The 144179-nt window shown below is 35.2% G+C and overlaps 1 protein-coding gene and 1 long non-coding RNA gene across 4 annotated transcripts; both read left to right on the top strand.

Annotated features, from left to right (window-relative positions):
• Positions 1-21120: 21120 nt before the first annotated feature.
• Positions 21121-24972, top strand: LOC116423217. Its single transcript, XR_004233727.1, has 2 exons — positions 21121-21552; positions 22787-24972. It is a non-coding gene; the product is annotated as an uncharacterized LOC116423217 (long non-coding RNA).
• Positions 24973-99631: 74659 nt separating this feature from the next.
• IL6ST (interleukin 6 signal transducer) lies at positions 99632-143958 on the top strand. 3 transcript variants are annotated; one of them, XM_031965216.1, is made up of 16 exons: positions 99632-99743; positions 108796-108875; positions 112477-112782; positions 114206-114326; positions 115091-115254; positions 115766-115917; positions 116823-116982; positions 127087-127169; positions 128527-128737; positions 130042-130221; positions 132342-132443; positions 132593-132739; positions 133022-133162; positions 135078-135174; positions 135770-135851; positions 136807-143958. In XM_031965216.1, the coding sequence occupies exons 2-16, from the start codon at positions 108809-108811 to the stop codon at positions 137551-137553; spliced, it is 2760 nt and encodes a 919-aa protein (XP_031821076.1). In that variant the 5' UTR covers positions 99632-99743; positions 108796-108808; the 3' UTR covers positions 137554-143958. The 3 variants fall into 3 exon arrangements, with proteins under 3 accessions (XP_031821076.1, XP_031821059.1, XP_031821069.1); XM_031965199.1 differs by having other exon boundaries at positions 130039-130221; XM_031965209.1 differs by having other exon boundaries at positions 99722-99777; positions 130039-130221.
• Positions 143959-144179: the final 221 nt, after the last annotated feature.

Here is a 144179-nt window from a genome sequence, read left to right as displayed (position 1 = left end):
GACGAAGAGTAGCAGCAGCCAGTCTCACAGCAGGGGATCTACAGCAAGGCTCCAAGCCTGAGATAATCTACCAACAAGACCCACCCCAGCAATCCCCTGGGCAACTGAATAATCTGTGTAATGCAGCAAGGCCCCATCCCAGAAATGCCCTCCTCCCCAGTATAAGAAACCCAGCTAGGCCTTAACCATTGCTAACTAGTAGTGAAAAAGAACTTCATTATTATAAGAGCAATTAGAAGGATTATATCTAGATAGAGGATATGGACTTTGAGGTTGAAACCCCCCAAAAATAAATTAAAAAATAAAATGACAAGAAAGAAAATTGTACTGGAAGAAGGAGGGGAGAGATTGAATGGTGTAAATTATCCCACATAAAATTGGTATAAAAGAGATATCACAATAGAGGGAAAGATAGAGGGGTGACAGGCAAAGTTTAAACCTTACTTTTATCAAAACTGATACAAAGAGGGAAAAACATACACACTCAGTTGGATTCAGAAGTCTATCTTATAAGAAAGTAAAAGTAATAGGAATAACAGAAAGGGGAAAAAAGGGTTGATAAAAGAGAGGGTATATCTGGAAAGATGGTGATCAGAAATAAAACATTTGTGAGTACAAAAAGGATAGAGTTTGAAGAAGGAGTTATAAACAAAGGAGGAAAATACACAATTAGTTATCATATCTGTAAATATGAATGGCATGAACTCATCCATAAAATGGAAACAGATTGCAGAATGAATTAAAAAACAGAATCCTACAATAAGTTGTTTGTTGTGGCCAGCACAACACAAATAGGCTAGTGGCAGTTGAAAATAAGGAGAAAGGATTGCTGATTATTCAACAGAGCTGTTTATTAAAAGATATCATGCTGCTTATATATCTTAAAGCTATATGTTATTATGAAAAGCATTGTTCTATGACCAACCCTGGTTTCTGTTTTCTGTGATCTAACTTTTTGAAGCATGTTGTTAGTTTCTAGGGACTCAATCTTGTATAAAATTCACAATACCCCAATAATTATGTTTTTTCATGATTTCAAATTTAAATGCACCCTTGATTAATCTTAGGACAAGGGGAACATTCCAATTATTGAAGTTTCTACCTTCCTGGGAGTTCTCTACAGTTGTTTACAAGAAATACATTTGAAGCAGAAAGACATACCCAAAGTAAAAGTAAGGGGCTGGGCGGGAAAAGAATTTATTATGTTTCAGAAGGTAAAGCAAAGAAAAGAGAGATAGCAATTCTGATCTCAGACAAAGCAAAGGCAAAAAAATAGTTCTAATTAAAAGAGATTTAAAAAAACCAGTATCTTGCTCAAAGGTGCCATAGAAAATGAAGTCATATCAGCACTAAACATATATGCATCACATCTAAACTTTTGAAAGAAAAGTTGAATTAGTTATAACAGGAAGTAGATAATAAAAGGGATCTCAAATTTCCCCTCACTGAATCATATAAATCTTACCACAAAATAGACAAGAAAGAAGTTAAAGAGGTGAGAAAACTTAGATATGATAGACCTTTGGTGAAAACTGAATGGGTATAGAAAGAAATATATCTTTTTCTCAGTAGTATGTGGCACTTAAACAAAAACTGACCATGGAGTAGGGTATAAAAACCTCACAACTAACTGCAGAAAAGCAAAAATAGTAAGTGCATCCTTTTCAGATCATAATGCAGTAAAAATTATGTTCAATGATAAGCAATTGGAAAAGAGATTAAAATTTAATTGGAAATTAAATAATATAACTCTAAAAAATGTGGGTCAAAAAATAAATCATAAAAACAATTGATGATTTCATTAAAGAACATGACAACAATGAAATAATATGCCAAAATTTATGGGATATAGCCAAAATACCATGCAGGGGGAAATTTATATCTCTAATTACTTGCATCAATAAAATAGAGACAAAGTAACAACAATGAATTGGGCACACAACTAAAAAAAGTACTAGATAAAGAACAAATTTTAAATCCCTAATTAAACACCAAGTTAGAAATTTTAAAAATCAAAAGTGAAATTAATAAAAGTGAAACTATAAAAACCATTGAACTAATAAATAAAACTAAAAGCTGGCTTTATGGTAAAAGACAGAAAGACAGTAAAATAAACCATTGGCTAACTTGATTTTTTTTTTTTTTAATAATTATAACTTTTTATTGACAGAACCCATGCCAGGGTAATTTTTTTACAACATTATCCCTTGCACTCACTTCTGTTCCGATTTTTCCCCTCCTTCCCTCTACCTGCTCCCCCAGATGGCAAGCAGTCCTATACATGTTAAATATGTCACAGTATATCCTAGATACAATATATGTGTGCAGAACTGAACAGTTCTCTTGTTGCACAGGAAAAATTGGATTCAGAAGATAAAAATAATCCAGGAAGAAAAACAAAAATGCAAACAGTTCACATTCATTTCTGAGTGTTCTTTCTTTGGGTGTAGCTGTTTCTGTCCATCATTGATCAATTGAAACTGAGTTAGATCTTCTCTTTGTCAAAGAAATCCACTTCTATACATACAATACATCCTCATACAATATCATTGTTGAAGTATATAATGATTTCCTGGTTCTGCTCATTTCACTTAGCATCAGTTCATGTAAGTCTCTCCAAGCCTCTCTGTATTCTTCCTGCTGGTCATTTCTTACAGAACAATAATATTCCATAACATTCATATACCACAATTTACCCAACCATTCTCCAATTGATGGGCATCCATTCATTTTCCAGTTTCTAGCCACTACAAACAGGGCTGCCACAAACATTTTGGCACATACAGGTCCCTTTCCCATCTTTAGTATCTCTTTGGAGTATAAGTCCAGTAGTAGCACTGCTGGATCAAAGGGTATGCACAGTTTGATAACTTTTGGGGCATAATTCCAGATTGTTCTCCAGAATGATTGGATTCGTTCACAACTCCACCAACAATGCATCAGTGTCCCAGTTTTCCCACATCCCCTCCAACATTCATCATTATTTTTTCCTGTCATCTTAACCAATCTGACAGATGTGTAGTGATATCTCAGAGTTGTCTTAATTTGCATTTCTCTGATCAATAGTGATTTGGAAACATGATTTTGGAACATATGAAAATATGAGTGGAAATAGTTTCAATTTCATCATCTGAAAATTGTCTATTCATATCCTTTGACCATTTATCAATTGGACAATGGCTTGATTTCTTATAAATTAGAGCCAATTCTCTCTATATTTTAGAAATGAGGCCTTTATCAGAACCTTTAACTGTGAAGATGTTTTCCCAGTTTGTTGCTTCCCTTCTAATCTTGTTTGCATTAGTTTTGTTTGTACAAAGGCTTTTTAATTTGATGTAATCAAAATTTTATATTTTGTGATCAATAATGGTCTCTAGTTTATCTTTGGTCACAAATTTCTCCCTCCTCCACAAGTTTGAGAGAAAACTATCTTATGTTCCTCTAATTTATTTATAATCTGGTTCTTTATGCCCAAATCATGGACCCATTTTGCTCTTATCTTGGTATACAGTGTTAAGTGTGGGTCCATGCCTAATTTCTGCCATACTAATTTCCAGTTATCCCAGCAGTTTTTGTCAAATAATGAATTCTTATCCCAAAAGTTAGGATCTTTGGGTTTGTCAAACACTAGATTGCTATAGTTGACTATTTTGTCTTGTGAACCTAACCTATTCCACTGATCAACTAATCTATTTCTTAGCCAATATCAAATAGTTTTGGTGACTGCTGCTTTATAATACAGTTTTAGATCAGGTACAGCAAGGCCACCTTCATTTGATTTTTTTTTTTATTAATTCCTTTGAGATTCTCAACCTTTTGTTCTTCCATATGAATTTTATTGTTATTTTTTCTAGATCATTAAAATATTTTCTTGGAAGTCTGATTGGTATAGCACTAAATAATTAGTTTAGGGGGTATTGTCATTTTTATTATATTCACTCGGCCTATCCAAGAGCACTTAATATTTTTCCAATTATTTAAATCTGACTTTATTTGTGTGGAAAGTTTTTTGTAATTTTGCTCATATAATTCCTGACTTTCCTTTGGTAGATCAATTTCCAAATATTTTTTGCTGTTAACAGTTATTTTGAATGGAATTTCTCTTTGTATCTCTTGCTGTTAGATTTTGTTGGTGATGTATAAAAATGCTGAGGATTTATGTGGATTTATTTTGTATCCTGCAACTTTGCTAAAGTTATGAATTATTTCTAATAGCTTTTTAGTAGAGTCACTGGGGTTCTCTAAGTTTACCATCATATCATCTGCAAAGAGTGATAATGTGGTTTCCTCATTGCCTACTCTAATTCCTTTAATCTCTTTCTTGACTCTTATTGTTGAGGCTAGCATTTCTAATACAATATTGAATAATAATGGTGAGAGTGGACAACCTTGCTTTACTCCAGATCTTACTGGGAAAGGTTCCAGTTTTTCCCCATTGCATATGATGCTTACTGATGGTTTTAAATATATGCTCCTGACTATTTTAAGGAAAAGTCCATTTATTCCTATCCTCCATTAGGAATGGATGTTGGATTTTATCAAATGCTTTTTCTGCATCTATTGAGATGATCATTTGGTTTTTGTTAGTTTGGTTACTTATATAGTCAATTATCCTAATAGTTTTCCTAATGTTGAACCAGCCCTGCATTCCTGGTATAAATCCTACTTGGTCATAGTGTATTATCCTGGGGATGATTTTCTGTAATCTTTTTGCTAATATTTTATTTAAGATTTTAGCATCAATATTCATTAGGGAGATTAGTCTATAATTTGCTTTCTCTGGATTAAATTGATTTTTAAAAAAAGAAAAAAGAAAAGCAAATGACTATATCAAAAAATAAAAGGGGTGAATTTACCACTAATGAAGTAGAAATTAAGACAATTGTTAGGAGCTATTTTGCCAAATTATATGTCAAAAATTTAACAATCTAAATGAAATGTATAAACATCTACAAAAACATAAATCACCTAGATTAACAGAAGAAAAAATAAAATACTTAACTTTATCTTAGACAATAAATTGAACAAACCATCAATAAACTCCAGAAAAAATCTCCAAGACCACATGGATTTATAAGAGAATTCTATCTGATATTTAAAGAACAATTAATCCCAATACTTTATAAACTATTTGAAAAAAAAATAGGTGAAGAAGGAGTTCTATCAAATTCCTTTTACAACACAAATATGGTGCTGATACCTAAACTAGGAAGAGCCAAAACAGATAAAGAAAACTACAAACCAATTTCCCTAATGAATATTGGGTGCAAATATTTTTAAATAAGCTAGTAGCAAAGAGATTATCGCAGTGTATCACATGGTTCATATGCTATGACCTGATAGGACTTATACCAGGAATGCAGAGTTAGTTCAATATTTTAAAAATGATCAGCATAGTTGACCATATCAATAAAAAACATAACAGAAATCATATGATTATCTCAATAGATGCAGGAAAAGCCTTTGGCAAAATATAGTTTGCTATTAAAAAATTCTAGAGAACATAAAAATAAATAGATCTTTCTTTAAAATGATAAATAACATTTATGTAACATCAGCATCAGCATTAGCTGTAATGGGGATAAGCTAAAACCTTCCCAATAAGATCAAGGATGAAGCAACAATACCTATTATCCCTACAATTATTCAATATAGTATTAGGAGGATTTGTTTTAGCAATAAAAGAAGAAAAATAAATTGAAGGAATTAGAATAGGCAATGAGGAAACTAAATTATCACTTATGGCAAATGATATGAAAATATATTTATAAAATCCTAGAAAATCAATTAAAATCTACTTGAAATTATTACCTATCTTAGCAAAAATGCAGGATACAAAATAAATCCAAAGAAATCATGAGCCTTTCTATATATTACCAACAAAGCCCAATAATAAGAAATAGGGAGAGAGAAATTCCATTTAAAATAACTGTAGACAATATAAAGTACTTGGGAGTCTACTTGCTAAGAGAAACCCAGGAATTAAACACAATTATGGAACACTTTTCACACAAATAAAGTCAGATCTAAACAATTGGAAAAATATTAATTGCTCATGGGTAAGCCAAGTCAACATCATTTTTATTATGTTCTACATAAATTAATCTATTCAATGTCATACCAACCAAGGAAAAGTATTTTATAGAGCTAAAAAAGTGATAACAAAACTCTTCTGGAAGAACAAAAGTTCAATAATATCAATGGAATCAATGGGGAAAAAATGCAAAAGATAATGGTCTAGCCATACCAGATCTCAAACTGTATTACAAAGCAGTAATTATCAAAAAACAAACAAACTGGTACTGGCTAAGAAATAGAGTGGTAGATCAGTAAAATAAATTAGTTATGTCATATTATAATTAATCATCACAGTAATCTTGCATATGATAAACCCAAAGACCCAACCTTTTGGAACAAAAACTCATGATTTGACAAAAACTGTTGGGAAAATTAGAAAACAGTATGGCAGAAACTAAATATACACCAACAGCTCACACCATATACTAATATAAAGTCAAATTTGGTATGTGATTTATACCTAAAGGGTGACACCATAAGAAAGCAGAGAATAATTTATCTTAAAAATTCATGGATAAGGAAAGAATTTAGGACCAAAGAAGATATAAAAAGTATTACAGAATGTAAAATAGATAATTTAGATTATATGAATGAGCCACAATATTTATTTATTTTTTTTTAACAAATAGGTCCTTTTTTCCGTTTTTTGGATGTCCTTGAGATATAGACCTAGCATTGGCAGTTTTGGATCAAAGGATATGCACATTTTATAGCTCTTTCGGCATAGCTCTTTATAGCTCCAAATTGTTCTCCACAATGTTGGATCAGTTCACAACTCCACCAACAATGCATTAGTGTTCCAGTTTTCCCACATCTCTGGCAATGTCCAACATTTTCTTTTTTTTTGTTTTACTTTTTAAAAACACCCTAATATTTACTTTGATTTACAACAACTTTTGAAAATTGAAGGAGCTGAGTGGAGATCAAAAGAGATTTTTGACTCTTGTTTGATTGCCTTTTCTTCATTATTAATAGTAACAAAAGTACACTAATATTATATTGCAGAAAGACTGTTATAAATCTTAAAGCAATGCAAATATTACAGTGGTTTTTAAAATGATCATGTTATTCAATGAGCTTAATTCAGGCTTTAAGCTATAATTTTTTTCATCTGGAATCTGTGTATTTTATCTTATAATTTCTGACTCCTTTTCTAGTGATGATTCTTTTGGGCAATACACTTCCCTTAGCAGTCTATTTTATGTGTACTCACCAGATTAAATATATTTTTTATATTAGCTATCATTTTGACCCATAGAAGGAGGCCTTTTCTTACTTTATCTTATAGTTGATACCATTTTTCTTTTAATGATATGGGCCCCCAAACAAAATAACCTCCCTTCATCTCTGACCATCCATATATTGCATTGTTGGTATTTAGCTTTATTAGGTACATAATGTATTTTATTCAGTTCTCCTATTTTGAGTCTACAATCTCCAAACTCATTCTAAATAACCCTGATTCCCTTTTTTTCCCCTGAGTTAATTGGGATTAAGTGATTTTCCCAGGATTACACAGTTAGGAAGTGTTAAGTGTCTGAGGCCACATTTGAACTCATGTCCTCCTGACTTCAGGGCTGGTGCTCTATCTACTGAGCTACCTAGCTGCGCCCCCACCCCCCAATTCCCTCTTAACAATTTTAATCTCCCTTGCAATTGTGTACTAGCATCTGAACTAATTAAAATCATACTATGATTTCTTACTGCTTAGCATTTCCTTTCCCACATGGAAATAAAACTGCCTAAACCATGAATTCTACAATGCACAATTTATATTTGTTCATTGATTATCTTTTTACTACCTTTCCCTCACTCCTTTGTTTAGAGTCCAATATAGAATTATTGCTGAGATGAGGGAGAATTGAAGCTCTGGGGAGTCTTCTTCTCATTTGGAGGAGAAATGTAACCCCCAACAAGGAATTCAGGACAAGCAGGAAAAGTATTTACAAAGAAGAAAACAGCAAAAGGCTTTGTCATGCCCCATAGTGTCTTGCTAGCTGCTGAGCTAGACTAATTACATAATTAGTAATGAGGTGAAAGAAGACCCCATGGAAAGATAAGAAAAAAATTGATAGTTGAGTATCGTCAAATCCCCTGTGAAATCTATAAATTCAACCATATTTAGCTCCTAGAAATCCACCAATAGATAACCCAATCATTTAGGATTTTCAGATGCCATTTAAATTATGCTTAGGGAGAAAGTATGTTTTGAAATGTCAGTCATAATGCTTCCCTTCTCTCTCTATGTCTCTGTCTCTGTCTCTGTCTCTCTCTCTCTCTCTCTCTCTCTCACTCCCTCTCTCTCTTTTTGTTTCTCTCTCTCCCTCTCCTTCTCTCTGTGCCCCTCTCTTAGTTCCTCTCTCCTTCTCCACTTCTCTCTGTCTTACTTTTTCTACCTCTCCTTCCCTTCATCTCTCTCTCTGCATCTTTGTCTCTCTGTCTCTCTCTTCCTTTTTTGCTCTTCCTCCCTCTATTTCTCTTTTCTGTCCTTTCCTCTCTCTCCCTCTTTTGCATTCCTTCCTTTTCTCTTCCTTTTTCTCTCTCACTGGCTCCCTTTTTCTCTGTCATAACATCCCACTTATATTTACAAACAGTGTGTGGTGATATAAGTTTCAATAAAATACAAATGAGCCAAAAAGGCTTGAAATTATTTCCCTTTTTATAGTTTCACAGCGTCCTCCCCAGAAAACTGAAAACATTTCAAAGCATTATAGAGCTTGATGTTCCCTGTGGTATCTTCATCTAAGGATAGAGACTGGTCCCAAACTCAACAGAATAATACAGTTGTACCCTACATTTCTGTGATGCTCCAGCCACGGAGACCAGGCTATGTCGAAAAAGAAAATACAGAGACTGCCCACATAGAATTCTCCAAAGCATAATCTTTGGTTCCCTGTATCCACCCCTAACCACACAGAAAATTCATACAGCTATCCAATTTCCAGATGGACAACTTCTAGGACCCAGAGCTATCCTGGAGAATTTGAAAATCATATGTAAAGACAGCAGTACAATCTAGGGGAAGGAGCTTTGGATTTTGAGTCAGGGAACCTGGTATCATATCCTGATTCTACCACTTACTAGTATAAGCAAGTCACTTGGCTTCTCTGAACCCCAGCTCCTTTACTTAGAAAATGAGGACTTCAAGCTACATTACCTTCAAGGTCCCTTACAGCTTTAAACTGATTGTTTAAATTGATGATTCCATGGAAAGTATTAGTGACCCACTGAGAAAACAGAATCCACTGGAAGACCTCGGAGCCTTGAATGACAAAGTTGTTCAGTCCCTAAAGCAGCCCAGACATAAAAGAGAGTCTAGCCTGTTTTTTTCAAAGGCCTCTGGAGCAAGGCAATGGTGGTGGTGTGTGTTGGACTGGGTGTCAGGTAGACTTGACTTCAAATCCCACCTGGGATATTTACTAGCTGTGTAATCCTGACAAATCATTGGCCCTCTTTGACCCTCAGTTTCCTCATTTTTAAAATGAGGACTTGGATCTGATGGTCTCTGAGGTCTGTTGCAGGTCTAGTTCTGTAAGATGAGATTATGATAAGAGATTTCACAAACTTCCTGTCACTAAGATGAACAAGTCTGTGATTTGCTGTCAGAATGAAAGTGGGAAGAAAAAATAACACATCAGCAAGAACTGAAAGCAGGATGCAGAACAAAGGAGGGGAAGCACCCCAGTAAGAAGACTTACTGCACCCAGGGTTAGAACATGTTAAGTGCATGTGCACTTATACACCCACCTGCGGTAAACAGGCCGATCCAACACTAAGGCTTCCAGCCTCCTCAATTTCCCCCTTCAGCCCACAATCCTCCTGGGCCAGTAGTCCTTACTCCTCAGCCTCAGGGTTGCCTGACTTATATAAGCCAGACCCATGTGGGTAATGTGGAAAAGACCTGGTAAAACAAAAGTGTACTCACACAAGCCAGACACCCTACAAGTGTGCAGCTTGGCAAAGGCTTTGGGGACAGCTCAGCCCACATCAACCACCAACGTGGGGACCCAGCCTATGGCCCTCTTAAGCAGGTCCCAGAAGAGCCCAGTCTCCTATAACCTTCCACTAAAGCAATGGAGCCACAAAGATGGGTCCAGGAAGGGGAATGGGAGGTGGGGAATAGGGAAGTGACAACCACAAAAGACAATGAGTAGACAGAGAGCCAAAAGAGGAGGTCAGGGAATATGTTGGTCCCAAGTGTAGAGGCTCTCCAACCCTTCCCACTGGTGACATCAGAGCTCCGGTTACTCTGCCAGGAAAAAGACCAGTGTGGTACTATCCCCTGTGGCATCTGGGATGACTTATGCCTCAGGGTTTTTCCTCTGAACTGGTTAGCTAGAAGTAGAGTTATAATAGTGTTCCACTAAAGCCAGACCAATCCTTAAACTGGGCCAGTAACCCAAGCCTACCCACCCCAAACAGCCCCTTTGCAACCTCTTGACCTTAGATGACAAGACTGCGGAATATAGCAGTGTTAATCTACCCCATGATTAGAGAGACTATACATCCCATGCCCTGCTGCTGATGAGTCTGTGGAGTCATTTTTAATACATATTGGAAAATAGTGTCCAGTCCTCAGTTCCTCAGGACAGAAGAAAGGTTCAGGTAGCTATAGGTGGAGTTGGCATACTCAAATAAAGGCCTAGCAGTGTGAATAAGACTTAAAGGAGAACTTTTCCCCTTCCCCACTATCCCAAAAAGGAGACTAGGTAAAGGAATAAAGGTTTTATCTGTGTGATTTCTGTTCACACTATCTCATCTCCAATAAACTATCTCTTGCCTTGAAAAAAAATTAATACAGGAAAAAACATCAATTAATTAATATAGGATTAATTAAACTTCTACATACTAGGCACTATCCTAAGCACTAGGAGTACAAAAAATATATATATAATCCTTGACCTCAAGGAGTTACAATCTAATGGGAAAGTCAATATGCAATCAAATATATACAAAGCTATAAACAGGATAAATAGAAAATAAAAGAGGGAAAGCAATGTAAGAAGGATTAGGGAAGGCTTCCTGTAAAATATAGGACCTTAGTTGGGATTTTAAGGAAGCGAGGGAGGTTAGTAGTCAGAGTTGAGAAGGGAGTGTCTGACTTTCTGGCATAGGGAACAAGCCAGAGAAAATTCCCAGAGCTGAGAGATGGAGTATTTTGTTTGTGGAAAAGCCAGGAGGCCAATAACAAAACAAAATACTAGGCTCAATTGCCTAGACTTATTTTTCAATATAACTTTTTATTCAGGAAGGCTAAAGTGTGACCTTCTCCACCCCTACCTTTCTACCTCTGAGACAGAGTTTCACTGGTAAAGAAGAGCACAAGTCACCAAGAGTCCTCACCCAAATTAGAACATGAGGAAAGAACCATTTGGAGGTTTCCACACCTCGCCCTCCACTGATGTCACCCTCTCTCTGTCACTGTCTGTAGAGAAATCTCAGCAACCCTTAGAAAAATCCTATATTTTACCTTCATTTGTCTTGAAAAATAGTTTCTTCCTTGGTAAACCAGTGATTCTAGACAACATCTAAACTAAACATTCTGATCTTCCAGTTAACATCTCCCCTCTTTCATCCCCATCCCAACCACCCTCTGGAATGGACGGGGAATCACTCTTTTCTTGCCAACTCATTGGTGCTTCTCCATGAAGACAGTCCCATATTGACACTATGGTATGGGCCAGCTGCCCAACTTCTTAGCCTTTCACAGACAAATTGTGGAAACTTCTTTGACTGGCAAAATCACCCTACTTGTGCTTTTGCTTTCTCTATTGATTTGTCTGACTGATGAGAGACATCTATCCCCAGAGACAAACTAATGAAACTGACATCACTTAGAAAGCAGGAAAAAAAAGATCTTTCTGTTGGTAGGCTTCATATGGCTCATTCTGTTGCTACATGTTAGGAAGAGAGAATTTTCACTTCATCAGGAAAGATGTCAGAAGTTAGTTGCTTCTGTCCCAGAATATACAAACACATCCAGCTCTCAGACAACCATAAAACTCATCTCCTCAATCTACTCATTTGTTTATCCCACCGAGATGTATGTTGACTTTCTGACTGTCAGCACAGACAAGGCCCCTGGCTCATTTTAAAATCAACAAGGTCCTTGTTTTGACTGATCACAAGGTCAGAATGGGAAATTTGAAGCAAAATTTAATCAGAGGGTATTCAAGTGACCATTTTGGTGCTGAGTCCTAATGCCCACAAAGGGACAAAAAGAATAATCGAACAGACAAGGAAAAAGAAGAAGGAAGATGCTAGGGAAAGAAGGGGTTTTGTTTTTTGTTCTAAAGTTTGTTCCCAGAATTCAAAGGCAGCAAATCATCATGGCCTAAGGTTCTCAAAGAGTTAGAACCTGACTAAACAGGTGATTATCAGGTGAGAGCTGAATGAACTCTCTGGAGGTAGAAGATGGAGAAACAGATGGGGAGAGGGAAGAAACCGATATGGTATGAGCAGGTTTCAAAGTACAAAACCTATACCAGGTATCAAATAAAAGACTGATATAACACAGTCCAAAAAGTCAAAGCCAAACTCATGGACCAAGCAGGAAAATATGATTTCAGTTCAGAGGCAAGGAATTCCAAGCAAGCCAGTCCACACAAAGCAGAGTCAAATGAGCATAACTTGAGAATAAGCAAAGTGTTCCCCATAATAATTATTTGCTTTCTGTAAAGAATCACCTCTTGCATTTTATGGATGGGGGAGGGATGCCAGCGAAGCATGATATAATTAGAAAATCACTGACCTTGTTATTGGAAGACCTGGACTCAGGCAGAAGTGTGTTGGAACCACCTCAAACCTGTTCTCCATTGTTTAATATTCAGCATGAACATTTATACAGCAAAGGCTACAGATCAGGGCTTAAATTATTGTTTTATTGATTGTCTAGACTTAAAGGTGGATGGATAAAATGCTAATAATTCAGATTAAACTCTAAAGTGTGTTTTGCTGTTTTCAAGGGGTCAGTTGTTAAACAAGTATCAACATACCACTACCACTGCCTTGACTCAAGTACAAATTGTGCTACTTACTATATGAATTTGGCTACGTTGCTTAACCTCTCAATCTATTTTTAAATGAGTAATATAAAGAAGGTTGGATCACATGACTTCTAAGGTATCATCCAGAGATTGATGGAATGATCTGTTTCTGGCCAGCCCACAGAGGTGCTCAGTCACAGCAGTAAAAGCCAACATGGCTCTTTTAGGCTTGATGCACAAAGCAAAGAGGAAACTCAACAGATCTGGCATTCTGAAATAACACTTGTTCTTTTGGCTCTGGGCAAAGGACTGCAGGACAAAGGAGCTGTCAAAGAATTTAGACAGTGGAACCTGACCCCATAGGAAATAACTTCACATACTACTTAGTGGCAAAAGCTCTATGAATGCTTTTATTAGCAACCATGTTTTTGAAGCTTACAAAGTCTCATTGTGTCTGAGAAGAGGACAGATAAAATAATGCTAAGGCAACATTTGTTTAAAAAAAAATCATTGGCCTATTCTGAGGGAAAAAAAATTCATGCAATTGAGCAATATTTATTAAGTGTCTACTATATGCAGGCATTGTCCTACGTGCTAGAGTTATAAAGACAAAAAAATGAAACAACTGCAGCTTTTAAGAACTTTACACATTCTACTAGAGCAGTTAAAAAAAAGTCCCCAAACTTTTTAGTCTCCAAACCACTTTGCACTCTTAAGAAATTGTTGAGAATCCTAGTAGTTTGGAACTATGCTCAAAAAGTTATCAAACTGTGCATACCCTTTGATCCAGCAGTGTTACTACTGGGATTATATCCCAAAGAGATTATAAAGAAGGGAAAGGGGACCTGTATGTGCACGAATGTTTGTGGCAGCCCTTTTTGTAGTGGCTAGAAACTGGAAACTGAATGGATGTCCATCAGTTGGAGAATGGCTGAATAAATTGTGGTATATGAAAATTATGGAATATTACTGTTCTGTAAGAAATGACCAACAGGATGATTTCAGAAAGGCCTGGAGAGACTTACACGAACTGATGCTGAGTGAAATGAGCAGGACCAGGAGATCATTATATACTTCAACAACAATACTAGATGATGACCAGTTCTGATGGATCAGGCCATCCTCAGCAACGAGATCAACCAAATCATTTCTAATGGAGCAGTAATGAACTGAACTAGCTATACCCAGAAAAAGAACTCTGGGAGATGACTAAAAACCATTACATTGAATTCCCAATCCCTATATTTATGCACACCTGCATTTTTGATTTCCTTCACAAGCTAATTGTACAATATTTCAGAGTCTGATTCTTTTTGTACAGCAAAATAACGTTTTGGTCATGTATACTTATTGTGTATCTAATTTATATTTTAATATATTTAACATCTACTGGTCATCCTGCCATCTAGGGGAGGGGGTGGGGGGGTAAGGTGAAAAATTGGAACAAGAGGTTTGGCAATTGTTAATGCTGTAAAGTTACCCATGTATATATATCCTGTAAATTAAAGGCTATTAAATTAAAAAAAAAAAAAAAAAAGAAATTGTTGAGAATCCTAATGAGCTTTTATTTATGTGAATTATAAATGTTGATAATTACCATATTATCTGGGTGTTTCAGTGAATAAAATTCTGGGACTTAAGTCAGGGAAAACCAAAGTTTAAATCTAGCCTCACACACTTACTAGTTATTTTTCCTCAGTTTCCTCCAATATAAAATGAGCTGGAGAATGAAATGGCAAATCACTCCCTTATCTTTATCAAAAAAACCCCATATGAGATCACAAAAAGCTGAACAACAAATGATTAAAACTGAAAAAAATTTAAAATGTGTATTAGTTCAGCATAAGATAATCATAAAGTCATTGACATGTTAATATGAATAATATATTTTGTGGAAAATAACTATTTATTAAAACAAAAAAATTAGTGAGGAAAATAGCATTACTTTCCATTTTTGTAAATTTGACTACAAATTGCTTTTATACCACTGTGCAAATGTCAGCACAATTGTTTCAGGATAAGCCATGAGATTCAAAAGAGTTATTAAGCCCTTTAAACATTTCAGTGCAATTTGTTTTTTTGCCAACTGGTCACATAAAGCAAAATACTCTGTGGTGATTCAGAGAAGAGGAATAAAAAAGACTTCCTGTTCAATATTGATGGTAAAAGAATATTCTTAACACTCAGATCACTCAGTTTTTCACTGATGATAATGGGATGTATACAAGCAAAATGCGAAAACCAGACCCATCTATAGATTTATCCTTTTGTAAGGCAAAAATGCAATTCTGCCAATCAGATAATTACTCAGTCTTCATGTTTGCAGCTAATTCTTTAATTCACAATTCACAGAAGACTCTGAAAAATCCCATCATATGAGAATATCAGAGTATCAGAGAGTGTCTTACAAGAATCTCAAGGCCTCAACAGTCAGGCATCTGGGCCACATTTTGAGTGTGTTAAAAAAAAAAACATGCATAAGTAACATAAGTAAATGTTTAAAATATGCACATTAAATACAAAGTATTTGGGAAGGAAAAGACTAACAATTGGAGAAACTAATAAAGGCCTATTCTAGGAGGGGATACTTCAACTGAGCTTTGAAAAGAATAAGGCTTCCAAAAAATGGAAAAAAGTTAAGAAAATACTCTAGTCATGGAAAACAGAGGTAGCAGTGGTAGGAAATGAAATATTTTGTAAAGGAAATAGCAAATGGGCCAGGTTTGTGGAAGCAAAGTGTGTAAGAGGTAATAATTTGAACTCAATCTGGGGTCAACAATAAATAGATGAATTTTTTCCACTAAAAAGAATACTGGCTCTGTTGTTGTAAGATATGAGTTCAAATCACTGATGGTAAATGTTTAATAACCAGGTCTCCGGGGGGAGGAGGAGGGAAGGGTACTCTCACTTCTGACTCTTAACTTCTATATGCTATTGGGTTTATGTAGAGGGCTGAAACTGTTGGGTTGATGCACTGAGGTTGGGACTGCTGAGCCCTTGAGGCTAACTTCTGATTGAACGATACTCTATGGGCATATGCTTGGACAATGGTCCTTTCCATTATCCGTACTGGCTCAATGATTGGTGTAGAGAGGATTGTAGGAGGGGCTAGGGGGTGGAGTAAAGCTAGCCAGGGATACACATTCTCAGCGGTAGACAAGGGAAAAGGTGGTCATGGAGAATCTGCTTCCATCCTGTTCAATCCTGCATCTAAGACCAAGAATAAAGACTGAGGACTTTTGCTTATCCTGACTCCAGCTGATTCTGGGGTGTCCTGGGGCTAGTGCAGTTGTTACATTTGGCGCCAAGTGTGGGAACCAAGGACCCTAACTTCACTGAAGAAGTCTCCAGTGACCAGGAAATAGGGTGAGTATTAAAATAGACAAACAGGGAACTTACTTTGTTAAGGGCTAAAATAGTATTTTTTTCTAGCTACAATGGGGCAGATATTGGTAAAAGATTCTCCCACAGCCACAGCCACAGCCCCACCCCCACCCCCACCCCAAGCGGGTGCTATAGAAAGCATGCTTAAGATGATCAAGGGACAAGGATTAATTGTAACTTGGTTGCAGATGGCTAGACTGTTGGGTACATTAAAACGCACGTCCCCTTAGTTCTTAAAGGAAGAAGAGATAGGGCTAGATAATTGGAAGCTGGTAGGAGAGCAACTATGCGAATACTACAATGATAAAGGTCCTCATTCAATTTCCAAGGAGACAGTCTATACATACAACATAATACAATTGGCCTTAAAAAATCCTGCTAGTTATAGAAAAAAGGAAAATTCTAAAAATGGCCAGATGAGGAAGTGTAAGGAAAATGAGAAGGACAAAGGAGGGATTAACAACAGATTAACAAAAGGAAGGGCAGTGTGAGCAGCTCCAATATCTTTAGATAATCACCAGGTGATGTGGAGAGACCCAGAAAGTGGTGAATGGAAAGGACCAGATAGGTTAACGGCTTGGGGGAGAGAGTTTGCTTGTATCTCCACAGGTGGAGAAGGTATCAGATGGGTACCAACAAGCCGTATTCGCCTTGTCCATTGGAGAGAGACTGAGCAGACCCTTGAAACAAAGGAGAAGACCCAAGAAACATCTGATGGTTCCATTGCTGACTGTGCCCACCACTGAAAGAGCATGGCAGTTATGGTGTTTAACTCATGGACATCAAAAATTGTAGGACTTCAAAACCCTCAGGAATCATTAGATTCTCTGAGACATGATAAGATTGTTGTAAGACTTCAAAACCCTCAGGAATCATTGGATTCTCTGAGATATGATAAGACTGTTGTAGGACTTGAAAACCCTCAGAAATCATTGGATTTTCTGAGAAATGATAAGACTGTTGCAGGACTTCAAAATCTGCTGCAATCATTGCATTCTCTAACACATAAAAAGACTGTTGCAGGACTTCAAAAACTTGCAGGGATCATTGAATTCCCTAACACATGAAAAGACTGCTGCAGGACTTCAAAAACTTGCAGGGATCATTGGATTCCCCAACATGTGAAGCCATGGGCAATAGATTGGTTTTAGACTATCTCTTGGCTGCTGAAGAAGGTGTATGTGTGACTGTTGTTTACGTACCCTCCTTCTAGGACTTCTGGAAATCTCTTATAATACCATATTGATTTATATTGTTTCTTATATCACTATTTGAATATACAATTCATGTTTGTTGCATCACATTGAGCCTGCACTGGTTGTGGGGAGAGTCACCACTAATAGCCTCTGCGTTATTGCTATGTGCTCGTGTAATACCTCCCATGCTGATGGGTTTGTGTATACCTGTTTCTAATAAGACCCTTCAGTCCAGAAACCCGCTAGCAATCCCCACTTCCCTTTGGTGCTTTTCATCTCCCTTCCTGAGATGTCAGGGAGGGTATGATCATCTCCTTTTTAGTGCTTTCACCTCCCTTCCTGAGAAGTCAGGGGGAGGGGGGGGAGGAGGGTGATAACCTCCTTTTTGGTGTTTTCAACTCTTTTCCTGAGAAGCCAGGGAGGGCGTGATCACCTCCTTTTGGAGGCTTTCACCATCCTGAGAAGTCAGGGATGGTGTGACCACCTGTGTTCTAAAACAAAAGAAAGTGGGAGATGTAGAGGGCTGAAGCTGTTGGGTTGATGCACTGAGGTTGGGACTGTTCAGTACTTGAGGCTAACTCCTGATTGGACAATACCCTATGGGCATAATATGCTTGGACACTGGTCCTTTCCACTATCTGTGCTGGCTCAATGATTGGTGTATAGAGGATTGTAGGAGGGGCTAGGGGGTGGAGTAAAGCTAGCCAGGGACACACTCTCGGCAGTAGACGAGGAAGAAGGTGGTCATGGAGAATCTGCTTCCATCCTGCTCAATCCTGCATCTAAGATCAAGAATAAAAACTGAGGACTTTTGCTTATCCTGACTCCAGCTGATTCTGGGCTGTCCTGGGTGCTAGCATGGTTGTTACAGGTTTAAACTCCTTGTATCTTATCTATAAGACAAGGAGACTGAATTAAATGACCTTTGAGGTCCCTATGTATGTTGTTATTTTTGTTCATTGATTTCAGTCCTGTCCAACTCTGTGACAACATTTGGGGTTTTTGAGACAAAATCATAGGAGTGATTTGCCATTTCCTTCTCAAGCCCATTTTACAAATGAGAAACTGAGGCAAACAGGGTTAATGACTTGCCCAGGGTTATACAGCTAGTAAGTGTCTGAAGCTGGATTTGAATTCAGAAAGAGGCATCTTCCTGCTTCCAGGTCATCCCTTGTGCCATCTAGCTGGCCCCCATGTATAAAGATCCATATATAGAAAACATTTTACAATCTTAATGAACTACCTAATTGTTGGATATTATTATTTTTATTATTCTCTTATGATCCTAGGAAATATGTTGCTAATGAGAGAAGTGTTTTTTAATGCTCATCAAGGGATACAATATATATTGCAGATCCATAGAATGTCTAGCTTCCCAGACTCTCTTCTGTCCTCTACTCTTACATCGTCAAATTTAGCATATCCAAAACACATATTTCCCACATCCACACCCAAACTTTTGTTGTTGTTGTCACGTAAGTCATCCCTGACTATTTGTGACTCCATTTGGGGTATTCTTGGCAAAAACACAAAGGCAGTTTATCATTTTCTTCATCTCATTTTACAGTTGAGGAATTGAGATAAGGTTAAGTGACTTGTCCAGTCACATAGAAAGTGTCTAATGCCAGATTTGAAATCACAAAGATATTTCACAAGATATCTTGGGTTTAGGAGCTGGATTTTTCCCCCTATTTATTTATTACATCTTAAAAAAAAAAAAACAACTTGGACAATTAACTATTTTTTCTCATGTAGTTTTTACATAAGATTTAAGAGCTATATAGCTCTGGTAAATCAGGTTTTGACAAACCTCACTGGGATTCAAATGGAGGTATTTGGCTATGCCTTTAAACCCAAATCACTTTTGCTCTTACTGATAGATCCCAACCTGTGATGACCACGTATTTTAAAATCAGCTGGAGTCAGGAATTCAGGTTAGGGGGAAATCGTCAATCTTTATTCTCAGTGAAGAAAGATTGGAGGTGGAAGAGAATCGGCGATAGCAATGTGTGCAGCTGAGTCAAGAAGCTAGCTAGACCAGCAGCCACATGACCAGCAGCTACAAGCATAGAACCCAGGCTCAATCTCTCCCAGCTTCTCTTCCTGTCTCTCTCCTCCACCCTCCAAAATTGTCATTTCCTATACAACACATCAAGACTTGCACAGAGAGTGGGCAGGGGCCATTCTTTATCCAATCATGTATATTAATAGAGTATAGCCCAATTACTATTTAGCTTCATGTGCTTGGAACCTCAGTGCATCAACTCAAGCCTCAGCCCATTACACCAACCCAATCCTCACTAAGTCTTGATGGTTCAGAGTGAATGTAAATAGCAGTTTTTGTTGGTCTGGAAAGAAATTCAGAGGGTTCTTTTGGGAAATCAAACTAGACCATCTTTTGCCTCATTTCTTACCTAGCCTTTAATTGTTGGGTAGGTCGCCTCACTCAAACTGAGACCTGGGAAAGGTCAATGTCTCACACTGCATCTAGGGCCATCATCGGTCATCTTGACCTATCTTGCCACTTGATTCCGAAGGGTCTGGAAGACAAATTGAGGCTGATGACTTTGCATAGCTCTGCCCCATTCATATTCAATTCATTTTCAAATCAAAACATCATCATCCTGACGTCATTGGTCTTCTTTGAGAATGAAGGAAGAATCACAACAGCTTCCTCTCTGATATTATCTTCCAACAACAATCTGTTTATATGTTATTAATAACTTAGTTATTTCCATATTGTCTCTCACAAGGTATTTTTCTCCTTCTCCATCTTTTATATGTTTCTTCTCCTCATTAAAATGTAACTTTCTTCACTGGGAAATGAATGTAAACTGCATTTTTGTCTTTCTTCCCAGGTTATTTTTACCTTCTGAATCCAATTCTTTCTGTGCAACAAGAGAACTGTTCGGTTCTGCACACATATATTGTATCTACGATATACTGTGACATATTTAACATGTATAAGACTGCTTGCCATCTGGGGGAGGGGAAAAATGGGAACAGAAGTGAGTGCAAGGGATAATGTTGTAAAAAATTACCCTGGCATGGGTTCTGTCAATAAAAAGTTATTATAATAAAAAAAAGAAAAAAAACGTAAGTTTCTTAAGGGCAGGGAACTATTTTTGCTTTTTTCATATCCTCAACACTTAGCTCGATATCTGACCCGCTAATTATTTACGAAATGCTTATTGACTGAAGAACTTCAGTGAGATTTGTGTGGTACCACTGCCAGACCCCTCCTTTCTCAAATTAACTAACCAGAGACATCTTCAGTTACAAAGAGAAAATCCTTGCAGGGAGAGGTCCAGGTACATACTCGGAACCTGATCAGCTTCTGGTTTATCCAAGATTTAAAAAGCAAAAGACCCACGCCTTTTTATTGGTTAGACTAAAAGGACGTAACCATCCTTAACCAATGTTGTCTGCTTCCTGTAGGTGACGTCACTTCCTGTTGGTCACATCACTTCCTGTGGGTGTGACATTTAGAGACCAGGTAACTCTTTGCAACCCAGAGTTCAAAACCGGATCTTCCGGTTCTGGGAATCGGAATCACGTGACTCTGTCTCGGGCTGAGGATGCTTAATCCAGTCAGACCCATTCCGTTTGAACTCATCACGTCATGAGAGAATTCGTTCTATTTGTGGACAACTCTCATTGTCTTGTTTCAGTTTGATTTTTTCCCCCGACATGGAGCCAAAATCCGTTCTGTGCAATTTTAATACGCTGATCATCGCTCCGGCCTCCAGAGTCAAAGAAAAGAAACCCTCCTGTGAGGAATGGACGGATATTTGGTTTCCACAGCTATGAAAATAAATGGGAGAAACGGCCCTTAAATTAGAAAACTGAAACCCGCAAGGACGTCAAGGGATAATCAAAGATGGAGATTGTCTTCCCCCGGGAAGAACGTAAGTTCCTTGGGGGCAGGGACTGACTTTTGTCATTGGGTGGGGGAGGGGAGGGGGGGGGTGCTTTGAAAAGTTTTGAAAAAAAGAATTTTTTTCTCTCCCCTTAGCCCTCCTCTGTTACCTTCCCCCTTCTAGAATGTAACGTAAACTCCTTCTGGGCAGGGCCTGCTTACGTCATGAGGGGCGGGGATTTCAAAATGTAAGAACAGTTGATACAACTGTTACTTTATTGAGAATTGAAACTAAAACTGGAACATCTTTAGTATGGTTTAGAAAAGAGGATTTCCGTGTGTTCACGTTTTTCTTAGAGGGATATGAAATTTGTTTATGAAATATTTTTTTATTTATGAAATATTGTGATATCAATGGGAAAGTCCGTTTTATTTAAGTTTGTAATTAATGTCAGAATAACATTTGTTTGTATAGTAGGTACTGCGGTACAAACAGGTTTTCTTTTGAGTAATCTATATGAAAAGCTGCTGAGCAATCTCGACAGAAACTGGCAAAAAAACGGGGATATCTTCTTCCCCTGTTTTCTGAGTGGTTTAAAAAAATACTGGCAGAGAGGCTTCCCGCAGAAGTCTAGGTTAGTTTTTCTCTCTCAATAACCCGCGTTGGGTTATATATATATATGTATTATATATTTATATATAAATATATAATACATATATATATAAATATGTAATATATAAATATATATATAAATATGTAATATAAATATATATATATAATAAATATATAAACATATATAAATATGTAATATATAAATATATAAATATATATGTAATATAAATATATATATATAATAAATATATAAACATATATAAATATGTAATATATAAATATGTAATATATAAATATATATATCAATATATCAATATGTAATATATAAATATATAATAAATATATAAACATATATAAATATGTAATATATAAATATATAAATATGTAATATATAAATATATAAATAAATATATATAATAAATATATAAAATAAATGAGAAAAAATCACCAATAACTCAATAAATGAGATCTGTTAGGAAAGAATTTAACACCTCTGTTATTCTCATAGAGTTCCCTCTTTCTGAAAATTGCCTTTGGTTTATAATATATCCTCTACTACAAGAGATGATGCCTAACTAGCTATTTACAGAATATTCAGGAAAGGTATAAGCATAACTCCCAAGAAGGAGGATTCTGCCCTTAGTGCTCTCTCTCTCTCTGGTTCTCTTAGATTTGTTTTCCTCCGGGCTTTGATCAGTTCATTTTCAAATGACCAGCAATAGACAGTTATATTGACCAACTTCAAGAGTCCGACTCAATCCACTGGATCTTCGATGGACTCAAGTCTCTGCAAATGGGACCCTGTAAGATGACCCAGCTCAATGCTCGTTCTCAGCAAGAAGTAGTTTCAGGAAATGACATAATTACCCCATACTTCAAAAGACTTTGGGTCCCCATTTGTTTGGGAAGGAACTAGAAATGAACCCCAAAATATATGGTGTCTGAGTGGTTTCCCTGTAAGGAATTCATCAGTTCTGTGAAGGGGGGAAATTACATAGGATTAATGTTACTCCTCTGAAACAATATTATTTAGGACTCAGGATGGGAGACATCATATTAAGATATGGGCAATATTTCTGAGAAAGCCACCCCATAAAAATTCAGTTTGATGTTTGATAAATTATAAAATTGTAGAGGCTTGACTAGCCTAGACAAGTAAGCACAAAAAGTATTTGTGTCCTAATAGGGAAAGAGAATTTTATGAAACTGACTGTCCAATTTGGAATAATGCTTGATTTGCTATAAGGGCTGGACATTTAGCAAATACAGATCAAAGAGTTAAGTTAAGAGTATATGCAGTAGGTATAGATCTCCTCGGAAGATTTCAATGTCTGGGTAGAATTGGTAAAGTACTCTACAAAGAGTCTGAATGACAAACAATTTCTATGTCTGTGCTATTGATGCGGTGCTAGTGATAGAGAATTGGAGTGGGGAATCTCCTCTGGTCAGAGACGCAGATCCAGTGTGAAAGAATTCACAAACCTAAAATCTGAATGGCAGAAAAGGGAGTTTATTGGCACTGAGAAGCTAGCTTTGCTAGGAAGACAGACTTCTTAGTGGCAAGAGGTCCTGTCAGAGAAATAACAAAAGGTTATCACTAAGAAGAGGATATCTTCACTGTGGGCAGGGGTCCTGGAAGGCAGCTTTGCTTTGTTGGCAAAGTATAATCCTATTTCTGACTTCTGCAGAGATTTGGAGCACAGAATTGTCTTTTATTAGGTCTGAGGTTAGGGCTTCCATTCAAAATTGAATAAGAATCCCTCAATGCTGTTAATGCCCCAGGCTTAGATTTCCAGTTGAAAAGAGAGTACTTGTCTTGGAGTTTCAAGCCACTTAATAGGACTATCAGGTCAAAATCTCCAACTGAATGAGACCACTTAAGTTCAAGTTCTAGGCTAATCTTCAACTCAGTAGAGGGTGCAACTATATCTCTGATATGATATGAAGGAGATATGAACGAGAACACTTAACTGCCCTGAAGGGTGGGTCTCTGTCAGGAGAGTTTCAGAGTTCACCCCCCATTATTTGCCTTATGACCAGATAGTACCATTCCATTTGGATATGGAAAAAACATGAGAGTGAATTCAAGTGCAGGATCCTTTAGTTTCCCAAAATAACATTTCTGGGGAGAATTGCAATGCTTTGTTCTACCTTTCTCTTCTATGAGGGAATAAACCAGGCTATATTAGCCCCTTAACTCTAGAAATCAATCAGTTTGCCTCTCATGGCAGAGTAAAAGATTCCCAAATCTGGAGATTGTGGTGACATGTACCTGACTCTGGAAGCGCTAACACTTTCTCAGGAATGAAACTAGTTCAGCCTTATGTGATATTGTGGAGGCAGAACGCTCAAATCTGCTTTGCCTGGGAACTTAGTGGGCACATGTACACCAACCCAATTGGCTATTCCTTTTATCCTGGCATTCGAAGAAGTAAGACTGAATCAGGAAGAATTAAGTCAAAAATAGTAACTGATGAATTCAAGACTAGAAATCTAATTAGTTCCGGATTTGAGTCATTTCTCCTCTAGTGGGTAAATATTATTGGATAAGTTATACCAGAGAGGCAGTGAAAAGAATAGAAAAATAATTAGATGCCACTAACTGAATGGCATGGGAAAACAGAATGGTTCTAGAAAGGTTATTGGCAAAAATAAGAAAACAATTGGAAGTAGTTTCACTTCTAATATACTCTTGTCAGAGGAATTAACAGAGAATTCAGGGATTAATTATCCATTCCTTATCAGATCTGTGCAGGGGTAAAAGACTCCTGTGAAGTGGAATGTAAAAAAATTTTATTAGGCAAATTTGATAGGTTAAAAAGAAGATGTAGAAATCAAATTATTAAAAAAAAAAAAGGAAAGAAATTGTGAAAAATGGATAGGCATTTGGTTTTCCACAGTTATGAAAATAAATTGGAGAAATGAAACTTAAATTAGAAAACTGAAACCCACAAGGATGTCAAGGAATAATCAAGGGGGAGATTATCTTCCCCCCTAAGAATGTAAGCTCCTTGGGGGCAGGGGACTGACTTTTGTAATCAGGGGTGATGGCATGAGTTTTGAAAAGAATGTTTTGTTCTTTCCCCTTAGCCCTCCTATGTTACCTTCCCCCTTCTAGAATGTAAGTTCCTTGGGGGGCAGGGACTAGCTATGTAATGAAGGGTAGAGATTCATGTTGTGTAACTTCTGTAACATCCAATTAATGGGGACTCATCACAAATCAGGGACTTGTGCTTCAGGATAGGAAATAAAGTACTGTTTTTAGAGTTTCAAAGGTGTGTCTACTCACCAGGCATCCATTCTTGCACAAATGTAAAATAAATCTTTCCTGGATTCATCAGTGAGTCAGTGGATTTCTTGATAAGATATTTTGTTTCTTACACTTCTTCCAAAGTCATCTTTAATACTTGAAAATTATTTTTTGTGGCTCTACTCTATAGGCTGTGATCAAACAATGAAGAATTGAGGTCAAGTCAAGTAAGTATTTATTGTTTACTACATACCAATTACTATGCAATAGAATTACTATTCAGAAAAAAATGCAGTCCTGCAGACTTGAAGAAGCAAGAGGATTCCTTTCTAATGGGAGTAAGACAACACATACAAAATGGAGAAGGGGAAAGCTATCTTTTGGGGAGCATATTTTTTAAAATAATTCTGGAGATTTAAGAATAGAGACTGAAAAAGAATATAGTCATGGTTAGCCTGGGCATTTTCTATAGAATGGAGGATCTAGGAGGAACTAGATAATCAGAAGAAATGGCTACAAGGTCAAACATTAATTAATAAAACAGTTTATTAGTAAACATCACTACTGTGAGCCAGGCTCATAGAGAAATGGCTACTTTCAGAGTGAGAAATTCAGAGGTGGATTGATTTTAAAAGTTAAGGATGCTTCTAGGCATGATAGAGAAAATACAGAGTCAAAAATTGTAATGCCAGAGAAACTGAGGCAAGATAGAGATTAGAGAGTTTTTAATATTTTATTTGGGTTTCTGAGAGGGAGAGATAGTCTGGAGGCAGAGCAGAATCCATTCTGCCTCCAGAGCTGAATTGGACTTTCGTCACAATGAATCCAGCATTGAATGTGAGATTCCAATGATTTTTATATATTACTCTAAGATCAGGGGAGACAAAGGCAATGGTGAAGTTCAAGTATTGGTGAATGTAGGAATTTCCAGAAATTGATCTGATTCGGAGAGGGTCGGGGCTGAAGACCTTAAATTCTGATAAACTGGGAGTGAAGAGGGTAGTCACTAGAGATAGAAAGTCTGGAACTTAGAGATAGAGGATGCCAATCAGGTGTCTGAGACAGGACATCTGGAGTTTTATCTTTTGGAATGCCAGAGTGGCCAGATCACTACAGCCCTAATTATCTCAGCCCTAATGAGCAGGAAGGATGGGGGTTGCAACTAGTGGGATTGAGGCAGAACAATTAAGGAACTGAGGCAGAACAATTTAGGGAAACTGAGGCAGGACAATTTAGGGTAACTGAGGCAGGACAATAAAAGGAAACTGACACAACAAAATGATGCTAGGAGAAGAATGAATACCACTTGGTATTAAATGGGTTGTGTATTCACTGGAGAAGCAATATAAAATACCTAATGAGCAGCCCTGTTGTAAGCATCCCAAAGAAGTGTGCATAATAACCTCTCAACAATTCTATGTAATAATTCTATGATATTTTATTGCTGAGTATTCATTATCTAAGTGGGCATAAAACAGCCTATATATATGTGTGTGTAAATATAGAACTGTAGAAGTTGATGAGTTAAATTTATATCTTTATAATAATAGTAATAATATGTTTATATATTTATGAGTTAATTTATGCTTATTTATAATATATATTTAACTCGTCAATCTCTTTAATTCTATATATGCATACATAAACATATATACTACATATATATTTGACTCATCAATTTCTAGTTTTATACATGCATACATACAAACACATACATATATATATATATATACATGCATACATATATATAGTATATGTATATTTGTGTGTGTGTGTGTGTGTGTGTAAAAAACTATATAATTTGTGGCAGTATATAAATTTAAGAGTATGGAAAATCTCTAACCTGAACTCTCCCTAGGTTCTGCTGATTAAATATGCCAGCCCAGCTCTTGGCAGATCCCAGGGGGAGGGCCAGCAGCACCACCAATGATCTTAAGCTGGGATTCGATAGAACAAGACAGAGTCACAGCATACTCAGCAATAACTTATACTTGGGGTTAAAGTTTGATAGTGAAACTTTGCGAGAGTTGCTAATGATCTTGGCTTAAGGGACAAGGAAAGAGATTATAAATTATGCAGAAAGCATTTTTACCATAAAGTCGATATCCTTGCAATGGTTTGTGGCTTGAAACTGCCACAGCATCAAAAATTGCTGGTGCCTGCTCAGTCTCAGAGTGGAGCCATGCCTTGCTAACTATTGCTTATTTGTGACTCAGGGAAGGAAGGCAGCCAGAGAACTCTCACTTTTTAATATTTCTCTCATTTTTAGGTGAAAAAAATAAACTTCACTCAAGAATGCCCCACCCATTTTTCAGGAAAAAATATGAAAGGAAGCATCTGAAATTATTAGTCAAGCAAAAGTTGAAGGGATCCCATTTTTAGTTATTATTCCATCCTCTTGTCCTTTGAAGGGGATCCATAAGCATTTATGCAACTCCCTTCTGGGTTAAATTCCTTTCCAAAATTAGTCAAAGAGTATTTCTAAATAAAGGACATTTCACAACAGGGAAACAGTATGGAATAGAGAAACTGGAGTGGAAATGAGAAGCTTTGGGTTGAAATGCTGCCTCTAATAAAAGGTGTGTGAGTCTGGGGAAGTAACAACCTCCCTCTATCTAGAAATGGTAAAAAGAACTTCATCACATATTTATTGTGAATGGCAAATATTAATAATACAGTTAATTAGTAAACATTAAGTGCCTACTATGTGCCAGATATTATACTTAAACCTAAGAATTGTGTATGTTGAGTTCATTATTATTACTATTATTGTAAACAACCTCTACAAACCCAGACAACCCTTGCTCTGAACCCTTTGAAGAATTAATAAAACTATAATAGCTCATATTTCTATAAGATTTTACTATTTCTAAAGCCCTTTTATCAAAACAAATTTGTGAGGCACACAATTGAAGATATTGCCATCCCTATTTTACAGATGAAGAGCTTGATATTTATAGAAACTAGGTGGCTTGACCAAGGTGAGATATCTTGTAAGAACAGAATCAAATTTCAAATCTGTTCTCAAGAAGCCTATGCTTTTCTTAGGAAGACAAGTCTGACCATCAGAGAAAATATATAAAATCAAGGTTTCCAAATCTATACAAGTAAGGATTATTGAACTTGAGGACGCAGAAGATTTCTTCCAGTTCTAGATTCTATGATCCTGCTGCAAACCTTGTATCAGAGGCTCCCTTCTGGCTCAGAGAGTCTAGGAACACTCTGAAGACCTCTTACTTATCTTCCTCATTGCTCTTACTACTTCTGATGTAAACTGTGTCCCCTTTAATCTTTGGCGGGGAGAAGGGTTAGAAAGTAATCTTTGGGGGAAGGGTGTTCCTGAGTCTCAAACCCTGGGAGGGGAACATCTTTCCCAGACAACATCCTTCCTGAAATAAGTCATCTCATTCAATTGGAAATCTCGATCTGGGACATTGTCAACATTCTCTATTGAGTGGTTCAAACTTCTCCCCAGCTCCAGGCTAACACTGGCTCCATATAACTGGGGGTTTGTCAACTCATCTTTGCAGAAGTCCTAACAGGATTTTGCCCACTGATGAAAATATTTTCTTCTCAGTGTAAATGCACCTTTGCTAATTCCTAATCTGGAGCTATTTGCCCTTCTGGATTTAGCCACTGATGAAGATATTTTCTTCTCAATGCAAACCCATCTTTGCAAAATTATCCTTCCAGGATTCTTTGACCCCTAAGAAAGCTGTCTTCTTAGTGCAAATAAATCCCCTTTTGCCACAAACTTTGGGTTTGCGAATTCTTTCTCAAGGAATCTGCAACATTGATTAGAGGGAATCTTTTACTCTCAATTCTCGCACCTCATCATTTCTAATTCTGGAACTTCCCCAAGATTAACTATCAGTTCCCCTTAGAAGCACTCAGGCTTCACCAGACTTCAAAATATATAACTGTTGCACTTATAAAGTAAAGAATACAAAAAAACTTACATTTGAACCCAGAGAATCAAGAGAATCCTCTTAAGACCTTTGACTCATAGCATTATTTTGAGCATGACCCCAACAAGGAGGAGTGATTCTGTATTTGATTCTCCTTGTGGGTATCATGCCATTCATTGTTCTGTTCTTTTGCCAGTTCCCTCTGGGTTTCTATTTTATGTTAAGATTAGTTATTTTCATGGTCTAGTTCTCAAGCATAAAACCTCAGCCCGTATCTCAGTTCTTTCACACATGTGTAGTATTGATTGCTTCCATTCTATATAAAACTCTTGTTATCTCATATCTAGGAATGCATAGTCCCATCCTTAGTTCAGAAGTCTCTTCAGGTAGCTTCAGAAATTTCTCTTTTCTTTTATCACCCATACAAGACTCTTTTTTCCACTCTGGCTTACCTTATTACCACTTAATGTTATATAAATCATTTTTCCAGTTGTTTAGAGAGATTTGGGGAGAGCTCAGGTGAGTCTCTATCTTTTCTCTTCCATTTTGACTTCACCTCTCTCTACTTAATATTGTATAAATGTCTATAATTATTTGTCTCTTTCTTTCCCTATTATTCATCCCCTGTGCCTCTCATTTGTGTCAATGTCTCTCAAATTAGTTGGGTTGGTGCTATTGATCTCTTTACTTGCCTTCCCATCTACTTTCCTCCTCTAGGCCAATTAAACCAAATTATGCAAACCACCTCAGACTGTCTCAAAAAGTCTACAAAGGAAAGGAGTAGAAGAAGTTCTAGGAATATGTACTCTTCATTTGCTTTGATTTTCCTGTTCTAAGAAAATGACTCCTAGGTTGATCTTATCTGAGTGTCAGTAAGCCTCTTTGAGAAGGACGAATAGAAATCTCGACTTGAATCAATCTGCACAATGTCTCCACAAATGAGAGCATATAGAAGATCTCACCATGTATAAATAACACTTGTTCCATTTGGAATTTGCACAGGACATCTACTTAGCCATTATACTCACTTTTAGCAAATTACTCCCTGCTGTCAAGATGCATCCTTTTGGCATCCATATACTCTCAATAATGACTTTGAACCACAGCATGCCATAATCATAGAAAAATCACAAGTCTAAATGATCTAAAGGGCAACAGGAAGATATATGATGGGTGAACCGGGCTGCTACTATTACCATGGTAATTAATATTAACATGTGTCACATGCCTACTCATATTGCATCCCCAAGATAAGCACTCAATAAATCTTTGCTGAATTAAGTGTTTATTAACTAAAATATAATTGAATGCTAATTATAATTATTTTGTTATATATTCAGTTATATATTATGATATATTGAGTGCTAATTATCATTTTTGTTAAGATCAAAAATGTAAAATAAGTTCAAACAGAACAGAGATCAAGATGAACCAGAATAGGCAGAGAAGAGAAAGAGGTAAGATCAAGCTAAAGAATGCACATTCATGAGTCACCTGACCAAAAAAAAAAAAATCTTGAAATACAGAGTACCTGGAAAGAATGTATTTTCATTTCTTACCAGAAAGGGAAAAAAATCTTAGTTTGTAATTATTTCCCATCATCTCAGAAATTACTCTGTCACATTTAGGGAGGGGATTATTCATCCATAGGAGACTACAGAGTTTAAAGGAAGTTGTTTTGTCTATAAACTTCATATTATTGATTTAATGCAACCTGGAATCATAACACATTTAAAACTGGGAGGGGCCATGTTCTATCTCTGCAGAAAACAATAGAAAGCTCAGCAAATTCAAACCACTTGTGGAGAGGGATAGGGGGAAGGAATTGCTTTTTCTTATTTCCTCTATAGTTCTAAAATTGATTGCTCTTCATTTTGTTTTTCAATTAAAAGACATTAAATTTCTCTCCATCTCACCTCCACCTCCATTTAAAAGAAAAAACAAGCCCTTTTAACAAAAATTCATAATCGAGCTAAACCAGTTCCCACATTGTCCATGTCCAAAAATGTATACTTTATTCTGTTTCCTGAATTCATCACCTTGCTGTCAGGAGGCAAGTAAGTGAAATTTATAGCACTCCTCTGGATTTATAGCATCCAACAGTTTATAAGTCTTTCTTTACAGTGTTATTATTGTTTAAATGGTTTTTTTCACTTCACTAAGAATCAATTTATCATTCATATTTCTCTGAAATAGTCTCTTTCAACATTTCTTATGTCAAAATGTATTATATTCACACACCATAATTTGTTCAAATGCTGCAAAAAGTCACTTAAAAAGTGCATACCTTTTAACTCAGTGATACCTCTACTAAAGTTATATCCCGAAGAAAAAAAAGATCCATAAATACAAAAATATTTATAGCAGCTCTCTTTATAATGCCAAAAAATTTCCCTGGCCTTTTTAGGCCAAAGAATCTCAATGAAACTAAGATGACTCTTCAACATTAAGAGATTTCAGAAATGCTTCATCTATTTCTCCAAAGCAGCTGTTGTTACAACAGACTTAAGCAAGAATGATCCTAGGTAACTTTGGAAAAGAGGTGAAGTAGGTAGTACTTCTCCTCACTATATCTGTTTGCCAACATTCTATCCTGTTCTGAGTTCCTTAAAATGCTCTAAACTTTTAAATTACCCTTTGCTTTCCCCTCCCCAGACAATTATTCCCTAAGAACCCTGACCTCTACTCTAATATATCACTTAAAAGTCAGATAGAACTCCAATGAAATCCAAAGAAAAGGGAATTATATATACAAAGTTATTTATGGCAACTCCTTTTGTAGTGTCAAAACACTGGGTGCTAAAAGGGTGCCTATTACTTGGGGAATGACTGACCAAAGCATGGAATGGAATGCTATTGTGCTATAAGAAATGATCAAATAGAAGGGTTCATTGAAACATTTGGATGATCTGAAGAATGAAGAGGGGGTAAAGTAAAACAAGCAAAACCAAACTATACAATAACAATTTTAAAAAGACAAGCAACTTTGAAAGTCTTGAAAACTTTGATCAATGCAATAACCAAGAGGACTAATGATAAACTATCTTACATACCTCCTGACAGAAAAAAAGGACTGAAGATGCAAAGTAACATACATTTATGGACATGGACAATGTCCATGGGAGTTTGTTTCTCTAGACTATGTAAATTTGTTATATAAAGCTTTATTTTTTTTTCTTTTAAAAGGAGGCAGAATATCCGTTGACCTAACAATACCATTACTTGGCATGAATACCAAAAGAGATTCAAAAGAAAGAAAATTACCTATATGTTAAAAAAATATTCATAGCAACTCAATTGGGGAATGACTTAATAAACTGTGGTATATTTTTATGATGGAATATTATTGTTCTTTGGGAAATAATGAATAGGATGCTCTCAGGGGAAAAAAAACCTGAAAAGTCCTCCATGAACTCAAGCAAAGTGAGATGTACTGTATACAAAATAACAGTAATGTTCTGGGATGACCAGCTGTGAATGACTTTGCTATTCTCAATAGTACAATCATCTACTACTATTCTGAAGGATTTATTTTGAAAAATCCTATCCATACACAGAGAAGGAACTGAGTGTGTCTGAATACAGATTAAATCATTCTCTCTCTCTCTCTCTCTCTCTCTCTCTCTCTCTCTCTCTCTCTCTCTCTCTCTCTCTCTCTCTTCTCTCTCTCTCTCTCTCTCTCTCTCTCTCTCTCTCTCTCTGTCTCTCTCTCTCCTCTTGTTCTCTCTTCCTCTCTGACTTTCTCTCTTTAACTTAATTTTTCTTGAGGGTTTTTGTTTTCATTAGGGAGGGAGATTTGGGGGTTTTTTTCCACAGCTTGATTTTTATGGAAATGTTTTGCATAACTTCACAAATAGTTTCTTAATTGTGGATGAGAATAATGGAGAGAGCCTAGAACTCAATAATTTTAAAAATAAATGTAAAAAATTTGTTTTGAATGTAATTGAGGGAAAATATTAAATAAAGAAAGAAAATAAAACATTAAAAATAAAGGGGAAAAGGGAGGCAGATGGAGGAAAAGGAAAACAAGTATTTGTTGAAAAAAGTAAAAGAAAAAAGTTAGGGGTAACAGAATTCATGTTTGAACTTTATTTAGTAAGTAGGTAACATCAAAGTCTAGAAACATTAGAGAAGTAATATTATTAGAGTTTACTAATCAGAATTTCAAGGGCCCAGTTTGGGTACTCCTTCCACTGAGTCAATCAAATATTTATTAAGCACCTACTATATATTAGGTATATATAGTCCTAAGGATACAAAGAAATATAAAAGATAATCCCTGATCTCAAGGAGTTCATAACTCAATGGGGAAGGTAATATGCAAATAATTTTATACAAACAAGTTATATAAAAGATAAATTGGAAATGAATCAAGGGAAGGAAGATACTAGAATTAAGGATTGGGAAAGGTTTCCTATAGAAGGAAGGATTTTCATTTAGACTTGAAGGAAGACAAGGAAGCCAGAAGGAGAAGATGCAATGTCTCTTTCTAACAACAGTAAAAAGACCAGTGTCATTGGATTGTAAAGTTCATAGAGTCCAGGATAACCTATGAGACCAGAAAGGTAGGAGGCAAGAGGCTAGTTATGAAGAGCTTTAAATGCTAGAAATATTGAAATAATATATAGAAAATATTTTGATCTTAGAAGTAATGGGAAGGCATAGAGCTTGTTAAGTAGAGGGGATGGCGTGGTCAAGTTGCACTTTAAGAAGATCATTCTGACAGATGAGTAGAGAATGTACTGTAGTGGGAGAGACATGTAGCAGACAGGCTATTGGAATAATTCATGTGTAAGGTCATAAGGACCTACATCAAAGTGGTGGAAGGCAGATGTTATAGTTCAAATTGAAAGAGTCTGGTAACTAAATTGAATGCATAGTTTGTAACTATATGTAGGAGTTTCTAAAGTTGGCTGAATAAAACATTATACAAGGATATTTTTCTGATTAGAACATCTACAAAATTCTTAGACTGAAGGATTATGGATGTTCATTCTGTATGTTCAGAGACCATCAGAGCTTTGGAGTTATGAGTCTATATTTCCTCTTTTTTTCTTTCTTTCTGCTTTCTTCTTCTTTTTATTAAACACTTTAGTTTCAATTCCAAATTCTCTCCTTTCCCCACTCAAACATATGTAACTTTTTGATCTGCCTATTAGCTATGACATTATCTAAAGGCTATCTTTGCAGAAGTTGTCTGAATTATTTCATTAGAACCAATATTGGATATCCAAAAATACCTGGGAACCAACCCTATTACATCATGTGCTGGCCATATATTCCTCCCCAACAATTTAGTAATGTGTGTGTGTGTGTGTGTGTGTGTGTGTGTATCTGTGTCAGGGTAAATAGAACTTTATTATTAATAAGAGTGGAGATGATATATTTTTTTCCTGTTCTCTCCTCTCTCCCAGGAATAGGTGATGCCAGATTGTGTTTCTTTTCTCCTATATATTCCCATTCAAATGTCAGGAAGTATATTTAGCCAATTTAAATAATCCTATCCACTCCCCCCAGAGGAATATTCAGGTTCCTGAGAGATAACTGGGAAGAAATTAGGTATATTGTCAATCCTTCAGATTCCATTAGATGCTTCAGCAAAAAATATACTACTAGGTACTTAGGTATCTATGAGGAAAAAATGGCACTGGAAAAAGTCACTATATCGAAATTACTATCAGTACAGAGTTATACTTGAAGATGATTAGGATGGAGTACATTCCTGAAGTTGCCCCACTTTTTCGAAACTCAGACCTAATAATGCACATATTTAGAAATGTTTGTTAAGTAACATTGCTAATTTAACATGGAAAATGGGGAACTATTTGAAATTTTTGAACAGAGAAGTGACATAATCAAATATATACATTAAGAAATTTTATCTGGAGAGTACAAAATGTCCTTGTTTCGAAATTATCCATTTTCCATTAGTACTTTATTCATGATTTCATGGGATCATTCTAAATTTGAGCTGGAATAGAGCTTAGAAATACTCTAGCCCATATTCCTTTTTCTACCCACCCCCACTCCAAGTCATGGAAGCTAAGGAATGAAGCAAGGTGACTCACTCAAATCACAGAATTATTAAGTGGTAAAGTCAGTTATACAAAATTAGAAGATTCCTTCCTCTTCCTTACATGAAATGTTCCCAGGATCCAGGAGAATGATCAGGTGTGGAACTCCTGAGAATGGAATTGTCCTCTAAGCATGCAAAATTTCATGCAAATTAAAACTATGTGGTCTTACTACTACCAAAATACCATAAGTATTCTCCTAGGAAAGGTTGCTAGTCAAGGACACTTAGAACAATAGCATCAATCTATCTCTAGGTATTTACTGAATATCAACTACATGCCAAGAAGGGGATAACAAGTGAGTAATACAGAATAAATATAAGAAATATGGCCAAGCATGGTGATACATATTTATAATCATAGCTCTGTAGGAGACTCAGAGTGAATGATTTCCTGAGCTCTAGGATTTTGAGTTTTACAGATACCCAAATAGATTAGGTATCTGTACTAAGTCCAGTATGAAAATGATGGTCCCTTTGCCTAAAAAGGGGAACACCAACCCAGATTAAAATAGAGGAAGTCAAAACTCCCATGCTGATTAATAGTGGGACTGGGTCATTGACGTACCACCTGGATGAGATAGGGAGACCTAATCTTTGGGGGGGGGAGGGGAAAGAAATATGTTCCTATTTTTAGGAAGTTAACAAGCTAGTTAAAACTCATACACCAATGGCAAATAATATAAAGCTAATTGTAGGTAGTCCTAAGAGAGAAAGTTTCAAAGGGTCAGATGAATAATAAGGATGGGGAAAAGAGAAAATTCAACAGGCAAGAAAATGGAAGTAAAGATAATTGTCCTACAGCTTTTGTTATTGTGTCTCAACCTATTTCAGACAGAAGACTAAAACCTCAGGATTTAGAATCATTTGAATAACAGTTGAGTGTATAAATATTTACCAATGTTCTTGGGTGAAAAGGGAATTTGTAGAACAAATCAATGATAAAAATCCCATTGCAGAAAATTCAATTTATAACTCTTATACCCTTAAAAATCATTTCAGCAGTTTCTATTTGCTTAACCATAACTAATGGGAAAGGGCAAGTAGGTGGCACAATGAATATTATGCTTGACTTGGAATCAGGAAAACTTAAATTCAAATTTGTCCTCAAACATTTGTTAAGCTATGTGAGCCTGGGCAAGTCAATTAACCCGGCTTTCCTCAGTTTCCTTATCTAGAAAATAAGCTAGAGAAAGAAATGGCAGAAATTGTAGAATCTTTGCCAAAAAAAAAAAAAAAAAACTCAACTACAGTCATGGAGAATAGACACAACTAAAATCCCACTGAACAACAAGAAGAAAATGGAAGCATTACAAATAGTCCTCCTCAAGTCATTAAAGCAGTTTCAGTTGATGAAGCTTTGTCAGTCATTTCTCTGCTACATAATATACTCACAATTAATTCAGCCTAGACTATTCTAACATAATTCAGAATCCTTAATTAAGGAGTTGCATCCTCCTTGGCAAAGAGCTATGAATTGGTGATCAAGGATTCAATAGATTTTTTAGTTCCCATTTTCTTTTCCTTTCATTTTTGATTTTTAGATTACTCTCCCAACATTGAGCTTCCTGCAAAAACACATTAGGCACAACTAGTCTAATGCATCCCCAATGACAGACATAAGACCTCTTAGGAAAACATGGCAGCTCAGGAATGTTTTCCCAAATTCTCCAGGGGCAAATGGATAGGAGACAGAAACAGCAATCATGAGAATTCAGGTCTTTACTTTCCAATCCCAGCTCAGAGTCCAAATACCAAGGAGCTTTCTCCCATGCTTCTTAGGCATTACTAAAAGTACAATCACCTTTTAGATTGCTTGAAAGAAATAATTGTTATTAAATTATTATGGAAAAATTGCCAAGGGCTAAAGGCCTCACAACACTTAGGGACATACTTCTCAAAAAGGTTTGCTATTTGTGCAATTCAAGTCAGTGATTATTAATGGTCAAGTGTGCACAGAGCACCATGCTGGGTTTATGAACTGTTCTATATCCTGATGAAGCTTCTAGTCAGGAATAGGGGGATCATAGGGTCATATATTTAAACTAAAAGGAAACTTAGAACCCATTTAATCTTAGATGAGGAACAAAAGAGTCAGAGCAATTAAGAGGTTTGTCCAAACTCATGCCAACAGGGAGATGTCAGAGAGGATAAAATACTGGACCCGTATTCAGGAGGACCTAAGTTCAAATGACCCCAGACACTTAGTAACTGTATGAATCAGAGCAAGTCACTTAACTCTGTTTTTTCATCTATAAAATGAGGATGATAATGATACCTACCACACATAACAAAGGTTGATGTAAAGATCAAATGAGATAGTATTTGCAAAACAGTTAGCACAGTGCTTGACATATAGTATGCACTATAGAAATACTTATTCCCTTCTGTAGCAAATATCACCACTAGGATTCAAACCCAAGTAACCTGACATCATATGCAAAATATTTCCATGTACCCATAGGTACAAACATTTATAATATTTAGTAATATCATAATGCAAAATTACATAGAGAAGTACCTAACAAAAAGACTATTTGAGACTGATGGTGTCAGGGAATAGTCATAACACTGATTTACATTTTGGACATATTGAATTTGAAAAGCTGATGGGACATGTTGCAATATTGGTGGGACTGGCAGGACAATTATATTAATAATAGTTATCATTTTTATAGTACTTGAAGATCTGCAGACCTAAATAATGAGGTCTGGTGTTCAGAAGAGTTATCTGGTCTGGGGATATGATCAAAATATGATCAAAACTATGACATATAATTAAAAATAGTGTGGTAGGTAAAAAATTATCCTGGGAGTCAGAGAACCTTGGTTCAAAAACACCTCTCTTACTTTCAACCTGTGGGCCATTAGGCAAGTCACTTAATTTCTCTGTGCCTCAGAGGGCACTCTGAAGGGGTTAACCTAGAAGACTTATAAACTCCCTTCCATCTCTCATCTGGTTCATTCTCTTGTTCTGAGTGAAGAGCAATCAGGATAACTTCTTTCCCACAGCTCATCATAACCTAAAACCCTTTCCTGTTACCAGCTTAAACCCATTGTGTGGCAAACATCAAAACTTTGAGTAAGTTGGGAGAACAAAATCACAAGAAAAAAAGAGGAAATACTCTAAGCCCACAAGCTTGGGGTTTTTTCTTTTTTAATTAACTAGTTCCTTCACTTATTTCAAAACACATTTCTTTTTCCCTTTCTTACCATGCAAGAATTCCACATAGTCCCAAATTTATTATTAATTTGAACTTTTTCAAATTCAGGATTTGTTTTCATCACGAAAGCATGGGAATGTCCATAATTCAGGGCTTTGGGCCATACGTCTATCTATCCATATTTGGGAGCTTATCTATAACTGGGGAGCTATCTGTACTTGGGAGCTCTGACCGAGACCAAGGAGAGATGGGGCAGCTCCTCAATGGCCAGACATACGACTGTACCTCTTTGTCCCAGGAATAAACGTCAATATTGACTAGGACACAAGATGACCCTTAAAGTACACTCAACTTTCTGGTGGTGTTCCCAGATTGCCACTATTTACCTTGGTGTGTATCTTTAACACAACTAATGCTCTTCCTGTTTGGAACAGAATCATTTCTCTGGAAAAAACACTTGCAAGCACCAGCCAAGAACACCTATATTTAGAGTTTGACATGCTGAGTGAGAACAAATCATCACTTTTTAAAGGGGATACTGGCAAATACTACTGCTTTAACATGGAAGTGAAGTCGTTTCCAAGGGAACAAGGGCAGTCACTTATTGAAGTCAAGTCAATCGCATAACAAGGCTCTGTGACTTTTTTTTAATTTTTAACCTGGAATCAAGAGCTTACCCTGGGCAGTGGACCTCAGGAAGAAAAAACCTTTGCATTTCTTACTTTCAGTTTTCCCTAAAACTTCAGTTTGAGGGGATGATTTGAGAAAAAGGAACTTTGACTATAAGCAGATTTTTTCCCCTCTTTTAAATAAAGTTACCTTGAAAGCTCTCAAGATTTTCTCCTTTTTTGTTATAGCTTTTTATTTACAAAAAATATGCATGGGTAATTTTTCAGCATTGACGCTTGCAAAACCTTCTGTTCCAATTTTTCCCCTCCTTCCCCTCACTCCCTCCTTTAGATGACAGGTAAACCAATACATGTTAAATATGTTAAAGTATATGCTAACTGCAATATATGTATATATATTTATACAGTTATCTTGCTGCACAAGAAAAATCAGATTTAGAAATAAGGTAAAAATAACCTGAGAAGGAAAACAAAAATACAAGCGGACAATAACAGAAGGAGTGGAAATGCTATGTTGTGCAAAATTCATATGGAAAAACAAAAGGTCAAGAATTTCAAGGGAATTAATGGAAAAAAAAATCAAACGAAGGTGGCTTAGCAGTACCAGATCTAAAATTATATTATAGAGCAGCAGTTACCAAAACCATTTGGTATTGGGCTAAGGAATAGATTAGTTGATCAGTGGAATAGGTTAGGTTCAAGGGACAAAACAGTCAACAACTATAGCAACCTAGTGTTTGACAAACCCAAAGACCCCAGCTTTTGGGATAAGAACTTACTGTTTGACAAAAATTGCTGGGAAAATTGGAAACTAATATGGCAGAAACTAGGCATTGATCCACACTTAACACCGTACACCAAGATAAGGTCAAAATGGGTTCATGACCTAGGCATAAAGAATGAGATTATAAATAAATTAGAGGATAGTTTACCTCTCAGACCTGTGGAAGAGGAAGGAATTTATGACCAAAGAAGAATTAGAGATCATTACTGATCACAAAATAGAAAATTTCGACTATATCAAACTGAAAAGTTTTTGTACAAACAAAACTAATGCAGACAAGATTAGAAGGGAAGCAATAAACTGGGAAAACATTTTTACAGTCAAAGGTTCTGATAAAGGCCTCATTTCCAAAATATATAGAGAATTGACTCTAATTTATAAAAAATCAAGCCATTCTCCAATTGATAAATGGTCAAAGGATATGAACAGACAATTCTCAGATGAAGAAATTGAAACTATTTCTAACCATATGAAAAGATGCTCCAAGTCATTATTAATCAGAGAAATGCAAATTAAGACAACTCTGAGATACCACTACACACCTGTCAGACTGGCTAGAATGACAGGGAAAGATAATGCGGAATGTTGGAGGGGATGTGGGAAAACAGGGACACTAATACATTGTTGGTGGAACTGTGAATACATCCAACCATTCTGGAGAGCAATTTGGAACTATGCTCAAAAAGTTATCAAACTGTGCATACCCTTTGATCCAGCAGTGTTACTACTGGGCTTATATCCCAAAGAGATCATAAAGAAGGGAAAGGGACCTGTATGTGCACGAATGTTTGTGGCAGCCCTCTTTGTAGTGGCTAGAAACTGGAAACTGAGTGGATGCCCATCAGTTGGAGAATGGCTGAATAAATTGTGGTATATGAATATTATGGAATATTATTGTTCTGTAAGAAATGACCAACAGGATGATTTCAGAAAGGCCTGGAGAGACTTACACGAACTGATGCTGAGTGAAATGAGCAGGACCAGGAGATCATTATATACTTCAACAACAATACTATATGATGACCAGTTCTGATGGACCTGGCCATCCTCAGCAACGAGATCAACCAAATCATTTCTAATGGAGCAGTAATGAACTGAACCAGCTACGCCCAGAGAAAGAACTCTGGGTGATGACTAAAAACCATTACATTGAATTCCCAATCCCTATATTTTTGCCCACCTGCATTTTTGATTTCTTTCACAAGCTAATTGTACAATATTTCAGAGTCTGATTCTATTTGTACAGCAAAATAACGGTTTGGTCATGAATACTTATTGTGTATCTAATTTATATTCTAATATATTTAATATCTACTGGTCATCCTGCCATCTGGGGGAGGGGGTGGGGGGTAAGAGGGGAAAAATTAGAACAAGAGGTTTGGCAATTGTCAATGCTGTAAAGTTACTCATACATATAACCTGTAAATAAAAGGCTATTAAGTTAAAAAAAAAAAAAAAAAAAGGAAATGCTATGTTGTGGTCCACACTCATTTCCCATAGTTTTTTCACTGGGTGTAGCTGGTTCTCTTCATTATTGAACAATGGAAATTGATTTGGTTCATCTCATTGTTGAAGAGAGCCACGTCCATAAGAATTGATCATCATATAGTATTGTTGTTGAAGTTATAATCATCTCCTGGTCCTGTTCATTACACTCAGCATAAGTTCATGTAAGTCTTTCCAGGCCTTTCTGAAATCATCCTGCTAGTCATTTCTTACAGAACAATAATATTCCAGATTTTCCCCTTCTTCAAAAAAGTATTAATGGCCTTTAAGCTCTAGTTCAGGAATTTGGAAGAGCAGAAGGTAAAAAGAACAAGGTATTTGGGACATTGCACATTTTAAAAACATATGATTTCATTGATGTAGGAAATTCTCTTTACCAGAACATATCAGTCACTGCTCTGCAATTTGGGGCTTTAGAGCATTTCTTAGTGACACTGAGAGGAGGCATTCCCATTTTATAGATGACAAAGTTGAAGCTCAAAAATGTTAAATGATTGATGTTGGGTCACACAGCTCGTACCATATCTCCAAATCTAAGACTCTTTCCATTTGTTCAATATCATAGAATCAATATTTGTCAGAAGCCAAACTTGCACTCAGGCCTTTTTGACTCTCAAAACTCATGCTCCATAATATGGCTGCCTCTCCAATTAATACTCTTTTTATATGTTGTTGTTCAGTTATTTCAGTCATGTCTGGCTCTTTATGACCTCATGTGGGGTTTTCTTGACAAAGATATTAGAGTGGCTTGACATTTCCTTTCCCGGATAATTTTAAAGATGAGGAAACTGAAGCAAAATAAGGTTAAGTGACTTGCCTAGGGTCACACAGCTAGCAAGTGTCTGAGACCAGATTTGAACTCACAAAGATGAGTCTTCATGATATACTATGGTACTACCTAGAAGCCCCAGTCTTTTTGTGTGCCCTATAATTGTATCTAAGGGCTCATCAGTAAAGAAATACTGCAAGAAGAGGGAAGAGGAGAAAAGAGAATGGGACTCCTGGAAGGCAAGTCTTTGAGGAAAGGGTATTTGATGAGTGAATCAAGAATTTTTCTGAATCCCTTTTCCATTTACCACTCCTACTTACTAATTGCATTTTGTTGTTCCCAAAGTATTCTTACCGGATGAAACTGCTTCTGTGCCACTGTCATCACTACCAGGGATAGCTCAGAATTCTGTCCTGATATTCAGAGAATACCTACCCTCATCCACGTTTTCTCCATGTTGCAAAGTAAGGAGTAGAAGGCATATGTGCAATGCAGAAATTAAACTAGGAACCTGGTACTGAAAAATTTGACTGGGAAACAACAGGCTGTTGATAGTTCAGACAGGAAAGAAATTTGATAATCCCAGGACACCCCTCCTAGCGACCATGTGTCATCCCATCCTTGTGACTTCCTCTAGGACCAGTGTTCTCTTCCTGTTAACATGAATCTTTCCAGGATGGGATAATAAATTGGTGAGAAAATTGCTGCTACCAGGAAGAAAGAAATAGCAAATCAAAAAAGAAGCCAAGAGGTACAGAGCTAGACTAATCAACAACTACTATGCTGGACATGACAACAATCATTTCTTGCATTTTTCTGGCACTCTCCTATTTCAACCACCTTTTGACATGCAAGCATTAGTATCCCCATTTCACAGATGGAAAGACTGATACTGAGAACAATTCAATAATTAGTGTTAGGTCACATAGCTTATATTCTATCTCCCAGTCAAAGGCTCTTTTCACTAGATTCTGCTATTCCTCCAAAGTTCTGCTGAGCTGGTCTAAACTTGCCATGTTCCCTTTCAGCACTCTTCACCAAATACTTTCAGGTCTAATCATTAGCAGAAATAAAAGTCACAGAAACATTTATCATAATTTTTTTGGATCAACTCACTCTTTTCTTTGGCTGCCCTTTTACTACCCCTAAAACAACATCCCCAATCATCCTTCATAATACCTATACTTTTTGGACCTCTATTAAGAATTCCACTGTCCTTCCTTCCTTGAGTCATTCACAATGAAGAATGGTTTACCCCTCTTTTTTCACCTATTGGGGAGGTGTAGAGGTAATACTAAATCTGAGACTTTTGGAAAGACAGGCCAGTTTGAATCCTTCTTCTTTTGCATCCCCACAAATAAAGTCTAATATCATAATCCTGTCATTTAACTCTAAGATACCACTACACACCTGTCAGATTGGCTTAGATGACAGGAAAAAATAATGATGATTGTTGGAGGGGATGCGGGAAAACTGGGACATTGATGCATTGTTCAAAAAGTTATCAAACTGTGCATACCCTTTGATCCAGCAGTGTTACTACTGGGATTATATCCCAAAGAGATTATAAAGAAGGGAAAGGGACCTGTATGTGCACGAATGTTTGTGGCAGCCCTTTTTGTAGTAGCTAGAAACTGGAAATTGAATGGATGTCCATCAGTTGGAGAATGGCTGAATAAATTGTGGTATATGAATATTATGGAATATTACTGTTCTATAAGAAATGACCAACAGGATGATTTCAGAAAGGCCTGGAGAGACTTACACGAACTGATGCTGAGTGAAATGAGCAGGACCAGGAGATCATTATATACTTCAACAACAATACTATATGATGACCAGTTCTGATGGACCTGGCCATCCTCAGCAACGAGATCAACCAAATCATTTCCAATGGAGCAGTAATGAACTGAACCAGCTATGCCCAGAGAAAGAACTCTGGGAGATGACTAAAAACCATTACATTGAATTCCCAATCCCTATATTTATGCCCACCTGCATTTTTGATTTCCTTCACAAGCTAATTGTACAATATTTCAGAGTCTGATTCTTTTTGTACAGCAAAATAACGTTTTGGTCATGTATACTTATTGTGTATCTAATTTATATTTTAATATATTTAACATCTACTGGTCATCCTGCCATCTGGGGGAGGGGGTGGGGGGTAAGAGGTGAAAAATTGGAACAAGAGGTTTGGCAATTGTTAATGCTGTAAAGTTACCCATGCATATAACCTGTAAATAAAAGGCTATTAAATTTTTTAAAAAAATAAAAAATAAATAAATAATCCTGTCATTTGTCTTTAAACTTAAGACCCTATTTTTTAAAAAGACTATTGAAGTGCAGTGATACAGGTAATATGTATTCAGTGATTGTATAAATATCAGTTTCTATTTCATATTCTTTTTCCTAGTTTCATTTCAGAACCACTATACAGTCATACTTCACTAACTCACAAACACCAATTCTTTTTTTTTAAGTATCTTTCTTTCCATTTCAACTAAGACAAACCATTTTCACTTCTTTCTAATATTTATAAAAGTTTACATGAAAACTAATCAACTAATTTCACCACACTTGTGAAATGAACACTGAAAACACATATATGATGTCATTTCCATGAATGAAGGGGCCTTGGAAAAAAAAGGGATGGTGTACACATTGACTAATCTGAAAAATACATTGATTTGCATTTTGTGAAACAAGAATCATTTCACACTATTTATTCCTGGCCATCCAGGATTTTATAAGTAATTTTTAAGAGGTGATACTTAAAAGACAAACAGTAGCAATAGGAAAGAAGAATCAGGTTATGTTAGGAAAATAAATCCCAAATGACTATCTTTTGGGGGAAAACATTTTTAAGATGAAGGACTTTACAAGGCAAGGTAATAAAGAATTCAGATTTAGAAGACACTACCAACTTTTAAAAAAAAATTTTATTAATGCTTTTTATTTTCAATATACATATATATGTATGTGTGTGTGTGGATAATTTTCAACATTCACCCTTAAAAAACCTTGTGTTCTAATTTTTTTTCTTCCCTTCTCCCTCTCTTAGATGGCAAGTGATCCAATATATATTTTAAAATGTGCAATTCTTCTATACATATTTCCACAAATATACACAAGAAAGATCAAAAAGTAAGCAAATAACAAAAAGAGTGGAATGTGGTCCACATTCGGTTCCCACTGTCCTCTCTCTGGGTGCAGATGACTTTCTTTATCACAAGACAATTGGAATTGACTTGAGCCATCTCATTGTTGACGTGAGACATATCTATCAGAATTGATCATCGTATAATCTTGCTGCTGCTGTGTATAATGATCTCCTGGTTCTACTCATTTCACCTAACATCAGTTCATGTAAGTCTCCTCAGGTCTCTCTAAAATCATCCTGCTGATCATTTTTTACAGAACAATAATATTCCACAAAATTCATATACCATAATTTATTCATCCATTCTCCAACTGATGGGCATCCACTCAGTTTCCAGTTTAATGCCACCACAAAAAAGGGCTGCCACAAATATTTTTGCACATGTGGGTCCCTTTCCCTTCTTTAAGATTTCTTTGGGATATAAGCCCAGGAGAAACACTGCTGGATCAAAGGGTATGGGCACTTTGAGTGCCCTTTGGGCATAGTTCCAAACTGCTCTCCAAAATGGTTGGATGCATTCACAATTCCACCAACAATGTATCAGTGTCCCAGTTTTCCCACCAACATTCATCATTATCTTTTCCTGTCATCTTAGTCAATCTGAGAAGTGTGTGACACTACCAACTTTAAAAACTCATAGTACACTAGAAATATGCCTTAATCCTCCTTTAAGACATAAATCAATTGAGGAAGCTGATTTCAGAAAAGCCAGGAAAAATTTCCATGAACAAAGAACTTACATGATGGATAAGTGAAATGGGCAGAACCAAGACAACACAGTAACAAAAAGATTATGTGATAGTCAACTGTTATGAACTTGGCTCTTTTCACCAATGAGGTGATTCAAGGCAATTGTAATAGATTTGAGAGAATGTACTATCCACATCCAGAGAGAGAACTTTGGAAACTGAATGTGAATCAAAGCATAGTATTTTCACCTTTTTGTTGCTGTTCTTTGTTTGCTTGTTTTTTTTTTCTTTTCTCATGTTTTTTTTCCCCTTTGATCTGATTTTTCTTGTGCAGAATGGCAAATGTGGAACTATGTTTAGAAGAATTACGTTTAACTTATGTTGGATTGTTTGCTGTCTTGGAGAAGAGGGAATAGGAAGAAAGGGAAAAGGAATTTGGAGCACAGGATTTTCCAGTAGTGAATGTTGAAAACTATCTTTGCATGTATTTGGAAAAATAAAATACTATAAAAATTTTAAGAGAAAAAGAAAACTCAAATGTCTTGAACATAAATAGATAAATGTAGATGAATACCTGTAAGATAGAATGTCAAAGAAAATCTTATTCACGTACACTTTTTGAATAGATGATTTCTGAATCTTAAAAACAAAGATTTTGTGGAATTATTTTTTTAAAAAACAAAGACAGTATAAATACCAAATATTGAAATAAAAAAAAAGATATAATCATTGTTATCTTGAAAGTACTCTCTGTGGGCAGAAAAGCAAACAAACAAACAAAAAAAAAATCACTGGAGTCTGACCCATGAATTTCATTTTGAGGAGCCTGGGGGATTTTGATCATCATTGTCTTCTCTTCCATATATTCTCTAAAACCATCTTCCCACAACTTACTTTCATTTTCAGATTCCTTGAAGCCTCTAAATAGCATGTAGCATGTTTCTATATTATGGGCATTAATCTACTTGACAAATATGAATTAGTGGAATTCTGCCATAGCTGTATCTCAAAATGGAAAGTATTTATTCTTTTAAAAGAACTTTGCAAAGAAATCTACAATTAACTCATATACTTGAAAGAACTCTTCTCAGTGTGGGAAAGTCCCAAAACAATTGAACTCCCACTCTGTGACCTAGCAGATGGTTCGGTCTTTTTCAGTCATTTCTGACTTTTCTTCATGACCCCAGTTGAGGTTTTTTTTGGCAAAGATACTGAAGTGATTTGCCATTTCCTTTTCCAGCTCACTTTACGGATGAGGAAACTGAGGCAAGTAGAGTTAAGTGACTTGCCCAAGCTAGTAAGTGACTGAGATAGACTGAAACTCAGATCCTCTTGACGCCAAGTCCAGTGATCTATTAACTGCAAAACCATAATAAGGGATAAGTGTGGTGTTGGTGGCAGGGAGTTTCCAGATCAAATTTGCTAAAGCAACGATCACATGTCCAGTTCTTCTCTCTCTCTCTCTCTCTCTCTCTCTCTCTCTCTCTCTCTCTCTCTCTCTCTCCCTGTCTCTCTCTTTCTCTCTCTCTCTCTCTCTCTCTCTCTCTCTCTCTCTCTCTCGCTGAGAGGGAAGCTTAAAACTAAGTTGAACTTCTCAGGAATAGAAAGTTCCTGCTACTTTTTGTTTCTGTCATACCTGACAGAAGGTCGATTGTGTGTGCAGATTATATGTAATTCTGCAATTTATGTATTATAGCTTTATGTAAGTGGATTATTGAGCAATTTTTACATAATGCAAATCTGTTCCTACCCACTCACTTTATTTAATCTATATAACAAAGATATGCACAAAATATCTTTACACAAATCATAAAATGTACTAAAATACAAACATACTAAACACTGTGGCATGTTAATAAACAAAATTATGAAATGAAATGTAAAATCAATAGTACTATAGTACTATATAGTAAAGTTAATATATCACTTAGTGGTTGTCAGTGAAAATTTTTAATGAATCTATTGAGACATATTTGGATGGTGGCTTTCTCTTCTTATTCATACATCTGATCATAGCAAGAAATATTATCCTTGGGGCAGCAAGGTGGCACAGTGGATAGAGCACCAGCCCTGAAATCAGAACCTGAGTTCAAATCTGGTCTCAGATACTCAACACTTCCTAGCTATGTGACCCTGGGCAAGTCATTTAACTCCAATTGCCTCAGCAGAAGAAGGAAAGAAGGAAAGAAGGAAAGAAAGAAAGAAAGAAAGAAAGAAAGAAAGAAAGAAAGAAAGAAAGAAAGAAAGAAAGAAAGAAAGAAAGAAAGAAAGAAAGAAAGAAAGAAAGAAAGAAAAAGAAAGAATTATCCTCATCTAATCTTGAATTTTTAAAAAATCTTGAGGTATTTGAAGCCATCTTTTCACTACAAGAAAAAATTCAATCAGATGATAAAACATTTCTGCTAACTGTTGCCTTGTGAATCTTTTTGGTTCAACCTCAGGTTTTGAAGCTTCCTTTTTCTTCTGAAATCTTTGCAGACAACAATTAAATCAGATTCTCATTGGACAGTCCTCCTCTGTAAGACTCAAATCCTCCACATCATTCTCATCCACTTTTAGCTCTTATTCTTGTGCTAATTTTATAATCTTGTTATTACTTCCAGTGTTTCATCTTTGTCTAATCCATGAAAATAAAGCACACTGTGGGTAAACTTTTCCCCAAATTCTTCATATATGTTTTTGTTACATTTTCTAATGCCTTTCAGAATTCTTTATATAAAGTTAAATTTGCATAACATGAATTTATACAGTAAAAATTCTCTGTATCTGGTCAGACACACCTTTGAATGCCCAATGAGGTGACTGAAATTCAACTACCATGAGTTCAAGAAGGCCAGGGATGCTGGGCCAGAAGGAAAAGATAGGTAATGATAAAGGGGAAATAATAAGGGTTTCCATAAATTGTACAGTTAAGTAAAGTTTTTATCTCACCCAGAGAAGGCCAGACAAATGGACATTTTCTTGGTGTTAGATCTACCTGAAGCTGTTTCAATCTTTATTTTGCTTTTTTTTTTCCCCTTACAAATCATCAGTGTGGCTTTTTTCTCTACGTAGCTATGTTTTCATTACACTTTTTTTAGCAGCTGTTTCTACTCTAGAATGGGAAATGAAGTGGTTGCAAATATTTCCTTTCTATTCCAAAAGTATTATGCATTTTGCATTCTAATATTCTACTCTGAGTCCCTTAATTCTGAATCAAATAAAATTAGAATGCCAGTCTCCTATCAATTGATTTTCCTAGCACTAGCTAATCATAGGAGGTATTTGACTGAAAAGTAGCTCAGTGAATAGAACACTGGGCCTGAAGTCAGGGAAATTTCCCTTTTAAATCCAGCCTCAAAGACTTCCTAGCTGTGTGTGCCTGAGCAAGTCACTTAACTCTATTTGCTTCAATTTCTTCAACTATAAAATAATTTGGAAAAGGAAGTGGCAAACCACTCCAGTATCATTACCAAGAAAACCCCATGTGGGATCATAAAGAGTCAGACATGACTGAATAATAACAAAACAACATCAGTTTAACTTACTGGCAATTCCTGCAATCAGTCACATTTCTATCAATCATCCACAAGCATTTATTAAGTGTCTTCTATATGCCAAGCACTGTGCTGTTCAATGGGAACACAAATATGAAGAATAAAGCAGACCCTCAAGGAACTTTGATTATATGGCATTTTCAGCTTTGCAAAGCACTTTTGTCTCAATGACTATGATGTGGGTAGTACAGGTATTATTCTTCCTTTTACAGTTGAGGAACCTTGAAAAACTAAATTCTTTGATCCAACTAACAAATGTCAGCAGCAGATTTTGAATGTAAACCTCCTAGCTTCAAGTCTAGCACTCATAAGCAACATTATGCTGCCTTGAAGATTCAACAATCAATTATACAATAATTCAATAATAATAACAATAATTCAAGTTTACCTAGGGCAGGGCAACTTAATTGTGTGTGTATCTTTTTTTTAATAGACCACTCTGGCAATGTGGTGAAAATAATGGGCCCCTTCCTATAGAATAAAGTTTTCAAATGAAAAAACTAAAATACATATTACAAAGAAAATCAATTATACTGAAATACAGTCTAAATATTTTATACTACCTGAAATTAAACTCGGTGAAAACTATCCATAGGCCTCAGGTTAAGAACTCCTAACTAGAAACCTTCATTTCAGATGCCTAAATATTACAAGAGCTCATTTGGCTTAACATACATTCTTCTTTCATAGAATTTCATTTAAAACACAGTTTTTCATTCTTTCTCTTACTTAAGTGCCCTTATTCTTTTAAGTAATGCTTTTCTTGTTCTGATCTTAATGAATATTTATGGAGTACCTACTGTTGTTGCTGTTGCTGTTCATCATTTTCAAATAGGATCAATGACATCACACAGTGGTATCTTGACTTTCTCTTCAATTGGATTTAAGTGAGACAGAACTGCACAAAGTCATCTGCCTCACTCTCTCTTCCAAACATTAAATTCCAGCAAAGGACAAAAGTCAAGATAACTGGTGATGGCCTGAGATGCTGGGGATGACTTGTATCTTGGTAGCAACCAATCAACAATTTAGGATATTAATCAACAAGTATTGAGTATTTATACACGCACACACACACACACACACACACACACACACACCAAGCTCTGGGAATACAAATACAAAGAATGAAGCAATCTCTACTTGAAAGAAGTGACATTCTATCTGGGGAATTCATATAATGAATAATTATCAACTTAGAGCAGGAAGAAACTTTAAAGAACATCTAGTCCAACCCATTCATTTTCCACATGAGATAACTCAAGGCCATGAAGATGGTAAGTGACAAAGCTGGGTTTTGAACCAAGGTTCTGTCTCGAGATTCTTCTTGCTTTCCACTGGCCCACAAATGATATTTGCGAATTACTGTGGCTAAAAAAAAAAAAAAAAAAAAAAAAAAAAAAAAAATCAAGTATCTCCCATACTAAACTGGCCATCAAGCTCTGTGAACTCTATCACCTACTATCTGAAAAGACTATAAACTACCTACCAACAAGTTTTTCCACCTTAAGAGTCGCTGCCAGCACTATACAAGCTTTGCCTCCAAACTGTTTTACTAAGACTCAAACTCTTTTACAAAATTATATTATCATTAAAACAAGTGGGTACTAATTAAAGACTGAAAGGTTGAGCAGTGGAAAAAATTGGGTTCATAGCACATTAAAGAAAACAAGCAGAGTAGTATATTACTGGGAGAAAAAAAATCCAAATATTCTCAATTACTAGAGAAAGGATTCACCATTTGAGAAAAATTGCTGAAAAACTGAAAAGCAATATAGCAAAAATTAGATTTAAACCATGTTCTCATACTATATACCAAAGCTTCTTAACCGGTGGATGACCTCAAATAGGATTGTGTAACAGAATGTGAGGGTACCAAAATTATAATTTATATAAGTAAATGCTTGATTTGTATGTCTATTTTACATGTCTTTATACCTGGGAGAGCATTAAAAACTTCTCAGGAGAAAAAGGGGCATGAGTGGAAAAAGTTTAAGAAGGCTTGATTATGCCAAGGTGAGGAGATGCATTACTTAAATATAAAGTCACATCATTAACAAATTGGAAAAACAGAGAAGAAATTACCTTTCAAATCTTTGGCTAGGGGAATATTACATCACTAAACAAGTAACAGGAACCCAAAAGATAAAGTGAATAATTTTTATTACATAAAATTTAAAAAATTGTGCACCAACAAATTTTATGTGGTAAACATTAGAAGGGAAATAAGTAACTAAGGGAAAAAAATCTTTGCAAGTATTTTGGATAATAGTCTCATTTTCAAGAATGATAACTAACATAAAGAACTCATTCAAATTTGTAAGACTAAGAGTTTTTTCCTAATAGGTAAATGGTCAAAGTATAAGAACAGGAAATTTTTATAAAAATGTTCTAAATCATTAATAATTGCAGAAATTCGAAGTAGAGCAACTAACAAGTTCTACTTCTCACCTATCACTCTAAAAAGATGAAAAAGAAGGAAAATGACAATTGTAGAGAGGCTGTGGAAAAACAGATATTCTGATGCATTGTGGTGGAGCTGTGAACTAGTCCAATCATTCTGAAAAAAAATTTGGAACTATGCCCAGAAAGTTACCAAATTATGCATACCCTTTCACCCATACTAAATCTCAAAGAAAAGGAGGGGAAAGCTTCTACAGATAAAAAGATATTTATAGTAGGTGTTTTTCATTTCTGTAGTAGCCAAAAAATTGGAAACTAATTGAACGTTCTCTTTTTGATGAATAGTTTAACATCATTTAATATAATGAAATCTTATGTGACAGAAAATTATGGAATGAACAACTACAGAGAAAACTTTGAAAACTTTATCAATTGATGCAGATACAGATAATTTGATCAGAACTAGGAGAATAATTTAAAGAATGATAAAATTATAGAAAACATTTAACGTTTTTAGGACTTTGATCAATACAATGGAAAAAACACACATTCTTAAAAATAAATTTGAAACATGCCATTAATCTTCTAACAGAGAGATCATGAACTTAAGATGAATGTGCCCTTTTCTGAGTTTACAAATCGACAATTTATAACCTTAGAGCAAATAGTCCTGAGTTATATCCGTCTTCATGAACTGGGGGAGAGGCAAGAGAGGGAGTAGAGATGCATTGCAAGTAAGGAGATTGAGGCAGAACAATTAAGGAAAACAAGACAGGACCAATTAGGGAAACTGAAGCAGAACCAATTTAGGGAAACTGAGTCAGGACAATAAAAGAGACTTGTGGTGCAACAGTTTATATAAGATTCCACTCCATCCATCCTTCTACATACATACATACATACATTCACAAACAAAGTTGAGTGTATATAAATAGATGATAGATAGATAGATAGACAGACACAGACTAAGATGTCTGTAGACAGAGAGAGAGAGAGAGAGATAGAGGTGTGTGTGTGTATATGTGTAGATGAGAGAGAGAAAAAAAGAGAGAAAGGTGAAGGATGGATGGATACATATAGATATATAGTTATGGGTAGAGTCAGCTCATGCGTAACTTGGATAGATATCTGCTCTGGGAGCTGGCTGACTCCTTTCCAAGGTTCTCTGCCTTTGTGGGTAGCAGGAATAGGGCTTCCCATGGCTGGATGTATGATCTTTTCTTCTCTTATTTCCAAGAACTACTATACATTGGGACATGGGGAAGTCACACTACCATTTTCCCTGATCACTCTCAAGATGGAGAATAATGCTTGAATTATGGTTGTTCCTTTAGTTCCCTTCCACCATGACTAATTGTAAAGAGTAAACAGAAATTAAGGCAGTTCTACAGATTGAAAGAGACCAAAGAATGCACTAAAATATAGGTGCTCTTTTGTTGGGAACAAGATAAAATCTCACCCCAAAACAGAAGAAAGAACATTCTCACCAAGGAGAAGTCTGCTATCTGAGGCCACATGACTAATAAGTAGCAAAGCTAGAGTTTGAAGTTGGTCCTTTGATTCTAAATGCCAAATTCTTTCTGGTGCTGTCATGGTTAATGATTTGGAATCAATGTGGTGAGTGATGGCAAAGATTCCCTCCCTCAGGGGCAGTGGCAAAGGAGAGGATGACTTCCTTAAAAGAAAAGAGGGGGTTTGGGTTGTTTTTTTTTTTTCCCAGATCAACTGTTAAATTGGCTATACCCAGCATAATTTTTTAAAAATAACATTCCTTCTTAGCCTTCACTACGATATTCTTGACAACCAGTTTGCAACACTGAATATCGCTATTGATAAAATTCAAGCTACTTAAGAGTATGACCTTCCAGATCAGTAGAAGCCAAATGGATTTTAGAAGAAAGTTAGTCCTCCTCTCTCTTTTCAAAGATGAGAAAAATGAGAACCAAAGAAGTCTACGGGTATGCTGGTAAACATTTAACAATAAGTTCTCTAGAAAATAAAATGTAAAGGGTAGCTAAAAATGGTGCAGTGGATAGAACATCAGTCCTGAAGATAGGGAGGACCTAAGTTCAAATCTGGTCTCAGACTCATCTTAGCTGTGTCACCCTAAGCAAGTTACTTGACCCCAATTGCCTCAGCAAAAAAAAAAAAAAAAAAAAAAAGTAATGTGTACAACACATTATTAAGTTTAATCTACATCATTAATATTTTTCCATCACTTTCTTAAGTTTGGACAATCAATAAAACAATAAATCAAGCCCTTATTTATATCTTTCATGGATATCTAAGCAAATGCTTACAATGAGAATTTTAAAATTGGCTTTCTCTGACTGTCTTTAGGCTATCTCCAATACATAATTTTAATTAATTGTCCAAAGTCACACTGGTAGTTAATAGTAGAGCCAAGATATCAAGATATTAAGAAACATCTTGTTTTCTAGAGCTGAGACCCAGCAAGCAAACTGTGCCCTGAGCTTGGCGTAACACCAATCCTTGACCTTACCATTTGACAAAAATCAAATAATTACGGTATGATTTTAAATACTATCAGGTGTTCTCTGATTGTCAGAGCATGGGCTTTGGCCTTGGAAGTCATTTCTCTCACTTTTAAATTAAATTTCTGTTCGTTTCCAGACCCCACTTATCTCTCTCCTGTTTGATTCTGGCTATTCAGATGAGAGTTGGGTCCATCTAGCTGAATCCAGGTCGCCTGAGTTCAGAACCTAATGCTCTGTCAAATGAAATTGATAGTGTTTCCTCAAATATTTTCCTTTTCTTTTCTTTTTTTGTTTTTTTTAACTAATGAATCTGAAGGCCACAAAAACACTTTGCTAAAGTAGTACAACCTTTAGTCAGTTAACAAAGCTAAAAATAGATCTCAGACTTCTGACTCCTAGTTCCACAATGAAACCACCACTCCTCCAACAAAATCTTATTAAAACTGACTTAATAGTTAGCTAGCCACAACTATTACAAGCCAAAATAAGCAGTGAAGAGAGTAGAAAAGTAGTAGCTAAGCAATCACTGTCCTACTTTGTCACATATAAACACAGTCTCTAGTATGGTCCCTGTCCCTTAAAAAATATATGTTGATTGGTTAATCTAATTCTGAATTTTAATAACCTCCCTCTGACCTATGAATCTTGTATTATTTTTCTTAAGAATTTATACTAATCCTTGTGGATGTTAAATCTAGTTTCTTTAACCACAAATGCATCCCCATTTAGATTGCAAATCCCAGATTATAAATTCCCCATGGCAAGGACTTTGTCTCTCTCATCTTTATATACTCCAAAATACCTTACACAGAGTACATTTTTTATGCATATTGTTGAATGATTTAATGGCAAGAATCATATCTTTTAAATTTCCATGTTCTGGCAAAGCCTTTCTTTTGTCCACTTAAATTTATATCTGAAATACCTTCATTATTTCCCTCCTTTGTGTATGAACTCTAAAAACTCCTCTTAAAATATCTTGTCATGTGGTAAGGAAAATACTTTAAGCTATGACAGATAATTAACATCTAAAGTATAATTAACTACACTATTCCTAATCATCTGTATCTTTAAATCTAAATTTCCACAAGTCCTATTATCCACAATTGTGGGTGATATAACCATAGATCTCTGGTAGCCCAGATGGGTAGTGCATACTTTCTCTCTAAGAGACCTCAAATCGTGATTCACGCGGACCATGTCCAATTCTGGAGAAGAATGACTTCTAAAAATGAGGAGTCAGGCTTTTGCTCATCTTTTAACTCTCACCCCAAAATAAGTGTCTGGCAATAAATTTGTAAATAGAGTTTAGATTTGGCTCATATATCCAAATGAGTCCAGAAAGTTTCTTGGTGCACAATACAAATTAGATATAGGACAGCTATTTATTTATCTCACACTAAGAAAACCTTAAAACAGGAAACAGTTACCATAACTTCTCTTATATTCTCACAGAAGATTGATACTTAAAACAAAACCATAAAATATTTTGTGAAACTGATGAATTGCCTCTTTGTCTTCACCCCAGCTCTAAAATGTCTGAGAAATTCTTCCAAGGTCCAAATCTAATAAGCCAGTGTATGTATTGGACTCGTTCTTGCTAGCACCTGCTGTTCCATGGTATTAATTTTTCTTTGGGTGTAAATAAAAGGGCACTAGATAGGGAGCCAAAAGACCTAGATCCCAGTCTTGATTCTGTCACTAATTTTCAGTGTCAGTTTAGGGAATTCCCTGAGCTCCTTGGATCCTTAATTTCTATATTTGTTACATAAGGTTAATAATTCTAATTTCTGTCCTGTTCGATTCACATCTTTGTTAGAAGCATCTGGCAAAAATCATGCTCCCTGGTGACATCCAAGGAAGTTTGCTTTGGGGGTGTTAGTATAGCAGACTTAGTAGTCTCCATGTTATCCATAAAACAAAATAAAAGAAGGGGACAGATTAAAGGACTGCTCTAGAATCCTCCCTCTGCAGTTCTGGCCTATTCTTTCTTGAGTGTCTATAGTTAAATTATGTGTTGTTTTTTCCTTTGAGAACTTCTCTTGAATTCATTAAATAAAAGTCCACATTGCCTTCAACATTGCCTGGTTCAGCTAATTTTTCTACAAAGGCCTCTAATTGTAAGCATTTAATGAATCCTTTGGAATTTAATTGAAAAATGTGCTCTTATCTTTGTTGATCATTTAGTCCTTTTGTTGAGAAGAAGCAACAGAATTTCGTACATCAATAGGAACAATTAGCATTTTAGACAATGCCCAGATCAAATAGGTAAGCATATAGGCCTATAAGGCTAAGTGTCTTGCCTAAAGACTTTAAAGGAGTACAACTTGTTTGCTTAGACTTTATAAACAGAAACCATAACCACCATAATCATTGAAGGCTTGTGTTGGTACATATGCATTTCAATGTCTACATGTATATGTTTATATATATATATATATATATATATATATATATATGTGTGTGTGTGTGTGTGTATACTCATTATATATGTATGTATATGTATGTGTGCACACACATGCACACATTAGGCAACTTAATGGTGAATTTCATAGGGCATCAAGCCTGTAATCAGGAAGATATGAGTTCAAAACCAGCCTCAGACACATAATAACTGTGTGATTCTGAGCAAGCTTCTTAACTCTGTTTGCCTCAGTTTCTTCGCCAAGAAAACCTCAAGTGGGTCAGACATGACTGAAATGACTCAAATACATACATACGCCATATGCGTATACATACGTACACACATATATACCAACAACTAGTAACTTCTAAAGGTTAAACCTTATTCTGCCCCATTTTATTATCATTAGTTTTTAACACATCTCTGCCAATTTATACATAAGGCAAAGATATGCTGACCTGGCCACAATGATAGTGAATCAACATCATTTGTACCAATGGAATCCTCCAGAAGCCCTGGCTTCCAAGTTCTCTTCTGAAAAGCTACAACTATGATTATATTAAGTGTGTGTGTGTGTGTGTGTGTGTGTATGTGCGCACGTGTGTGTATGTAATGAGGAGAGGCAGGTAACCAGTCCCCACTTATTGTTACCTTGTTCTCACTAAGAAAAAAAAAAAAATCAAATACTCCCATGACTCACTAAGATAAGGTGCCTAAAATTCAAGCTGAAACTTCCATGTCCCCACTCCTGTAAGTCTCCCACTCTGTATATAAGAAGAGGAAAAAACAATAAGCAGATAGTTTTGCCCCATTACCTAAGACATTTAATCCCTCTGGGTCTCAATTTTCCAATCTATAAAATGGGTGAATTGGACTAGTTGGTTTCCAAGATTCCCTCCAGCTTTAGCTCCCAGGAACACAGCAAGGTAATGTGATTAGTTTCATATTCCACTTCACAGCATGAGTCTCTTCTGGGTACTTTAGTCTGAGACTATTCCTGTGCTCTCTTGCTTGTTTTTCGCCTTTATCTTTTTTTTTTTTTTTTTTTTTTTTGTAAATGACATTTGTAACTCAAACTCTAAGAAGCTTTGTTCTTCTTGTTTCTTTTTTTAGCAGTTAGTTGTGCCCAAAAGAGGAAATGGAGCTATGACAAGTATTTCCTTTCCATTCAAAGCTAGCACTTGTGTACAGTGCAGGGAGGAGCAAATGGCTTTACAATGTGGATAATTGGGTCCCAAGACTGAATTAGCTCTGAGTTTTTGCAAAAAACACATTTATGGACCCCCTTTTTTTTTTTTTTATAAATTCCATCATAATCAGGGTCAGGAAAACCTCCTCAAAACAGGCTGGGAAAATTCCTATATTAATTGGGAAGGGGAGAGGGTCCAGAGCATCTATCTGTGACTTCATTAATATAGGGAACTCCCTTACAAGGAAACTCATTCTACTAATGTAAATCAATACATATCCTGCAAGATACACTCTTAGACATTTGCTAAGAGTCATACAGACAATATGTGTTAAAGACAGATTTTAAATCCAAGTTTTTCTGACTCTTAAGAGCTAGCCTTAACCAGCTCTTATATGTATTATGTATGTATAGAGAGAGATAAGGAGACAGAAAGACATAGAGAGATACATATAGATAACCACACACACACATACACACACATATAACCCTAACCCTAACATATATGTGTGTATCCATATATATGTGTGTGTGTATATATATGTATCTATGCATGTTTATGTGCATATGTATGTATATAAACACACACATGCAAGTATATATTTGTATACTGTGATGTTTAAAAAGTTCAAGAGATACAGGCTTTTTATTAATAATGCTAATAATTACTAAATTATTAAAAGAGGTCAATGCATTCTCCAGTGCCAAAGACCCTCATGGTGGCTAGCATGTCATGGCTTATAGGCTCTTGGAAAAGTGGGTGTTCCAGAGGGTGGCAATCAACGCTGATTGACTAGCAATTAATGAGAGAATTAATATTACAATTAATATTCCTAGAGGGAAGTAGGTTCACTCTAATGAGAGGCGAAGAGAGTGACATCATGTCATTTTTAGACAAAGAGACTAACTCTACATCCAGACCATTCCCAGCTTTGGACAACCTAATTAAAGAATTTATCCCCATTCAAAACTAAGTAGAACACAATGGGCTTCCCCACCTTAAATTCAATTCCTGATAAGGCTGGGTGAGGTTAATTCAATCTCATAGTAAAAAATGTCCTAGAGACTGAACTCTGAAATGAAGATTATAGAAAAAGGGGGAACTCTGTATCCCCCCAAATCATTAGTTATTAATAGTCATTTCTTTCAATATGTATATGATACATCTATAATATTTAGATATTGTCACCAGGGATACAAACATAAATGAAATAGTCATTGTCTTCAAAGAGCTTACATTCTAAAGGGGGAGACAACATATGCTACCATAAAATACACATATGTATCAAACAAAGGACTTGAAGCTAGGTTTCCTCACTCCAAAGCTAATTTTCCGTTCATCACACTTCTTGAGATGAAAATTACAATAAAGAAATCCTTGTATAACGGCATACTAAATTCTATTTAAGACAACTCAGGCTTAAGATAAGAGACTGTAGACCTCTGTCCTAAAAAATTTACCAGTTATATCTACAGGATCCTTTTCCAAGGAGATTGACTGCTAAAAGTATTTCTTACACTATGTTGGAAATACAATATTTTGTCAGAAGGTACAAACATAAAGATACATTATGATAGGAAATTAAGAGACAATCTCTGTAAATAATTAACAAATAATCATTCCCTTTTTTATTCTCTACAATAAAATTAAATCCATCTGGATTATGATATAGATTATAAAAAACACCTGCTCTGTTTCCGTTTTTTTCCCCAGGAAGGAAATGGGCCATTTGTACTTTTCTGCTTTAAAGAATATGGAAAAGAGACCTTTCAGTCTAAAACCTCCTACCTTCTTTCATTCCAAAGGATTTCCCAGCTGTACTACTGTTGGCCTGCCAGATGGAACTGTGCTTATCAGAGTTCCAGGAAAGACCACAATTAAAAAATAATAATAATAAAATAAGATTACAAAAGCATAGCAGACCACAATTTGCTCTTTCCATTACACAAGACTGGCTATTTCTGTATTGGAAGGTCTGCCCTGAGCAGTAAGTATAACATAAGAATTATCTCTAGAAAACTTTGAACAGTCCCTACCCCCACTCCAGTTAACAGAAACCATCCTTCATTCTTAATTCATTCTTATCATTGTTTTATATAGCAAAAAGAGCACTGGTTATAATATCAGAGGATATGTTTTCAAATTGCTTACTCCCAGGCTTACTACCTATTTGGTAAATCTCTTTAATCTATAAAATAGATCAAAGAGGGTTGAACAAAGTGACCTTTCAACCCTAAATCATAAGTTTCTATGAGTTATATACATTTCTATTGAATGTATGTTTATCTGTCTTATCTACTTCATCAGATCATAAGGTCTTGGTTTAGTAAAAATTCACTGACTGACTCTGCTTTTCCTGAGAATTCGGTAGTTCTAATATTAGTGAGTAGAGAATTATCATTAATCATCTTCCTTTAGGTTTTTCTTCGTTATCATAATATATTGGCATCCCTTAATTTGACCAAGGATTATAAATTAGGAAAAAATGTGAACATGCTATTTATTAACTAGAAAGATGGATGGAGCATTTATTAAGCACTGATTATTTGTCCCAAAGGCATAGTGGAAAGAGCACTGGCCTTGGAGACAGGAAGACCTGAATTCAAATATGAGATCAAATCCTTATTAGCTGGGCAAATCACTTAACCCTGTTTGCATCAGTTATTCATCTGTAAAACGAGCTGGACAGGGCAATAGCAAACCACGCCAGTATCTTTGCCAAAAACACTCTCAGTGGGGTTACAAAAAGTAGTGCATGATGAAAATGATTCGACAACAATAAAATGTGCCAGAAACTGTGCTAAGAGTTAGTAAAACAGAACAAAGAAACAAAATGTTATTTATTCTCAGGGAACTTACATTCTAAGAGGAGAGATAGATTTGAGAGAAGAGGAAGGGGAAAAGAGAGTACAGAGTGGGGTAATGCAAAGGTGTTAAGAGGAAACAGATCAAAGAGTTAACTAGAAGTGAAGCTAGTGAGCACCGGATGCTACTCAAGATAAAACAATCCAGGTCAGGGACTCACCAATCAGCCAATCAGTCTCAAGGTAGATCCATTCTTAAGTGGACAAAACAGTTGGTAGGAAGTTAAGCCAGAAGTGAACCTGTATGACACAAGCTATCTTCCTTTGTAAAATGAGGTGATTAGACTAAATAACCACTGAATTAAATTTGTTTTGTGTGACTGTACTTTATGGTTATAAGGAAGCACTTGGAGATGGGGGAGTGGAGGAGAAGGGACAGAGAAATAGAAAGCAATAATAACAATGTAGAAAAACAAGAAAGAAAAAAAGCATCAATAGAATATTTTTAAAACACAGACGAGTACCCGAAATTAATTTCAAAAGGAACATAAAAAGGCAGGTCAATTTAATCACTCTCATTTTAATTTTAATACCTACTTTTCTTTATTAAAATTTTTTATTTTTAAAACATATGCATAATTTTCAACATTCACCCTTGAAAAACCTTATGTTCCAAAATTTTTCCCTCCCTTCCTCCCACTCACTCTCCTAACAGCAAGTAATCCAATATATGTTAAACATGTGCAATTCTTCTATACATATTTCCACATTTCTTATGCTGCACAAGAAAAATCAGATCAAAAAGGAAAAAATGACAAAGCAAAATGGAAGCAAATAACAATAAAAAAGGTGAAAATATTATGGTATAATCCACACTTAGTCCCCACAATCCTCTCTCTAGATCCAAATAGCTCTTTCCATCACAAGACCATTGGAACTGTCCTGAATCATCTCCTTATTGAAAAAAGCGACATCTATCAGAGTTGATCTTCACATAATCTTGTTACTGTGTACAATGTTCTCTTGATTCTATTTCCTTTACTTAGCACCAGTTCAATAGTAGTAGTAGTAGTAATTGTAGTAATAGCAGCAGCAGCAGCAGTACTGGCAATAACAATGGTAGTAGTAGTAGTAGTAGTAGTAATTATACTAGTAATAGTAGCAGCAGCAGTACTGGCAATAACAATGGTAATAATAGTAGTAGTAGCAGCAACAGCAGCATTACTGATAATGGTAGTAGTAATAATAACAGTTGTAGTAATTATAATGGCAGCAACAGCAGTAGCAACTGTAATGGTAAATAGTAGTAGTTGCTGACATTTGGGTAACCAGGTGGCACAGTGGAGAGAATGCCAATCCAGGAATCAGGAAGATCTGAGTTCAACTCTAGACTCAGACATTTACTAGCTATATGATCCTGGGCAAGTCATTTAACCCTGTTTTCCTCAGTTTTCTTATCTGCAAAATGAGCTGGAGAAGGAAATGGCAAACCACTCTAGTATCTTTGCCAAGAAAACCCCAAATGGGGTAACAGAGTAGGATATGATGGAACAACAATAGCTAACATTTATATAGAGCTTTAAAGTTTGCAAAGTTCTTTACAAATATAATCTTGTTTTGTCTTCAGAAGAGGTAGGTGATATTTATTATACCCAGTTTAAAGATGAAGAAGTGGAGGCAGACAGAGATTGTGATTTCATATGGTCAGAAAACTAGTAAATATCAGAGGCAGTATGTGAATTCAGTTCTTTCTGACATTAAGGGAAGTACTTTATATAACTTCCGATCTTTCCATCTCTTTCTTGTGCTATATTTATTTGGGGTGCTTATTGTAGAATATATATTTTTTAGGGATAGACTTTCCGTCTTTCAGGCTGGAAACTACTAATAGGCTTGATCCCACTGCTAAATAATTGGGGAACTGTTGATGTGCCTTATTTTTTGACCTAGGATCCTTCTTTGACAGTCTGAGGGCCCCCAATTTTCTGGAGTTCACCTTATTAGTTCTCTTCAGACTGTGGACACTTGATCACAAGAATGTTTGGGAACCAGATAAAACCAGTTCTTGAGTCAATTGTTAAATTTTTTAGTTTGAGCATTTAAACCTCAGGAATTAGAGATCATTACAAATCAGAACTTTATTGAGTATTTTGTTGACCTGTACCTTTAAAATGATGGAGAAAATGTTAATATTGTAAATTAAACTTAAAAGTTTATAATGTGTACATTTTTTCCCTGGAAATCATATAGTTAAACATTTATCAGCATACCACTATCCCATCAACCATCAGTTTCAGTTCACTACTGCTCAGAACTCCCAAGTGCAAAGGATGCACTACCATTACCCTTCTCGGTAAGAGCAATTACAGATGTGCACCAACAGGGACTGTTGTATTTTGTTTTGTCCATAAAGAACTCCAAGCAATCAACAATGACAAAAATATTAAAATTATTAAGATGACAAACAAATTAAAATATCTCTGAGATCCCATCTCATACTCAGATATTTCACAGAAATAAAAAATGACAACTTTTAGAAAGAAAGTAAGGTAAGAGTAATATTAATACTCTGTTGATATAATTATGCATTAGTCTAGCCATTCTGGAAAGCAATTTGGAACTACACTCAAAAAACACTTTGATCCACTAACATCACTATTAGGCAAATACTTTCAAAGAAATCAAAGAAGGAAAAAGAATCCACAGATACAATAATATCTATATTTACAAAAATATTTATAGTAATACTTTTGTGGTAGCAAAGAACTAGAAATAAAGGGGATGCTTATTAAGTGAGGAATGGTTAAATCATTTTTGCATATGAATGTAATGGAAATTATTGTGCTATAGGAATTAACCAAAAGGATTTATTCTGGAGAAACATGTGAACTAATGCAAAATAGCATAAAGAAAACCAGAAAAACAATTTGTCTAACTACTACAACACTAAAAAGAAAAGCAACTTGATAATTCCACTCAGAGCAAGCATAATAAAGAATGCTACCCATTCCCTAAAAGAGAGGTATAGTGCATAATAAGGCATAATTTTCAGACACAGTCTGTGTCTTCCTTGACTATTATTATTTGTTATAAAAGAGAATTTTTTCACTTGAGGGTGAGGGATGAAGGGGGTAGGAAAATTAGGAAGGAAGAATAGAGGAAGGGAAGGAAGGAAGGAAGGAAGGAAGGAAGGAAGGAAGGAAGGAAGGAAGGAAGGAAGGAAGGAAGGAAGGAAGGAAGGAAGGAAGGAAGGAAGGAAGGAAGGAAGGAAGGAAGGAAGGAAAAGGAAGGAAGGAAGGAAGGAAGGAAGGAGAAGGAAGGAAGGAAGGAAGGAAGGAAGGAAGGAAGGAAGGAAGGAAGGAAGGAAGGAAGGAAGGGTGGGAGGGAGGAAGAAACAGGGAGAGAGGAAGAAACAGGAAGGGAGGGAGGGAGGGAGGAAGGAGGGACAAAGGAAGGGAAGGAAGGAGGGAGGGAGAAAGGGAGGAAGGAAGGGAAGAAGGGAGGGAGGGAGGGAGAGAGGGAAGGAGGGAGGGAAGAAGAGTACCACAATAGAGAAAGCCCTTGTTCTAGAATGAGAGTATCTGGGTTCACATCCCACTTTGATACTTAGAACCTATATAACCTTAGCAAGTCACTTAGCAATCCTCAAGCAAATCCTATCAAATAAGAAAACTCAACTAGATGGCCTCTGAGCTCCCTCCCAGCTCTAGCTCTATAGTGCTTTAGAAAATGCCATTAAAACATTTGTTAAATGATTAGAAAAGAAAAGAAGAACTTTTACAGGGATTCAGACAAGCAGGCAGCTTTTGTACTCATATTTTCAATTTATTATATATGCTTTTAAAAATCCAAGATACACATAATAAAAATTTATAGTTTCATAAACTTTTCTCTCTGTTCCTTGCCCAAGGAAGTATTCATCTTTATTGGTATTCAGATTTTCAGAGGGAGACTTAAATAAGCAGGACAGCTTTGCATCTAATGTATTTGATTTACTATATATTTCTTTTTGTCTATTGTTTTCTTTTTAAAATTAATTTATTAGTTTTCAACATTTACTTTTATAATAATTTGATTTCTGGTTTTTTTTTTGTCCCTCCCTCATCCCCAAGATGGCAATCAATCTGAAACAGGTTACACATATACAATCATATTAAAACTATTTTCACATTAGTCATGTTGTGAAAGAAAAATCAGAACAAAAGAATAAAACCACAAAAAAGAAAGGAAAAAAAAAAAAAAAAAAAACAGTGTGCTTCAATCTGCATTCAGATTCTATAATCCTTTCTCTAAATGGCATTTTCCATCATTTGAAATTGTCTTAGATCATTGAATTTGCAATATATTTTAAAAATTACAAGTTGTATGTCACTGGGATTCACAGTTTCATATTTATTCTTTTTCTATTCTTGGTTTAGGGAAGGGTTTATCTTTTTGAGGTTTGGGGATGATAATATCATCTACTCATCAAGGTTATTGTGAGGATCAAATGAGTTAATATCTGTAAGGCATTTAGCATAGCCTCTAGCACATAATATCTGCTTAATGTGTGTTTCCCTTGCCAACATAAGAAAAACAAAAAAATTAAAATTAAAAAGAATAATAATGAATTATAAAGAACAACTGTGCAATATTACAACTAAAAGGAATCAGTGATCATCTTACAAAGGAGAAAATAATCCCAGGAAGTTTAAGGGACTTTTCCAAGGTCTAGTTAGTGGCAATTAGTGGCAGATGCAAGACTCTAATCTGACCTAGTGATCCTTCTGGAATGCCACATTTCCTTTCATCCTCTTTTGAATTTGGAAATGTTGGTATGATTGTTTTAGTAGTAGACACAACTTAATTTTTTTTCATCTTTTGAAATTTATATGTCACACATATATGAAAAATGCCTAGAGATTTATAGGAAATGTGTCCTACTCACTCACATCCTCCACTTTCCCTCCAAAAATAAATCCTGAAAAGATTTCTTCACTGAGTAGACCAACAGGATAGCACCAACTTCCCTATTTGTTAACAAGTTGGCCACAGGACATAAGAAGGAAGGAAGTTTTATTAAGAGATAAATCAATGTGATACCATTTCCAACAGACAATTCACAGTAACCTAAAATCTTACAACATACCACAGCCTGTCATTGCTGCACAAACATTTCCCAATGTCATTTATTATAAATAAGTTTTTGCACACCAGGATTCCTGTGAGTAAATAAATCTGAGAATAAAAATGTGGCATAGTAGAAAATACACCCAGTTTGAAATCAAACTGCCTGGGCTCGAATCTCAGTTCTACTACTTTTTATTTCAATGAGGCTTAGCTTTTTCTGAAAAATCAAGAAGCTGATTTTATATTTGGATTTCTTTTTTAAATAGCATTTTACTTTTTCAAATACATGCAAAGATATTTTTCAACATTTGCCTTTGCAAAATTTTGTGTTTCAAATTTTTTCCCTCCTCCTACCTCCTTTTCCCCAAGATAGCAAGCATTCTGATATAGGTTAAAGATATGCATGAATTAATTTCTTTAAGTATTCACTGACTTGATCTCCTTATTGTCCAAGTGCCTCTTAAAAGTCTTCTACAGCATACTTTTGCAATTCTCACAGCCATAATAGGTACTTTAGTATCATTGGCTAAACTACTTTTTGCTTCCCTCTTCTCATTTATGTCATCTTCCATTCATACGAGGCACTAAAGCTCTCTAGGTATTGTGGTTTAGAAGTCCAAATGTCAAATGGTATGTTTGAGATTCAAAAGATGAGAATGGAATTAGCACCAAAGTTGGGGTTTGAACATATGAAGAATTCCCAATGGCCATTCTCTTTGGCAACAGGTAGTTTTATTTAGGAGAAGAAATTACAGACAAAATGAAGAGATACAATAAACAACAGGAATGGTAAATATGAAATGGGAAAGCACACAACAAAGAAGGGGTTTTAATAATTAATAATGAAAAATACAAGTTTCCTAGTGAAATTCATAATTAACCAGGAAAAAGAGAACACCGCATGAAGTTGGGATATGCCCCTAACTGGCAGGCTAAACCTTTATAAAGAAGTAAAAATAAAAGAATTAATTAGCTATGAGAAAGAGAAAGATACCTTAAGGCATATAGAAATGAAATACCATATGGCATGAGGGAGAGGGAAGGGGAAAGACAACACGAGGCAAAATGCTATGGCAAGCCATAACCCTAAGAGGGATTCAGCAAAGATGATGCAAATCATGGACAGATTTTTAAGGGAAACTTAACTTCAGGGATTTGACAAAACTTGTATGTCTTGGCAGGACAGCAAGGTGGGGCCACCCATGACCTCCAGAGAAGATGGAACCATGAAGCTAAACTCTGGAAAAGGATTAAGTAAACTTAAATAAAGGAAGTCTCCATGGGGCAATTTGAACTGGGGAGAAATTTGACATGGGAGGATGATATTTGTAACTCATGAGAAGTTTCTCATAATTTGGGCATTTAGAAGTTTATATAGACAGAGAGCACAAGTGTGAGTGGATTGAAAGGATGATATCTTTTAAAAAATTAAATTAAAGGGTGAGAGATGAATGTACTGGGAGAATTGGAAAGGAAGGGAATGGAATGGTATAAATTATCTGCCATAAAAGGGAGAAGAAAAACTCTGACAGGAGAGAAGGAAAGGGAAAGGAATGGAGAATGAGTCAATCTTATTCTCATCAGAATTGGCTCAAAGAACAAATAACTTACACACTCAATATGGGTATAGAAATCTATCTTACCCTGCAGGAAAGGAGTAAAAAAGAAGGGGATATGAGAAGGGGGGAAGGTGATAGAAAAGAGGGCATATTGGGGGAGGAGTGATCAGTAGCAAAACACTTTTGAGGAGGGTCAGGGTAAAAAGAAAAAGAGAATAAAATAAACGGGGGAATACAGTTAGCAATAATAATTTCGAAAAGAATTTTGAAGTGAATTTCTTTGATGAAGGCTTCATTTCTCAAATGTATAGGGAACTAAATCAAATAAATATTTAAAAAAATAACAGCCATTCCCCAGTTGATAAATGATCAAAAGATATGAATTATGCCCAAAGAGCTAAAAAAAACATGCATATCCTTTCATCTAACAATACCACTACTAGCCATAAATCCCCAAAGAAATTTTTTTTAAAAAATAAAAAAGGAAAAGGAACTATATGTACACAAATATTTACAGTAACTCCTTTCTCAGGGCAAAGAATTGGAAATTAAGGTAATACCCATCAATTGGGGAATGACTGAATAAATTATAATATGTCATTTTGATGGAATATTATTATTTGTTGGGAAATGATGAGCAGGATACTCTCTGGAAAACCTAGGAAGTGATTCAAGCAAAGTGAAATGTACTGTGTACAAAGTAATAGCAATGTTGTGGGATCAACTGTAAATTACTGTGCCAATTTCAGCAATACAATAATCCAAGACTACTCTGAAGGATTTATGAAAAATGGTATCCATAACCAGAGAAAGAATTAATTGTGTCTGATTACATATTGAAGCATACTCTTTTTTTTACTTAATTTTTCTTGAAGACTTTTTTTTGGTGGGGGTGGTGATTTACGTTTTCTTTCTCAACGTGACTATTATGGAAATGCTTTGTATAACTTCACATGTGCCTTCTTAATAGGGGCTAGGAAGGAAGGGAGAGAATCTGGAACAGAGTTTTAAAAACAAATGTAAATTGTTTTACATGTAACTGGGTGAAAATATTAAATGAAAAAAGTAAAGAAGGTCATCTTGGTAATGAGGAAGAAAGGGGAAGAGGGAACTTTCAGCAAAAAAGCTTCAACCTTTTCAGTGAAATTTGATGCAAGATTCTCAGATAAAAGGATGAAGAAGCACTATGGAAAGTTTGATGGCAAGGTTTGTAAATGCTTCTTTGATGGATATAATGATGAGTCAGTTAGGGAGGTATAAAAAGATTACCTTGTTGCACTGAGTACCCAATTAAAATTATGTAACATAAATTTGTAATGGATCAAGTGAGCATAGGTTTTGGAATTTTCTTCATCTTCACTTAGCAGCAAGTGAATCCAAATAAAGGCAACAGATGGTAGGGGTAATATAAGTCTGAAGCTTAGACCAACAATAGAATAAAGGGAGAAAGGACTTGAGAAAAAGAGGGAAATATAGAGTTTAATTAGTTAATGAAAGGATTAGAATGGGGAAGAAAGGAGGAGAAAGAAGATGAAAGGAGAGCAATTAAGACAAATTAAGACAACTCTGAGATACCACTACACACCTGTCAGAATGGCTAGAATGACAGGGAAAAATAATGCGGAATGTTGGAGAAGATGTGGGAAAACAGGGACACTAATACATTGTTGGTGGAATTGTGAATACATCCAGGCATTCTGGAGAACAATTTGGAACTATGCTCAAAAACTTATCAAACTGTGCATACCCTTCGACTCATCAGTGTAACTACTAGGCTTATACCCCAAAGAGACCTTAAAGTATTTTTATGGTCTTTTGTAAACATGCTTCTAACATTTGTTCCTCAGGTGCACATCCCAATATATCATCCATGTAATGTAATAGCATAACGTTTGGAAATGCTTTTCTTACTGGAGCAAGAGCAGCAGCAACATACATTTGACACATAGTGGGGCTGTTTTTCATTCCCTGTGGCAAAACTGTCCATTCATATGTTTTATAATGCTCAGCTAAGTTAATGCTGGGCACTGAAAAGGCAAATCTTTTCATATCCTCCTTATCCAGAGGGATAGAATAGAAACAATTCTTAATGTCTATGACCCAAAGAGGCCATTCTCTAGGCAACTGAGTAGGAGATGGAAGTCCAGGCTGAAGATTAACCATAGTTTCTCCATTTTCCAGATTTCTTTCTTACAACAAATACTGGGGAATTCCAAGGACTTAGAGAAGGTTGTAAGTGTCCTTGGTAAAGTTGCTCCTGTACTATATCTAATAAGGCCTGAATTTTATTACTACCTAAGGGCCACTGTTCTATCCACACTGGTGTATCAGTTTTCCGTTGGATAGGAACAGGTGAAAATGCTGGCAGGCCTTCAACAGCAGCCCTGCCTAAAAAACCAAAGTACTCATTTTTAATCCTAATTGTTGTAAAATGTCTCTTCCCCACAGATTGATGGGGATTTTTTCAACTATAAAAGGAGTAAAAACTTCTGTTTCACCTCCAAAAGTCTATCTCAAAAGGGGAGCACTAACTTCAGCTGCTATTGATTCCCCTCCGCCAGACATGTAGGTGTCTGCCTTAATCTTTGGCTAGTGACTGGGCCAGTTGGCACCTCTAATTACTGTACGATCTGCACCTGTGTCTACCAATCCTTCCAATGGAATGCCATTTATATAGATAGTGAGCATAGGTCGGTCAGGTGTCACAGCTGCTATCCAGTATATTCCTGGATTTTGTTGCTTGGAGTCAGAATCTGGGTAACTATCTCCAGGTTGCTTATTAGGAGTCTGTATCAGTAAACCTGATGCTACTACTTCTCCTGGATGATGTCACACATTGTCTACCTGTATTAGTGACTGGGACATTATCTACACATTTCCCAGTTTCCCACATCAGTGTATGGATGGACACTGTTTTGTAAGCATTCTTAGGGGATGAAATGGTCAAGCCTACTGTGCCTGGAGGTAAGGGATCCATAGGCTGGAGAGGAACAGATTTCACCTCTCCAGGGGGTATCTCAGTTGTCCCAGCTGCATACAACTCTATTCTCCCCAATGGTAATCCCTTTCTCCCATCTGGTTGCTCCCTGGCTGATTGATTGTGTAATTCCTTTCTCTCATCAGAAGGCTTCCTGGATGATTAGTCATATCTGGGTATTGACCTTCTAAAGGCTCTCTGGGTGCACCAACAGCTGCTATCATTCCCCAAGTGTTTTATGCCTGGGGCCCTGGAACTGGGCCCCTCATCGCATTTCCCTGAATCAGTCTACATTCTGACGCTCAATGGAAGCCTCTGTTGCATTTTAGACATGGGGTATTGGGTCTTGTTCTCCCACCCTCTTTTCTCATTCTGTCCCTATAACAACATTGAGCTTTCAGGTGCCCTACTTTACCACATTGAAAGCATTGACGAGTCTCTCTGGAAGTCCCTTGACAGAAGGACCCTGTCTTCCCATGCTGGGATCTTGGGAAGTCTGCATCATAGCCTAAGTATAAAAGGCATTTGTGCCCACTGTGGCACAGAGTCTTATGATCTCCTCTAAAGGAGCATCCTTGTGTAGTCCTAGTATAGTTCTTCTACAAACCTCATTAGCATTTTCTTTAGCAAGTTGCCTTATAAAAATCTGTTACTGTATTTTCACCATTAGTTTGTATGATAGCTGCCTGCAAATGTCCCACAAAATCAGCAAAGGGTTCATTTGGTCCTTGTGCAATTTTTGTGAAGGCCTCACGCTTGTCATTTGTATTGGGGAGAAAAGTCCATGCTTTGATAGCAGCAGCAGCAATTTGCTCATAGGCTGCTATGGAGTAATTAATCTGTACTGAAATTTCTGCATAAGAACCTACACCTTTTACTTGGTCTTAGGTGATTGGAGTATGAACTCCACTTTGACTATTTTGTTGGGTTTGTAGCCTACAGTGCTCACTATATCAAAAAAACCACAACAAGTCCCAATCTTCATGACCCCATTTGGGATTATCTTGGCAAAAATACTAGAGCAGTTTGCCATTTCCAAGTGACTTGCCCAGAGTCCCACAACTAGGAAGTTTCTGAGGCCAAACTGAGCTTAGATTTTCCTGACTTCACTCCTGCTCTCTATTCATTGTGCCACCTAGCTGTCCATTGTATTAATAGTCATAAAATTTAGAACTGAAAGTCCATCCCATCCACTCACCATCATCACCACCATCATTTTCCTGAGAAAGTAATGGACTTTCAGACAAGCAATTTGGCCACGACTGCACTAGTAGTAGGATGAAATGAGATCATGTGTAAAAGCACTTTTCAAAGCTTGAAATGCCATATGTCAGAAAGGAATATTAAGCAAGAGGCAGAGCTCAAATTTGAACCTTCCCCCTGCCCTGATCTCTCTTCTGGCTCTTTATGCCATGTTTTTTTCTACTATACCACTTTTCATAAGTGTTACCCTCAAAAAGGCAAGCATGTAACTCCAGAGAGTACTTCCTCCTTATTTCTCAGAATGGTCCCCTTACCAAGATTCCCTAGCCTTCTCTGCAATGTATTATAGATAAAAGTCAACCTGATACTGGCTTAAATATTAGGCCAGATTTATACTGAACTGGAAGAGATGAGTCCCTACAATGTGAGATTTTTACATTAATGTAACCTGGTTAGGTCAGATAGATATCTTGCTTCCAAAGAGACAAGGAAAGACATGTAAGCAAACAAATATAGAATGACCGGTGAGTTCAATAATGGCAGTTCCTGCCTCCAAAGGAACTCTAAAGAGCCTTGCATTTCTCTCTATTTTGTCTATTTGTGATGAACATATATGAAGATACCTAGTTCTATTTATACTAAATTAGGGCATTTGAAATGGTTTCAATGCTTTCTGGCCAATTTGTGACCAGAGTATAGACCATTCTAAACAACCAAAATGTCAAGCATCTTTCTGAAGGGCCAGACAGTTATTGCGAAAAGATTCTGTGAGGAGTTTCAACCATATCAATGTTGATCCTAGTCTCAACATTCTGGGAAATAGAAAAGAACTTATGATAGTTTGGACAACCTAGGACAACCTATAATAATCACAGAAATTACTCCAGTTTTGGATCTCACCTTCATCAGCACCCTCAGTTGCTTCTACCCCTCTCCTTGAAGGTTTGAAGACTAGAGCACTCAATAATACTGTAAAGTTGATAATTTAGTAGTAATCTTCATTGTTTCTTAGATAAGGATATTTTTGGTGCCAGGAAGTCAAATGTCCTATTCTAAGTCATATGAAATGCTAAAATTAGAACTGAAACTTTTAGTCTGAAGTCAAATATCTAAAAAGGTTGGTTGGATCTTGGACAAAATTGTGTAGGTGATACAATATCTTAATTTCCCTTCTCAGCTACCATATCTGCATTATTTTTATTATGCTCAATGTACTACCCTTTCATTAATTTTATAACTCACTGCCCTCTTTGCATTACCCCATCCGATTTCATACACACACACACACACACACACATATTTTTATACACACACACACACACAAAGAGAGAGAGAGAGAGAGAGAGAGAGAGAGAGAGAGAGAGAGAGAGAGAATGTGACCAGAAAAATAGATGCAAGGACACTCTCAAGGTATTTCTTAAGAACTTTAGAATTGATTGTATGACGCAGGAGACACTGGCACAGGACACCCTAGCATGATGCCCTCATCAGAAAAGATGCTAAGTTCTGTGAGCAAAGTAGAATTGAATTAAAGCAGAAACACAAGATGAGCAAAATTATAGAAGCTACCCCAAATGTTCATAGGGACTATTTGTGCCTGACCTGTGGCAGAGCATTCCAAGTATATATTGGTCTGATCAGCCACAGCCAGACACATTGCAACTCGACTCTAACATAATGATGTCATTTGGGTCCTCTTCAAGAATGAAGAACAACAACCAAACCCATCTAAACTTATCTTCCCCAAAAGTGTCTCATGTGCCAGAATTATCTTCTCCATCTCTCTTCCTCCAATTAGTTCTGTATATATCCTATTCGCAGAAGTTGTTTATAGTTGCATACAGTTGTTTACATGTTAATTTTCCCATTAGAAAGTGAACACTTTGAGAATGGGACTGGGTTTTTTTGCATAAGTGAATGTTCAACATGCTTCTTGACTGAAAGACTAACCCTAGAAAAACTTCAGGCAACTTCCTAAGACATATTTACTCAGTTCTGGATGGCTGAGCATCTTCATAGACAGAGAAGCCTCTCCTCACACTGACAAAATCATAGATCCTTCCCATATTCACTTTTAAAGTTTAAAAACCTGTAAGATAAATAATGCAAGCTTTATTGGCCAACAGCAAACTGAAATGAAAGGAAGCACTAGTTTTGGAGACAGAAGAACTAAGTTTAATTCCTGACTTTAATTGAGTATCAGTTGATTTGACATCAATTGATTGACATCAATTAGTGTCAAATTTTAATAGAAATGGAAGGCAAGTAATCCATACATAAGCATCTTACCAATCAATTACTGATTTTGTCCTTGTTTTTTCACCAATAGGTCCTAGGCCAAGCCCCATTTGGTCACTGTTTGGTCCTGATTGACTCAGATTGAATGTAAATATCAATCATTTTTGCTTTAGCCAGAGACTCTGAGGGTTTCCCATTCCAGATTCATTCATTTATTTATTTAGATTGTTTTGAACTAGGTGAAAAAGGAGATTCTTTGCTTCAATTGTTACCTAGCCTTAATTACTGAATGATTTGCCTCAATCAAACTAAGACTTCTTGAGGCCAAAGTGTCTCCCATTTCATCCAGGGCCATCTCCAGTCGTCTTGATCTGGAATAGTCACAGAAAGGATGAGTAGTTGATAAAAAAAAAAAAAAAAGACACTTTCCAGAGAAAAGGTGGCATAAGGTGGGGACTGTTAGACAGCAAAAGACAAGTAACAAAGTAGTTTAACTGGGTAGCCAGATGACTTATAAATATTTTACAACCAAGGTCTAGTCTATGACCAGCTAGATATGGTGAACAAGATGCATTTCTACTTATTCTCTCATTAATCAAGAAAACAGCTAAGTTTGAAGTGAGAATTTTAAAGTATTTTAATTAATTTTAAAATATTTTCGTTCCCTTAAGAACTAGAGGATTTATTTTCATGAATGGAAAATCTTTGGAAAAAATCAGATGTATCATGAACAAAATAAATGAAATCACATTATTGTTACTCAAAATGATCACTATTTCCAGAGCTAAATTAGTTATATCATGCTAAGTCTAGTTCTCTTTTAAAAAAAATTTTTTTTGATATCTTTTGTTCTTATGTCACCGACATTTTCCAATATTTCCTTCTCTGAATTCCCCTTCTCAGAAAACACAGAATATAAGAGGAAAAGGGAACTATTTAGAAAAACCAACACATCAAAAAACATTATCGACAGTATTCCACACTTCTGCTTAGAAATGGAGAAAATATCTTTTCTCTGGGGAAAAGCTTGCCCATTATAAAATCATAGTGTTTACTTTCAATTATTGTGTTGCTGTAATTTTCATTTATATTGTTAATCATCATATATAGTATTTTTCTGGTCATGCTTACTTCATATTTCATCAAGTCATATAAGTTTTCCCATGCTTCTTTGTATTTTTCATTTTCACTGTTTCTTATAGCACAGTAAGTACTTATTTAGCCTCTCCCCAGTTAATGGGCCTTTACTTTGTTCCCAATTCTTTGCTACTACAAAAAGTGCAACAGTTCTTTTTGAACATAATTCACTATTTGAGGTATCACAAATTTGTGTTTCATTTTATATTTTTAATCTAAAAGAACCAGAATTTAAGAATATTTCAAAGGACCAAACTGTGTCATTTGATGAAATACATTTTTATCTTTTTCACAAGGCAAAGATAGAGATAAGATGAAAATGTTTGTTTAAAAAATTATAATTTTTTACATTAATTCATGTAGTTCTTCTATGTTAATCACATTCCAGGTATGAGAAGAACTGACTACTATTTTCAGATCCATCTGTAACAGAATCATAGCTTAATAAAATCACACTTTTAGAAAATTCTGGGTGGTACATTCTGAATTTGATCTTTTTTATAAATAATTGCTCTTTTAATCAAAACAAATAAACTTTATGTGAAGTTTCTAAATAATTCTAGGTTTATGTGGCAGGCTATACCTACAGTCTCCTTAAATATCCCCAATTCCTCCAATTTGGCAATTTCAATTTGTCTCCAATTACAGTCCTAAAGAAAAATGCTGATACTGTGCTGAATTTGTGACCAACTTTTCCTTATCCAAAAGCGAAGGGGGGTAATATGTGATTATTTTGGCTTTCACAAGGGAATTCCAGTAAAAGAAATTTTGAAAAACAAAGTTCAAATAATTTTGGTTTAACTGGAGTTTCCTCAAAATTCCTGTTTTTACAAAAAGCCCTCTCCTCCATCTGGATTATTGCTTAATTTTTTTTTTGTAAGTAAATTCTTGAACTGACTCCAAAATACTTCCTAGATTATCCTTCCTTAAGAGATGGTAAGATACTGAATCTGGAGGAAGATAAGTATGTGGAGAACAGGGGTAGGAGAGAGTAACACTGGAAGTAATTAGTGGGTAAAATCATTTTCAAAGAATCTGTCTCTATATAGCTTTTTAAGTGGAAAATGCCAAGAAAAATAATCTGGATTAAGGAAGAAACACAGAAGTTTTTTTTTTTTCTTTTTTTCCTTCTTTGCCAGAAACTAGTCTCTTATTTTGTCTGCCAAATGTGGTTAATTTTAAATAAAAACTTTTAGTTCTGACTAAGCCAAAAATACTAGGCAATCAAAAATTGTTAGGTTAAAATGTTTTCATTACTTCATTCAGAGTTTTAAATGCATTTCATTTTTATTAAAAAATGTAATGGTATAATCAAATTTAAAAGCATAAGCAAAAAGTATTGTTATAGATTGTCTAAATAAGATACTATAACTATATGAGTATCATGCAATAGACTTAATATATGTCAGTAAAAATTCATCATAGTATGAGAAATGTTAAGACATGTTTATGATGGATGACGAATGGCTGGTGACTAAAATTTGTCAATCAGGAGCTCAAATGATCCAAGCCACCAGACTCTCAAGCTTGCCCTTCCTTGCCTGCAAGGGGATTCTGGTCTTTACACAGAGGCACCAGTTCATATCCCACTTCTAACACACAATACACTTCTTACTTGAGAGATACAAAGTGGGACATTAGGTAATTTATTTAATCTTCCTCTGAGTTTTCTTATTTGTAAAAATAAGAGTATTGGACTAAATGGTCCTTTCTACCTCTGGAAAATCAGAAGTTCTTACCTTTTTTTGTTTGTTTCACAGACCCCTTTATCAATCTGGAGAAGCCTATGGACCCTTTCTCAGGATAATGTTTTAAAAGGAATAAAATGAAGTACTTAGAATTGCAAAGAAAACTAAATATTAATGAAAACAATATATTTTTCCCATTTAAGTTAAAAGACTCTCTGAAATCTATCTACAGACCTCCTTCTAAGGATCCCTAGCCCAGATAATGAGCTCCTGTTTGAGATATATGTTCTTGTTATCCCATAACACTCTAGAACTGCAAGAAAGAGGGTAAGTGGGCGTACTCTCAGAGGAACAAAATGTCCATTAATGGCTGACTCACCATCAAACTCTCTCTCATCTCCATCATGTTACCACTAACCAGGTAGCTAAAATGAAGGGAGATATATCTGGTAGGAATAAAATTACAAAGAAAAGGATGGGAGAATGAGAGAAAAAGTAACTACTGAAGCTATATACAAAAGTGTCTGCTTGTTCCCTATGCCACAGGATCCATAATGTCAAGCTTCAAGGGTATACTAGAGCCAATTCTAAGTGGTTTGAAAACTGATTGTTAAGTTAAATTTTCTTTTCTTTTTCAATTTTTCAATTTGTTTATTTCATTTTAGTTCTGAATTCTCTCCCTCCTCTTTCCCCTTTACCCCCTCAAAGAGAAGACAAGAAAATTAAAACCCATTACAAACATGCATAGTCATGCAAAACAAATTCCGATATTTTGTTATTGTTTAGTCATTTCAGTTATGTTTAACTCTTCAAGATCCTATCTGGGACTTTCTTGGCAAAGATACTGGAATGGTATCTTTTTTTCTCCAACTCATTTAATAGATGAGGAAACTGAGACAAATAGGATTAAGTGACTTGTACCAGGGTCATGTAGCTAATAAATGTTTGAGGCCAGATTTGAAGTCAGGTCTTCCTGATTCTATGTCCATCATGCCAACTAGCTCCAATATTAGCCATATCCAATAAAAGATAAATAAAAAACTTTAAAATTTGTCAATTTTCAGTGGGAGCATTTATACCTCAGAAATTGGCAAATGCTACAAATTAGGGCTTGACTATTGTTTTGTTGATTATTTAGACTTAAGAAAGCAATAATAATACAGATTAGTTTTAAGGTGATAATAATATAGATTAAAAGTATGTGAATACATTTACTTTCTTTTTTTTCCTGAACAGCCTGATTGTAAAACATTGATTAGCATACTTCCATATTACTCTATAAACATTGCTTGAGCTCAGAAGGAGTGTAATAAAAATGTTTGGGAATGAAGTCATCACTAGGCTACAACCTTGAAACCAGATGCTAATAATAATAACAACTGGCATTTACAGAATGCTTTATGGATCACAAAGTGCTTTATATCCATTATCTCATTTGAATCAGTGATATGACTTCAAATTGTGGCTCTGACATTTGCTACCTGTGTTTGATAAATAAATCATGGTGACTCTCTAGATTTCTATTCTTCATCTATAAAATGAGAAGGATAAAATAGATAAATTTTAAGGTATTTTCCTGTTCTATGATCCTATGATTCTATAACCTCACCATTTAAGTCACCGCACCTCTACTTTCTCAGCAAGAAACTTATGTAGCCGAAATTTTTCTGGAAAAAAATAATAAAAATGGAAGCTCTCTATACACAGAGGCATAACTAGAGTAAGAACACTGAAGCTTGGCCCTAGAGAATTAAAATTTAGAGGGCACTCACAACATAACTTCCCTAGCAGCTATAAACAACAGTACTTAGCATCTGCTTAAGAACAATATGTGTGTGTATATATATGTGTTTATTATGTATGTAACCATAAATGTATGGCCATATTTCCCAAGAGAGAGGAAAGATGATATGACCTTAAACCGGTTTCTATGAAATCAGACTCTTTTCCTATCACTTCAGAGCTCTGCTCCCATTTCTACTCAAACTTCAGTGATCTCATAATCAAGCAATCAACATTTTTTAAGCACCTCTCCTATGTGCCGGACACTGTGCCAAGTGTTGGGATGCAAGTATAAAGAATGAAATGCTCCCTAATGGCAAAGAACTTACATTCTCATGGGGGAGACAAGAAAAATATATATATAAATATACAGCAGAAATATAAAGTTAATAAAAACAAATGCATGGAAAATAGTTAAATACAAGTTAGTTTTGGAGGAGGAGTTCTGGCAGTTGGGAGAACATGCAAATCTTCATGCAGAAGATAGTGCTTGAGTTCATATTAAAGGAAGAAATGGACTCTAAGAGGATTATGATTCCAGGTAGGAGAGGATAGAAAAGATAGAAACAGAAAAAGGACAAAGAAAAGGCCAGTTAGGCTAGTGGGAGAGAGAAAGGAAAAATGCTATCCAATGTCTATGGAAAGACTGGCTGAGGCCAGGTTAGGAAGGGCTTTAAAATATAAATAGAGAAATTTATATTTGATCTAAAAAGCAATAGGGAGTCAGTGAGTTAGCTGAGTAGAGGAGTTACATGGTCAAGCTTTACTTAAGGAAAATTTCTTTGGCAACAGTGTGTAGGATGGCTGAAGTGGAAAAATCATTTAGGAGATTGTGGCCACTTTCTAGGTCAGAAGTGTTGAGTGCCTGAATCAAGGCAATTTGGAAGGGAGGATGGATTTGGCAGAAAAATAAATCACCTTACATCTTGAGGAGGTAGGAAGGGGCAATCATTTGTGCTAGTAGAAAGAGTGATCACATCAGTGAAATCATAGATCTTTCAAAATTCTAAATGTACATGAAACATATTACTTTGGGTACTTCTTGCTTAACTAGTTACTATTACTATGTATTCCCCTCTCTAACAAGACCAGAGAACAGATATATTCTAGTTAAATTCCATCCCCACTGAATAATTGCAGAGTGTAATTAAGGTAGAGTAAATGGGAAAGAGGGAAAGGGTAATGACTAAGGCTTGACCCCAGGGAATTAAAATTTAGAATATACAAAACCTGTCCTTTTCCAGTATCAAATCAACACTTCACAAAAGTAATTATTAAAAATAAGAAGCTATCAGCTATGTATTGCTAATATGAGCTACTATGACAATTCCTCCTCTCAATCATTTTAATTTCTCGTAATTACTTCTCATTTTATTTTCATGTCATGCACCACAAAATTTAATTTAGGGCCTTGGTTTGTGCTGCTTGGACATGCTTCTTGTAAGTTACCTCCCTATAACTTTCACTCTTTCTATGTCATTGAAAACTTTAATCAGAGACATTATGCAAAATGGAAAATCATCTTCAAGCACAAAGTACAAATTAACTGCCTCTCTTTGTGGGCATCTTCTATTCAAGAATGTCAGAAAGCTTATAAATACAATCACATAAAATTCTTTAATGTAATTTCAAGAAGCTGTCTCTAATGATAAAGCATTACCTTATGTAAGAAATGCATAAGTAGAAGTTTGGCACTCAGTTTTTACTTCAAGAGTAAATATTTAGTTTGGTAAAAGGTCTACCTGTTAATTTATAACCCATGTCCCAACTCTTCTATTTTTGATAAACCAAAAATGAGAGAGGGCACATCAATTCAGAGTATGGCAAGTATTATGCCAAACCTAAAAAGAATTGGATTTCTTGCAAGTGAGAATTTCAACAAAAACTAAGACATAATCCACAGAAGCAGTTTGTATTTCTTCAGGGCTCTGATGTCAGGTTCTGCAGAAGAGTTTTATGAGACTATGATATAATATCTTCTTCCATCTTTGATCTCCTACAGTGCTAAACTGATTTTTCCCCAAGTTCTTTTTCTATATGTACCTCATGATAAGGAAGGAGGGAAAGGGGAGAAAGCTATCCTGTGTGGGGCAAGAATGGTACAGAAGCTATAATGCTTCCAAAAAGCCAACTACTACTATTACCACGACTACTACTATTACCATTACTCCTATTACTATTACTACTACTACTACTACTACTACTACTACTACTACTACTACTACTACTATTACCTGGGCAGGTAGATAGTGAAATGGATAGAGTATTGGGCCCAGAGTCAGAAGGAACCTGAACTGAATCTGACTTCAGACACTTACTAGTTATGAGACTCTGTTTGACCTGGTTTTCTCAAATGTAAAATGAGCTAGAGAAAGAAAGGGCAGTATTTTTTCCAAGAAAACTCCAAATGAGGTCACAGAGTCAGACATGATTGAATAACAACAAAATTACCCTAACCTTCACTATTACTACTATATCCCTCTACTATTGCCACACTTGCCTCTGATATCATGCTTAGTTCTTAGAAGTAGAATTGATAGAAATGGTAAATAGTGAAGGCAGCAGCCCTAACTAAACCTCCCATTTTTTGATATATACACCTCTAATAGAATTAGAATTAGATTGTGAATTAATAAATCTGAATGCAGATCCTCTTCTCATTAATTATTTTGAGCTAGATTTGATTCAGGTTAATTCTGTAGTTTAGCTGTATATAGTCATATACATATATGAATAACAATAGCATGGAAAGAATATTCAACAAGGACTAGTACTAGGTCAGGTAGACACAGCACCCCATATCCATACAGAAATATATCTAGTAAAGAAAGTGTTGGATTAAAAGTGTGTGTTGACTAATTACATGTGATGACCGCTTTAGCACCCTGGATACCTTAGAATCAGCCAGAGTCAGGATAAGCAAAAGTCCTTAGTCTTTATTCTTTGTCTTTAGAGGTAGGATTGAATTGGATGGAAACAGAATCTCCAGGACCTTTCTTCTCCCTCGTCTACTGCCAAAGTGACTCTGGCTAGTCTTACTCCATCCCCTAGTCCCTTCTACAATCCTCTGTATACACCAATTATTAAGCCAGCACAGGATAGTGGGGAGGGCCATTTTCTAAGCATATGCCCATAGAGTATTGTCCAATAGATAGTTAGCCTTAAGTGCTTGGCTGTCCTGACTTCAGTGCATCTACTCAGAGTTTCAAGCCCATTACGTCTCCCACTTTCTTTTGTTTTAGAACACAGGTGGTCACACCATCCCTGACTTCTCAGGGAGGTAAAAGCCCCCAAAAGCAGGTGATCATGCCTTTCCTGACTTCTCAGGAAAGGAAGTGAAAACAGCGAAAAGGAGGTAATCACACCCCCACCCCCACCCCCACCCCCGGCTTCTCAGGAAGGGAGGTAAAAGCACAAAAAAGGAGATGATCACGCCCTCCCTCACATCTCAGGAAGGGAGATGAAAAGCATCAAAGGGAAGTGAGGATTGCTAGTGGGTTTCTGGGCTGAAGGGTCTTATTAGAAACAGGTATGCACAAACCCATCATCATGGGAAGTATTACACAATCACATAGCAATAAACACAGAGGCTATTAGTGGTGACTCTCCCCACAGTCAGTGCAGGCTCAGTGTGGTATAACAAACATGAATTGTAACTGCAAGTAGTGATATAACAAACAATATGAATCAACATGGTGTTGTAAAAGATTTCCAGAAGTCCTAGAAGGAGGGTATGTAAACAACAGTCGCACATACGCCTTCTTCAGCAGCCAAGAGATAGTCCAAAACCAATCTAGTGTCCATTGCTTCACATGTCAGGGAATCCAATGATTCCAGTAGATTTTAAAGTCCTGCAACAGTCTTCTCATTTCTCAGAAAATCCTATGATTCCTAAGGGTTTTCAAGTCCTACAATAGTCTTATTGTGTCTCAGAGAATCCAATGATTCCTGAGGGTTTTGATATCCTACAACAATCTTATCGTGTCTCAGAGAAACCAATGATTCCTGAGAATTTTCCAGTCCAACAATTTTTGATGTCCATGAGTCAAATGCCATAACTGCCATGCTCATTCAGTGGTGGGCACAGTCAGCAATGGAACTACTAGATGTTTCTTGAGTCTTCTCCTTTATTTCAAGGGTCTGCTGCATCTCTCTCCAATAGACAAGGTGAATATGGCTTGTTGGCACCCATCTGATTCCTTCTCCACCTATGGAGATATAAGCAAACCCTCTCCCCCAAGCAGTTGACCTATTTGGTCCCTTCCATTCACCACTTTCTGGGTCTCTCCCCATCACTTTGCAATTATCTAAGAATAGTGGAGCTGCTCACACTGGACACTTCCCTTCTGGTGGGTTATAAAACCTGTCTGCTGGAGCCAGTGCATCTTTGTCAAAAATCAAGAAGTTAATAGTATAAAGAACTAGATTTAGAAGTTCTCTAGGGTTACCTGTGACTCCCCCTTTCTTTTGTTTTTGGAGGATCATCTTAATGTCTCTGTTTCTCCTCTCTACTATTGCCTGTCCTTGAGGATTAAAGGTATTCCAGTAGTGTGTAAAATCTTACACTGTGCACAAAAGTGTGCAAAATGTTTAAAAGTATATGCAGGTACATTGTCTGTTTTTATTGCTTGGGGTACACCCATAATTGCAAATACTTGTATAAGGAATTCAATGACCACTCAAGCTGTCTCTTTTGCTGCTGGTATTGCAAAAGTGAATCCCGAAAAGGTGTCAATGTGGATAAAAGACAGGTGACCAAAAGATTTATAATGGGTCACATCCATTTGCCAAATTTCATTGGTTCTCAAACTATGAGGGTTCTTCCCGAGAGGCAGTATAGGACCATGGAAAGGAAGGCAAGTTGTACAAGTTTTTACTATGCTCCTAGTTTCCTCTCTTGTTATTCCAAATTTTAAACATAAAGCTCAAGCAGCCTGATGATATTTAAAATGAGATTCTTGGGCTTCCTGAAATAAAGGAGTATTGGCCAACATGGTTAGAAGGCTATCTGACTTTGAATTACCATCAAAAATAGGACCTGGAAGTCCACTATGAGAGTGGACATGCAAGATATAAATCTTACCTGGATGCTTTCTCACTTGCTCTTGAAATTCCTTAAAGAGCTGATATATATTAGAGGCTACAAATTTTATTTGGGCTGTGGCAATTCTTTGTACCACACCTACTGAATAGACCAAATCAGATATTATATTTATATATCTCCTGGATAATAAGTAAGAGTTAAAATGATTACTTACAATTCATTCTGCTGAGTGGACTGAAAAGGAGTTCTGGCTACTCTCTTGATAGTTAAGTCACGAGATTACACATTTCAAATATTATGTTTGGATGCATCTGTAAAGATAGTTGGTCCTTTAAGAGGAATTTTAGAAGCCTTTTCTTCAAGACTCCATTGCCAATTATGTAATAGCCTGGTTATCTTTAATGGAGACCCGTGTGTAAAATCTGGAGCCATGGCTAATAAAATTTGCCACTCTGGGATGGTTTCATGGCATACATTAATTTATGCATTCGTATAAAAGGTGTATATCTTGTCAGGTCTCATCCCAGATAATTGTATTGCTCACTTAATGGCCTTTAATAAAATTCTAGCCACAAGCACTGGGTAAGGAGTAAGGCTTTGTTCTGGTTGTGCTGGGAGGCTCACCCATGCTATCGCACTGTCTCCTTGATGAATGACTGCTGTGGGTGCCTCTTTTGTAGCAAAAACTGATATTTCCAAGGATTTTTGAGTAACTCTTTCAACCACATTGGATAAAGCCAGTTCAACTTCTCTCAAAGCCTCTTGAGTTCCTTTTGTAAGCTGGCGTGGTGAGTTTAAAGCACTGTCTCCCCTTAAAATGTCATATAATGGTTGTAACTGATAGGTAGTCAAGCCTTACACTGGATTCATCCATTGGATATCTCCTATCAATTTCTGAAAGTCATTTAAGGTGTTTAGCTTCTCTGTTATTAAGGAAAGTTTTTGTGTAAGCATCTTAGGATATACTTTATATCCTAAAAATTGAAAAGGGGCATGTCTTTAAATTTTTTCTGGAGATATGTGCAATTTGTAGTTCTTTAGTGTTTCCGTGGTCTTTTGTAGACATGCTTCTAACATTTGTTCCTCAGGTGCACATCCCAATATATCATCCATGTAATGTAATAACATAACTTTTGGAAATGCTTTTCTTACTGGAGTAAGAGCAGCAACAACATACATTTGACACATAGTAGGGCTGTTTTTCATACCCTGTGCCAAAACTGTCCATTCATATCTTTTATAAGGCTCAACTAAGTTAACGCTGGGCACTGAAAAAGCAAGTCTTTTCATATCCTCCTTATCTGGAGGGATAGAATAGAAACAATCCTTAATGTCTATAACCCAAAGAGGCCATTCTCTAGGCAATTGAGTAGGAGATGGAAGCCCAAGCTGAAGAGTTCCCATAGTTTCCAGCTGTTCATTTACCTTTCTTAAATCAGTCAACATCCTCCATTTTCCAGATTTCTTTCTTACAACAAATACTGGGGAATTCCAAGGACTTAGAGAAGGTTGTAAATGTCCTGGGTCATGTTGCTCCTGTACTATATCTAATAAGGCCTGAATTTTATTACTACCTAAGGGCCACTGTTCTATCCACACTGGTGTATCAGTTTTCCATTGGATAGGAACAGGTGAAAATGTTGGCAGGCCTTCAACAGTAGCCCTGCCTAAAAAAACCCAAAGTACTCATTTTTAATCCTAATTGTTGTAAAATGTCTCTTCCCCACAGATGCATCGGAATTTTTTCAACTATAAAAGAAGCAAAAACTCCTGTTTCACTTTCAAAAGTTCATCTCAAAGGGGTAGCACTAACTTCAGCTGTTATTGATGCTCCTAAGCCAGACATGTAGGTGTCTGCCTTAATCTTTGGCCAGTGACTGGGCTAGTTGGCACCTCTAATGACTGTACAATCTGCACCTGTGTCTACTAATCCTTCTAATGGCATACCATTTATACCGATAGTGAGCATAGGTCGGTCAGGTGTCACAGCTGCTGTTCAGTATATTCCTGGATTTTGTTGCTTAGAGTCAGAATCTGGGTGACTATCACCAGGTTGCTTATTAGGAGTCTGTATCAGTAAACCTGATGCTACAACTTCTCCTGGTTGATAAATCACACATTGTCACCTGTATTAGTGACTGGGATATTATCTACACATTCCCCAGTTTCCCGCATCAGTGTGTGGATGGACACTGTTTTGTACGTGCACTCAGGAGGTGAAATGGCCAAGCCTACTGCACCTGGTGGCAAGGGATCTATAGGCTGGAGAGGAACAGATTTCACCTCTCCAGGGGGTATCTCAGTTGTCCCAGCTGCATACAACTCTATTCTCCCCAATAGTAATCCCTTTCTCCCATCAGGTTGCTTCCTGGCTGGTTGATTGTATAATTTCCTTTTCCCTGGATGATTGGTCATGTCTGGGTACTGGACTTCTAGGCATTCTCTGGGTGTAGCATCAACTGCCATCATGCCTCAACTATTTTTTGTCTTGGGCCCTGGGGCTGGGCCCCTCATCCTGTTTCCCTGAATCAGTCTGCATTCTGACGCCCAATGGAAGCCTCTGTTGCATTTTGGACATGGGGTATTGGGTCTTATTCTCCCACCCTGTTTTCTCACTCTGTCTCTATGCCAACAGTGAGCTTTCAGATGCCCTACTTTACCACATTGAAAGCATTGACGAGTCTCTCTGGAAGTCCCTTGCCAAAAGGGACCTGTCTTCCCATGTTCGGATCTTGAGAAGTCTGCATCATAGCCTGGCTATAAAAGGCATTTGTGCCCACTGTGGCACAGCATCTTATGATCTTCTCTAAAGGAGCATCCTTGTGTAGTCCTAGTATAATTCTTCTACAAACCTCATTAGCATTTTTTTTAGCAAGTTGCCTTATCATAATGTCTGTTACTGCATTTTCACTATTAGTTCATGTGATAGCTGTCTGCAAACGTCCCACAAAATCAGCAAAAGGTTCATTTGGCCCCTGTGCAATTTTTGTGAAGGCTTCGTACTTGTCGTTTTTATTGGGGAGAGAAGCCCATGGCTTGATAGCAGCAGAAACAATTTGCTCATATGCTGCTAAGGGGTAATTAATCTGTACTGAAATTTCTGCATAAGAACCTACACCTGTTACTTGGTCATAGGTGATTGGAGTATGAACTCCACTTTTACTATTTTGGTGGGTTTGTAGCCTACAGAACTCACTATATTCAGAAAGCCACAACAAGTTTTGTCCAGGTTCTAAGCATGTCCTTGCTATAGATTTCCAGTCTCTAGGGGTTAAGATTTCATAAGCCAAATTCTGTAATAACATCTTAACATAAGCTGATGTAGCCCCATAAAGAGTGCAAGTCTTTTTCAGGTCTTTGAGGATTTCTCTATCAAAAGAAGTGTATCTTCTATTTTCTTGACCTAACGAGTTAAACTGTTGAATCACAGGATACATACCTATTTTCAGATTACCTAAATTCTGCCCTTCTTCTGTGGCTTTAAGTACTGACTTTTGCAATCTAGTCATAGGAAGGGGTGATTGCTGAGGGGGAGGTGCTGGTGGTATCCCTGTCCCTGCCACTACTCCTCCTCCCTCCATCCTGGAAGGTGAAGTTGATGGGGGCATGTCAAAAACCAGTTCCAGTTTAGGTGAGGTGGAATCACCATGCTGGTCACCACACTGGTCACCACACCCTTTACCATGCCCTCCACCATGCCTTTCATCCTCACTTAACTCCCCATGCCCTCTGGTGATATCACTTTTAATCCATTCATTGTCTTCCCTTTTTTCCTCATACTTCCTCATCTGGCTGTTCTTAGAATTTTTCTTTTTTCTATAACTTGCAGGATTTTTTAAGGCCAATTGTATTATGTTGTATGTATAGAATGTTTCCTTGGAAATTGAACGAGGACCTTTATTATTGTACTATTCACATAGTTGGTCTCCTACCAGCTTCCAATTATCTAGCCCTATTTCTTCTTCCTTTAAGAACCAAGGGGATGTGCGTTCTAATGTAACCAAGAGTTTAGTGATCTACAACCAAGTTATAATTAAGCCTTGTCCCTTGATCAACTTAAGCATGCTTTCTATAGCGCCCCCTTGGGGCAGAGGTGGGTAAGAGGTTGGAGCTGGGGGAGAATCTTTTCCCAATATCTGCCCCATTTCAGCTAGAAAAGGTTACTTGTTTAGCCCTTAACAAAGTAAGTTCCCTATTTTTCTATTAAAAGACTCACCCTATTTCCTGGTCACTGGAAACTTCTTCAGTAAAATTAGGGTCCTTGGTCCACATGTTGGGCACCAAATGTGAAGACCGAGATTAGCACCCTGGATACCTTAGAATCAGCCAGAGTCAGGATAAGCAAATGTCCTTAGTCTTTATTCTTTGTCTTTAGAGGTAGGATTGGAATCTCCTGGATTCAGAATCTCCACAACTGCCTTCTTCCTGGTCTACCGCAAAGAGAGACCCTGGCTAGTCTTACTCTACCCCCCAGTTCCTCCTATAGTCGTCTGTATACACCATTCATCAAGCCAGCACAGAATAGTGGGAAAGACCATTTTCCAAGCATATGCTAATAGAGTACTGTCCAATCGTAGTTAGCCTTAAGTGCTAGGCTGTCCTGACCTCAATTGCATTGACTCAAGAGTTTCAAGCCCATTACAATTACAGAAGTATGTTTCTCAATTCTGAAGGGCACTGAGTCCTCCTGGGTTGCCCTTTTTTACATCCTAATTCACCAGGAAGTCATTTCAGTAGTTTGAGTCCTAAAGTCTCTGGAACAGCTTCCCTGACTTTAAGAAAATATTAATTCAGTCTATATGGCAGGGATTCTATATTGTTTTTGTGACTTTTTAAAAATTAATTTTTATTCATGCTTTTGCTTTACAAAAAATATTACTTTTATTTCCCAGTGACTTCACCACCACCACCCCTCCCCATCCCTACCAACATCTCTGGCATACCTGTCCCTTGCAAAAACTAGGTTTTTGTTCAGTTGTGTCTCTTTATCATCTCACTTGGAGTTTTCTTAGCAAAGAGACTGAAATGGTTTACCCTCTCCTTCTCCAACTCATTTTCACAGATGAAGAAACTGAGGCAAAACAGAGTTAAGCAACTTATCCAGAATCACACAAATAATGTATCAGATTGACTTTGAACTCAGGTCTTCCTGACTCCAAACTTAGCACTGTAGTAACTAAGTCACATAGCAGCTCCCAACAACTAGGCATATAATTAAGTAAAATAACTTGATACAATTAGGCAAAATAATTTGATATTTTGACCAAGGATGAAAATATCTGGTGCTCATCTCCAGTCATATAAAAAGGTGCTCTAAATCATTATTGATCAAAGAAATGCAAATTAAGACAACTCTGAGATAACACTACACACCTCTCAGAATGGCTAAGATGACAGGAAAAGATAATGATGAATGTTGGAGGGGATGCAGGAAAACTGGGACACTTATACATTGTTGGTGGAATTGTGAATGCATCCAACCATTCTACAAAGCAATTTGCAACTATGCTTACAAGAGTTATTGTTTGACCCAGCAGTATTCCTACTGAGATTGTGTCTCAAAGAGATCTTAAAGGAGGGAAAGGACCCACATGTGTAAAAATGTGACAGCCCTTTTTGTAGTGGCCAGAAACTGGAAACTGAGTGAATGCCCATCAGTTGAAGAATGGTTGAATAAATTATGGTATATGAATGCTATGGAATATTATTGTCCTATGAGAAATGATAAGCAGGATAATTTCATGGAGTGACTTGCATGAACTGATGCTAAGTGAAATGAGCAGAACCAGGAGATCCTTGTACATGGCAACAACAAGACTATACAATGATTAATTCTGATGAATCTGGCTCTCTTCAACAATGAGATGATTCAGACCAGATCCAATGGTCTTGTGATCAAAAGAGCCATCTACACCCAGAAAGAGAACTGTGAGAATTGAGTGTGGTTCACAACATAGCATTCTCATTCTTTTTGTTACTGTTTGCTTGCATTTTATTTTCTTCATCATTTTCTTTTCTGGTTTGATTTGATTTTTCTTGTACAGCAAGATAATTGTATAAATATATATGCATATGTTGGACTTACTACTGGCCATCTAGGAGAGGCGGGTGGGAGAAGGAGGGGGGAAACTGGAACACAAGGTTCTGCAAGACTAATGTTGCAGAATTATCTATCGATGTGTTTTGAAAAATAAAAAAAGCTTTTAAAAAAAAAAGAAAATGTCTGGTGTTAACCTAAAGACCCCAGCTTTTGGAATAAGAATTCACTATTTGACAAAAACTGCTGGGAAAATTGGAAACTACTATAAAAGAAATTAGGGCTTGATCCACACCTAACACCACATACTATAAGATAAGGTCAAAATGGTTCATGATTTAGACATATAGAGTGATATTATAAGCAAATTAGAAGAACATAGAATAGTTTACCTCTCAGATATGTGGAGAAGGAAGGAATTTGTGTCCAAAGAACTGGAACTCATAATTGAACACCAAATAGATAATTTTGATTATATTAAATTTAAAATGTTTTGTACAAGCAAAACTAATACAGACAAGATCATAAGGGAAGCAATAAGTTGGAAAATCATTTTTACATTTAAGAGTTCTGATAAAGGCCTCATTTCTAAAATATACAGGGGATTGACTCAAATTTATGAGAATTCAAGTCATCCTCCAATTGATAAATTATCAAATGATATGAACAGACAATTTTCAGATGAAGAAATTAAAACCATTTCTAAAAATATGAGAAGGTGCTCTAAATCATTATTGATCAGAGAAATGCAAATTAAGACAACTCTGAGATACCAGTACTCACCTGTCAGTTTGGCTAAGATGACAGGAAAAGATAAAGATGATTATTGGAGGAGATGTGGGAAAACTGGGACACTGGGTTCTGACTACTAAGCTCCCTGGTTTCCTTTAAGTCCCAACTAAAATCCCCCTTTCTACTGGAAGACTTTCCCAACCTCTCTAAATTCCAGTGTCTTCTTTTTGATAATTAACTAAAATTCCCCTTTCTATTGGAAGTCTTTGCCAATCCCTCGTAATTTCAGTGTCTTCCTTCTGATAATTATTTTCTATTTATTCTGTATATAGCTTGCTTTGTCTGTATTTGTTTGGAGATTGTCTCCCCCGTTAGATTGTAAGCTAACCAGGGCGAGGGATTGTCTTTTGCCTTTATTTCCAGTGCTTTTTGACTAAATAAAAAAGGGCCAAGAACAAAGGACAAACAACAACTTCTGTGATTTGAAGCTGCCCCACTTAGGATTGGACAACACAATTTGGTTAGTTGGTTGTTTGTCTTCTTTCTTTTCCCTTCCTGTTGGTGCTTTCTCCAAAAGAATAGAAATTAAATGCCATCCACATCCAGAAAGCGAACTTTGGAGTCTGAAGGTGGATCAAAATATAGTATTTTCACATTTTTGTTTGGCTTTGATTTGTTTTGTTTGCTTTTTCTTTCTTGTAGTTTTTTTCTCTTTATTCTGATTTTTCTTGCACAATATGACAAATATGAAAATATGTTTAGAACGATTATGCACGTTCAACCTATTTTGTATTGTTTGCTGTCTTAAGCAGAGAGGAAAGAGAAAAAATTGGAACACAAAATCTTACAGAAATAAATATTGAGAACTATCTTTACATGAATTTGGAAAAATAAAATACTTTTGAGGGGGGAAAGTTTTTAAGAAAAGAAATACAAATAGCCAAAGGAATTTAAATTTTGTTCCCTGAAACCTAAAAGATATTTTAGTGTTCATGGGTTAGTTTTGGTTAGAAACCATGAGGATCTTTCCTTCCCAAATTGATTTTTTCTTATTAGATAAAAAGGGGCCATTCTTTACCTCATTTATTTCTTACCTAACCATTGAATGAATGTTACCTCAAATTGAGACCTGTTAAAGATCTTACCTTAAAAAGGCTAATGTCTCCCACAGTATCTGGGGTCATATCTAGTCTTCCTGATCTATAATTAACCACTGGACTCACATGTTGTTATGAATGAGTTAATAATCTATTAATTAGGATAGCCAGCAATCAATAATTTGATGGCCAGTAGTTTGGGGGAATGCCCCTGATAAGTGTGTGTGTTTGGGGGGGGGGGGGGGGGGAAAACATTTAATGAGAAAGTCAGCTAGAAGTCTTTAGCTCTTCCTGCTAAGAACATGTCTTAATCATTAGACTCAGAAACTTCCAGAAACCTAGACAGGGAAATTCATCTCCATCCAGACCTCTCGTTGACTTTCTTCTGCATGAGAATTTATCCAGACTGTATTCCATTTATAATCTAAACAAAAGTTAGTTGGCCAGAATCCTGCCCAAGATTGAAGAGCATGTTCCTTGAATGCTAGGAGTAATCTCATCAATCAGTCATGTCTTTCAGAGACAGATTTTAACAAGATCTGGGACTTAATGAGGAAATAACAAAGAGAAAAGCCTGGATTTCATTTTAATAATTTGTTATGAATATAATAGTATAATCATAATTCATTTCAAAGTTAAAGATGATAAAGACAGAGAGAAGACTATCAGATCTGGTAATTAAGAGACCTTTGGTAACCTTAGAGAAAGGGAAGAGTAGGCAGGCTTAGAATCCAGATGTCAAGAAGTAAAAATATGAGTGGGTAGTGAAAAAGTAGATACAACAATTGTAGAAAATTCTTTGTAAGAATTGGAAGTTGAAGGAACAAGATATGTTTAGTCTGGAGAAAAGATTCTGAGAACACATCATAACTATCTTCAAGTACATGAAGAGCTCTCGTGTATAGGAAGGATTAGATTTGTTCTTTTAGGATTAGATTGTTCTTTTAGGAGTTCAACTCCTAAAGAGTTGAACTAGGAGCATAGCAGAATTTCAAAAAGATCAATTTAGGCTTGATATCAGGGAAAATTCCTAATATTTCAGAACTGTCCCAAAATGAAATAGGCACCTACAGAGGCCACTGCCTCCCACCTTGGGTTTCCTCCCACCTTGGATGGCTTCAGACAAAGGTTGGATGACCACTTATTAGGTATGTTAGAATGGAGGTTCCATTCATTCATAAGATGAACTAGAAAGCTGCTTAGGTCCCTTCCAACTATTAAATTCTGTCATTTGGGATCTTTTAAGATTTCATTATACATAGTTCATTCAATAGTATTTCTCCTTTCTGACTCAAGAGAAAGGTGTTCATACATTGTAAAGGATCCATTAGGACTTAAAAGCTTATTAACAGATGTATATCTTGTCATCTATGATTATGAGAGACAGCCTGGGGTAGAAGATAGAGAACTGATCTCAAAGCCAGGAAAACCTCTTTCATTCCCACTTCTGACACATACTGCCTGTGTGAAGATCCTGAACAAGTTACCTAACTCAGTGCTCTAGGCAACACACCAAAACTATGCTTCAGAGGTGCCTAACTGCATTGTTAGAGGAAGTTTCCTCACCTGGGAGTTCCTTCTATCAATGAAATCATAGATCCAGTCTTTATTCCTATACATATATGATTACATCATGACTAAATCAACTGAACTTGGGAGGGAGGGAACAGAAACCCAATCTCCCTTTTTTCATACATGAGACAGTGCTTGTCTTCAAGGAACTGACAATAGGACTTCTTCAGACTGACTTATTGTTCACCAGATAGTTGTCTATTTAGTACTTAGAAGATGAATTGTTAATGGATTCTGGACATTCTCAAAGAAAGTATATTCATTATATTTTAACTTTTTATCAGGCTCTGATATCTGTCCAAAATAGATATTGGCTAAATCACTGCTTGAACAAATAATTATTATATATACAGAGGAGACCACCATGATTTTAGTCTATTAACTCATAAAATAAAATCAAGAAATGTTTATTTAGCAACTTTTTCTGACAAAGAGTTTTGAACAAATAATTATTATATATACAGAGGAGAGCACCATGATTTTAGTCTATTAACTCATAAAATAAAATCAAGAAATGTTTATTTAGCAATTTTTTCTGACAAAGAGTTTTTCGTCATTTAGAGGCTTTGAGTGTACTTAGGCCTCAGGAGAGAATGGTTTTTCCATGAAGATCTATTAAAATACCTTTTGTATATGATAAGCTTAGTTGAACAAGTTTTAAAATTGGTTCCTTTATTGGTTATATCAAAAAATAAACAAATACTAAACTCATGTAAATTCCTTTATGAGATGAATGAAAAGCCTGAAAGACAGAGTTTCTGTATAATTAATAATCAATTTATTAATTATGCTTGCTGGTAACAAATTATGGTTAGTGGTCTCTCTCAGTAACCAAAGATAAAACCATGGTTTTTGAATGCTTACATATCTTACCTGCCCCTGAAAGATGAATTGGGAAACACTTAATGAGGAGGTAAATATTAATGAGGAGATAGGCTAAAAGTCTTCAGTTTCTTCTGCTGAAAACGTAACTTGATCATGAAACTCAGCTGCCTCCGGCAATCTGGATAAAGAGATCCCTCTCTATCTCAGGTTGATCTTCTTCATAAGCCAGATCACCCTAAATTCTAATGGAGGAGAGGAGTTTATTTCGTTGGGGCAAAAATTTGCCTAGATTGGATTTTGTTGGTACTTTAAAGAAAAGTAAGGTCCTCTAGGTGGGTGGGGTTTTGTCTAAGATCGAAAAGCACCAACTGGAGAATTTGGACAATCTTATATATTAGCAATGTCCCTCAGAGACTGAGTAAATGACCTGCAAGGACTGATCCCTGAATTGAGGAAATAGAAAGGAAAAAACCACAATCCTAATTTAATCATTGATTATTAATATAACAGAAAAGTAATTATTTCTCTTACCTAAATGCTATTTTAGTGAAGACTAGTTAGGTAAGAGCTCTAAAGTCAGTCTATTATGACATTCAAAGATATTTCAAGTAATTTGCTTCCCCATCCTATTGTGCAAGTCAGGTATCAGCCTATTCTTACTGGTTTTCTCACTACTCTGAGGTAAGTCCCCATATCTGGAGCTAAATATTGCTATGCTGGACTTTGTAAGAAATGGTATCTATATCTCATGTTCTATATTAGGACCATCCAGACATCATTCTTTGAGGTCAGGAGCAGATAATCAATACTAATTCTTCCACTTACATTTAACTCATAGAAATTACCCCAGATTTAAAAAAAAAAAAAGTTCTTTCTCTGTTTCATTTTTCATGTACATACAATTTATATCTGTGAAGTTATGATGAAATAATAAAATAGTTTCTAAGAAACTCAGCCTAAATAGAAAAATCACAATTCTGTTTTGGTTTATTGCAGATGAGAAAATTATTTCCTGTTCAGATATGCAAATTCAATTATGATCATGCATGGAGTTCAAAGGAAACAGGTTTAACAAAGAGTTACAAGATGATCAAATAAATTTCCTGTTGAGTAGAATTCACAGGGCAACTGATGAAGCTATTGCTATCATCTTCTGCAGTACACACATATATGTAGTGACCAACCAGAGAAAACTAGTTTCCATAAGCTATTAACAAGAATCAAGAGATTTTCTTAAGCTCAAATCACTAGTTCACTCTGTGTTAATAGATCAGCAGTTTTGTAGAATAAAACTATAATATCTTTAAATATTTTAATTTGACTTGTAGATTATGGGGAGTGAGTCAATTCAATTCAGCTTGGTAAGTGTTTTCATAATGTCTAGTATAGGTGGAATACTAGACAAAGTTCAGATAAGACAGGGCCTTACACTTCTTTAGCTGATCTAGCTGGCAATCAATCATGAATTAACAGTGATTTACTTAGCATCTACTATGTGTAGGCACTGTGAATGATGCTAGAGAATAAAACAATCCAGAACAGGAGAAATAATAAATATATATAAAATATCATGCAGCATAAAGTTAATGTAAATATATAAAAAAATAGTGAAGTATGGGGTTGTTTGGAAAATAGAACTTGAAGAAAGGTAAGATTGAGTTTTATTTTATTTTCTGTGCTCAGGACCTTTCTTTCCCAGTTTGAAGTTTCACATCTCTCTGGAATATACCTTTTATCAAATTTCAATCCTTCCCATACCTATACATTCCCTTTTTATCCTATTGTAAAAACTATCATAACTGGCAATTTGTAAATTCCTTTCATTTTCTCCTACTTTTTTTTTACTTGTCAAAGTCCAGTCTTAAAATGTCATACATAATGACATTTGTATCATACATGTTTGGAACATTGATAAAACCACAATTTCTACCTAGAATAAAACATGGGTGAGGTTTCTTTTTTTTTTCCTCTATCACAATCCTTTCCTTCAAATGCACAGAAGGGAAAGTGTAACTTCTTCCCTTTGTAACTATTCCATTCATTCATTGCCTCAAACTATTTCTCAGTGCTCCCAGAAAACTCAAGGACACTCAAGGAGACCACAGAAAGGGCTGGAAATTCTTAATTAGACCTTGCCAGAAAAATGTCCCTGAAGAAAAAACAGATGCAAAACAGTATAAATACAAATCAAGGGTGAAACATAAATACAAAGCAAGAATGATTTCAGAGATCTCTTAAACTCTTCTAGCCCAAAGCTGAACCTCCACAGTTTTATGTGGTAGACACCTTTAAAACATTTCACATTTAAAGAAATTTCTTGTGTTGAACTAAACTAACTTATATTGAATTCCTTTTCTCTCATCCCATATTATTCTGGATAAAATCTCTTGGTCAAAGAGTTTTGTCCACCAAAATTCTCTCTCCTGGTCTTGATGACCCCTGAACTAGTGATTTTCCCTTTTGCCTCTTTCTTTGCTTTAAGGATACCTTTGAATTCCCTTTGCTTTCCTGTATACACCTCTAAAGTTCACAATTACTACCCAGTGAGGAAATTCAGTTGCCTTATTAGACTTCATTAAAACAATCAGGAAAATTTGAATCTCCTTCCTTGCTCTCTGGGTTTAGACTTCAGTTAACAAACCTAACTTCTTCAAATTGAACTGAGATACAGTTGCTATTAAAAAGCCATTACCAAGGAATTGAGGGAGAAAGAATTCAACAAACTCCACAAAATCTCATTTTAATGCCTCACTGTGACAGAGGTGATCCAGAGTTCTCAAAGGCAATGGACAGTGACTTCTACCAAGTTCTAACAAACTATATAGGTTTCTAGTATAATACTAATGACAGACTGTATTTACTGTCCAAAAACTAGCCCAGCTCTCATCACCAGCCAGCTCTATTTAGAGAAAGATATTCTTTGACTATGACAACCCATGGAACAAAGAAAATTACAAAATAGTCATTAGTCTCATGCAGCATCCTTCTTCTTCTTCAATGATAATGGCAGAGAAGTAGAAAAAGGGGACAGAAAATCCAAACAATTTCAGTCTTAGACTATTAACAAATACAATTGTGAGATTATTAGTCAATAAACAACTAGTAGACATATGGTTAGATGAAACCAACTATAAAATCATTGATATTCTTGCTAAAAAATGAAACCCAAAGTCAAAAGGAAGATGCAGTTAAATAGAAGACAAGTTTTCTTTGTGGAGGCAAATGAAGGTGTGGATTTCATTGTGTACTTCAGAATGACAAAAAACAAAATTCTAGAATATACTTTGTTATCTCACTCTGCAGGGCTCATGATGAACATAACCAATAAAATTATCATGAAGAGAATCATACATTCTGTTAGTATTTCTTGCAGAAAATAAAGAGATGAATAAATTATATGAAGAATTCAGAAAGATCCTCCAAAGAAATTTAAAATATAATTGACACTTGGTGACTTTAAAGTGTTCTTGGAAATTTGGGGGAGGGGAGGAGGAAACAAATATTAGTATTAAGAAACAAAAGACTAAAAGTTTATAAACCGCTCAGAAGTCTCATGATTACTTATTCTGAGTATTTTCTTCAAGAAGAAGATATGAGATCTTCTCTAAATGACTAGATTCAAAGCATGTTCTTCACCTCTTGACAGAGAGGTGATGGACTCAAGATAGAGAATGAAACACTCATTTTTGAACATGGTCCCTATATGGATTTGTTTTGCCCTACAATGTTTATTTGTTACAAGGATTGTGTTTTTCTTTTTTCTTTTTTTTTAATTTAAGGTCAGAGTATTTGAGGAGAGGAGAATGAGTGATAGTTGTTAGAATCCTTACTAAGTGTTAACTCACTGGAATTGATAGAAACAATGCTTAAGTTTACACTTTTAAGAGTTCACACATTAGCTCACACATTAGAGTTCACAAGCCCGGGAGATTTACAAGTCAGTGATAGTTGTTAGAATCCTTACAAAGTGTTAACTCACTGGAATTGATAGAAACAATGCTTAAGTTTTAGACCTTTAAGAGTTCACACATTAGCTCACACATTAGAGTTCACAAGTCCGGGAGATTCACAAGTCAGGAACCCACAATCCCACTCTCTCAGAGAAGAAGTCAACCTTTGGGTTCACACCTTTAAGAGATCATATATAAGAAGCTCTTGGAGCCTCAGCGAGAAGTCAATGGAGGAGTCATTTGGGAAGATTGAGAGCCAGAATTCAGTCGGGGAGAGTCAGAGCCAGGACTCAAGGGAGCTGGAGGCGGAAGCTGAAGCAGGAAGAGGCAAAGGATTAGCAACAAGAGCTCTCCGAACCAAGGAAAGCTTACCCAGCTATTTTGGAAGAGACAATAAAAAGGACTGGATTTTAACTCCTGTCTGCGTTTGAGGTGATTATTACTCTGAACTGAAAGGAAGGCTACCTCCAGAAGCTCCCCAAGAAATCTGCTCACAGAGAATGATCATATTTTTTAAAAGAAGAGAACAGCACAGATGTTAATAGAAAAAGAAAAAGAAGGATGAAAAAGAAGAGGAGGTGGAAGAAGAGGAGGACAAATAAAAAAAGAAAAGGGTCATTGAAGCAATTTTTTTAAATGAACAGAAAAAAAGACAAGAAAGTTCAGAAGGAAACACATAAACAGGACAACTTTGAAAATAACATGTTGAATTTACTGTGTGTATTTTTAAAATTGCAGGCTGTATGTGAGTGGTTCCCATTTTCACATTTCTTCCTTTTTTGTTCCATTTTGCATGTGGAAAAAAATTAATTTCCTCTCATCAATATTGCATTCAGAATGTTTTGTGGGCCTTTCTTTGCTATACCAATATTTCAACCACCTAAATTTCCGGATTATTCTGAGACCTGGAGTTCTGTTGGACAACAGCAGTCTATTGATATCGTCTATTGAGTCGTTTGAGATATTAAGAAAAAATAAAATTAAAAATAAAGACAGAAGAGTTAAAAATGTTAGAATCTTAAGCATTTTATCTGGCATTTTGTCCAGGGGTTGGGAACCCCACGCCTCTTAGTTCCGTCAACTAGTCATCAGAGGGCTTGGTGAATCATTCTTCCTAAACTCTCTTGTAAATGGTGGGTTGTGGGTTTACTGGTGTAAAAGAAAAACGATCCATTATTAGATAACAAGTCCCTTATCTTGGAAGGGCCCGGCCAAAACCAGGCGCCGCGCTCCCACAAGATCTTGCTTTCCTCAGTCGCTTGCCCAGGTTTTCTCCTTGCACGCAAGCAGGCTGGCACACGTGTCCCTCGGGCGGCTGCGAAGGGAAAGGCCAAGTGGAGAACGGCTCGGGGGGGGGGGGGGGGGGAGGAAGGTAACTCGGGAATTCCAGGCTTTCCCTCAGAATCTATACCCCGTTATTCCATTAAAAATGGAACATTCCAATATCTCCGCTCTGGGAGGCGGGGCGGGCCCCTGACTGAGTGGGAGCCGCTGTCAGTCCCGGCCCGCCGCTGGAATCCGGGACTGCCGGAGCAGCGTTACGGGAACAGACTCCCCCAGCACCCCGCCTCCTCGCCCTGCGGGCCAATGCTCGTGTCCGTCCGGTAGCGCAGAGCCAATAAGAGGCCGCCCAGCTCCGGGCCTAAGGCTGGGGGCTAGAGTGAGCCTAGGAGGGGCCGTTAACTGGGCCTGGGGTGGAAACGGCAGTGGTTGCCGGCCCCGGGGACGGCGCGGAGGCCCGATCGGACAGGCCCGGAGGCGGCCGGGTAGCCGGGAAGCCCCAGCTCGGCGCAGTGAGCGACATCGCGCGCGGGAGCGAGGGCAGGCCCCGGGCCTGCCGCCGAATCGGAGCCGGTGGGTTTAGAAGACTTCGCCAGGGCTCGAAGCCGAAGTAAAGCGCAGAGGCGGCGGTGAGGACGGCGTCCGAGGGGCCGGGAGCTGGAGGTGGGGGGGGGGGGGGGGGGGGGGGGGGGGGGGGGGGGGGGGGGGGGGGGTGGAAACTATGAGAGGACCAGAAAGGAGCATCGGAGGAGGGGAAAATTCGAGGCGCTTGGGAAGGGGGTCCTGGCGAGGGGGAAACTGGGGAGACTGGAGTAGATGCCGAGGTTGGGGGGGGGGGCGGGGATCCGAGGAAAACTATGGGAAATAGGGGCAACTCCAATCTGTGTGACGGACTGGGAGAGGAGACCAGGGGCTGATCAAAATGAGAGATTTGGGAGAGAGGAGGAGGCGAGTGGGTTTTGCTGGACCGGGGTGTGAGGAGGGTAGGGGCGGGTCTGAATTGACTTGAAGGAGCGGCGTGAATGATTTTACACTTAAAAAAAAAAGTCTCTGATTTCCCTGCTTGGAAAACCCCTACATTCCTTTACTTCCAAGTCTCTATCTCTTCTATTTCCCCAAATTTGTTTCCTCCCCAGAAGTTTTGATCAGTATCTCTCAGTCTCTTCCTGCCCTAGACTTTACACATCTCAGTTTCTCCTTGTTAAATTCTTCACTACTATCTAATTCGCCACTTTATTCTGAAGAAGGATTAATTCTCTTTTTAGGTTTTCTACTTCACTTACCCTCCAACATTCTTATTTACATAGGATTATGTTTAACTTTTTAATCTCCACTATAACTAGATGCACCCAAGTTCACGTTACCCTTCCCTTCTGTAGCTTTCATCCGTGCACCTTCCCATTTCAAAATTCATCTACCTAATTACCAGCTAATCTCCCTTACATACCCCTCTGAAAGCTGCAGCATCCACTGTTGAGCATTAAATACGGTTTATTCCCCAGTTAATGGTGTGAGACCCAATATTTAAAGGTTATTATAAACATCAAGGCATTGTTATTAAGAGGAGAAGGGGCTTGCTGTTTTAGCTCCTACATGAGGCTTTGAAAAATGTTTTACTCTCATTTTGGAGTTTTTTCATTTGAGAAATACTAGGGTCTGAAAGTAAATTTTGCAGTTTTGCAGTACTCTTTCTCTTGGGCTCTGTCCTTTCTTTTAAGGAGTAGAAATGGAATTCAGTCAAAGAATCATTTGTAATAATATTAAGCCTTTTAAATTAATCCCCTTTGTAATGGCTAATTATTAAGTCAGAACAAATCCTACAGAGAAGGTTTGAGTTTTTATATAGTCGGCTGTGACTGACAACTTAAAGTTATACCAACACCTATGAGAAACTTAGTGTCCAAAAATCAGTATCTGGAATGGTCACAGTTATTTTAGTTATATAAAATTGTAGTACCTTCTACTTATTTTAATTGCAAATTGGAAATCTAACAAAGCAAATTGATCACTGAATTAAAATACAAAATGAAGAATTTTTTATTTTGAGTCTTACAATTCCATTAAGATAATTCTGAATGTTTTATCTTAAGTGAAGTTTCAGAAATGACAAAGAAAAATGAAATAATTACTTGACTGCTTCTCTTCGCTGCTATCTCTATGATAAAGTTCTCAACGAATAAAAGAGAGATCAGGAGCTTGTGGTAAAAAGAATAAGACTGGAAAAGGAGTGTTTTTTTAACATGTTGGTTTTAATACAAAAGAACTGAAGAATTGCAGAATTGGAAGAGACTTCAATGACCATTTAGTACAACCTCATCACAAAAAGATTCTTTGTGATATTAAATTTTGCAGATCCCTAAAAATTTGCTGAAGATTGACACATTCATATGTATAAATAATTTATATATGTATTTGATCTTTCATATATACTACTCTTCTCTGACATTGATGCCACACTGGTGGGCAGATCCTTATCACCTCACACATGCACTGTTCTTGTAGTCTGCAGATTGATCTTCTAACCTCAGATCTCTCTCCCTACTCTGGTCTGCCTTCCATTCAGGTGTCTATTTGATCTTTCTGATGTCTAAGTTTGAACATATCCTATACACCCTCTCCCTTTGCATCAACTCCAGTAGCTCCCCTCTAGGATCAAACATAAAATCCTTTGTTTGGCTTTGCATGGCCTGCCACCTTCCTACTTTTCAGTCTTGTTACAATTTACCTTCTGCCTTGTTCTTCATGATCTACTAACACTGGCCATGTGCTATCTCTCACAAAACACACTATTTCCCCGCTCTGCCTTTCTATTTTCTATCCTTCATGCCTAGAAAGTTCTCTTCTTTGCATCCTGATTTCTTAGACCTGGCTAAAGTCCTGCCTTCTGCAATAAGCTTTTCTTGGGGCCTCTTAATATTACCTAGTGCCTCATGTAATCTCATCAGACTCTTAGCTTCGTGACAGCAGGAATTGTTGTTAACCTTTCATTGTATGTCCAGCAGTTAGCACAGTGCTTGACATATTGTAGGTACTTAATAGATGATTGTTGACTGCTAGCAGGGGAGTGAAAAAATACCCATTTCTGGGGTAGGTTTCTTCCCCCTCAGATCAGCTAAAATATTTGTATCTCTATTATTGTATAACAATGTTAATTATTATATTGTTAATGTTATTTAATTAATGTCAGTATAATGTTATATTGATTTTTTCTTAAAAGTAATATAGAATTAAGTTTTAAGGGGCAGATTCACATAGTAGAACTGGACACAACCTTTTTGAGCTTTGGTTTTCTTATCTGTAACTTGAGAGTTAGTCTCTGGGATCTGTCAGGTTCCTTCCCATTCTAAACCTATGATTCTAAGAAACACTATGAAAAGCTAGTTTGGAAACAGCATTCCTGTGCAGAACTGCAATTTTATTAAGACATATTTGATAGCCTGATCTTGAATTGCAATGTTTAATGCTTATTTTAAAATATTTGCAACAATGAACACTGAATAAATATTTTAATATCTTGTTATAAAAGAACACCAGATTAGTTGTCAAGAAATATTTTATCCAGCCTTGCCTCTCCTGCTACCAAAGAAATTTGAGCAAGGCTTTTATCTTTATAGGCTCTGTCTTCATCTTGAAAATGAATGGTTATCTTCAAGGTCTCTTCCAGTTCTTAAAGAATTCACTGTTTTCTCACAATTGGGTTCAGTTCTTTCAGTCATGTCCAAATGTTTGTGACTTTATTTAAGACATCAAAGTGGTTTGCCATTTCTTTCTCCAGTTCATTTTATAGATAGGAACTGAAGCAAACAGGGTTAGGTGACTTGTCCAGGGTCACGCAGCTAATACATGTTTATTTCAACTCAAAAAAAGGAGTCTTCCTAACTCTAGACTGGCCCTCTATCCACTGAACCACCTAGCTCCCTTCTTCTCAGTATGTACAGGGATTTTTTTTTTTTTTTTTTTGATGAGCATAAGGACACTGAAAATGCAAATTTTAAATCTGTTAAGTTTGTTAGGTAAAACAAATAAATGAAGATAATGTCTACTGATACTTCATACTTTTAGAATCTGATTCTAAAAGAAAATTGGAAATTAACATTTCAGCAATTATTTTAGATATTCTCTTACATAAAATCTATATTTAGAAATTCCTGGCAGTGTTAGGAGTGCTCAGATTGTAAAACTAGATCATATAGTCAACAAAAATGTGTTAAATGAATGCTATACTCTATTAGATTCTGTAAATACAGAGATAAGACAGAGCCAGTTCTCAAGCTGCTTACCTCTTAACCATTTAGAAGTCAATATGCATATAAGCTACTCTAATCCATTTGTCAGAAATCACACACTGAAAAAATTATCTGAATTAGTATTTAGAATTTAATATTATTTATTATTATTAATATTATTATATAATAAATATAATATTTAATATTAATATTATTAAAATAAATAGAATTTTAAAATATATCACTTAGAAAAGATATTTTTTCTACTATTGTATTTCTAAGCAATCATGTGCCTGGCTGAGTTCCTACAACCATTAACTGAAAATTTTATGACAGTAGAAATGATTAATATACCCAAGTATCCCAAAACTTTGTCAGCAAGGATTAGACAAGTCCCTGATTCTGATCCTACAAATACTCCCAACCTGTACTCAAGTCTGAAAACCATGCTCAAATTTTAGCCTCAACACCTCAGTGTCACTCAGAACTTCTCTACTCTGAATGGATGATCCATTCTCATGATCAAGATATAACCTTATAATCATGTTCTTTAAGTACATTAATAGAACAGTAGTGTCTAGAATGTGAATAGTAATAATTTATAGTATCTTGCCATGATTAGACCATGTTTGGACATACTGTTTCTAATTAGCTGCGTTACATTTTAGGAAAAGCATAGCCAAACCAGAGCAAGTTCAGAGAAAGGCTATCAGGATGGTAAAAATGACTTGAAACTATGACATATTGAAAAATGGCTAAAGATATGGAATTTTTAGCTTGAATAAAAGAAGGCTTGAAGGCATGATAATAATAACAATATTCATATATTTAATGGATTGTCATGTAGTAAGAGAGGTTAGATTAATTTTATTTGGCCCAGAGGGCAAAGCTAGGACCAATAGGTAGCAGAAGTTAGAGAAAAACAGATAATGTCTTGATATAAAGAATAGTTTTAACAATTAAAGCTGTCCCCTAGTGGAACTTCTCATTGGAGGTGTTCAAGTAAAAGCTAAATAATAACCTATAGAGGAAAAGAGGTGTAGGCTACAGGTATAGACATCCTTGTTCCAGATAGTTGTTGGACTAAATAATCTTTGAGTATTTTTCTAAATCTCAGATTTTATGGTAACTTCATAAATATGTTGACTTTGAAGTATATGAAGGTATGTAAAGTGAATTTCCCATTAGACAATTGGCATGACTGGTGTTTTTTTAAGCATATAATTAGCTATAATAGTTTCTGATAATTTATTTTATTTACATTAATTTCAAATTAATTGCTACATTGTGAACTCTTATTTATTTTGATAATTTAAAAAATCTTATTGCTTATCCTGTTGCATTTTTTAAAAAAACAATTTTTATTTTGTCTTTTTATTTTCTACGCTTACCTCTGATTTTTAGGATTTTTACTTTTATGCTTGTTTGGGAGTTATTGATTTGTTATTTTCTTAGTCTATTTACATAAATGTTTAATTAATTGAGTTTTTCATTCTTTGTTGTGATGATATGCTTAAAGATATAAATCATCCTATACAGCCTGTTTATGTATCTCCTACATTTACATTGCTTCTTTAATACAGTAATTTATGTTTCTGATATATTCTTTAAAACAAGTTTTTTTTTAGGTTTACATTACTTAATTTAATTCTGAATCCTCTCTTCAAATATGCATTATTATATATGATTTTTCTGGTTTATAAAGAATTTATTTACTATTTCTGCATTTCTTCATTTGTGAATTCTTTATTCCCAAGTATGTGTTTGTTTTTTTGTAAAATAATGCAATACTAAAAAAAAACATGTATTCCTGAAGATCCCCATTCAAGTTCTATCATTTAATTTTTCTAATAGTTTCTAAAGATCTTAGCTTCTCTCTTGTTTATCTTTGTTATATTTCTCTATGCCTGATGGAGGCATGTTGAAGGCTTAAACAATTGTTCATTCATCTTGATTTTCCCATAGTTTGATTAGCTATTTTTTATGTACTTAGATGCTATGCCTTCAATGTGTGTATTTATTTAATAGTGATATTTTATCATCTGTGATGCCTTTAAACATTATGTAAACCAGTAGCTTATTTCTTTTGATCACAACTATTTTTCTCTTGTCTAAAATGTTTATTACTTATTCCTGGGTTGTTTGTTTTTTTTTTTTTAATTTGGTTAAGGCATAAGTTTTACTTTACATCTACATTGTTGCCCAACAGGAATCAGATTTTTAAGTATACATACAAACAAATTATTGGATTTGCTTTCTGATCCTTTTTCCTAAACATTGTAGTCCAGCCTAAAAGGTGCTGGATTTGGAGTCAAAAAAAAAAAAATTGGTTTAAGTTCTGACTCTACTATTTACTGCATGATCTTGGACAAGACACAACCTCTATGAGCCTTTATTTTCTCATCTGTAAAGATATCTTCCAACTCAAAAGTTATAATTCCCTGGCTCTGTTCCATTTATGGGTGAGTTCATCCCATTCATCATTATGATTGTTAGATTTTTTTTTTCTTTCCATGTCCTGTTAATTTTCTTCCCCTTCATACTCTACTACTCCCTTATTTAGAAGAAAAAATAAAGTTGGGGGATACTGAGAAGTATAATCAGAACAAAGTGTCTCCTTCTCCTTTGAGGATGTAAGCTTCTAATTATAACCCTTATCACAGAGCCCCTTAGTTTACGGTGAAGGCTAGTTGGTAAGCTTATAGGAATTTTTAAAATTACTTTTATATTTTTGTACTTTTTCTTTATATGGCATGTTTCTTAAAATTTTTGAGGGACTAGTATAGAGTGTTAGATTTGGTTGGATCCTTTTATTTCTCTGTCTCACTAAAGAGAATTCTTAAAGATATTATAAATATGAGAAAATGGACATTATAAAAAATAATTGTCACCTAAATGTATTCCCTTTTGGGGGAGTAATAATCTTATCCATGATTTTTTCTATCATCTTTGCATCTTCTCTTCTTTCACATGTCTTGAGAATCAGCCCTATCAATGCATTGTAGATCCATTTGCCTTCAGCAAGGACCTCTTCTGAGTAAACCTGTTTTGGCTCAACCAATCTTAAATTTCCATTTTATGAAATTCACCATTTTCTGAATTGTTGAAGTCTAGTTGTGTTCCATTTTCATCAGTGATGAAACTAGGTGGCTACAAAAATGCTAGCATATATTTTCTCCTTTTTTCCTTCCCACTTCTTCCATTTTCTTCTGTAAGTGCTTTTAAGATGATCATAGTTGGGTCTTAAGAAAAACTTTCTGTAAAATCATTTTCTCTTCCTACTTTTTACTATTTTGAAAGGTAATACTACTTATAATCTTCTGTTGTTCTCCATTGTGTTTTACAAATGAGTTACGTTCAAAAAAGCTTTCCTTAGCTATTCTTGCACCCTGTTTAGCGAAGGAATAAAGTTTTTAATGCTTGAATTCTTTCTTTTCTGGCTGTTTGCTGTATTTTTTCTTGACCTGGCTGTTCTATATTTTGGCTATGATATTGCTGCATGTTCTTCAGCTAGAGTGCCTTTCAGGAGGTGTGTCCTTTATATTTTCACTTTGCCTTTGGTTCTAAGGGATCTAGTCAGTTTTCATTTAAAATTTCTTAAAATCTATTGTTCAGGTTTTTCTCTAGTCATGGTTTCAGGTAATTCAATGAATGGTTTTTTAAAATTATTTATTGATCAATTTTTACAAGTATTTATCTTTTCTTTCTATTCTTCTCTTCCCATTTGAACACCACCAAAAAAAAAAAGATAAGGAAAATCCTAAGTAGATACTCATAGTCCAGCAAAATAAATTCCCATTTTGCCTGTATCTAAAAATATGTCTCATTCAGTATTTTGAGTCTGTCACCTCTTGGAAGGAAGTGAGTAATGTATTTCATCATCAGTCCTCTAGATTCACTGTTTTCTCACCCATTATTATAGAATGTTAAAGTCTTTTACAGTTATTTTTCTTTATGTTGGTATCATATAAGTTATTTTTCCTAGGCCAGGTCACTTCATTCAGCATTAATTTATAGTGGTCTTCCCAATTCCTTTGAAAACTATGGATTTTGTCATTTCTTATACCGTAGTGATCCATTGCAGTGATATGCTATTATTATATTTAACTATTCTCCAGTAAGTGGGCATACATCCCTTCCCCTCATTTCCAGTTTAAGAGTATTGTGGGGAAAAAAAAAACTGCTATCAATATATTTATACACACATTCAGGTCCTTTTCTTTCTTTGGTCTTTTTGGGATAAAGGCCTAGTAATGATAGACAAAGAATAAAAACAATTTAGTGAGTTTTATAACATAATTCTATATTACTTTTCAGAATGACAGGGCCAGTTCCTAAATTAGGTATTTTCATTTTGTTTTCTATATCCATTATTTTTATAATATAGATTCTACAACATCCCATAATCATTTTTTTTAATTTTTCAATTTTTTTTTACTTTGTTTTATTTCTAGTTATCTCATGGGATTCTTGAATTCTATTTGATCCAATCTATTGTGTGTGTGTATGGTAGACAAGGACCATAGTGTTTAATTTGTGGCACCCTGGTAAACTCATACTGCCTGTTTTTTGTAGATATGTTGAGCATTTTCTAACCCCTCTCCCCCATCCTCATCTTAAAGTGTTAAAATAGAATGAGCTATACCTTTAGGGTTGCCAAGTCAAATACACTTTCTATGATAGTATTTTTCATTGTTTTAAGATTCAATTGAGTAGATTAAGCTAGTAATAACACCTAATCTAAATAAGCCATATATTTAGGGTGGTTAGAATGTTTCAATGTAAGATGCATACCTTTATGGAGTTAATTTCTATATATGTGCCAATTTCTTTACTCAATTTTTTTATTTTAAGTTCATGTACTACATGTAGTGTGTAAATATGTACATGTACCTTGATTTTCCCCTTCACTGCAGAGTTTTCATTCTGCAAATCTAGAACAAAAACAACGACAATAACAATAATAATGGTTTGACTTTATATAGTGCCTATTATGTACGAGGTACTGTGCTAAATGCTTTATAAATATCACTTTATTTAATCCTCTCAACAACCTAGCAAGGTCAGTACTGTTATTATCCTCATTTTATAGTTGAGGAAACTGAGGCAAACAGAAATTAACGATTTGTCTAGGGTCACACCACTAGCAAGTATCTTGAGGTGACATTTGAACTCAAGTCTTCCAGACTCCAGGGCCATTGCTGTATCTACTTGAGCAAGCTAGTGGTCTGAATATTTGATAATTTTGCCATAACTTTAGGGATAAGGGAGTGGGAAATGGGGTAAAAAGTAGCATATTCTTCAAGACTTAAAGCTCTGCTTTACATTTTTCACTTGTTGGAGGTTTTTGATTTTACTTTAACAGTAACTTTCAGCAGAAAAGTAGAATTTATTTTTAAAATGACTATGCTTATAAAAATGAAATTTTAATATAGCATTTGCATGTTTCTTACAGAAATTTATGCAAGATGTTGGCTATATGGACTTGGATAGTGGCAACTTTGTTTATTTTCCTCACCATTGATTCAGTGGAAGGTAAGAATCATAATTTAAAAACATTGTGCAATTAATTGTTATAGCCAATCTTCAGGGTGTTATGATTATAGCATTGCTTTTTAAGTATAGATAACTTTATTTACAAAATTAAGTACATGCTATGTGCAAAGCACTCTACTAGGCTCTGGGGTTACATTGACTAATAATATAGTCCCTGCCCACAAGAAGTTGACATTACTAGGAGTACTACAATAAATAAGTAAATTTAAAATATAATAATTTCAAGAGGGAAAAGGACCCTATCAGTTAAAAAATCAGAAATCATTTCACATAGTAAGTAGTAGTTCTGCTTAGCCAAATTCAGGTAATATTAATAAAGTACTTTATTAATGAACATTTTTAGTGGCAGTTACCAATGAAAAGGAAGTTCTTTGACAATCTTTTACATATCTTAATAGATTTGCTTGATGGGTTCGTATCATAAAAACTAAATCATTGTTCAGATATCTTACTTAATATTTATCTGAAATTTAAGAATTATTTTACTGAGTATTAGTAGGAAAAATCTCGCTTTATTTTTATGTTTCTGTGTAGAATTAAAATTGTTGCTGAACACAGAGGAAAGAAAGCCTTTGTGTCAGGAGTCATATTAGCCCTGCAAAGCAGGGATCTACACCTTTATAGATCTAAAGCAATCAACAGTTTGTGATGACTCTAAATAGGAAAAAAGAAGAAAAGATGAAAAAAATAGGGAAAAAAGGAAGGTGTCAAGTAGAGCAGTGGTTAGGAGCAAAAGAAAGGAAAGAGTTAGAAAATTAAAAACATGCCCAGCTTTTTATTTGTAGTTTAAGAACTTCTGATTGGTACCATTGTGATTGATAGTAGTATGCCTTCCCATAAATATTGATAGTTAATATATCTGAGGAATAGAGGCTGATTAGCCAGGACAGAGGCAATGGTTGTTAAGGTAGAAGTGTTCAAAGTTATATGAGGTCTCAGTTACTCTAACTTAATAAGAATGGGGAAGAGGATTAAGGGGGGGAGGGGGAAGATACTCAATAAAAAAAAAAAGTTAAAATTGACTTGAGCCCTTATTCAAAATGAGTTATTACACATGAATAAATTTTAAGTTAATGGAAGCCTACTTCTTTAAATTCCAAAATTTTTAAAAATTGCTATTATTTCAGTGGAAATATTATATACTTCCCTCCCTTCATAAATTATAACAAAAATTTTTGATGACTTAATGTCATCATGAACCAAGTTATACAATGATTCCCTGAATAGCTTTGTACCAAATAGTCCCAAATTTTTGTGGTTTTATAGTTCTCTGTGTTTTATGCTTCTATTATCTTCTGATATCAGCTTGTCATTTTAATGTGTTCTGCTTCTAATATGCAAAGTTTTTTTTTTTAAGCATTTCAGTTCTAAAATTCTAAATGTGTAGCTTATATGTGCTTCTGGAACCATTCACCATGAAAGAAACTTCCAATCCTTGTTAGTGTGAATTGGTCACTATTTCTAGAATAATAATAATGATAAAAAGCATGTACTTTTCTGTTAATAATGACTGTTGCAAATATACTCTCTGGGCTTTGAAATGTTAAACAAAGAAATAATGGCAAGGGTAATTGAAAAAGAAAAGCCTCTAGTAGTTACATATCTGCTGGTATTTAGCTGCCTAAGTAGGGAAAAGAACAGTAAAGGTGTCTCAGGAGAGAAGATCTCGAGTCTATGGGGTTATGTTCACAGCTAATGAAGAGGAACACAAGTGAGAAGAAACTGAACATTTCATGAATAGAGTAGGTCTTACTCTGTTAGGGGACAGGATTGTGATTATAATCAAACTAAAGGTGAAATCTAGTGACATTGAAAAAGACATTTTCCCTAGACTCAGCATATAGTTGGTACATAAAGAAAAATATTTCAGTCCATTTTGGGATACCTGCTTTCCCAAGAAGTAATCTATATATTTTTAGGGGAATAAGACCTAAAGGAGCCAAAGAACACGGGGTAACATCTATAATAATAATAATAATAATAATAGTTAAGATTTATATAACATACTGTTACTGTGTGTCAGGTACTGTGCTAAGTGCTTTTATAAATATTACCTCATTTGATCCTCACAACAACCCTGTGAGGTTGGTGCTATTATTATCCCCATTTTACAGGTGAAACTGAAGCAAAAAGAGACTAAACGACATGTCCAGGGTCGCGTAGCTACTAAGTGTCTTAAGGGGCTAACTTGAATTCAGGGCTTCCTAACTCTAGGTCCTGTATGGCTGCCCCATGATAATAGCTAGCATTTATATAACTCAAACTCTGTGCCAAAATACTATGCTAAAAGCTTTATAGATATTAGCTCATTTAATCATCTATTAAGATACTTTGTTATACAAGTACATTATTTCATCCATGTCCCCCTCCACTTTCACAATTTGCAACCTCAACTCCTCAAGGACTTTTCATCCCATACAGTTTTTACTTATATTTTATGTCTTCCATAAAGGATCCACCCTATTCCTAAAGTTACTCTTGTGTTAATACCTTGTAACCCTGAAGTTACAGAATGTGTAGCGGTCTCATCCTTTTTATGTAACTAATCCATAATCTTTTTCCAGTCCTTCATGTCTTCTTTAACTTTTTTTTTTTTTTTTTTAACACATTTCTTGAATGTCAAGAATGGTTAAAAGGAGTAAAGATAGGGCTGGTGAGCCTGACTATAGTACTGCAGTAGAAGTTTCTTTTTCAATCAAAGTGCCTCCTACTGAGGCTCCTCAATAAGACAAAGTTTTTAGCTTTAATTTACCTTAGTTTATGATAAGAAACTTAAGAAATTAAATCCAACATTATAGGGCATGTACTGAGTAGCAATAATAGTTGGGAGCAACATTTAATAATGATATGGCCCCAAATTATAAGGGAATGACAGAATGCATGGCACATCATAGGTGGTTACTTCTTGATTGATTGATGCACCACCTTCTCTTAGAGAAGCCAGGGAAGATTTTTGAGCAGCCAAGTTGTCTTAGGAGCAGCCCAGCCAAGGTGATCTCATATCTCCCTTCAGCCTAGTGAACATTCTTTTCATTTTCAAGTGAAGAGCTTGCTTCAAAATAGTAAAAGAAAGGGAGAGTGTAGATCATGTAACTTAGAGATGACCTCCTAACGTAGTCTTCAGAACAGGGGCCCTTCTGTTTATGTTAAGATGAATCTAACATTCACCTCAGAGAGCACTTAGCTTTGGGCCCAGACCCCTACAGGTTTTTACTAATGCTGAACAGAGATCCTGTGTGGAACATCTGGTTAAGGAGAATGGATACATAGGAGCTATGTGAGGGAAAGGATAATTAGTGGTTATTTGGATAATGGTGGTTTTAAGAAACAAATACATACATAAGGTTCTCTCCCTGAGAAGACTCCCAAGAAAAATAAGGACAAGATAATTAAGACAACAAAACAAAGAATATTCAGTTTTTGGATCTAATGATCAAAGCAAGTTATCCCAGTACTGGTCATCATTATTGAGCCTGCCCTATTTCATACATATAGAAAGGTTTCCCTAAAACTGAAAATTATATCATTATTTTCTACAGAACGTTTGGTTCATAATATATTCTATTTTGTTTCTTTTTAGGTGAAATTATAAAACTGTGTGGTCGCATAGAACCAGAATCTCCAGTTATAGCATTTAATACTACTTTCACAGCGACTTGTGTTTTATATGAAGATTGTACAAAGGAGCATCACTTTAATGCTAGTCATATTTTCTGGAAAATAAAAAACAACTATGTTCCTAAAGAACAGTACACTGTCATAAATAGTACAGCTGCCAGTGTTACAATCAAAGATGTATCTTCATTAAGTATTCTACTAACATGTAACATTTTACAATATGGACAGATTGAACAGACTGTTTATGGAATCCAAATCAAAGTAGGCTGTAAGTATACCTATATCTTTTAAGGCTTAACTAATTTTATTAATGCTAATTTTTTTTCCTTTTTTTTTGGGGGGGGTGAATATTAACCACTGAAACCTTCTTCCTTCTCATAATACAAAGATGACTGAGTTTTTCAAGACTGTGCTGGTAAATACATTCTTTAGTAAATTGTGCCAGGCAGCAGCAGGTGCAGACCAAGTATTAGATCATACATATGGGTGATGAGAACCAAGGTAGCAGTCTGTCTTCATAGCATGGACATGCAGCCCACAAATGGGTCCATATCAGAAACCCTTTTGACTTGGTAATAACTGCCAGTATCTGACTTCAACTTTTGAGAATCTAGAACCACCCCTCTGCCAAAATGAGGTATCATTGCTATGCTGTACTACAGATGTTGACATAACTTAGAGGATTTTAAAGATCACCTGATCCAATCTCATTTTGTAGCCAACACATAAGGACACAAGAAAAAAGTGACTTATGAATCCATAACTAATAAGTAACAAGATCACAGAGATCTGCTGGAATTAGCTTGGATTAGTTTAGGAGAGCCAATTATAATTCAATTTTAAGTATGACCATTTACACCTAAAAACTGGCAAACTTTACAAATCAGGATTTGAGTTATTGTTTTCTTGATTTCTAGAGTCCAAACTTTTTTTTTTTATGAAAACTTTGTATTTACAAAACATATGCATTAGTAATTTTTCAACATTGACTCTTGCAAAACTTTCTGTTCCAAATTTTCCCCTCCTCTGCACTCCCTCCCCTAGATGGCAGGTAGTCCACTACATGTTAAATATGTTAAAATATATGTTAAATTCAATATATATTTATATATTTATCTTGATGCATAAGTGTTTCCATAAAGTGTTTGAAGAAGTACTTCAGGTTCATTCAAATAAACATAATCAGGCATAGTATCCCTGAACTTAATGATAAGATTTGTGGGTTACTGTAGCCTTTTAACACTTTCCCAACTGCAGCTATTTCTTTTCCTCTTGCTCTTTTACTTTTAATTATTTTACTGTTCGATTTTTTTTTCTTTTACTAATGATACAAATCAACATTGCCACTAAATTACTAAATAATTATAGTTTATTTTAACTTTAAAAAATAAAGACTGATACTGATGTATAAAATAAATCTTGTTCATGTTATTCTTACTCTTCAGCCCTTAATTAGAAATAAAAGTTATGTTGAAATACATTAAGAAATAAAGTATAGTAAGTGAAAACATACTGAGAAGTCTGATCCTTTACAAATATAACTTTATAATCATTGATCCTTTCTTTGTTGTTAACTTTTGCCACAACCTTTCTTTGAATATAACTTTTCCCAATTTAAGCAATTCAGTGAAAATGTCAATACATAATTCAATGTTCAATGAAGCATTTGCCTTAATGCTATTTTTATGTAGTTCTTCCAGAGAAACCAAAAGAACTGAGTTGCATTGTGAATGGTCAAAGTAACATGAAATGCCAATGGAATCCTGGAAGGGAAACACATTTGGATACAACATATGTTTTAAAGTCAGAATGGTGAGTCGCTTTGTGAAATGATTGGGATGTTAGCTTCACAGATCTCAGGTTAAAAGTCTATGATTATAGACAGATAGTGGCAGTGGCTTTTATAGTTAGGATTTCATATGCATCCATATTTCTGATTTAGGGTATTAATAGTTGTGATTCCAGGGAAAGAAGTCCCAAAAAATTTACATAAGATATTTTGAAGAACTCCAGAGTTTAAGGAAAGAAGAAAGGAATTAGAAATAAAATAAGAAGTAACTTTGAAGGCATAAAGGAAAGAATGCTAATTCTTTTTTCTTTTCCCCTCCATCCATCCCAGCCAGTAGAAGAATTTGAGATATTCTTTTCATGTAGTTTTTTTGTCTCACTTAGCCAAGGACAAAATGTGGTTTAGAAAATGATCAAAATTAATTTAATGATCTTTTATACTCCTAATGTACTTTAATCTTGCTTAAAGGAATCTTATTTAGTATGTTTTATGTTTCAGCACAGGAATTAGGAAAAAATACACACACATAGACACACACATATATATGTACACAGAGAGAGAAAAAGATTTATAAAAGTAAAATTTTAGAAAATAAAATAATATATATGTATTTTCTCATTTCCAAATGCAGATTAATTTTGGAGAGGCTTTTTGGGTAAATTTTATTTGTTGTGATTTTGTTGATTAGTTTATCATAATTGTTTTAATTTTCAGGTATATTTTTGTGTTGAAGTGCTTTTATCTTAAAAACCTGCTTTTAATTAATGTTTCTGTCTTTTATATTTAGGCCAACACGGCAGCTGGCAGATTGCATTCCACCAACTGGTGTAAATAATTCATGCACAGTTGATATGGTTGTGGTTTTTGTCAATATGGATGTCTGGGTAGTAGCTACAAATGCCCTTGGAAATGTTTCATCTGATCGTATCAATTTTGATCCCATAGATTTTGGTAATTATAAATTTAAATATTAGGAAATAATTTATTGATTTTAATTTCTGGTGTAAAAATCATAGCTTATCAAGTAAACTAGTTGATATATGACTTTGAAAGCCTTTTTCATTGGATATTCACAGCTACTTAGATGCAGCTAAGTAGTGCAGTAGATAAAGCACTGGACCTAGTGTCAGGAAGACCCAAGATCAAAATCATGACTTTAGACACTTATCTCTCATGAGACTGAGCAAGTCACTTAACTTCTGTTGCCTCAACTTCCTTATCTGTAAAATGAGAATAATAATATTACCAACCTCTCAAGAGTAGTTGTGAGGAAAAAATGAGATAATGTTCATAAAAGCTCTTTGCAAACCTCAAAACCCTATATAAATGCTAGCTTTTATTGTTATTAGTATGGAAATAATAAATGGATGAAATAGAAAAAAGTAAGCTCTATAAAAATAAGGTTGTTGTAAATTATAAAAGTAAAAAATAGTGATTACTGGGATTTTATTTTGTTCTTTAGTGAAACTGCTTCCTCCACATAATTTATCAGTCACCAAGTCTAAGGAAATATCCAGTATCTTAAAAGTGTCATGGATCAACCCTGCCAAGCCTTTTGATGAACTGAAATATAATATTCGGTATCGTGCCAGAGGTGCTTCAAATTGGACACATGTAGGTAACCTGAAAGTTATTTGTTAAAATATTCTTTTCTAAATTTCTAAAGAAAATTCATAATCATTCTAAAAAACATTGTTTCAAGTAGCACAGACTGTGCTGAAGACTAAAAACAGCATCCCTTGCTTTCTCCTAGGATCTTAAATTCAGAAGGTATATGAAAAAGCAAGCAAAGCATAGAACAACTTTGAAGTAAAAGCAATATGGAAAGAAGGGCTTTTTGAATACGAGAGAAGCTAGAAGAATAGAACAAAGAGAAACAGTGCATCTAAGTGTAGTGGAAGGGATTGATATAGAACTGTGAGGGAAAAAAAGAGTGTCATAGATAGGACTTTTGTTTACTTTTTGTGGCCAAAAAAGAATCTGACAGATCAGCCATCAATAACCTAATAGCCTCCCAGTTAATTTTATCACTGTGACAGCAAATAGTGCAGAGCTATCTCTCTCCCACCACAATTGGAAGACATCATGGATTTTGTGAGATTACTGCTTTAATTGGCAAACCTTGTAGCTTAATTTTGAAATAGAATTTTTAGAGATTTTTTGGGTTTTGATTTTTCTTCATATATACTGAATTGGTTCAAAGAGGACCCGAACTCATACGTTGTCCTTATTAGTGCAGTTGTATTCCATCTCTTTGACTACAATGTGTAAAAATCATAACATTTTATTAGATTTGTGCTTCATAATATTCAAAGAAAATAGTCCTGTTGATGAAGAGGTTGTGTGATACAGTGGTAAGAATGCTGGACTTAGAGCACCTAAGTTCACTTCTTGGCTCCTCCACTTGGCCACAGTTTTTGAGACAACTCATTTTCTATTCATCTTGTTGCAACATACTCTGATGTGTAATATTATGTAATTTTAAAATCCTTTATTAAAATAACTGTGTTTCTTTTTAGATTCCTCCTGAAGACACAGCTTCAACCCGAGATTCATTTACTGTTCAGGAGCTCAAACCTTTTACAGACTATGTGTTTTCAATTCGTTGTATGAACAAAGATGGTAGGGGATTCTGGAGTAATTGGAGTGCAGAAGCAAGTGGAATCACATATGAAGCTAGTAAGTAAAAGTCTTTCACACTTATCTACTTGAATTCTTAGTGTAAATTATCAGCTTCAGTTTTTAAATGGTGAATTTAGGATGTTTCATAAAAGTCCCACTTTGTATTTGTGGTTCTAGGACCTGGAAGAAAATGACATTTGTCATTTTCCACATACCTTCCCAAAAAGATATTGTGCTATAGAGATAGAGCAATTTCAGCTGAGTCTACAGAACAAATAAAAGAAAAGCACAGCGAGGATTTAAAATCCTTGTGAATTAATACATGAGAACTGGAATTCTTAAAACTGTCATTCAGCATACTTCCACACTCCCAAAGAAGAAACATTATCTGGCTTATAAGTCTGTGCCTGGGTCTCATTATAGGATTCTCTACTGGTCCAGCCAGCCTTGGGCCCGCCTCTCAGGTATGCTGCAAGCAGTAGACATTTGAGTAGTAACCTGAGATGGGGGAGAAAGTAACCTAAAAAGATACTGCCCTCAGTGAGGGACTCCTAAGGCTGCAGAAACTCACCTGGAATATAATTCCTTTGCTTTCCTTGTCTTCCCTACCTTCCCTACCCAGTTGAAAGTAACAGATGCTAATTCTGCCTTCTGAGAAGAAAAGGAAGAGAACTTGATAGATAGGTAGGAAGAAAATCACCAGAGAACAGAATTGCAGAGACTAAGAGAGGAAAAAATAGCCAAGAAGAGATAACTCTCAGCAAGGTCTGGGGAGCTCCAGAAGCAGAGCCAAAATGGGAGTAAAGCCGGGAAGGTGTTCATATGCCATATGAAACCAATCCTCTGAACAGTGTCTGATGGAATGAAACCATTCTCCACCTGAAGACAGACTGGAAAAACTTCTAGAAAGGTTAGCCTCATTATTAGGGTGAAAAAGGTGTTCAGCCCAGCTCAGACAGAGTTTGGGAAACCGGTGAGAGGGTCTTAATCACAGCAAATCAGCACCAAAGACCCTTAGTCCTGGCTCAATAATAGAGCAGACCAGCGGGGCAGCCTCTAGCCTCAGTACAGAAAACAAATTGCCAATCTGGAAAACCAGACTCTCAGACTGGAGAGAGCAGGTTAGGGCTATTCCCTGCTATGAGCAAGACACCAAATGCAAGGGGGCCCTGTGCTCAAAGCAAAGATTCAGAGCTGTACAGCTCTTGGGACAGCATCCCCTGTGCCCCAGAAGCAGAACTCAACCTTAAAAGTCAAAAAATAGGGAAAAAAAAAAAAGAAAATGAGCAAGAAACAAAAAGAACCTTATCCATAAAAAAGTTACTATGGAGACAGGGAAGTCCAAACCACCAACTCGGATAAAGACAAAATGCCCACAGGGTAAATCTCAAAGAGTGATATGAATTGGTTTCAAGCCCAAAGAGGCTTCTTAGAAGCACTCTTAAAGAATTTTAAAAGGCAGATAAGAGAGGTAGAAGAAAAATTGGTAAACAAAACCACATATGCAAGACAGAGTCAACAATTTAGAAAAGGAAGGACAAAAATTGACTGAAGAAAACAATTCCATAAAAAAATACAGTTGGATAAATGCAAAAAATACACTGAAGAAAACAATACCTTGAAAAGTAGAATTAATCAAATGAGAAAAGAAATACAAAGGTTAACTGAAAAATATATATTAAAAACTAGAACCGAGCAAATGATAGCTAATGAACTATGAGACATCAAAAATCAAAAGAAAAAAATGAAAAAAATAGAAGAAAATATAAAATGCCTCATTGGAAAAATAGCCGACCTGTTAAATGGATCCAGGAGAGACAAGTTAAAAATTATTGGTCTACCTGAAGGCCATGACAAAAAAGAGCCTGGATAGTATTTTTCAAGAGAGCAATAAGAAAAACTGCCCTGACATACTAGAACCAAAGGTAAAATAATCATTAAAAGAATATAATTTCTCCTTCCAAAAAAGAAATCCCACAAGGAAAACCCCAAGAAACATTGTTGCAAAACTTCAGAACTATAATCTTAAGGAAAAAAATGCTGCAAGATGCCAGGAAAAAAAACAATGCAAGTGTCAAGGAGCCACAGTCAGGATTACCCAGAATCTGGTAGCTTCTTTAATAAAGGATTAGAGAGCTTGTAATACCATATTCCATAAGGCAAAGGACCTGGGATTACAACCAAGAATCAACTACCCTGCAACACTGAGCATTATCTTTCAGGGGAAGAGATGGATCTTGAATGAAGTAGGAGAACTTTCAAACATTCCTATGAAAGGACCAGAACTAAATGAAAATTTGATCTACAAAGACAGGACTCATAAAAATGTTAACAGGAAAGAAAAAAACAAACAAACATTATTTTAAGGTTAAACTGTTTATATCCCTAGATGGGAAAATGATACTTCTAACTCTTGAGGACTATATCTTTTATTAGGATAGTTAAAAGGAGCATAGAGAGAGAGTATGGGCATAAATTGACTCTGATGTGATGATATTAAAGAAAAAGATGGTTGTAGGAAAAAAGGATTATACTGAGAAAAGAGGAAAGGGGAGTATAAAATGGAATAAATTAGATCACATAAAGAGGGACAAAAGACCTTTACGCCAGAGGGGAAGAAGGAAGGGAATGAGCATTGTCTGAAGCTTAATTGCATCAGTTTTTAATCTCAAAGAGGGAAATAATATTCACTCATTTGGGCATAGAAATTTATCTTACACTATAGGGAAGTAGGAGGAGAAAGAGAAAAGAAAAGGGAGAAGCTGGATAGAAGGGAGAGAAAGAAGTAAGAGAAGAGAGGAGGAGTGATAGAAGGAGGGCAAATTGGAGGCGGGGTTAGAAACAAAACATTCATAAGGAGGAACAGGGTAGAGAGAAAAAAGAGTGTATAGAGGAGAGAAAATAGGATGGAGGGAAATATACAAACTGGTAATCATAACTGATTGTGAATGGGGTGAACTCTCCCATAAAATGGAAGCAGATAGCAGAGTAGATTGAAAACCAATATTTTACAGTATGTGGTTTACAAGAAACATTTGAAACAGAGAAATGCATATAAAAGGTTGGAGCAGAATTTATTATGTTTCAGCTGAAGCAAAAAAAAAAGCAGGGGTAGCAATTCTGATCTCACACAAAGCAAAAGTAAAAAGGATATCTAATTAAAAGATAATAAGGAAATAAACTGCATCTTTTGCATCTTTGCAAATTGCCTTTGCATTTGCAAAGGCAATGAAGTGGTACCAAGTGGTACATACCAATTGGTGCATGATCCAAATTCTTAGAGAAGAAATTAAGTTAGTTATAGGAAGAAATAAATAATAAAACTATACCAAGGAGGAACCTCAACCTCCCCTTTTCAGAATTATATAAATCTAACCACAAAATAAATAAGAAGATTAGGGAGATTAATAGATTCTTAGAAAACTTAGATATATAGATCTCTGGAGAAAACTGAATAGGGATACAAAGGAATATACCTTTTTCTCAGCAATATATGGCACTTACACAAAAATTGACCACAGATTCAGGGCATAAAAACTTCACAATCAAATGCAGAATGGCAGAAGTAATAAATGCTTCTTTTTCAGATCACACTGTAATAAAAATTACATTCAAGGGTTAGGAAAAGATAAACTAAAAATCAATTGGAAATTAATTTAATTCTAAAGAATGAGTGATCAAACATCAAATCATAGAAACAATTTCATTCAAGAGAATGATGATAATGAGACAGCATAGCAAAACCTATGGGATGCAGCTAAAGCAAGTTCTTAAGGAAAATTTTATATCTCTAAATAATTACATTAATAAAATAAAAAAGGAGATCAATAAATTAGATATGCAACTAAAAAAAGCTAGAAAAAATTTAAAACCCTCAATTAAATGCCAAATTAGAAATTCTTAAAATAAAAGGAGAGATTAATAAAATAGGGAAAAAAGTACTAAACTAATTAATAAAACTAAGAGTTTGTTTTATTAAAAAAAAATAAACCTTTGGTTAATTTGATTAGAAAAAGAAAAGGGGGAAAAACACAAGTTAGGATTAAAAAATGAAAAATGACCACCAACAAAGAAGAAATTAAAGCAATAATTTGGAGCTATTTTGCCTAACTATATGCTCAAGTACAAGGAAATTTTCCTTAAATGATAAACAGCATCTTATCTGAAAATATCAGCAAGCATTATTTGTAATGGGGAAAAGCTAGATTACCAGTAAGATAAGGAGTAAAACTAAAATGCCCACTATCACCACTATTGGTGATTCAATATTGTACTAGAAATGTTGGCTTTAACTATGAAAAAAAAAAGAAGAAGAAATTAGAGTAGGAAATGAGGAAATAAAACTATGCCTCTTTGCAGATGATATGATGGTATAATTAGAGAGTCCTAGCAAATCCTCCAAAAACCTGCATGAAACAATTAACAGTTTTAGCAAAGTTGCAGGATATAAAATAAATCCACAGGAATCATCAACATTTGTATATGTTACTAATGAAGCCCAGCAGAAAGAGAAAAAAAGAGAAATTCCATAAATGTAGACAGTTCAAGATATTTTGATATCTACCTGGCAAGACAAACCTAGGGACTATGTGAACATAATTACAAAACACTTATTACACAACTAAAGACAGATTTTAACAATTGGGAAAATATCAGTTGCTTATGGGTTGACTAAGCTAATATATTAAAAATGGCAATTCTGTCAAAATTAGTCTATTGATTCAGTGCTATACCAATCAAATTGCCAAAAAATATTTATAGAGTTAAAAGACAATAATTCATCTGAAAGAACAAAAGATCAAGAATATCAAGGGAATTAATTTAAAAAAAAATACGAAGGACAGTGGCCTAGTGGTACCAGATCTAAAACTCTTATAAACTAGTAGTCAACAAAACAGTTTGTCACTGACTAAAAAACAGAGTGGTGGGTCAGTGGAATAAGTTAGCTACACGTGACAACAGTAGTCAGTGATTAGAGTAATCTACTGTTTGATAAACCCCAAAACTCCAGCTACAGGGATAAGAACTCACTGACAAAAATTTCTGGGAAAACTGGAAAATAATATATCAGAAAGGTGGTATAGACCTATATCTCATACCCCATATTAAAATAAGGTCAAAGTGACTAGATGATTTAGGCATAAAAGGTAATACTATAAGCAGATTAGGAAAACAATGGGTAGTTACCTATCAGATCTTTGGAGATCTGAGGAATTTTAGCCAAAGAAGAACTAGAAAACATGAAATATTAAATGGATTACTTTACATTAATTACATTAAATTTTAAAAATTTTATACAAACAAAACCAATGCAATCAAGATTAGAAGGGAAGTTGGGAAAAAAATTTTACAGCCACTGTTTCTGATAAAGACCTCATTTCTAAATGATGTAAAAAACAATCAAATTTATAAGAATATAAGTCATTCCCCAATTGATAAAGGATTAAAGGATATGAACAGACAATTTTCAAATGAAAAAATTAAAGCTATCTATAATTATATGAAAAAATGTTCTAAATCACCATTGATTAGAAAAATGCAATTTAAAATGACTCTGAAGTATCACCTCATACCTTCCAGGTTGACTAAGATGACAGGAAAAGATAATGATAAATATTGGAGGGGATGTGGGAAAACTAGTGCATTGCTGTTAGGGTTGTAAAGCGATCCAACCATTCTGGAGAGTAATTTGGAACTATGCTCAAAGGGCCTTTAAAGCTGTGATCCAGCAGTGCCACTACTGGGTCTTTATCCCAAGAAAATCATAAAGGAGGGTGTAGCAGCCCTTTTTGTGGTGGCAAAGAATTGAAAAATGAGTAAATGTCCATGAATTGGGAAATGACTGAATAAATTATGGTATAGAAAGTAATGGAATATTATTGTTCTAAAAAATGAAGAATAGGCTTATTTGAGAAAAGCCTGGAAAATTCACATGAATGGATGCTGAGCGAAACAAGCAGAATCAGGAAAATTTTTACATAGTAAAACCCAGATTGTGGGATGATCAACTATGACTTGGTTCTCAACGGTTTAGTGATGCAAGACAGTCCCAAAAAACTTTGGAAGGAAAACATCATTTGCATCCAGAAAGAGAACCATGGTGACTGAATATAAATCAACACATGCTATATTCACTTTTTTTCTTTTTCTTTTCTTTTTTTTTTTTTTTTTAATCATGGTCTGTCCCTTTTGTTCTTATTTTCCTTTTGCAACAACTTTTTTATTTAGTTTTATTTATTTATTTTAATTTACAACATAATTCATAATATGGAAAAAAAACCGAATGTACATGTGTAATCCAACATCCAAAAATGTTGTTTTTTATATATATATAATTGGGGAAAATAAAAATTAAAAAAGAAAACAAAACTGTATTTGGTGTTCCAGAACAATCAAGAAGGATTAGGACTGAGAAAAAACCATCAGATTTGCAACTAAGCAATCATGGGGTAACTTTGAATAGAGGGAATTGTTATTTGAGTGTTGACAATGGAAGCCAGATTGCAGTGAGCTTAGAAAGAGTGAGAATAGAGAAAGTAAAAGCCCCAAATGTTTAAAAGAACAGCTTCACATGATAACTTGCAGGGATGGTAGGACCAATGAGTGTTTCTTCTTGCTCTTGCTTTTTTGCCTTCTAACCAACCATTTTCTTGTTTGTTTCTCCACTGGAGATACAAGTTATCATTGCCACTGAATTGCTAAAATTAGTAGTTTATTTTCACTTTTAAAAATAGAGTAATGCAAACTATTTTTAGTCATATGAAAAGGTACTCCAAATCATTATCAATCAGGAAATGCAAATTAAGACAACTCTGAGATACCACTACATATCTCTCAGATTGGCTAAGATGACAGGAAAAGATAATGATGAATGTTGGAGGGAATGTGGGAAAACTGGGACACTGATACATTGTTGGTGGAACTGTGAACGAAGCCAGCTATTCTGGAGAGCGATGTGGAACTATGCTCAAAAAGTTACCAAACTGTACATACCCTTTGATCCAGCAGTGTTTCTACTGGGCTTATATCCCAAAAAGATCTTAAAGGAGGGAAAGGAATACACATGTGCAAAAATGTTTGTGGCAGCCCTTTTTGTAGTGGCTAGAAACTGGAAACTGAGTGGATGCCCATCAGTTGGAGAAGAGCTGAGTAAATTATGGTATATGAATGTTATGGAATATTATTGTTCTATAAAAAATGACCAAGAGGATGATTTCAGAGACATCTGGTAGGACTTCCATGAACTGATACTAAGTGAAACAAGCAGAAACAGGAGATCATTATACATGGCAACAACAAGATTATACGCTGATCAGTTCTGATGGATGTGGCTCTCTTCAACGATGAATTGATTCAGACAAGTTCCAATTGTTCAGTAATGAAGAAAGCCATCTACACCCAGAAAGAGGACTGTGAGAACTGAGTGTGGACCACAACATAGCATTTTCACCCTTTCTGTTGTTGTTTGCTTGCAATTTTGTTTTCCTTCTCAGGTTTTTTTTTTTTCTTTCTTGATCCAATTTTTCTTGTGCAGCAAGATAACTGTATGAATATGTATACATATGTTGGATTTAACACATATTTTAACATGTAATGGAATATCTGCCATCTAGGGGAAGAAGTGGGGGGAAGGAGGGGAAAATTTGGAACTGAAGGTTTTGCAAGGGTCAGTGTTGAAAAATTACCCATGCAATATGTTTTGTAAATAAAATGCTATAATTAAAAAAAAATAGGATAATATCTAAAATATAAGCAGATTAACTATTACTGAGGAATTAGTGAGGAAAATGGAAAGTAAACTGCTCAAATATAGCTTTGAAACACTTAATACAATATGCCAAAGTAGATTCAAAATGGATGGAAATTTAACCTGATTGCTGAAGTACCTTAGAAAATTTTAGGAGAACCAGATCAAATAAATTTTAATAACTATGGCTAGGGAATGAATTCTTTACCAAATAATGGATAGAGATGATTATAAAAATAAACTGTTTTGATGGCATGAAATTAAAAAGATTTTTCATGAACAAAATTAATACAATCAGTATAAGAAAAAACTGGAAAAAAATCTTTGTATTATTGAATATGTCTCTAATAATGGCCTATTATTCAAAATATAGTCAGCTAGAAGAACTACATAAGAAAAAGTCATTCCTCAATAAATAGACCAAAGTATATGAACAAGTAGTTCTCAATATTTGAGAATATTTGTAAATTATCCACAAATGTAAATGTTCCAGATCACTAAAAATAAGGAGGTTTTGTCTCATAACCATCAAATTTGGCAAATTTGACAGAATATGAAGAGATAGTTATTTTTCATAATTCCTCTAGTTGCCTATTGTACTGTTTGGTAGAGCTATCACTTGGTCCAGTCATTCTAGAAAGAAAAAAAAAAAAAGTGGTTACGACCATAACTCTATGAAGCAATGATGAAAAAGGCCCCAAATACAACCAATATATTTATAACTGTACTTTTTGTAGTCGGGAAGAATTGAAAATAAAATACATGCTTCTTGGTTAGGGAATAGCTAAGCACAAATGTGATTTAAAAATCATCATGTGCTTTTTGATCTTCTCCATAATACTTGTTCCCACCATCATTATCATCGCAGCAACCAAAGTAGTTAACTCTGGTATAATCATTACCTGGTCCTTACCTATGTTTCTTTGACCAGGCATTCATTCTGGATTTGAAGAAATAGACTCTTCTACATGCCCCTGAAATGTCCCCATGCAAATATTGTTTAACTTGCCATTTTACTGTATTTGTTTTCTATTCAGTTATGCTAACCCACTCTTTTAGTACATATATTTAAAGTAATATGTGCTTCCTATAGCTACTAATTTTTCCTTTCGTGTCATATGAAAACTTTAACTGCATCTTCAGAACAAACACTACTGATTTCTCTTACAACATCCATCTTCTACTGCTACTTTTGATAATGCTATTTGATGTCCTTTTTAATTTGGCTGTTCAGCTAATTTAAACTGAAATAGATCTTTTATTGTGCTTTTATATTCTAACTTGTATTATAGTAATTATATACACACTTTATTATTTCTGACCCCAGTGTAATGAATCCCCTTCTACCTATACTAGATATCTTGAAGGTTTATTTCATGCCATCCTGTTCTTCAAGAAACAACTCAGGTGCCTCCATTTAAGCCTTCCCTGAGCTCCCCACATGAAAATGATCTTTTCTTCCTCAAGTTTCTCATTGTTTCATATCACTCAGAACATAATTATTTCTGTGCCTGTCTCCTTCATCTCTCTTTAGATTGTAAGCACTTTGAGATTAAGATCTGTTCAGAGACAGAGATAGATATACCTATATCTATAGATACAGATATAATTCTATATCTACATCTATATATCTTTACTTATTTAGTGCCTAGTAGTGTCCCCAGCTGGATCCAAGCTCTTCACCAGGGCAGAGATTTTGTCTTATTTTTTATGTTTCCCCACAGCATTATATTTGGTCAAATGATCTGGGATTAAAGAGTTGATTGGGTAATAAAGTGGCAGTTGCAACTATAGATTGTTATTTTATAAGCTTGGTAGCTTTAAAATCTCAATTCTGTGGGATTTAGGAGGACTTGTACATTTAATGATGTCATTTTTTAAAACAAGAAACAATTTTACTTTGATTCATTTATTTTTCTTATTCTATAATTATGCTTTATTTATTGAATAAAAATAACTATACTCATTTATATTTGTTTAATTTTTACTTTTATCATTATATTTAAAGGTGACATGAAAATAAATAGGGCAAGGGATGAAGTTAACAAAGAATTTGTTGACTTTTTTAACTTTAGCAGCTTTACAATTTTTTACATATCAAGATGTGGAGAAGTTGTAATTTGTTGAGCAGTGATCTTCTGATATAACAAAGCATAAAGTTGTGCTTTAGGATTTGTTTCTAGCCCCACATTTTTACTCAAGATCCCAGATCTCTGTTCATCTAAAAGCATTGAGGTGTCTCTCTATGTCTTTTTGCTCAGGGAGAAGATTTGGGATTGGAGAGTGTTACCATTATATGGATTGAAATAGGCACGACTGTAGTGATAGAATAGAGCAAAAAAGATTCTAGATTAAATTTATTCTTTAAAAAAGACTTCTCTCCCCCCCCCCCGCCTCCCCCCCTCTCTTTTTAGAACCAACAAATGCACCAAGTTTCTGGTATACGATTGATCCTTCTCAAGATCATGGATATAGACAAGTACACCTAAAATGGAAGGTAAAAGATCCTCTTTGATTATTTTGTTTCATGTATAATGTTTATATTGGACATTTTAGAAGCTTGGTAATTTTAAAACCTTTTTAGCCTTTTGGTTGACCGTGAATCACTTTTAAGTATCTGAGGTAGGGTTTGAACCCAAGTTCTACATTCTATCCACTGTATTGTGCTGCTTAGAACTTGTAACAGTTCTGACAAATAATCATGCAGCTTCTTCAAGACCTCCAGCAATGTAAACATCCATCCAAGCAATACAGTCCAATCTTAAACTGCTCTTTTTGAAGGAGATTTTTCCTGATATTTGGTCAAAACCTGCTTTTTTAACTTATGTATACAACTTCTGGATTCTCAGGCCAAATGAACCAAGTGTAATCCCTCTTTTATATGATATCCATTCAAAGAAATAGGAGTAAAGAACTTTCTTAAGTCTTTTCCTCCTGAGGTCAAATACTCTCAGTTCCCAGTGTTATTGGTTTATAGATAGAGAGAGCTTGTCTTCTTGGCCTTGTCAGAGTTAATAGTGCTAGAGAGCTTTCTGTTTCCTTTGGTCCTGTTGTGTGTGTGTGTGTGTATGTAATATAAACATGTTGATTTTAGTATGGTGGATAGAATGCTAAACTTGAAATCAGGAAGTTCAAACCCTGCCTCATATTATTACCTGTGTGACACTGGGTTAGTGATTTTACCTCTCTCAGCTCCACTTTTATCATCTGTGAAATTGGGAATAAAAGTACCTACTTTACAAGGGTGCCATAAAGACCAGATGACAAAATATATGTAAAGTGCTTTGCAAATCCTAGAGCACCATGAAAATAGATCATTGTTTCTGTTTTAAAACAGTTATGATCAGTGCTTGAAAGACTTAATGTTTAAAGTATATTTTATTTCCCTGCCACAGTGCCCACCATTTTAGCTTATCTTTGCTTCTGCCTTTTGCTTGCATGCTAGGCCTTTATAATTCTGCCCAAGTATCTTATGCTGGGTAATGTGACATAATGAAGCAAAGACTGTATTAGGTATCAGAAGAAATAGATTTAAGTTCTGTATCTTCCATTTGCTAAGATTGTAACTGTAAAGAAATTACTTGACTACTCTGAGTCTCAGCTTCCTCATCTACAAAATGAGGATTATTATGTCTGCTTTATTTAACTAACAAATTAGATATTAAGATCATATGAGATAATGTGTGTGATATCACTCTATGTATTCCACCCTGTGTGCTAAGGGAAGATGTAACAGTAAAGCATCTAGACACTTACAATTATAGAATAAGTGAATAGTAGAAACAGTGCAAGTGAAGAAAAATTTTAATTCTGTCTACACTTCATGAAGTAAACTGCAGGTACTTTCTTTACAGACTTTGCCTCCATTTGAAGCCAATGGAAGAATCTTAGATTATGAAGTCACTCTAAAGAGAGGGAAAACATCACATTTATCAAGATATGTTAATGATACAAAATTGACTCTGAATGTCACAAATGATTCTTATGTCATAAGTCTGAAAGCCCGTAATATAGTCGGAAGCTCTGAACCAACTAATTTAACTATTCCTGGCCGTGACTTTAAAGGTTTGTATCTCTGTAAGAGCATAGACACTGTGTTGATAAGCGTATCATTTTTAAAGATTGCTTTACTTTTTTTAGATACCAACATGTATGGATCATTAATGACTAAATAATTCGGCCCCAGTTTTATAAAAACTAAAGCTTTTCTTTTCAGGTATCTGATTAAAGTATTTTAATAGTTAAGCAGATCTCAAAATCAAATTAATGCCAAAGCATTTCTTTCTTATGATTTGTGTTAAACAATTAGGTAGCACAGTAAGTAACATGTTTGGCCTGGAGTCAGGAAGACCCGAGTTCAAATGTGCCCTCAGGCACTGACTAGCAGTGTGCACCTGGGCAAGACACTTAACCCGATTTTGCTTCAGTTTCCTCATTTGTAAAATGAGCTGGAAATGGAAGTGGCAAACCACTCCGGTCTCTTTTCCAAGTAACTCCACATGGGGTCAGAAAGAGTAAGACACACCTAAAACAACTGAACAACAAAAAGGTGTATATTAAAGGACATTTTGGAATCCTTCTCCTCTTGACTTTTGTACTTGTTGATTTCAGTGATAGTAGTACACAAAAATTTGGCCAGTATGGCTGCTTGAAACATTGCTGCATACCAAAGTTTACTTATGGGGTGGTAATTGTTCATCAAAATAAATTTTCTATCAACTTCCCACTAAGCCAGAGATTGTACTCAGAGATTCTTACATATCTAGTCCATAGGCTAGTCAAGAATTAGGCCTTTTCCCCTGTTTTCAGTAATAACTCTAAAGCCATCTTTTCAGTGTCAGAAGTAGCTTTGCTGCTGCTTCCGTTTCATAATATGGGATAGCCACCCTAAAGGTCCTAAGACATACTGTACCTAATCACACAGATAACCCTTCAGTTTTCTAGCCATATTTTTTTTTAAATATCCATTATTAAGATAATAGCCTATTTTGGAACTGTTTTAAATAATAAAATGGGTCATATAAATCCTTCACTTTGCTGCTTATGCTCTTACATTTTTTTTAACACTATTCTTCTTCCTTGGAGATTTTTATAAGTTTTATTTCAGAGAGAAATGAATAATTTTGTACGATTGCAAGTTAAGGATAATTTGTTGTTAATACAAATAAAATAAAGCAAAATTACAAGTTTTTGGATAACAAGAAATAAAGTTTCATCATGCATAAAATAGATTTCCATTTTACTGATGGAAACATTTACTATAGTGATATAAAAATGAAAATTGCAAAAAGAATGAATGGCTTAGTTATGTGAAATCTTCTAAAAATCTAAAAAATCAAATTCTTTGAATGTGTTCCTTTTTTTAGCAGCTCACCCTGTAACAAATCTTAAAGCGTTTCCTAAAGATGAGAAACTTTGGGTAGCATGGACTCCTCCAAATGAATCTGTAAATAAATATATACTAGAGTGGTGTGTATTTTCTGACAGTTTGCCGTGTACTCCTGATTGGCAGCAAGAGGACAGTAATGTGAAACTAACCTACTTACAAGGTAACCCAGGCTAAAAAGACGTATTATTTTTTTCTTTTTTTAACGTTAAATCCTTTTTCATATGCTGAGGCCAGGTTGTTCTGTTACATAACCTTGTGTGTTTCATAAGCAAAGTATCAGCCCAGATGTTCTGCTGTTCAGTTTTTTGAGGATTTGGCCTTCTTGAGATGGTTGAAGGGAAGAAAATAACTGAATTATATAACTCTCAAGAACAAATCTAGTAGATTAGGTAGTGCCTTTCATCACCATTATATTACTGATTGTTATCAGGTGTAGTGTGCTTGCAGGATTGGATTGATCAATTAATAATTAAAGTTTAATATAATTAATTAAATTCATTCAGACACAAGGTAGGGAGATGGGGGAAAAGGTATGGGTGTGTGCATCAGTATACATGGAGGAAGGGAAGGGAATATCTCATTATTAGAAAAACTTTGATACACCTAGTCTAGAAATTAACCCAGAATAAGGAGTTGGAAAACTAATTTTAGTCCGACATTCCCCACTCATTGGTTGTAGACTTCAAGCAAGTCACTGTGCCTAAGCATCCTCATTTGTAATATGATATCACCTGCCATTTCTTGGAATTAAATAATTTTGGAAACCAGGAGGAATTTTATATAATTATCTAATTTTAAAACCCCTTTTAAATATCAAAAAGTCTAGTAATTATGCTATCAATATTTGTTAATTGAGAAAATGCATAACAAGGTACTTTAAAATTAGTATTTTAAATGAATTTTAATTCTATACATCAAAATATCTTTATACTTTTTTAAAAAGAATAATCTATGTGTAATCTATTCAGTCTGCAGAGAACTGATCAAACTGAGGCCTAGAGAAAGGAAATGATTTTCCCAACATCACACAACTAGTTAATGACAGAGCCAGAGTTAAATGTAACTTTCTTGAAACATCCAACAAATAGAAAAGCATCTTGAAAAGATTAAAGACAGTATGTAAAAATAAAATAACACAGAACTTCAAATGTATGTACATTTGGTGATTCTTAGTAGCTATTTTCAGAAAACAAAAATTATTCCGCTTAAATTGACTTTTTAATTAAGTACAACAGTACTTCCAGAACACATCAATGACCCCAAAAGAAAGTAAAAAACTATCTCTTGGTAGAAAACTGTTTAATATGGCCTTGTTAGAATGGCATTGAAAACTTGTGTTTTCCTATTTTAATAGATTTAGAGCTAGAAGAGATCTCAGCAGTCATGTTGCCTAACCCCCTCCCCCCATTTTATAGATGAGAAAGAATAGTAGATGTAATTGTCAAATTAAGAAATTTTATATTTTATGCTAAAATGGCCATTAAATTTCTGTAAAACAATTTGCTGTTGCCAATCTTTTCTTCTACATAGATCAATAATTATGTTAAACATGAGATTTTTAAATTAAATGGTTTTTTAGACATTTTTATTTCAAGATCTTAATGCTTCCCAAAAATTTTCCCTAGGCAGTTAGATGGTGCAGTAGATAGAGCACCACCAACCTTGGAGTCAGAAGGACCTGAGTTCAAATCCAACCTCAGACATTTAAAACTTACTATCTGTGTGACTCTGAGTAAGTCATTTTAACCTCAGTTGCCTCAGGAAAAAAAATTACACTGATATCTAATTTTTTTCCCAGAGAGCTAACTATGTAAGAGAATAAAGTGTCTTAATCTGTTCCCTGAGGTAATAACAGAGGATAGGAATGCCTTTTCTCTGCCACCTTACTTTTCAGGAACCTCATTTGGTTACATGCTAAGGTAGCATGAAACCATCAGACTAAGACAGCAAAATTTGGGGCCAATTTTTAGATATTTTTTAGTATAGTTTGGTAAATACAAACTTTTAGTTAAAATCAAAAATAACATTAAATTAGTTTAAGTTTTGTATTTCATTAAATTGGTAGGCAGAAATAAACTTTCAGATTCGTAGCCAATTTTGATAAGGCTTTTCAATTCATTGTGAATTATGAAGAAAGTGATAGAATAATTTTTTAAAGGCTGATAAATGAGCATAAAGTACATGATTCATTACTCATAAAATACTTCATAACCCAGTATCAGAATTAATTGAATTCTTTCATTGTAGAAAATAGTGTTTAATTTGTCATTCTTATTTTAGGAAATTTAACGGAGAGCAAATGTTATTTGATAACGGTTATCCCAGTGTATAATAATGGCCCAGGAAGCCCCCAGTCTGTAAAGGCATATCTTAAACAAGCTCGTAAGTTCAAAGTCTGAATATTTTAAAGAATGATTTTGTAATATTTTGTCACTTATAAATGATGACATTTTCACCAATTTCTTATAAAAAGGGTATTTGCCAGATACTAATAGCTTTTTAATTAAGCAAAGGAATATTTTCTGTGGCAGGGCCTTCTACAGGACCTGTGGTTCGAATAAAGAAAGTGGGGAAAAATGAAGCTGTCTTAGTATGGGATCACCTTCCTATCGATAACCAGAATGGATTCATCAGAAACTATACCATATTTTACAAAACTAGCAATGGAAATGTAACAGGTAAAGAAACTAAAAGCATCAACTGTAAAGATAGAATTGTCTAACTTTTTAAGATGTTAATATAGATATCTATTTAGTATGGAAGCAGAGTAACTGACCTTCTCATGTAAAATGTGCTTTGTGATCATTTTCATGGTCCTAGTAAGGAAAACAAACATTTTTCAGCAATAAAAAGAATAAGATTGTGAAAATTATTCTTATGATAAAAATCTTTTGATTTGGTATTAGATTAGGTGAGGAAAATAGGTTTTGTGGCTAAGCATCTTTATTTATTTCTTCCAGCTGTGCATCTGAACTCATCCCACACAGAATATACACTTTCTCCCTTGATTAGTGACACATTGTACGTGGTGCGAATGGCAGCATATACAGATGAAGGGGGCAGGGATGGTCCAGAAGTCAATTTTACTACTCCAAAATTTGGTAAGAGATAATGAATTGATACTTTGAAAAAAAAAAAAAGATAAAAATGAACTTCCTGGGGATAGCTAGATATTGCAGTAAATAGAGTACTGGCCCTGGAGTCAATAGGACCTTAGTTCAAATGCGGTCTCAGATATTTGACACTTATTAGCTGTGTGACCTTGAGAAAATCATTAGCATGACTGCCTTGCCCCCCTCCCCCCCCAAAAAAAAGATTTCCTGCTTATTGCTGAAAGTGTCTAAATATATATAGAAATTAGATGTTCGTAGTTTTTAATTGTATTTAATTGTAGGGGGAAAAATTTTAAATTAAGTTACAATTTCTTTTTAGCCAATCAAATCTATACAGTACCCTGGAAGAGGTAATTGCAAAATTGTATCATCCTACACCTCTGTACTAGAATGGATATACATTTTTTAAATTTGTTTCTTTTCACAAGCAAAATCATAGCCAATGTGTAATTTTTACATTAGCCTCCACTTAGGCCCTTCTGTGATTTCTTATTATGAAGGATCCTAGGTTCTTGAGGACTATGCCAATGGAGCACTAAAACTTGTATTGATCATTATGTATTACCCCGAGAGCAACCTAGCTCATTTAGGAGAGGTACAGCATCAGCAGGTTGGCTTCTAGCTGATTTTTATTTGTTCCATAATTTTTGGTCTGCCTGGGTGTGGAAAAATTTTAGATTGTGTCAATGGAGAGATAAGGGTTCTGGTTTGGAGCCTCTAATGACATATTAGAGTATTATTTATTGCAGTAATATTTTTGGAGAAAACTTTTCTAGATTTGCTTCACTACAAATAGTGAATACATAGATATTTTTTACTTGAAAGAGTATATATAAAATAACCCAAGTGACACATAAAATAAGCACTTATACAATAAATTTATTTTGCATTTTCAAAAACTTTTGATAAAGAAAGATGAACATCCATTATCAGATGGGAAAATTAATTCCTAAAAATAGGAATGGATTAGATGGGTTCTTGTTCTAGTTCCTATTGATGCTTAGCAACTCACTTAAAATCTCTGAGCCCATTTCCCTGTCTGTAAAACAATATATGATGGATTTATTAGAAGGATTAAATAAAATGTAAAGCACTTTATTAACTATCATGTTATAGAAATGTGCATTAACATTACACTGTGGAATATATAGTATAAGAGAGTTGCATGGGTCACAGCTGGCATTTGTAACTTTTTTTTTTTTTTTTTTTGCAACACAGGCTTCCAGATTATTCCGATGACTCTATTCAGTTAAAGTAGAAAACAGTGTTTTTATTATACCATTTTCTAATTGGACTAAAGATTTTTTTTTTTTTTTTTTTTGCTTTTAAACCTGACTACTGAATTTCACTGTTTGAAGGAATTTCAGAATGCATCTAGTTCATTTTATGCCTAAAAAAGAATCCTCTTTACAACATATCCTCCAGCCTTTGCTTAAGGCTTTAGTGTTTACTTAAACACTTCCAATGAGAAGAGAATCTCACTATCAACCAAATATTTATTGAATATAATAACCACATGCCAGTATTCTGTTATGCTATAGTAACAAGTACAGTGAACAAAATAATTTCAACTCGTCTTTAACTCTTTTGATCAGTCTTTTGATATGTCTTTTGATCAAAGTCTTGAACTATTTTCACCAACATATTTTTCACTGTCAGGATCTTTGTGAGATTTCTGCATTTTCTTTTCTTCTACAACAAACTGCCTGGCAGTGTTGTTCAATTAGCCTAGAGCCTCCTTGGGGTCAGAGCCTATTTTCTGCCCCCTTTTGCCTCTCCATGGGGCCTGGGCACCATTCAAGGACGTTTGTGGAAGAGGTACATATCTAGGTATGCAAACACACCCACACACCTACTTTCTCCTTTTCAGTATTACATTTCTCTTAACTTTTTTTTTTCTTAGCTCAAGGAGAAATTGAAGCCATAGTTGTGCCAGTTTGCTTAGCGTTCTTGTTGACCACCCTTCTGGGAGTATTGCTCTGTTTTAACAAATTAGATCTGTAAGTATCGTTGTTGTTCTTTTTGTTCTTCTACTTAAAATTGTTAACTTGTTTAGAATTAATCAATACAGAAATAGTTTTCTTAATCTGTCAAAGTCTTCTCTAAACTAGGTACATTTAGTAGTATAACAAAACTTGTTTTTTAAAGTGTAATTCTTTATATTTTTGCTTCAAACGAATAGTATTTAAAATTTCAAAAACAGAAGTCTGAAAATCCTTGATAAGTGAGCCATAATTTTTAAAAAATTGTTTCATACTGCTAGTATGTTTAATGAAAAGGTAAATAAACTATTTTTTAAATCCATTACCACTTTGTGGATTGTGAAGTTTTTTTTTAATTGTTAATTGCCTAGTAGAAGGAATTTTAGTACTTAGGAGTGACATATTAGTTTTTATGCCTACTTGTGCCATCAGTTGTCTTCTTATGGGTAAATTAAGTCTTTTAAGTTTTTTTTTAATAATATTTCCATACTTGTTGCAGAAGAATTGGGAATTTTTGTTTACTACTTGTTAAATATTCCTGCTTTGGAAATATTAAATGTTTTAAAAATTAATATGTGTTTCTTTAAATATGTTGTTTTCCTCCCTTTTCTAGGATTAAAAAACACATTTGGCCTAATGTTCCAGATCCTTCAAAGAGTCACATTGCTCAGTGGTCCCCTCACACACCAACTAGGGTAAGACACAAACTGGGTTTTATAGGAACAGCACACATTCACAAAGACTAAACCTCAAAGAAACTGGGTTGATTTTAAGAGAAACTTGACTAAACAAAAGCAAAAAGTTTGGTAAAAATTGAAAAAATTCTCACAGACTTCAGGTTGATATTACCATCATAGCATATTTTATTATTATTTTGCTAAGCAAGAGAAATACTATTTTCTAATAGCTACAACAATTTGAAGGGCTTATTAGGGGGTTATTTTTTTTTAGTAGTAAATCTCCATTGTATTGATAACTAACTTATTTTTGTAATAAACTTTTCTTGAATAAATTTTCTAGTCATTCCTAATTACCCTGATAGCCTTTAACAGAGTAAAAGATATTTATGTATATATGCATACATGTGTCTCCATTTGTACATATTCCACGGTATGTACCCAAGGATTTCCATCCAAACAAATTGTTATATACAGATTTCTTTGTTTTTAATCTAGATAAAATCTTGCAATCATTTCCTAATATTTATAGAATCTAATTTGTAGGGTTGTTGGTTCATGCAATACAACTGCAACTGCAAGTGATAGAGAAAGAAAGACTTGGACAACTTTTATGTTCTTACCCAATTCCATATACATTTATTAAGCCCTCACTATTTTTAAAGTACTATATGTTAGGTTCTGGAGATATGGACACATTAACAGAATAGTCCCTACCTTCAGGGAGCTTAAACTGATTCATTCTCTTGAACCAGAGTGAATTCACTATCTATAGGCTAATCTAGATTACTATACATTTAGTGAAATTTCTATCTATCTGATAAAAGCTGGAAATTTTTCAGAGAAACTCATGAATTTGAGAATTGAACCTACTTTCACAAATTTTTAAAGGATACAAGTTTTATTATTTGCTCCTGAAAAAATAGCATGAATGTACACCATTGAAAAATAGACTGTTTTCTCTCTTTCTCAGCATAATTTACATCCCAAAGATCAGATGTACCCAGAAGGCAGTTTCACTGACACTGATGTCAGTGTTGTGGAAATAGAAGCAAATGAAAAAAAGCCTCTTCCAGAAGACCTGAAGTCATTGGATCTCTTCAAAAAGGAGAAAATCACTACTGAGGGACACAGTAGTGGTATTGGAGGTTCTTCATGCATGTCATCTTCTAGGCCAAGCATTTCTAGTAATGATGAAAGCGAATCTGGACAAAACACTTCAAGCACCGTGCAGTATTCTACTGTGGTACATAGTGGCTACAGGCACCAGCTTCCATCAGTTCAGGTCTTCTCAAGGTCTGAGTCTACCCAGCCTTTACTGGACTCAGAGGAGCGACCAGAAGACCTCCAGATAGTAGAGAATGGAGGAAGTGGTGATGGCGCATCACCCAGGCAGCAGTATTTCAAACAAAACTGTAATCAAGATGAAATTGGTCCAGATTTATCACATTTTGAAAGATCAAAGCAAGTTTCTTCAGTGAATGAGGAAGATTTTGTTAGGCTTAAACAGCAACAGATGTCAGATCAGAAATCGCAGTCCTTTACATCTGAACAAGTGAAAGATTTTGAAGTTGTTTCTGCAGCAGATCGTTTTGGTGCAAGTACCGAGGCACAAATTCAAAGGTTTGAAACAATTGGGTTAGAGGCAGCAACTGAGGAAGGAATGCCTAAAAGCTATTTGCCTCAGACTGTAAGACAAGGGGGCTACGTGCCTCAGTGAGGGGAGACTTTTCTCTTAAGACTCTTAAACAGTGACTATTTTTGTGCAAAATAAAGCTAAATATACTTTTATCTGTGATTTCAGACAAAAACATTACTTAGAGAAGATGGTTATTTGCCCTCCTGGACTATATACTTTTACTTAAATGGGCTATTTCTCTTCCAGAATAACTGGGATTCTACTTCGAGCACTACATGAACTGTTTTGCATCCTGTCTGAATAGTTAAATTTGTGCTGCTTCAGGATGTTTGCATTTTAAAAAGAAAAAACTTATCTATAATTCTTTAAGGAAACTTCATTTCTATTTTGTTTTTGAAAAGACAGAGGGCATTTAAGCAGTCAGCATAGCTGTACTGACTCAGAAATTACTGGCTTTTTAAAGATGGTCAGTTATTCTATGAATGATAAAAGTAAGATAATTGAGCTTAGGAAGACTTTTTTTTTTTTTTTAATGAAGAATCCTCTTTGGTTTTCATGTTTTTGTTTGTAAAATAATGAACAAGGTACTATAAATAATAAGAATGATTTCCACAGAACTCAAACTGTTGATCCTCCGTCTTAGCAAATTAAAAAACTTAGATATTTGCTAATTTGTATACCGAACATAATCTTCACTTCATACAGTGGCTGGGTGTTCTACTACTACTACTACAGTCATGAGCTTCATTTAGGCAAATTCATTTATGTCAAGTGTTTATTGGAAAGATCAAATGCTGCAAACTGCTTTAGGCATTTTTTTTATCTATCATTTGTAGTTTGCGGATGTTTAAATCTGTAACATTTCTTTGTTGGTGTATTTTGAAATTATAGACCATTAGGCTTTAGAAAATGATGTTAGAGAAGCACTTTATCTGAACTTTTAGTTTAAAATTTTTGTCATTTAATATATTTTGTGTTTTTTCTTTTTAGTTATATGTAGGCAGCATTGAAAAATTACTGGGTTTTTTTTTTTTTTTAGCACTTGACTCATTTGATGCTAGTTATCACTATTCACCACGTGAAAAACATAAAAGCCTCTAAATACCGATTTTCCTAGAATTGCAACCATTGTTGTCATCAGAATTATATTTACTTAATTACTGAAGAGAGTGTTTTTAACAAGATACTGCAGATTAGTCCAGAGGTAGAATGGGAAATAAGCATACCCAGCCTCATTAATTCTGTCTTATGGTTAAGGACTTGTTTTGAAACCTTTTTTAATTTGCTATCTTTCAGGAGCCTAGGTTCATACTGCTGGCTTAATCTTATGGTTTACATGTTCATTTGTATCACCCTCTAACCATTCTCTACCAGCCATATTTTAACAAGGTATTAGGCCAAACAGATCAGATAAATATTTGTTAGAGCTCGAAATGAGAAAAAGCTCACTAGTAACAAACAAAATAAGACTCTTGCTATCCAAGGAAGGGATAAGCAGCTGTTTTTTTCATCAGATTTGAGTTGCAGAAATTAGACAGACTTTCAGATATGGCTCTGCCTAGAGGTTACTAGTCTTTATTATGACTAGTGTTTATTTCAAGATGAAATAAAATTCTATTTTCATTATCTTAATTGTTCACACTAGATGTTCCATGTGAGTGTGTTTTCTTTACATTTTAATGTTTTACACTCATCAAAGAAGCCATATGGCCTAGTGAACGTGGAACTGGCCTCAGAATCAAAAACATCTGAGTTCAAATCTCCCCTATGATACATTCTGTCTGTGAGACCCTGGGTCAGTCACTTACAATCTCTTCAAGGGTTTCCTTGGGCACTGAGAGGCCAAATTTTAAAAGAGATGCTTATGGGCTGCTTTAGCGGAGGATTTTCTTCCCTGGGGAACTTCATACAGTGATGAAATCACAGGCCCAATTCTCTAAAAATTTCCTTTTCAAAATAGTTTTACATTTATGGTCTCATTTAATAGACAATCCTAACTTTCTATGTAATAAGACATCCATTTTCTTTCCCGGACAAAAGATTATTAGAACATTAAATTAGAGACCTAGAAGAGAGTTCATTTCACATAAATAGAATCAACTAAGCCACCGGTTTTCACTTTGTGGTATCATGGTCCCTTATAGTTGTTTAGTGAAACCTATGGGACCCTTTCTCAAAATAATGTTTTTAAATGCACAAAATAAAATCAGTTATATTAAAATACAATTATTAAAATACTTTTTAAAAACAAGTTCACAAACTCTAAGGTAGGAACTATAGATCTATGCCAGCCTCCTCATTTTAGAAATTAAACGGTACTCTCATTTTGGGTACAGGCTCAAACCAGATCTCAAAAGTTCTGTAATACTATAAAATCTGAGATTCAAGTAACAATGACTTGTCTCAGATTAAAAAAAAATTTCAGTGGCGTCACTGCTTTAAAGTGGAATTTAAATATAGACCCTATAGAGTACCAAGTTATGACAAATACCATCTATCTAAATTGTATTTTCTTTTAAAATATCTCCCTTTATCTCTTACAACAGCAGTGTCATAAAATTCCCAAGAGTGGCCTGAACCAAATTAAAATGTAATTGGCAAATAAAATAAATAAAAATACAATAAAAATAGATATTATAAAACTAAGTCAATATGCAGTTCATTGGGATTCTTGTATACAGTTTAATGCCTCCAGTTTCTTTTTGAATACAACACCATTGTCTTTAGAGTGCTTCAAAATGCTTCTCTGGCTTTTATCACATTCTACCATTTGTATGTATTGGAATATATGTTAGGTGCCTTTCATCAGATTCTAAGATCTTTGAGAGTAGGCAAAAACTGTTGTCATTCTCTTATGTCCTTTGTATATGGCACAGTGCCTTTTAACAAGTAGGTGCCTAATAGATAATTATTGAAATGTTTTATTTTTAATCATAACATTGTTTTTTTTTCAAATCATACTTTTTATCAGATTTATGGAGTAGTTATGGAGTTTCTGTTAGTGATTGCCTTTTGGTAAAACAGACAATTCATTTGGAGAGAAAGTATTTTTCCCCCCTGTTTGGTTTAGTTTCTTAACAATGCCAGAGTAAAAGAATAGGTGCTGATTATTTCCTTTACTTTTGAATTTCATTTAATTTCTATTCCATAGTTTTATGTTTGAGCTTTTTTTTTTTCAAAATTTCTTTTAAACAGGTGAAACTCAAAGTTTTATGAAAACCATGTTTCTTCTAACTAGTTGGTAGTATAAAATAATGACTTCATAAATGGATCCTTACTTGTATAATTCATCTGAAATATAAGTGTACTGATCAAGTGAACTCTGATTTCATATATATATATATATATATCAGAATATAATCAATCTAGATGAGATGACTTACAAAAAACACTAGAAAAAATTAATGTAAATTCAGAATATAAAGAAATGTAGGGTACTGTGATAAAGATGATGCTGCCATGGAATTTCAGAGTAAGGAAAAAGTTTTCAGTAGGGTGTGTTAACACAGTAGTTATATCTTGAACTGGATTTTGAAAGAAGTGTAGGATTTCCCTTGAAAGGAACTAGCAGAGGATAACACTGCACAGAAGAGAAAAAAGAGGGAATATAGCCAGTATATATCAATGGCCTAACATTTATTTTCTGAGACTTTGTAGATAGACTGAAAGAAAATAGATTTACATAAATGTCATAGACTTGCACTACTATAACTGTCACCACTACTCTTTTAAGCAGCAGACCAAAGTGGTTTTCTTACAACTTATATTTCCTTCTTATGCTTATGATAATGGATAGAAAATGATCAAGAGAATTATCTACTTATTTTGATTATTCTTTGCAAAGCAAACCAGTTTCAATACTCTTAGTCCAAAATTGCATTATTTGGAACTGACAGAATTTTCCTCCACCATTTGCTTTAAAGTTATATAAAGTATAATTTCTTACCCTAACCTTTCTCCCCAACCTTACTGTCTCTTCCCCCTTTTTTCTTCTCCTCCCCCCAAAAAAAAATTCTACCCGTGAATTTTGGTGGGCAGAAAAGGTATGAAAACTTTTAACTAGTTTCTCATTCTAATAGTTAATTTCATTTAAATAAAGCATTCTTGCTTTCACATCTAACAACGCAGTTGGGAAGCATAATCTTAAAGTGCGAACAGGTACCTAACATTTGGTTTAAGCTATCTCATGGAAAGGGGGATGACTTGGATGACTAAACTTTGGTGTATAATAAATTTGGGGTGCTCTTTATCTAATCTTCCTCAAAAAGCTCAGGGAAAAATCTTACTTCAAAAGTAGAACTTAACATGGCTGATGTAGTTTTAATTTTTTTTTTTTTTTTTGTAGTTCTGTATTCTGAACTGATAGTCTGGTTCTTATCTTTCTAAGCAGAATATTCAAATTGAAATAGTGTGACTATTTTATGTATCACAGCATTTAAAGGCATTTAACATGAGGCATTGAGCATTAAGGCTTGCATGGAAATTTGTCATGTCTACATAGCATATGATCTTTGTCTTCATGGTACCAAAATAGTCAATAAAAATACTTTAAAAGTATTAATAATTAGTTATCCTAATTGAGGTTACTCAATTTAGATGACATAGGCACAGCCATAGTATGAAGCCTTTGACCTGAAATAGTATGTCTGTCCATCCTTTTTTTTCCCTTTCTCCTTCCCTTTCCTTCTTTGTAGTTCTTAGAAATGTAGTAGATTCAAGAGAGCATCTTGTGAGCAAGATGTACAATGAGGCACACAAGCGTGCACACACGTACAAGTTTATATATATATATATATATATATATATATATATATATATATATACACACATACATATATATCCATGTTTAATATATTAGAATATATCCAATTAGTCAAACTCTTTAAGACATGCTAGAATTTAGATAGAAACTTGGCTTTTTGTGCAGATTCATTTTCCTTACCAAATTTCCCGAGAACTTATAAAATTATGGACATCCAAAAGATAAAAATGCATTTGGGTATTAATATTTCACTTGGATTTTTTTTTCCAAAGAGGAGAAATGCCACAATCTTGTTTTTTAATGTTAAATTACTATCCTGGGAGATATTTAAAGAAGATACTTATCTTTGCACTTAATTTGAATATGTAAGTTAAATTTGACAAATCTGATTTGTTTACAGAAAAATGATTATATTTCTAAACAGCTACATGTATTATTGTCTGTAAATATTTGGGGTCACTTTATTCTAGATTAAAATAATGACACTATCTGGAAAATAACCCATTCATTGAGGAAGGTGAATTCAGTAGTTTGAGATATGTTTGCCCATTTATAGTTTTTTTTTTTAAAAATTGTAAATTACAACTAGTTCATTATTTTAGGAATATTATGTTTTAACTATTACTAGTTATTACTAGTGTCCAAGGTCTAGCTGTATTAGTGGGTAAAAGAGACCATGCTAAATATTAAGTCATTTTAAGAATAAAAGTTTTTTTTTTTTTAATTCTCATTAAAATGTTAAAAAAAATGTTTTTGTCTTTTTAAAATGATTAAACTAGGGTGCTGGAAGATGCCCAACATTTATGCCAAATAAGCTGAATTATGTATATTATAGAAAATTGGGAGTTAATATGACATGAAAAGTAGCAAAATCATTAATTGTGCATTTGTATGTTTTCATATTATTTGCTAGGACTTTATTAAAGATATTATAGAACTGATCTGAAAAAACTTGCTTCCTACAGAAAAGATAAAATTATGAAATTAAGACATATGTATATAAAAGTATAACAAGCTTTCATTAATCACAGTAGGTAGACTCTCATAGCAAGGGACCTCAAACTATGTCCCACAGGCCAGATGCGGCAGCTGAGGACGTTTATCCCCCTCACCTAGGGCTATGAAGTTTCTTTATTTAAAGGCCCACAAAACAAAGTTTTTGTTTTTACTATAGTCCGGCCCTCCAACAGTCTGAGGGACAGTGAATTGGCCCCCTATTTAAAAAGTTTGAGGACCTCTGTTTATAGTTTGGGCCGTGTTTGCTTTCTTAGCACATACACTAAAACTGGAATGATAACTAAACACTACTAGCATGCCTTCGTTGTGCAAACCCACATTCCATATCTCTTCATTTGTACTATTAAAATATGAAAAAAAAAAGTTTTGAACATTTGGATTAAATTGAGTTGAGTACAAATACTTACAACTTTTCCCTTCATTACTTCATCCACATGTGCATACACACAAACCAATCAAAATCACAACTGTAGAAAGAGAATTATATTGTAGAACTTCCAAAACTTGAACCAGTTGACCATTTGATATAATTAAGTCAAGAAGGAGTCCTACTCTATACCATTTCATGTTACATAATTTTACTTTCTCTGTATTGCTGTGCTTTCTCAATGATGTATCCTGTAAGTAGCAGGTTTTAAAACTCTCCATGTTTTGTTTTTAAAGTTGCCTGGATTGCTTCCCATTTCAATAAAGTATTTTATTCTATTGGGATGGGTCAAGTGTTTGAAAATCATTAATATGCTCTACAAAAGTATTCAAATGAATGGGGAGCAGTGGGGCAGACAGCAGGAAAAGAACTTACATAAAGTAGTCCTTAGAGAGCTATTGAAACAAAATTTATGACAGTTTAGGAAAACAAAGTGTTAACTGAAATGTAAGCACATGCACATGAGCTAGCATGCACAGAGATAAGTACAGAAGTACTTAT

Source organism: Sarcophilus harrisii, chromosome 1, assembly GCF_902635505.1.
Source record: "Sarcophilus harrisii chromosome 1, mSarHar1.11, whole genome shotgun sequence".
Lineage (NCBI taxonomy): Eukaryota > Metazoa > Chordata > Mammalia > Dasyuromorphia > Dasyuridae > Sarcophilus > Sarcophilus harrisii.
This window is presented reverse-complemented; position numbering and strand designations above follow the sequence as displayed.

Bases quoted from the DNA above. Each gene is read 5' to 3' on its own strand.
- IL6ST (XM_031965199.1), top strand. From the start codon at position 108,809: ATGTTGGCTATATGGACTTGGATAGTGGCAACTTTGTTTATTTTCCTC. The intron at 127,170-128,526 runs GTAAAAGATCCT...CTTTCTTTACAG, and splicing joins AAGTACACCTAAAATGGAAG to ACTTTGCCTCCATTTGAAGC. The intron at 135,175-135,769 runs GTAAGTATCGTT...TCCCTTTTCTAG, and splicing joins TGTTTTAACAAATTAGATCT to GATTAAAAAACACATTTGGC.